The 144,179-nt window shown below is 48.6% G+C and overlaps 1 protein-coding gene and 2 long non-coding RNA genes across 6 annotated transcripts; 2 read left to right on the top strand and 1 right to left on the bottom strand.

Annotated features, from left to right (window-relative positions):
- Positions 1 to 20,764: 20,764 nt before the first annotated feature.
- On the top strand, positions 20,765 to 30,115 carry LOC144953618 (uncharacterized). 3 transcript variants are annotated; one of them, XR_013640858.1, is made up of 7 exons: positions 20,765 to 20,898; positions 23,326 to 23,443; positions 25,884 to 25,999; positions 26,904 to 27,959; positions 28,126 to 28,284; positions 29,270 to 29,365; positions 29,498 to 30,115. It is a non-coding gene; the product is annotated as an uncharacterized LOC144953618 (long non-coding RNA). The 3 variants fall into 3 exon arrangements; XR_013640857.1 differs by lacking the exon at positions 25,884 to 25,999; XR_013640859.1 differs by lacking the exons at positions 25,884 to 25,999; positions 28,126 to 28,284.
- Positions 30,116 to 39,744: 9,629 nt separating this feature from the next.
- On the top strand, positions 39,745 to 58,139 carry LOC144953619 (uncharacterized). 2 transcript variants are annotated; one of them, XR_013640861.1, is made up of 3 exons: positions 39,745 to 39,823; positions 48,901 to 48,994; positions 58,037 to 58,139. It is a non-coding gene; the product is annotated as an uncharacterized LOC144953619 (long non-coding RNA). The 2 variants fall into 2 exon arrangements; XR_013640860.1 differs by lacking the exon at positions 58,037 to 58,139 and adding an exon at positions 51,639 to 51,668.
- Positions 55,012 to 96,700, bottom strand: LOC144953615 (ribonuclease inhibitor-like). Its single transcript, XM_078884204.1, has 9 exons — positions 96,474 to 96,700; positions 85,278 to 85,361; positions 84,637 to 84,723; positions 61,837 to 61,920; positions 61,188 to 61,274; positions 58,641 to 58,724; positions 57,987 to 58,073; positions 56,303 to 56,386; positions 55,012 to 55,528 (listed from the first exon to the last, which is right to left on the bottom strand). Exons 1-9 carry the CDS (start codon positions 96,506 to 96,508, stop codon positions 55,441 to 55,443), a joined length of 720 nt encoding a protein of 239 aa, XP_078740330.1. The 5' UTR covers positions 96,509 to 96,700; the 3' UTR covers positions 55,012 to 55,440.
- Between the last annotated feature and the right edge of the window lie 47,479 nt (positions 96,701 to 144,179).

A 144,179-nucleotide genomic window follows, 5' to 3' on the forward strand; every position in this document is an offset into this window, starting at 1 on the left:
ATTGCTCAATGAGAATTTATTATTTTTCTGAACCCGGGCTACTTGCAAATGAGACTGACTTGACTTCACCTGACTGGACTTCCCCACAAAGAAGTGCCCATTTTATCGATCCATGAAGGATAATGGGATGAGTCAACCCCAACCAGGGTTTGAACTCAACATTCTGATTTTGAAGCCGCTTACTCCTCTACTGAGATAGCAGGCCAGTTAGTTAACATGTAATTATTATATTTAAAATCACGCTAAATATTAAATGTGGAATATCTGAGCACGTTGTGCCTCCACAAAACAGAACTTGTATCCCAGCTGATGTCGTCTGCATTAGACCAACGTGGCCTCATCATAGTCCACGTCTTCGCTCGCACTGCTCCACTTCGAAATTCCCTCCCATCGTCTTTGTCCCAAGTTCTTTGATACATCATGGGTCAATGTCTAGAAACGTGTTAACTCTCATCTATTACAACTTGAATCGTGCTGTTTGCTGCTGGCCGCTTTGCGTTATTGGCCATTGTGCCTGCACTCGGCAACCGCGATTTAAGACAAACTGCCGATTTGTTTTTGGCTATGAAGTAGTCTCACCCCCACACTGTGTGAGTGTGTGAACTGTTATACGTGTAGGTGTGTATGCATCCGACACGTGCGCGGTTATAAATTCCCCCCACGTGCAGAGCTCACGACTCCAGTGCAAAACCACTCCTGTTGTAATGGTCACATTTTTACCCCAAGTTACATCGCATGCATTGCTATTAAAATCTCCGTTTTTCACAACGCTCACTATAACCGTGGCGTTTAGTGAGCGTTACTGCGAGAGCTTCTGTTAGTGGGTCTCATGGAAATCTGTCCGGCAGTGGTTATTATTAACAACGCGAAAAGCATCACTCAGTGGTGTAAGTTCAAACTCGCTTTACTCATTTACACACACGCAAACATTCACAAAAGACAAAGATAGCTTTTTTTCTTCTTGGTTCTTTCGGTAAAGTCACGTAGAAGGGAAATAATAAAATAAATAACATAATAAAATAAAAATTATCACGATGTTTCGGCCACAACACAAGCAGCCGTCATCAGGTGAAGAAACAGAGCTGTCGGAAAGACAGCGCTCCAATGAACACCGCCTAAGCTGGGTCAGGGGAGGAAAGCGCCTTGACGAAGGAGTTTACATAGCAACAGCGGAATTAAGCATATTGATGGCAAATGCAGATATGGGTTTAGTCACTCCTTGTGGAATGTGTAGGTGGTGGGGGGGGGGTCTCAAAGTCATATTATGCTAGTGTATTATGTATGATTAGCAGTGATAAAGGGAGGAAGTAGGATTAGCAGTCATAAAGGGAGGGAATTTTTAATCGTAAGGAGCTGCAGCAGCCAAACCACCGCGTATCAAGCTCGTGCATTATGTGGGCAACAAAAAGACAGGAATTTCTAAAGAACTGCAAATGCCCTACTACCATATAATACACCTATGTGAAAAAACTAAATATAAACTACATCAATATAATCAATGTGCTCAATATACTCTCCAATAAGCTGATCTATTAGCATTAAGTAACTGGGTATAAGCTACACTATATAATGACTACCATATAGTGAACCGGTAAAAAACTAAAATATAAACTACATCAATATAATCAATATACTCAATATACCATCCAATAAGCTGAGTTTACATATCAACAGAGGAATTTAGCATATTGACGCTAAAGAACTGCAACTATCCAGCTACCATATAATAAACCGACGTGAAAAAACTAAATGTAAAATACATCAATATAATCAATGTGCATAATATACTCTCCAATAAGCTGAGCTAACATTAAGTAACTGGGTTTACGCTACACTATATAATGACTACCATATAGTGAACCGATAAAAAACTAAAATATAAAATACATCAATGTAATCAATATACCCAATATACTCTCCAATAAGCTGAGCTACTAACAGTAAGTCATACATTACAATTCTATGTCGCAAAAAAAAATCTGCCAACAGCTAAACTTTTTTAACTAAACTAAACACTCACATAGACACATAGACTCACACGTAGAGACAGACTAACACAGACACTAACTCACACACTCACACTGACACATAGACTCACACGTAGAGACACTAACACAGACACTGACTCACACACTCATACTCACATAGACACACACTCACACGTAGAGACAGACTAACACGATACTGACTCTCACACTCACATAGACACATAGACTCAAACTTAGAGAAAGACTAACACAGATACTGACTCACACACTCACATAGACTCACACGTAGAGACAGACTAACACAGATACTGACTCACACACTCTCACACTCACATAGACTCACACGTAGAGACAGACTAACACAGACACTGACTCACACACTGACATAGACTCACACGTAGAGACAGACTCACACAGACTCACACGTAGAGATAGACTAACACAGATACTGTCTCACACACTCACATTGACACACAGACTCACACGTAGAGACAGACTAACACAGATACTGACTCACACACTCACATAGACGCATAGACTCACACGTAGAGATAGACTAACACAGACACTGACTCACACACTCACACTGACACATAGACTCACACGTAGAGACAGACTAACACAGACACTGACTCACACACTCACACTGACACAGACTCACACGTAGAGACAAACTAACACAGATACTGACTCACACACTCACACTCACAGAGAAACATAGACTCACACGTAGAGACAGACTAACACAGACACTGACTCACACACTCACAGACACATAGACTCCCACGTAGAGACAGACTAACACGATACTGACTCTCACACTCACATAGACACATAGACTCACACGTAGAGACAGACTAAAACATATACTGACTCACACACTCACATAGACACATAGACTCACACGTAGAGACAGACTAAAACAGATACTGACTCACACACTCACATAGACACATAGACTCACACGTAGAGACAGACTAACACAGATACTGACTCACACACTCACATAGACTCACACGTAGAGACAGACTAACACAGATACTGACTCACACACTCACATAGACGCATAGACTCACACGTAGAGACAGACTAACACAGATACTGACTCACACACTCACACTCACATAAACTCACACGTAGAGACAAACTAACACAGATACTGACTCACACACTCATACTCACATAGACACACAGACTCACACGTAGAGACAAACTAACACAGATACTGACTCACACTCTCATAGACACAGACTCACACATAGAGACAGACTAACACAGATACTGACTCACACTCACACTCTCATAGACACATAGACTCACACGTAGAGACAGACTAACAGAGATACTGACTCACACTCATACTCACAGAGACACATAGACCCACACGTAGAGACAGACTAACACAGACACTGACTCACACACTCACACTGACACATAGACTCACACGTAGAGACAGACTAACACAGATACTGACTCACACACTCACCCTGACACATAGACTCACACGTAGAGATAGACTAACACAGACACTGACTCACACACTCACACTGACACATAGACTCACACGTAGAGACAGACTAACACAGATACTGACCCACACACTCACATAGACACAGACTCACACGTAGAGACAGACTAACATAGCAATAATCACCCGTCGCATGGCAGACTGATGCCCCAGGTTGCTCTCATAAATTAGATTATCCTAGTCACTTGAGTTCTCACCTGTTTAAAAATAAAAATTAAATTGAAACTAAACTTAGACTCTTCCTATTTACACGAGAGACCACCTTGCCTGTCATTCTCGTGCTGTTATCTCTGTTATTGATTTAAAATACATAACTCGTCTGTAGTAAGTTTCCCCTTCAGATAAAACGTGAAAAATATTTGACTAAAATCATCTCTGTTATAAGCAACAGTATATTCGAATAAAGAATACATAGAATTAACATAAAGCAAGCACCATAAACTTGGCACAAATGAGCTTCCAGCGCTTATCACGTCTCTCTGTAGAGATCTTTAACGTCCACTCACTCAGCCCCCAATCTCCCTCTCGTGCACTGCCCATCACCCTCTGACTCGCTCACTCTCCTCACCTATTAATTCTCATTAACTCACTCACTCACCTCACCTATTAATTCTTCTCATTAACTCACTCACTCTCCTCACCTATTAATTCTCCTCATTAACTCACTCACTCACCTCACCTATTAATTCTCCTCATTAACTCACTCACTCTCCTCACCTATTAATTCTCCTCATTAACTCACTCTCCTCACCTATTAATTCTCCTCATTAACTCACTCACTCTCCTCACCTATTAATTCTCGTCATTCACTCACTCACTCTCCTCACCTATTGATTCTCCTCATTAACTCACTCACTCTCCTTACCTATTAATTATCCTCATTAACTAACTCACTCACCTCACCTATTAATTCTCCTCATTAACTCACTCACTCACCTCACCTATTAATTCTCCTCATTACCTCACTCACTCTCCTCACCAATTAATTCTCCTCATTAACTCACTCACTCTCCTCACCTATTAATTCTCCTAATTAACTCACTCACTCTCCTCACCTATTAATTCTCCTCATTAACTCACTCACTCTCCTCACCTATTAATTCTCCTCATTAACTCACTCACTCTCCTCACCTATTAATTCTCGTCATTCACTCACTCACTCTCTTCACCTATTGATTCTCCTCATTAACTCACTCACTCTCCTCACCTATTAATTATCCTCATTAACTAACTCACTCACCTCACCTATTAATTCTCCTCATTCACTCACTCACTCTCCTCACCTATTAATTCTCCTCATTAACTCAATCACTCACTCTCCTCACCTATTAATTCTCCTCATTAACTCACTCACTCTCCTCACCTATTAATTCTCCTCATAAACTCACTCACTCACTCTCCACACCTATTAATTCTCCTCATTCACTCACTCACTCTCCTCACCTATTAATTCTCCTCATTAACTCAATCACTCAATCTCCACACCTCTTAATTCTCCTCATTAACTCACTCTCCTCACCTATTAATTCTCCTCATAAACTCACTCACTCACTCTCCACACCTATTAATTCTCCTCATTAACTCACTCACTCACCTATTAATTATCCTCATAAACTCACCCCCCGCCCCCCATTACCCGGAACTCACCACCTCTCCCGTGCCTCCAACCACAAACACCACCACCACCTCTCCCGTGCCTCCAACCACAAACACCACCACCACCTCTCCCGTGCCTCCAACCACAAACACCACCACCACCTCTCCCGTGCCTCCAACCACAAACACCACCACCACCTCTCCCATGCCTCCAACCACAAACACCACCACCACCTCTCCCGTGCCTCCAACCACAAACACCATCACCACCTCTCCCGTGCCTCCAACCACAAACACCACCACCACCTCTCCCGTGCCTCCAACCACAAACACCACCTCTCTCGTGCCTCCAACCACAAACACCACCACCACCTCTCCCGTGCCTCCAACCACAAACACCACCACCACCTCTCCCGTGCCTCCAACCACAAACACCACCACCACCTCTCCCGTGCCTCCAACCACAAACACCACCACCACCTCTCCCGTGCCTCCAACCACAAACACCACCACCACCTCTCCCGTGCCTCCAACCACAAACACCACCTCTCTCGTGCCTCCAACCACAAACACCACCACCACCTCTCCCGTGCCTCCAACCACAAACACCACCTCTCTCGTGCCTCCAACCACAAACACCACCACCACCACCTCTCCCGTGCCTCCAACCACAAACACCACCACCACCTCTCCCGTGCCTCCAACCACAAACACCACCACCACCTCTCCCGTGCCTCCAACCACAAACACCACCACCACCTCTCCCGTGCCTCCAACCACAAACACCACCACCACCTCTCCCGTGCCTCCAACCACAAACACCACCACCACCTCTCCCGTGCCTCCAACCACAAACACCACCACCACCTCTCCCGTGCCTCCAACCACAAACACCACCACCACCTCTCCCGTGCCTCCAACCACAAACACCACCACCACCTCTCCCGTGCATCCAACCACAAACACCACAACCACCTCTCCCGTGCCTCCAACCACAAACACCACCACCACCTCTCCCGTGCCTCCAACCACAAACACCACCACCACCTCTCCCGTGCCTCCAACCACAAACACCACCACCACCTCTCTCGTGCCTCCAACCACAAACACCACCACCACCACCTCTCCCGTGCCTCCAACCACAAACACCACCACCACCTCTCCCGTGCCTCCAACCACAAACACCACCACCACCTCTCCCGTGCCTCCAACCACAAACACAAACACCAACTCTCCCGTGCCTCCAACCACAAACACCACCACCACCTCTCCCGTGCATCCAACCACAAACACCACCTCTCTCGTGCCTCCAACCACAAACACCACCACCACCTCTCCCGTGCCTCCAACCACAAACACCACCACCACCTCTCCCGTGCCTCCAACCACAAACACCACCACCACCTCTCCCGTGCCTCCAACCACAAACACCACCACCACCTCTCCCGTGCCTCCAACCACAAACACCACCACCACCACCTCTCCCGTGCCTCCAACCACAAACACCACCTCTCCCGTGCCTCCAACTACAAACACAAACACCACCTCTCCCGTGCCTCCAACCACAAACACCACCACCACCTCTCCCGTGCCTCCAACCACAAACACCACCACCACCTCTCCCGTGCCTCCAACCACAAACACCACCACCACCTCTCCCGTGCCTCCAACCACAAACACCACCACCACCTCTCCCGTGCCTCCAACCACAAACACCACCACTACCACCTCTCCCGTGCCTCCAACCACAAACACCAACCCCACCTCTCCCGTGCCTCCAACCACAAACACCACCACCACCTCTCCCGTGCCTCCAACCACAAACACCACCACCACCTCTCCCGTGCCTCCAACCACAAACACCACCACCACATCTCCCGTGCCTCCAACCACAAACACCACCACCACATCTCCCGTGCCTCCAACCACAAACACCACCACCACCACCTCTCCCGTGCCTCCAACCACAAACACCACCACCACCTCTCTCGTGCCTCCAACCACAAACACCACCACCACCTCTCCCGTGCCTCCAACCACAAACACCACCACCACCTCTCCCGTGCCTCCAACCACAAACACCACCACCACCTCTCCCGTGCCTCCAACCACAAACACCACCACCACCTCTCCCGTGCCTCCAACCACAAACACCACCACCACCTCTCCCGTGCCTCCAACCACAAACACCACCTCTCTCGTGCCTCCAACCACAAACACCACCACCACCTCTCCCGTGCCTCCAACCACAAACACCACCTCTCTCGTGCCTCCAACCACAAACACCACCACCACCACCTCTCCCGTGCCTCCAACCACAAACACCACCACCACCTCTCCCGTGCCTCCAACCACAAACACCACCTCTCCCGTGCCTCCAACCACAAACACAACCACCACCTGTCCCGTGCCTCCAACCACAAACACCACCACCACCTCTCCCGTGCCTCCAACCACAAACACCACCACCACCTCTCCCGTGCCTCCAACCACAAACACCACCACCACCTCTCCCGTGCCTCCAACCACAAACACCACCACCACATCTCCCGTGCCTCCAACCACAAACACCACCACCACCTCTCCCGTGCCTCCAACCACAAACACCACCACCACCTCTCTCGTGCCTCCAACCACAAACACCACCACCACCACCACCTCTCCCGTGCCTCCAACCACAAACACCACCACCACCACCTCTCCCGTGCCTCCAACCACAAACACCACCACCACCTCTCCCGTGCCTCCAACCACAAACACAACCTCTCCCGTGCCTCCAACCACAAACACCACCACCACCTCTCCCGTGCCTCCAACCACAAACACCACCACCACCTCTCCCGTGCCTCCAACCACAAACACCACCACCACCTCTCCCGTGCCTCCAACCACAAACACCACCACCACCTCTCCCGTGCCTCCAACCACAAACACCACCACCACCTCTCTCGTGCCTCCAACCACAAACACCACCACCACCACCTCTCCCGTGCCTCCAACCACAAACACCACCACCACCTCTCCCGTGCCTCCAACCACAAACACCACCACCACCTCTCCCGTGCCTCCAACCACAAACACAAACACCAACTCTCCCGTGCCTCCAACCACAAACACCACCACCACCTCTCCCGTGCATCCAACCACAAACACCACCTCTCTCGTGCCTCCAACCACAAACACCACCACCACCTCTCCCGTGCCTCCAACCACAAACACCACCACCACCTCTCCCGTGCCTCCAACCACAAACACCACCACCACCTCTCCCGTGCCTCCAACCACAAACACCACCACCACCTCTCCCGTGCCTCCAACCACAAACACCACCACCACCACCTCTCCCGTGCCTCCAACCACAAACACCACCTCTCCCGTGCCTCCAACTACAAACACAAACACCACCTCTCCCGTGCCTCCAACCACAAACACCACCACCACCTCTCCCGTGCCTCCAACCACAAACACCACCACCACCTCTCCCGTGCCTCCAACCACAAACACCACCACCACCTCTCCCGTGCCTCCAACCACAAACACCACCACCACCACCACCTCTCCCGTGCCTCCAACCACAAACACCAACCCCACCTCTCCCGTGCCTCCAACCACAAACACCACCACCACCTCTCCCGTGCCTCCAACCACAAACACCACCACCACCTCTCCCGTGCCTCCAACCACAAACACCACCACCACATCTCCCGTGCCTCCAACCACAAACACCACCACCACATCTCCCGTGCCTCCAACCACAAACACCACCACCACCACCTCTCCCGTGCCTCCAACCACAAACACCACCACCACCTCTCTCGTGCCTCCAACCACAAACACCACCACCACCTCTCCCGTGCCTCCAACCACAAACACCACCACCACCTCTCCCGTGCCTCCAACCACAAACACCACCACCACCTCTCCCGTGCCTCCAACCACAAACACCACCACCACCTCTCCCGTGCCTCCAACCACAAACACCACCACCACCTCTCCCGTGCCTCCAACCACAAACACCACCTCTCTCGTGCCTCCAACCACAAACACCACCACCACCTCTCCCGTGCCTCCAACCACAAACACCACCTCTCTCGTGCCTCCAACCACAAACACCACCACCACCACCTCTCCCGTGCCTCCAACCACAAACACCACCACCACCTCTCCCGTGCCTCCAACCACAAACACCACCACCTCTCCCGTGCCTCCAACCACAATCACCACCTCTCCCGTGCCTCCAACCACAAACACCACCACCACCTCTCCCGTGCCTCCAACCACAAACACAACCACCACCTGTCCCGTGCCTCCAACCACAAACACCACCACCACCTCTCCCGTGCCTCCAACCACAAACACCACCACCACCTCTCCCGTGCCTCCAACCACAAACACCACCACCACCTCTCCCGTGCCTCCAACCACAAACACCACCACCACATCTCCCGTGCCTCCAACCACAAACACCACCACCACCTCTCCCGTGCCTCCAACCACAAACACCACCACCACCTCTCTCGTGCCTCCAACCACAAACACCACCACCACCACCACCTCTCCCGTGCCTCCAACCACAAACACCACCACCACCACCTCTCCCGTGCCTCCAACCACAAACACCACCACCACCTCTCCCGTGCCTCCAACCACAAACACCACCACCACATCTCCCGTGCCTCCAACCACAAACACCACCACCACATCTCCCGTGCCTCCAACCACAAACACCACCACCACCACCTCTCCCGTGCCTCCAACCACAAACACCACCACCACCTCTCTCGTGCCTCCAACCACAAACACCACCACCACCTCTCCCGTGCCTCCAACCACAAACACCACCACCACCTCTCCCGTGCCTCCAACCACAAACACCACCACCACCTCTCCCGTGCCTCCAACCACAAACACCACCACCACCTCTCCCGTGCCTCCAACCACAAACACCACCACCACCTCTCCCGTGCCTCCAACCACAAACACCACCTCTCTCGTGCCTCCAACCACAAACACCACCACCACCTCTCCCGTGCCTCCAACCACAAACACCACCTCTCTCGTGCCTCCAACCACAAACACCACCACCACCACCTCTCCCGTGCCTCCAACCACAAACACCACCACCACCTCTCCCGTGCCTCCAACCACAAACACCACCTCTCCCGTGCCTCCAACCACAAACACAACCACCACCTGTCCCGTGCCTCCAACCACAAACACCACCACCACCTCTCCCGTGCCTCCAACCACAAACACCACCACCACCTCTCCCGTGCCTCCAACCACAAACACCACCACCACCTCTCCCGTGCCTCCAACCACAAACACCACCACCACATCTCCCGTGCCTCCAACCACAAACACCACCACCACCTCTCCCGTGCCTCCAACCACAAACACCACCACCACCTCTCTCGTGCCTCCAACCACAAACACCACCACCACCACCACCTCTCCCGTGCCTCCAACCACAAACACCACCACCACCACCTCTCCCGTGCCTCCAACCACAAACACCACCACCACCTCTCCCGTGCCTCCAACCACAAACACAACCTCTCCCGTGCCTCCAACCACAAACACCACCACCACCTCTCCCGTGCCTCCAACCACAAACACCACCACCACCTCTCCCGTGCCTCCAACCACAAACACCACCACCACCTCTCCCGTGCCTCCAACCACAAACACCACCACCACCTCTCCCGTGCCTCCAACCACAAACACCACCACCACCTCTCTCGTGCCTCCAACCACAAACACCACCACCACCACCTCTCCCGTGCCTCCAACCACAAACACCACCACCACCTCTCCCGTGCCTCCAACCACAAACACCACCACCACCTCTCCCGTGCCTCCAACCACAAACACAAACACCAACTCTCCCGTGCCTCCAACCACAAACACCACCACCACCTCTCCCGTGCATCCAACCACAAACACCACCTCTCTCGTGCCTCCAACCACAAACACCACCACCACCTCTCCCGTGCCTCCAACCACAAACACCACCACCACCTCTCCCGTGCCTCCAACCACAAACACCACCACCACCTCTCCCGTGCCTCCAACCACAAACACCACCACCACCTCTCCCGTGCCTCCAACCACAAACACCACCACCACCACCTCTCCCGTGCCTCCAACCACAAACACCACCTCTCCCGTGCCTCCAACTACAAACACAAACACCACCTCTCCCGTGCCTCCAACCACAAACACCACCACCACCTCTCCCGTGCCTCCAACCACAAACACCACCACCACCTCTCCCGTGCCTCCAACCACAAACACCACCACCACCTCTCCCGTGCCTCCAACCACAAACACCACCACCACCACCACCTCTCCCGTGCCTCCAACCACAAACACCAACCCCACCTCTCCCGTGCCTCCAACCACAAACACCACCACCACCTCTCCCGTGCCTCCAACCACAAACACCACCACCACCTCTCCCGTGCCTCCAACCACAAACACCACCACCACATCTCCCGTGCCTCCAACCACAAACACCACCACCACATCTCCCGTGCCTCCAACCACAAACACCACCACCACCACCTCTCCCGTGCCTCCAACCACAAACACCACCACCACCTCTCTCGTGCCTCCAACCACAAACACCACCACCACCTCTCCCGTGCCTCCAACCACAAACACCACCACCACCTCTCCCGTGCCTCCAACCACAAACACCACCACCACCTCTCCCGTGCCTCCAACCACAAACACCACCACCACCTCTCCCGTGCCTCCAACCACAAACACCACCACCACCTCTCCCGTGCCTCCAACCACAAACACCACCTCTCTCGTGCCTCCAACCACAAACACCACCACCACCTCTCCCGTGCCTCCAACCACAAACACCACCTCTCTCGTGCCTCCAACCACAAACACCACCACCACCACCTCTCCCGTGCCTCCAACCACAAACACCACCACCACCTCTCCCGTGCCTCCAACCACAAACACCACCACCTCTCCCGTGCCTCCAACCACAATCACCACCTCTCCCGTGCCTCCAACCACAAACACCACCACCACCTCTCCCGTGCCTCCAACCACAAACACAACCACCACCTGTCCCGTGCCTCCAACCACAAACACCACCACCACCTCTCCCGTGCCTCCAACCACAAACACCACCACCACCTCTCCCGTGCCTCCAACCACAAACACCACCACCACCTCTCCCGTGCCTCCAACCACAAACACCACCACCACATCTCCCGTGCCTCCAACCACAAACACCACCACCACCTCTCCCGTGCCTCCAACCACAAACACCACCACCACCTCTCTCGTGCCTCCAACCACAAACACCACCACCACCACCACCTCTCCCGTGCCTCCAACCACAAACACCACCACCACCACCTCTCCCGTGCCTCCAACCACAAACACCACCACCACCTCTCCCGTGCCTCCAACCACAAACACAACCTCTCCCGTGCCTCCAACCACAAACACCACCACCACCTCTCCCGTGCCTCCAACCACAAACACCACCACCACCTCTCCCGTGCCTCCAACCACAAACACCACCACCACCTCTCCCGTGCCTCCAACCACAAACACCACCACCACCTCTCCCGTGCCTCCAACCACAAACACAAACACCACCTCTCCCGTGCCTCCAACCACAAACACCACCTCTCCCGTGCCTCCAACCACAAACACCACCTCTCTCGTGCCTCCAACCACAAACACCACCACCACCTCTCCCGTGCCTCCAACCACAAACACCACCACCTGCTGCTGCTGCTGTCGCGGTCTCCGCGTGGCGCCGCGGCGCTCCCGCTCCTGGCCCCTCCCCCTCGTCCCTCCTCCTCCCGCTCGCGACGTGGGGTGGACTCAGCCCCGCCCCCCGCATCCGCCCCCCGCGTCCCCCCCCCCTCCGCCCCCCGCGTCCCCCCCCTCCGCCCCCCGCTTCCTCCCCCTCCGCCCCCCGCGTCCCCCCCCTCCGCCCCCCGCTTCCTCCCCCTCCGCCCCCCGCTTCCTCCCCCTCCGCCCCCCGCGTCCCCCCCCTCCGCCCCCCGCGTCCCCCCCTGCAGCGCTGTAAAAACGAAGATCTCCGTAGGTCGCTGATCACCCACCTGAATTCGCAGAGAGGGCAGGAACAGTTTAGACTGCGTGGGAAGCTGGTGCGTAACGAGGATATGTGGCATGGGGAAGAGAGGCTGCACAAAGAGAACCTGCATCTCAGTAGCCAGCTGAAAGAATTTAAATGCGCCGTGTCTCAAATGTGCAATGATGCCACCACCACCGACGCCACTTCCACCGCCGCTGCCACAGCTTCAACCACCGCAACCGTTTCCACCACCACTTCTGCCACCACCGCCACCAAGTCCAAGAAGAAGAAGAGATTTATTCATTGGGTCCGAAAATGGCTGAAGCGCAAGTCGGCCATTTAAAAACATTGGGGAAATTGTGAAAATGACACCGCCCCAATTAAAACATTTCTCACAAAGACAAACGTACCCCATATAGCATCAATAGACTATTGGGGAAAGTGCTGTGCAATATATATGTATCTATGTTGAATTTACTTAGCATCGTATGTAGTCAACCGTACCAATGAGAGGTGCTGTTAGCGAATAGTACAAATTATGGGTTCCATTCTGGAGAACTGTCCGTAAGTCTTACGGTTCATAAGTCTGAATACAATAGTGTACTGTATTTAAATTCACATACTGTAAGTTTTTAAAGATATATTACGGTTCAACAAAAGGGAAGCATTGTCAAAGTCATAAATAAGACAAAATATTGTACATTTGCATGTAACACTAATAAATACTGTATCGTGAACAAAACATAAAGTTACGTAAATGAAAAAAAATATTTTTATTATCAGTTACCTTGAGTCTGGATGCTGCCTGCTTGTCGGAAGGAGGTGTAATGAGTCCCTACAACTGCACACACGGGGTGCGGTGGGAGGGGGGTGAATGCCCGCACACACACACACAACAGCGACAATCATCCCCCGTATAGCGTTACCAGAATGTTGGGGCAAGTGCTGTTAGCGAGCAGCGCCTATGAAGCCCGGAATGGCACACGGGGTGAATGGCCAGCACCACGCCCGGCTGCCTTTCTATCTCTCTCCATACACAAGACTCACAGGCGTACATGCGTCCGTGCACACACGCACAACAAAAACACAACCGTCTTAATCATTAGACCTCTTTTGCCAGTTCCAAAATATAATAGGGTTTATCTCCTTTTTTCTGACAACAAAACTGTAAACATTTTTACGAGGAATCATGTGTGCATTAACCACAATACTTGTGGTCAAAATGCAAAAAAAAATACACTGAAAATATATGCATTGTCCTTGAAACTGATTGGTCCACACCAGAAACGGCTTTTTTTTTGCCTCGTCTCAACCACAACCGTCGATCACCCCTAAGTGGTGGGGACATCACCACAGCACTTGTGCCATGCTCCGTGCATTTTGAGGCCACGTGAAGTGTCGTAGGCTGGCTGGCAGGAGGTCATGTACTGTAATAGACGCAGGTGCCATGGATTGGCTTAGGAATATGCTGGGCAGATGCAACAGCCGTGCTCCCCACTGTGCCAACTTTATTTGTTTCACTTGTCTGGCGCTCTGTTCGTTGTTTTGAGCCTCGCTCCTCTGCCCTATGCTGTTCATGGGAGACGACTGCCTCCACCTCCCCAGCAGCGCCTTTCATGAACCTCCTCCACAGAAGCCGATCGTGACACTGCTGATACAAGTAATCAATAAGTCCAATCAGCTCCACATCCTTCTGTACCACATCAGTCCATTTCTTCTCTAGCCATTCCGCGCCCATTTAGTGCTATCTATCCAGCCAAATTGAAGCTGCTTGGGGATAAGGTGGCTATGCATACGGACTACATGACACAACCAACGCAGCCTCGCTTGCCGGAGGAGTCCACAGATAGGCATTTGTCCAGATATTCCAGGAATCTGTGAGCTCCTAATAGTCCAGTCTGGTTAAACCCTGGATAGATCGTAGGCAAGCTAACCTAAATGTTTCAAACCAGCGCAGATGTTCATTTCGAGAGAGATAAGATAACTGTGGCCGAGAAGACATGAAGATTTGTATGGAGTAACATGCCAGTTAGCTTCCACACAATGTTCAGCCGATGATGAAAATATAATGCTGCTCGAATGATTTAAAGTGAGACCTCAGCTCCCAAAACGGAGTTGGTCATCAGCACACTGCCCACTCCACTCTCTCTGCAACTGCCCAAAATACATGAGAAATTGAGGAAGGGAGAATTTTGATGATGTAAAATACCCAGGGAGGTGATTTGTTTTTGTAGGGCTGATGGTAACGGCCCATATTTTAGTAACATGCTCCATGTTTAGCTGTAGTGTCTCCAACTCCTCCTTAGAGTGGGCAGTAATCACCAGATAATCCGCATTTATGATTTGGTTTCACAATAGAAAGCCATACAATGACCGGACTCGGGCATCGATCAGCCTACCATTATATCTATACCAGATAGAAATTCTACAGGTACATCCATAGAAATCGTCTCAAACTACGTAGTCAAAGAAAATGTTAAGTCGTGTAGGGGCCAGATGACATCCGTGTCGCACATTACTCACGTATTCCATCATCCCTTAACTCTATTACGTCGATTTCTCATGTGATGCAGCAGTTGTTTTGTATAATATATATTTGCCTTCATTACTGTAACTCTGTGTTTTTATTTATCTTTGGTCATTTGGGTTGGGTGATCCAGGTTTCTCTTGCAAATGAGACTCATGCTGGTCTCTTTAGTTCTCGCCAAGTTCAACTAAATAAACTGGTACTCACTCACACCATTATGAACCCACCCACTTTCCTTACTCTATGACTCACGTAAATACTCCCTTTCCCTCCTCATGAGTCATATATTTATCTGATCATTCACACAATCACCCGATCATTCAGTGTGTCAACCTCACTCACACACTATTTCTCGCTCTCACGAATGACCCATCCATCATATCACTCACTACCTTAATCACCATCCCCTTCCCTCATTGACCCACTGTTAAAATGAAAATACTCTACAGCAACAACAGATGAGATTGTACTCAGGCTTACACTATTTATTATCATACAATCCGCTATATACTATACCATTGACCGTCGCGTGAAAGATACTAAGAGGAAGCAGCGAAATATGTCAATGAGTGGTGGTTGGAGACTTGCAGCAGAGCAAAGAATCCATTCCCTGCGGAGAATACAAGATATATAGTCAATGCCAGTGAGTGGAACGCGGTCTGAAAGTCTATATATATCTTGTATTCTCCGCAGGGAATGGAATCTTTGCTCCGCTGCAAGTCTCTAACCAACCACTCTCCCATTGACATATTTCGCTGCTTCCTCTTAGTATCTTTCACGCGACGGTCAATGGTATAGTATATAGCAGATTGTATAATAATAAATAGTATAAAATTGCAATGTTTAATACAATGTACAAGGTAATACATGGTGTCGTAGTTGTATGGTGAATATGCAGCAGTGTGGTGTGAAGTAGGGTGGGTTGAATAATACATAGTGTAATATTACAATGTATAAGGTGGTGTATAGTAATACAGTATGTGGTTTAATGTTGGGTTTGTCTGTGGCAGTATGTAGTACGGGCTAGACCCGTGTGATGTGGGAGAATAAAGTTTGGCTGGAGGCGTGTTATATTTTTTGCAACATAGAATTGTTGTATTATTTACTGTTGGTAGCTCAGCTTATTGGAGAGTATTTTTAGTATACTGATGATACTATGTAGTTTATACTTTGGTTGTTTACGTGGTGGTTTGGTTGCTGCAGCTACATACTGTTAACATTCCTTCCCCCTATCCCCTCCCTTTGATGCTGCTGGTCCTGCATAATGCACGGGCAAAACATGACTTTAAACCCCCCGCCAAACCTCCTACGCATTTCACAAGTAGTACTAGTCGCATATCTGCATTTCCCATAAATATGCTAAAATTCCTCTTGATATGCAAATTATTTTGTCAAGGCGCTCTTCCTCCTCCCTCCCAGCTTAAATAGATGCTCCAAGCCTAGGACGTGTCATTCAGACTCTGTCTTATCGACAGACCTGTTCTTCACCTGAGGACGGCTGCTTGCATTGTGGCCGAAACGTCGTAAGAATTATTTTATTATGTTTTATTTTTATTCTTTTATTATTTCCATTCTACGTGACTTTACCGAAAGAACCAAGAAGATGAATCCCTGCAGTCACGAAAGCTTTAAATCGAAAATCAAACAAACTGGCCATGAGCCTTTTCGTCATCAACACACGTTGAGAAGCATGATGGCGTATGGTGAAACAATCTTCATGACTGATCCAGTATGGGAAGACTTCACCCATCAGTGGTATGCCAATGGGTATACATTTATTATTGTTTTTGTTGTATATTACCACCAAAGGAGTAACTTCATATCTGTCGGCCAGCCTATATATACTCATAGATGAATTTACACTATGAGATCTCTTTTACCAGTGGCAAAATATAATGGTAGGTTTTTACCCTTTTAACTGGTACAAAACTGACACCTTTATTCAAGACATCATGTTTGCAATGACCACAACACAAGTAGTCAATAAAGCAAACAAAAAGAAGCAACTCTGATAAGGATAATAATATGCACTGTCCTTGAAGTTGATTGGCCCACACCCGAGACGGCTTTCTTTAGAGCCTAGTCCCCATTGGTGTAGGGCCAGATGACACCAGAAGGCGTACAACTCAAAAACAGTGCAATATCAGAGTATTGAGAGTTCGGGGTAAACATTTACACTATGAGATCTCTTTTACCAGTGGCAAAATATAATGGTAGGTTTTTACCCTTTTAACTGGTACAAAACTGACACCTTTATTCAAGGCATCATGTTTGCAATGACCACAACACAAGTAGTCAATAAAGCAAACAAAAAGAAGCAACTCTGATAAGGATAATAATATGCACTGTCCTTGAAGTTGATTGGCCCACACCCGAGACGGCTTTCTTTAGAGCCTAGTCCCCATTGGTGTAGGGCCAGATGACACCAGAAGACGTACAACTCAAAAACAGTGCAATATCAGAGTATTGAGAGTTCGGGGTAAACATTTACACTATGAGATCTCTTTTACCAGTGGCAAAATATAATGGTAGGTTTTTACCCTTTTAACTGGTACAAAACTGACACCTTTATTCAAGGCATCATGTTTGCAATGACCACAACACAAGTAGTCAATAAAGCAAACAAAAAGAAGCAACTCTGATAAGGATAATAATATGCACTGTCCTTGAAGTTGATTGGCCCACACCCGAACTTCAAGGACAGTGCATATTATTATCCTTATCAGAGTTGCTTCTTTTTGTTTGCTTTATTGACTACTTGTGTTGTGGTCATTGCAAACATGATGCCTTGAATAAAGGTGTCAGTTTTGTACCAGTTAAAAGGGTAAAAACCTACCATTATATTTTGCCACTGGTAAAAGAGATCTCATAGTGTAAATGTTTACCCCGAACTCTCAATACTCTGATATTGCACTGTTTTTGAGTTGTACGCCTTCTGGTGTCATCTGGCCCTACACCAATGGGGACTAGGCTCTAAAGAAAGCCGTCTCGGGTGTGAGCCAATCAACTTCAAGGACAGTGCATATTATTATCCTTATCAGAGTTGCTTCTTTTTGTTTGCTTTATTGACTACTTGTGTTGTGGTCATTGCAAACATGATGCCTTGAATAAAGGTGTCAGTTTTGTACCAGTTAAAAGGGTAAAAACCTACCATTATATTTTGCCACTGGTAAAAGAGATCTCATAGTGTAAATGTTTACCCCGAACTCTCAATACTCTGATATTGCACTGTTTTTGAGTTGTACGCCTTCTGGTGTCATCTGGCCCTACACCAATGGGGACTAGGCTCTAAAGAAAGCCGTCTCGGGTGTGGGCCAATCAACTTCAAGGACAGTGCATATTATTATCCTTATCAGAGTTGCTTCTTTTTGTTTGCTTTATTGACTACTTGTGTTGTGGTCATTGCAAACATGATGCCTTGAATAAAGGTGTCAGTTTTGTACCAGTTAAAAGGGTAAAAACCTACCATTATATTTTGCCACTGGTAAAAGAGATCTCATAGTGTAAATGTTTACCCCGAACTCTCAATACTCTGATATTGCACTGTTTTTGAGTTGTACGCCTTCTGGTGTCATCTGGCCCTACACCAATGCGGACTAGGCTCTAAAGAAAGCCGTCTCGGGTGTGGGCCAATCAACTTCAAGGACAGTGCATATTATTATCCTTATCAGAGTTGCTTCTTTTTGTTTGCTTTATTGACTACTTGTGTTGTGGTCATTGCAAACATGATGCCTTGAATAAAGGTGTCAGTTTTGTACCAGTTAAAAGGGTAAAAACCTACCATAATACTCATAGATGAACTTTCTCCCAAACACCACAATTGGGATGAAGCTGATTTGGTATCTTCCATACTCTTTGGTTCTTTCGGTAAAGTCACGTAGATATAAAATAAATCACGACGTTTCGGGTGACACACAAGCGTCTGTCATCACATGGGAAAGCATAATCTGCTGCTGAGGCAGACTGTTTAAAAAGGTTTGAAATGGGTGTAGCCCAAGGGTCATAAAGAAGTGGGTGGGGCTAGTGATGTTGATGTGACATATTAGCATGTCAATGTAAGAACGGAGAGCGGCCTCCTCAACGAGGCCACGGAAGTGGCTATGTTAACGTGAGAGATTAGCATGTTAATGTAAGATCGAAGAGTGGTGCAATCCAAAGGCATGAGAGTGCAATCCAAAGGAGATGTGAGCATGAGAGTGCAATCCAAAGGCATGAGAGTACAATGCAAAGGACATGTGAGCATGAGAGATCTAAGAGAGAGGCATAGAGCGAGACACAAACAGAGAGTCGGACATAACAGCTAACACAGGCAGGTAGGATAGAAACATCACAGTCAGTTAAGACTTTGACGTTTCAGGCACAACACAAGCTTCCATCATCAGGTGTGAAAGCATGATCTGCTGCTGAGGCAGACTGTTTTAAAAGGTTTGATATGGGTGTAGCTCAAGGATCATAAAAAAGTGGGCGGGGCTAGTGATGTTAATGTGAGAAATTAGCATGTAAATGTAAGAACGGAGAGCGGCCTCTTCGACGAGGGCATGGAAGTGGCTATGTTAATGTGAGAGATTAGCATGCTAATGTAAGATCGAAGAGTGGTGCAATCCCAAAGCATGATAGTGCAATTCAAAGGACATGTGAGCATGAGAGTGCAATCCAAAGGACATGTGAGCATTAGAGTGCAATCCAAATGCATTAAGGTGCAATGCAAAGGACATGTAAGCATGAGAGATCTAAGAGAGAGGCATAAAAAGAGACACAAAGAGTCGGAAATAACAGCTGACATAGGCAGGTACACTGTAAAAATGACAACTCAAAATTGTTCACCTTACTAAGATTTTTGCATTCACTGACAATAAAATTGCTAGTTGGAACTTGAACTATCTGTTGTAAGCCACTTGAACTCACTTTCAGACGTTTCTGAGTAAAAGTTCATCTTACTTTATAAATTGAGTTGATTTTATTTTTAAGTTGTAGTTGACACCCAGTTAAAGTGAGGTCAACTAATCTGCGCATGCTCATTTGAAATTTGTCATGGCAACCGGCTGCCACGGGGTTTCCAAGGATTTTGCCAGGAGCTCTCTTCGACAGTTTGAAAGTTTGCGTCCGCCATTTTGTCACGATGCCAGCGGTAAATTTCTCTGACTTCTTGGCCGAAGATAAACAACATTCATTCTAACAGGTAAGCTAATCATATGAATATGTATATGCATTTGGTATTTGTATTACATTTCATTGCGCGAAACAAAATCGATAAATCATAACCAGGCGAGGCGTTAATGGCAATACAAAATCCCACACTTGCTAACGTTAATTGGTTAGAAGCTAACGTAGCTTATTTTGAACAGCTAAGCTCAATATAATTCTTGTCCACATATTAATTGAAAGATTTGTGTTGCCGTTATGTTTGTTATTCTCGATGAATGATATGGCATTGTTTTATGCACGTCTGCTTTGCTCATTGACCTGAAACCGAAGCACCGGCGGTAACAGTTCACATTGCTGCTCGTGATCAAGGTAGAACTAACGTGCTAAAACTTTGATACAAAACTTCGGTTTGATACGGTTAACTAGATTTATATAGCTTCTAGCATGCGACCTTTGTGTAGGGCTGGGTAAGTTGCCGAGTTCGATACTTTTTAGGTAACGTTACCGACCGAATTGCCTCGATACTATCGAGTAACTTTATCTAAAAATGACATGTGGTTCGGTTCCAGTTCCAGAATTCGATAACGTTACCTAAGGAGTTAACTCGTCAACGTCAGTGCTCAAACAAATACATATGAAATGCACAACGACACACATAAAGTCGCTCACGCACACTCATATTATGAGACGCGCGCGCGCACCCACAACTTTTCACACGCATACTTATATGAGACGACGCAAGCACACACACACAAACTCTCCGCGCACATATTCATATGAGACGCGAGCACACACACATAATACCTTAAAGATGTGGAAAAGTCGATCAAAAGTGTGGGTACATTTCTCCAGGCTCGATGCCAACAGCGCGCGATTCAGTATTCGCATTAAAATAATTGCTGCAAAGACCGGTACCACGACAAATATGATGAAGACCTTGACAGTGCACGGAGTAAACATAAGAGCAGAAAGTTGCTCCGTCTTCGACTGGTAAATGAAGAGATACCTTGTTGATCACTCCAGTGTTTATATTTCAATAAATAACCTACTGAATGTAACGTTACACACTGTCGTTCAAAAATGTGTTGGTTTGTCAGAATTTGTTTTCTGTAAGGATGCATTAAAGTTATCAAAGGGTGACATTACAACGTGTAATGTTACAAAATATTTCGTTTTTAAATAAATCTTTTTTGAATTTTTTATTCATCAAATAATCATGAAAAAAATTATCATAGTTTCCAAAATATTAAGCAGCAAACTGTTTTCATATTTCTGAAGGGTCATTTGACACTGAAGTAATGATTTTGAAAATTCAGCTTTGATATCACAGGAGTAAATTACATTTTGAAATATATTAAAATAATATTTTAAATTGTAATACTATTTCACAATATTAAGTTTTACTGTATTTTTTTATTTTTTAAAAATCAGTTTTGGTGAGCATGAGCTCTTTATAAAAAAAATGTGTTCCTTTGTGCACTGGCTAAGGAGCATGAGTCAAACTAAAAAAATAAAACCAAAGTTTTTCTGAGGTAATGTGTTATGTATAGGGATGGGAATTGATAAGGATTTAACGATTGCTTATCGATCCGATTCCTTATCGATTCTCATTGGGTGAGGGAATAAGTACAAATGTGTTTGTTTGTATTAACTCGCTTTAATATCTGATCAGAAGACAGAGCACATACTGTATACACAAATTATGTGTAGCAACCTCAGAACAAATCTAAAAGTATAGGTGAGCTACTTCTCAAAGTGAGTGTGTGTGTGAGTGAGCATGTGTGCGTTTGTGTGTGAGTGAGTGAGCGCGAGAGAGTGTGTGTGCGCTAGTGAGTGAGCGAGAGTGTGTGCGTGAGCACTAGTGAGTGAGTGTGTATGTGTGCGCGTGTGTGAGTGAGTGAGCGCGAGAGAGTGTGTGTGCGCGCGCAAGTGTGTGTGTGTGCGCATGAGAGTGAGTGAGTGTATGAATGTGTGTGAGATAGCACGCGATGGCTTGTCGGAAAGCAACATGGCGTCCCGTTAAAGGCCTCATTATACTTCTGCGTCGAACTTCTGCCTCTGCCATGTTTGCCACGTTCTTAATCAAAACAATGCAGCGCGTGTGTGACATCATGACACATTTGCAACGAGCGGAACCGATACGCGGAATTGTTAAGCAGGCATGCTAACGGTTCCAAGGAATTGATTCACTGGGCACCGGTTCTGAAGAAGAATTGGTTCTCGGTTCCCATCCCTAGTTATGTAATCTTTTTAAAATGGATTTCATAAAATTGGTATCGAAAAAAGTATCGCTAGGAACCGGTATCGAAACTGAGGTATCGAAATTGGCGCCGGATCGAAAGATTTTGAACAATACCCAGCCCTACCTTTGTGTGTTTTAGCCCTGAAGCTCAACAGCATTAATGTGAACGGTTGCGAAGTATGTCACTGTGTTAATTTTCTCCTCTTATTTTTGTGCTAGGTTTTCTATGAAGTGTCGCTTCTGCAGCTTTGCCAGTGCCAGTCAAGAACGTCTGCTTAGGCACCATCGGCTCAGGCACGGTAGAGGAGCTTACTGGCCGTGTGTTTACGGTGACTGTGTATGTACTTTTAAAACACCTGGCGCCTTAAAGTCACATTTGACCAGATCACATTTTAGGACAGCCAAAATACATGATAAATTCACCTTTTTTTGTAATCTATGTGAATTCCGGGAAATCTGCACGCAACAGTCTTTCTTCAAACACCTTGGACGCCATTTAAAAAAACATGAGACTGTGTGTTGCCCCTTCTTGAGATGTAGTTTTAAAACAAACAATCTAAAGACTTTTAGTTCACACAAAAGTAGGAAACACAAGCATGGTGATATCAGAACCTGTTTAAGAGCAGACTTAGAAAATGAACCTGTGTCCATTGAGACAGATTCCTCTGACCAACCATTAGGTATCTGTAGTGAGGAAGATACACTTCCAGGTAGTTCTGGAAATTCAGATGTCCAAGAAAAGGAGGAGTATGTAGATGCTGAGACTCTTGAACACAGGGCTGCTGGATTTTTTCTACGTATGCAAACTGAATTACATGTTAGTAGACACGCTGTACAGAAAATAGTTGAGGGGTTTAATGATATTTTACATCTTTCAAAATCCCACTCGCAACCAGGTATCAAAGCAGTGCTTGCAGAACACGGCATTGAATTAGATGATAGCGTTCTCCATAAGATTAATGATGCTGTCTTGGAAACAAATCCATTAATTGTAAGCACTCAAGGAAAGGGTGCATTGGCCACTGATCACAGGAGAAATCTTTTTTTTAAAGATAAGTTCCCTGTAATTCAGCCTACTGAGTATACATATAAAATAACCCATAAACAAACATTTGTTTATGTTTCAATCCTCCAGGTTCTTGGGACTTTGTTGAGACAGCCAGATTTTGTGGAGAAGTTGGTGTTTAGTCAAGGGGACAACCCAGGTAAATTTTGCTCTTTTCGAGACGGACAGTACTACAAAGACAATGGTCTTCTGGGTGTGCAAGATGCAAGTATCTCTATAGGACTTTACATAGATGACCTGGAACTATGTAATCCTTTGGGGTCCTCAAAAAAAATCCATAAAATTACTGCTGTCAATTGGATTTTGTTGAATTTACCAAGCAAGTTTCGCTCTACTCTCCCCCTAATTCAACTGGCTTGTCTTGGAAAAACTGTCGATGTCAGACAATTTGGGTATGATGCCTTTCTTTATCCTTTGATTAAGGATCTTGGATATCTTGAAAAGATAGGAGTGTATATTGAGACTCTAGATACATTTGTAAAGGGAACAGTGTTCTGTGTCTGTGCTGATAACCTTGGTGCACATAGCTTAGCAGGTTTTCAGGAAGCTTTAAATGTCGAAAAATTCTGCAGATTTTGTTGCATCAGTCGAGACCAAATTGGAAATTGTGAGCCAAGGAACTTTCCACTGAGAACTGCTACGCAACACGATTCTTTTGTGGAACAACTCAAGTTGAGTGATAAGCCTAAGCCATGTGTGAATGGTGTTAAATCATCCTGTGCTTTAAGTAAGTTGTCTTTCTTCCACCCAGTTACTGGATTTCCCCCTGATCTTTTGCATGATCTATTTGAAGGTGTTGTCGCAGCGGAATTAAGTTTGTGTTTAAAAGAATTGATTAGAAAAGGTTTCATTACATTCGATGGACTGAATAACCGCATAAAACAGTTTCCATACAAATTCTCTGATTTGGTCAACAAGCCACATGCAATTACAAAGACAAGCCTTGTATCTGGAAAGGTAAACGGTAACGGACATGAAAACTGGGCACTTTTACGTTTGCTACCTCTCTTGATCGGGAACTATATACCTGAACAAGAGCAGTCATGGGAAATTTTAATGGACCTTAAAGAGATTGTGGAGATTACGGTGTCTACTACGTTATCAGAGGGAACATTATGTTACTTGGGGAATAAATTGTCTGACCATCGCCAGTTACTCACTGACACCTTTCCTGAATTTAAGTTGAAACCAAAGCATCACTTCATTGATCACTATGTGCATCTCACACGGTGCTTTGGGCCATTAGTGGATCTGTGGACGTTTAGATTTGAGTCTAAGCATAGTTTTTTCAAACAGGCAATCAATGATGCTCACTGTTTTAAGAATGTACTACTCACCCTTTCCACTAAGCATCAACACCTCATGGCATATCTTCTTTACACACAGCAATTGTTCAAGCCAAAATTGCATGTTGGTAGTGTAGATAGAGTGAAAATATCATCTTTAGATGAAAAGCTCAGGACAGGACTAGAAAAGAAGTACCCAAATGAAGATGATGTGTCTCTTGCTAAAGAAGTACATTTGTATGGGACCCAGTATGTGAGGGACATGATAGTGTCTGCGGGTGAATGCAGTGGACTGCCAGAATTCTTTAGAATACTACACATATTGGTGGACAAGTGGTGTAAAGTGTATTTTGTCACCGCAAGATTATCATCTTGGTACATGGAACATTATCGGTCTTACCAACTTATTGATAACTGTCACTCAGATGTAGAGATCCTGGATCCAGAGACTTTGAACGATTACCACCCATTGGCTGCATACCAAGTTGGTAGAACTTTGATGGTGACCCCAAGGGCTTGGCTACTGCAGTAAATTGAAATGGTAAGCACCTTTCTGTTTGTATGTTTTCATAATTTTGTCATGTGTTAATGACTTGATTTTAAGTCTTCAAGGTACAGTCATGGCCAAAAGTATTGGTACCCCTCCGGATGTGTTGGTTTTCGAGCAAAACTCACAAACTTTTGAAGGTGTTTTTAATGTAATAACCAAACCAGGATATTTTCAATAGCTCAACAGAACTGAAACAACAAAAATTGGTTTCCTCAAATTCAACACAAAATATCACCAAAATACTGCGGGAAGTGAATACTGCATGGTCAAAAGTATTGGCACTCAAAATAACCGTCTTTTGCTGTGATACAAGCACACTTTTCATTGTTAAAATCCACAGCTAAGGTTATGGATAGTCAGACATCAGCTGTGGTAGCATTCCTGAGAAGTATAAGCCCATTTCTAAAGGATAATAAAGTCGATTCTACTTGAAGAAAACCTTATACTGTCCATATAAACCAACAGATGTATAGTAAGTAAACTGGAGATTTTTGTCCGTTAGAAATGGGCTGATATTTCTCAGGAGTGCTACCACAGCTGACGTCTGACTACCCATAACCTTAGCACTGGATTTTAACACTGAAAAGTGTGCTTTTATCACGGCAAAAGACACTTGTTGTGAAGGGTGCCAATACTTTCGACCATGCAGTATTCACTTTCCACAGTATTTTGGTGATATATTCTGTTACATTTGGGGAAACCAATTGTTGTTTCAGTTGTGTTGAGCTATTGAAAATATCCTGGTTTGGTTATTTTATCAAAAAACCTTCAAAAGTTTGCGAATTTTGCTTAAAAACCAACAATTCTTGAGGTGTGCCAATACTTTTGGCCATGACTGTATATGGCTTCAGTTTAAAGTGTCATGCAAATATCTGTTCTTCTTTTGTCCTCACAGGCTTTGTTGCTTCTGGTCCACATAAATCCCAAACTCGTCCGTAAGATTCGGCTGACCAAAGCTCCTGAAACTTTAGAGGAACTGTACAATGAACTGCGTCAAAAACTTGAACTTGTGGGTGAATTCTGTATACAGTATGAAGACTCAGACTTTGGCCAGGCAGTTTGCAACCTGATTGACATAGCAGAGTTACCTTCAGAAAAGGCTGTCTTGCATATTCTGTGGAGCAATGAGGACATGCCATCACCACCACCTCCAACACCAACTCGGTCATCCTCCATCTCTTCCCTTGACACAGCCATCATTGGATCTCCAGGCTCAATCCACAGCTTATCTTCAGTTGTGCGGACATATAGGAGGAATGTTTCACAGTGGCCCACTCCGTTCCCAGTACCAGAATTCTCATATGATGTGGAACTGATACTCCGCAAGGGGAATGACACGTTTGAATTATTAGGGAAGGGTTTACATGTAACCAGAGATGTGAAAAAAGAGATTCTGGACAAGTTGGCACAAGAAATATTTTCTGTGAAAGCCTACCCTGAAAAACATGAGTTTGATTCTGTTGCTGCTGAACTTGTCAACAAACATCCCTGCCTCAAAGAGCCTGGTGGTGGTACTGGATATGCGGGATGGACAACCAGCATAAAGTACAAGATGGGGAACTACAGATCAAAACTACGTCAAGCTGGATGTAATGAGGTTGGTGTCAACAGGAGATCAAGAAGGGAGGAGGCGGATGATCATGGTGTCAACAGGCAAAGAAGAGATGATGATGATGGGGATGGTGGTCCGGAGGGAAGGTTTTCCTTGAAAAAACCAAAACGAGGTGAGGTCAACCATGTACCAGATCATCCTGAAAGCTACACCCAGGATGACTTGGAAGACCTGAGGTCTTCCCTGGTTGAAGCCATGAAGAAGAAAAACAAGGACATGGAGTTCATCAAACAGAAGATGGACATCACATTCTCCCTTAGGAGAATGGAGATTGTAGAGATGGAGCCCATGGTCTCAGAGGTTCTGGAGAGGTGGCCCGGTCTATTTCTTGAAGAACAGGTAAGGAATCTTTTTTTTTCTTGAACTTGGTGCATTTGTGTTATGTTTTTTCCATGATAGTGTATGTAGGTTAATTTGTATTATGGCTTTGAGTTTGCAGTCTTAATTATAACAATGAAATCACACTATCAGCTTGTTGTATTTGTATTGCATTTGTTTAATTCAGATTTGTCAAGAGTTCACTCGTGTGACCACCAAGGACCTGATGGGAACATTTAAAGCTGCCCTTGAGATGTTGACCCCTCGTCTGCTGAAATTGTATCGTGCCAGGAAGTGCGCCTTTAGTCGAGAGATGGAAACCCTTTTGGAAATGCTTGACAAACAGGTTGTTATATTGACTACAAGGCCCTTTCTTGGTAACACTTTACAATTTGGTTCGTTAGTTAACATTAGTTAACTACATTAGTTAACATTAACTAATAATGAACTGCACTTATACAGCATTTATTCATCTTTGTTAATGTTAATTTCGACATTTACTAATACTTTATTAAAATCTTATTAACATGAGTTAATGCACTGTGAACTAACATGAACAAACAATGAACAGCTTTATTCATATTAACTAACATTAACAAAGATTATTAAATACTATAACAAATGTATAGTTCATGTTAGTTAATACATTAAATAATGTTTAATAAATGAACCTTATTGTAAAGTGTTACCCTTTTCTTCAGTTTGTCCACTAATATTTAAACCATTAATCAAGAAGGAACTACCAAGCTAGCACTCTGCACTTTTGATGGAATATAACTTAATAATTTTTTTGCATCAGCTACATTGGTGAGCGAGTTCCATCTTGATTGTCTATTTAATACAGTAATATTTAAAGGATACGTTCACGGTTTTGCACTTTGAGCCTCCTCTGTGGGTTGATGAAATAGTGTTTGACACCCGAATTTTGACTATTGGTCCAGTCTTGAGCTTTTGGCTGATTTAGAATCGGCCCTGCCATGCTTCAGAATGGCTAGCTACATGCATTCACAAACCTGTCTTTAAATCAACCCTAAACGTTCGTTTTCAAAGATGTGCAACTCACCGATTGGTTAGTGGTGTTCGTTGAGTGTTCGTCAAACACTCTATTTCAGCCAAGATAAAAGTGCAAGGGCTCAAAGTGCAAAATAGTGAACTTATCCTTAAAAGACAAAAATAAACACTAACAAACTAACAGAGCCTGCAATTATTTTATCTGCCTACATGCACAATTGTAGAGATGGGAATACAAATGGAACCAAGTGCACATACAGGAGTACATTTCACAGAGCTAAACAAAAGTATTTGTTTGTTTTTATATTCTTCCAAAACAGACATCTGACATCACAAGTCATCGCAGACAGGCAGCTGTGGAAGGTCTTCCCATATTTCTGCGGGAGAATACTGAGAAGCTTTTCTCTAGATGCCTGGTGAGTGCAGCTTGGAAGACCTTCAGCTTTTAGTAGTGTTGTATAGCAAAGAGGCCATACACAAATAGACATCACTCTTTACTGACTAGTTTTCTACAGGACATTATTTCAGTGGTGTTTTTGTTTTGTCAGGCAACTGATGCAGATGACAAACAGGTGAAAGGCATCAAGATGGGGGTCCTCACAGTGCTTGATGATGATGACGACACAGTCATTAATATTGCCCTTGTGTTGGAGGAAACCATTGTCCTGAAAGACATCCCAGACACCCCGACTGCGCTTGCGTATCTTTTTGGCTTGCTTTATGCCCTTAACATGGAGTTCCCAAAAGACATCAAGTATACCTGTGAAACTATCCAGCACATTTTCATGGAAATGTCCACCAATTGCTCACAGCGTGTCCGGAGCTTCAAGACCAAGCTGTTAAACCAGTGATTCATTTTCCATGGGGAAGATTTATTTTATCATGTTTGTTCATTTATGTTTGGATATTTTGTAAGTCTTCACATGGACCACCTTATAGTTTTTATGTTGTTCTTTTATTTTGACTAAAAAAAAATCTGTTATTTGTAGCTGTCATATAACTGTCACGAGAATATTGATTGTTTCTCAGTAGAAGCAAGCTGTGTTTCACAATTACTGTTATAGCCTGCGTGTTTGCATTTTTGGCTAATTTCAAAGTTCAGATAATTCAGAACGTTTAGACAATTTGGCTTTTTCAGCTGGGGATTTACACATTTCTGAATTAATACTTAGGCACTATACAACTGTTTATCGGTCATATTTGACAATATTGCATTATTTGTAAGGTCTCAACAAGAGTCGGAAAGTAAAAAAAAAGATGTATTTGCTTTGGGTATAACTCGTTTACATTGCCCAATGCCCATACTGATGTCATTATGGAATTGTAAAGCTGTGCCAAAGTCGTTCAAATAAACATGCATAAATTAACAGTTTTACTGTCAGTGGATGATTTAGTGTGTGTGTGTGTGTGGGGGGGGGTAATTTAAACTCAAAATAGTAAGCTTTTACAGACTTAAAAGTTCCAGTAACTTGAACTAAAAAAACTTAGTTGTACGAACTTGAAAAACTTAGCTGGCGCAACTTAATAATTGTTGTTCTTCAAAACTTAAAAAATTAAGTTGATATCTTCAACTCAAAAATTCTGTGCAGTCGGTTACCTTGAAAATTTGAGTTGAACTAACTTAGCTGACGCAACTTAATAATTGTTGTTCTTCAAAACTTAAAAAATTAAGTTGATATCTTCAACTAAAAAATTCTGTGCAGTCGGTTGCCTTGAAAATTTGAGTTGAACTAACTTTTTCTTTTTTACAGTGGGTTGGAAACATCAGTCATAAAGAAGGTAAACCACTCTGTCCTATCGTCTCCACCAAAGAGTATGAATCCCTATAGTCATGAAAGCTTTAATTCAAGATTATTCCAGCAGACTCTATCGTCTTCTACCTCGAACCTTCACTCGTACGGTACCATGCACCTGTTTCCACCCATCTCCACTGACACCACTATAACTTTTGCCATGTACAGTACCCTACATCACCCCCCCCCCCCATAAAAAAATATCTGTCCCGGCTACAACTCAAATTTATAATAGGGAACTCCATGTGGGAAACAATGGGATCGCACAAGGGATTCAATGCTGGGGGAATGGAGTACATAACATTTAACCTCTGGGTTAATGCATAACATAGGTGCTTGAATCAAGGGGGGGAAGGCATTACAACCCAACTTGACCATGTTGTATCATCACCAAACTCTTACGTGGGCTACCCTATCAAAGGTGTACATTCTTAGGCAAACAATACGCAACATCATTAGCCCTATATTTACAACAAGCCTGCAATATGTAGGTGTGTTCGAGCAGCACATTCGACCCGGTGACACTCCTTCTCGGCACCTCTCTAAATGAGTCCGTCGGCCTCCCTCATCGTGGGGATCTTCATTCCGGTCGATCCTGAGAGGAGAGTGCGGGAGCAGTATTTCCGTGAAGAGGATGCTCCCCTCCCTGGCACTCGTCACGACGCTCCTGGACATGGCCTTTTTGAGCCTGAACGATCCCTTGTGACGGTAGTTCTCTATATGGAATAGGGCGACTCGGATTAACCACCCATCTCTGGCGTCTCATTTGGATGAGAACACTTTGCGGGCGGAGGATTTTGACAATTCCACTGGGCCTTGCCAAGGACGGTGTAGTTTGGCGGATGTGCTAACCCCGACCTCAGGACAGAATAACCAGGCCCGATAACCCTGTTCAAAGGGTACAGGCGTCTCCGTTATTTTCCGCAACCATTTGTTTGATATTTGTGATCTGCCTGACTCTGCTATTACGGCTCCACGAACTTCGTAGAGCTTTTGTAGGGCAAACTGAGGGAGGCTGGCGACAACACAACTTTAGCAGGGAGAGCCAGCAGTTGGTCCTCAATAGGTGGCTCAGGGTCTCTCCCATACATCAAAAAGAAGGGGAAGAGCCCGGCCGATGCATGTGGCACTCTATGATATGCCCTAGGACCCCTGGGATTTGCAACTCCCAGTCCATCTGATCATCATTTACAACATGGCACAACATTGCGGACAGCATGCAGTTAAGCCAACTACTTGTCCATCGCACTGCCAGTGGTACGGTGGCATTCCAATTTTCTTAGTGCCCATGATATCACAGACCTCTCGCAACAAGTTCAAGTTCAAGTTAATTTATTAGGTATAGCCCTGTGAGCCATTTGGCTCTTGAATCGGGTGCAACCGCAACAAACCAAAAACATGAACAAAAAACATCTTAAAGTAAATGTGACTGAGTGCAAACAGAAAATCCAAGAAAAGACAGCAAAATATTGTAGAAAAAACACCGTACACGAACGCTGTGTGCACAAATTCCAGTGGGTGCAAGTCAAACAACCAACAACAACCACAAGACAACTTAGATTAAGGCCATCAGTCTAACTCTGTAGGAAACAGGTGCAGGGTACCGTACGACAGAAGGTTCGTGTGAGTCGTACTCTTGCGTTGTAAATACGTTATCGTGAAATAAATCATCTAGAAAATCTAACCTGCGAAGGAGCTTCTTTACACATGTGAGTGTTAGACTGCGTATTTCCATTTTACCAGTGGGTCAATGAGGGAAGCGGATGGTGAGTAAGGTAGGGAGTGATGGGAAGAGTAGGTCATTGGTGAGATTGTGAAATAGTGCGTGAGTGATGTTGGCACAGTGAATAATCTCGTGGGTTATCAGGTCAATATTGACTCGTGAGGAGGGAGAGGACGTATTTATGTGAGTCATAAAGTAAGAGAAATGGGTGAGTTCATAATCGAGTGAGTGAGTACTAATTTATTTAGTTAAAACAGGCGAGAACTAAAGAGACCAACATGAGTCTCATTTGCAAGAGACCTGGATCACCAAAATGGCAAAAGCTAAATAAAAACACAGAGTTACAGTAATTAAAGCATATATGAACAATAGAAAAACAACTGCTGTTTCTCATGGGAAATCGACATCGTGGATTATAGAATATGTGAGTAAGGTGCAACACGGATGTCCTGTGGCTGCTACATTACTTAACATATTCTTTGACCACGTAGTTTTAGACGATTTCTATGGATGCATCTCTTTGTTAGGGCCGCTGGCCCCCGGGTCCCCTCTAGGCGAAGGGTCGGCCAGAGGGGGCCCACCGTCTCTGGACCCCTCACTCGCGTGAGAGCTGCTGCTGCCAAGGTCCTCACTGGCGGAGGAAGGGCTGCCGCTCGCCGGCTCTCCTCCCTGAGCCGCACCTCCGCGAGTCCGCGGATCCTGCCTGTGAGGCATAGCTCGGGGCTGGCGCACGGCCGTCTGAAATCATCCTGTCGCTTCTCAACCAATCACACGCGACGCCTCCGCTCGCACAATCCCGCGCAACAATCACACGCGCTGAACGGGGGGGGGGGGATCAGAGGTCAGAGGCAGTGGCGTTGCTCGCACACGTGCGGCCGCCGTGGGAGGGTGATAGGGCTCGTTTAAAGGGCCGTGGGGGCAGGTGTTCGCGGTGGGTGTGAGCCCGCACACAGCCCGTGTATCCACAGCCACAGAACGGAGCGTGCACCCGCGGGAGCACCGGCCACACACATTACGAGCACACACACACAGCACCACGCACTTTCCACACACTCGCCGAATTCACACGAGGCTGTGATCAGTTACTAAGCGTGCACCCGCAGAAGCACCGGCCACACACGTTACGAGCGCACACACACACAGCACCACGCACTTTCCACACACTCGCCGAATTCACACGAGGCTGTGATCAGTTATTCAGAGTTCACCCGCGGAAGCACCGGCCACACACGTTACGAGCGCATACACACACAGCACCACGCACTTTCCACACACTCGCCAAAGTCACACGAGGCTGTGATCAGTTACTAAGCGTGCACCCGCGGGAGCACCGGCCACCCACGTTACGAGCGCGCACACACACACACAGCACCACGCACTTTCCACACACTCGCCGAATCCACACGAGGCTGTGATCAGTTACTAACGATTTATTATCGGCGCGTCTGTGAGCCACTCTCACCGAATCAGTCGGAATCAGCAAGGCAGGATTAAATTATCTCCCTATGGTCTGTTCCAGATTTAACTAGTTTGTTAGGACTCAAGCTGCTTTGGCTTTTAGGCTAAATCTCAACTCTCTCTCTTACTCACAGTTCGATACGTATGGCGCTCTGGCGGGCCTGTCCTCTCTGCACACCTCGACTCGTCGCACGGACGTCCGAGTGGCTGAACCAGAGAGTCGTCCGTCCCGATCGCTGACTTGAGGAGAAAGAGAGCCTCTTGCCCCTTTCTATCGTCCTTTTATCGTTACCTACATCAAGAGCCCGATCTGCCGGCAATCAGAACGCTCACCTGTACCCTAGCTCCACTCGAACCGTTGATCTCAGTAACGTCCGCATCTGAGTTTGCCACTAAGTGCCCGACCAATCAGAGGGACGACCCCATTTTCCCCGCCATTCGTGGCCCCCCCCCCCACTACCTGCCCGCCGATCCGTGTGTGTGGTGTGTTTTTCCATCCGCGGTGGCTGCGTAGCCTCGTCGTGATCGTGCATTTCCATGTTAATTCACGGCGCCGCAGAGTAATTTAGCCTGGGGAAAGTCTCAGTCAATTCCCTGGCCTCAGGGAAAACCGTGGCTGCGGCATCACATCTTCGTCGTTCTCTTGCTCGAACCTTGTGTGTGCGTGCGGGTGGTGTGCATCGCACAGACACTCAGTTGGAGACGAGGTGGCCGCAGGAGGCACCGTCCTCCCCTTTTATTGTTGATGATTTCAGGCTACCACTCGGGCCCCCTCTCTCTCACCACCACGCTGCCGCACGACATGTCCCAGACACGACCCTGTCCACGTTGCACTGACCGTGTCGACCGGGACAGCCCACTACTGTCTGGCTGCGCAATGATCCTGGAAAGGTGGCAGCGATGAGGGCGGCAATGATGACAGCGACGACGAGACGAGTCCAATCCCAGAACCGGAAGCCCAGAGCTCTCGCTCTCCGCTGCTTATATTCCCCTCGGCACGATTTGGCTCCGCCCTTGCCATGCCTCCCTCCTCGAACCCACCAGAGGGTTCCAGGGGCTTTCCCACGAGGTCTACTGTGACCCTTGCTCCATTTCCTCTACTCTGCCGGCACACCAGTGAATATGCTCAACGTCGTGTGCGCTAAATGCCCACCTGCAGTTGCAGCTGCTGTACAACAGTCAGCGCTATGTCACTACAGATGTATCAGTATAATTTCTATCTGGTATAGATATAATGGTAGGCTGATCGATGCCCGAGTCCGGTCAAGGGACGGCTCTCTATTGGTAAACCATATTATGTATGCGGATGATCTGGTATTTACTGCCCGCTCTAACGAGGAGTTCGGAGACACTACAGCTAAATCTGGAGCATGGTACTAAAATGTGGGCCGTTACCATCAGCCCCACAAAAACAAATCACCTCCCTGGGTATTTTACATCCTCAAAATGCTCCCCTCCCTCAATTCCTTATGTATTTTGGGGCAGTTGTGGAGAGAGTGGAGATATTTCTGTACTTGGGCAGTGTGCTTATGACCAACTCTGTTTTGGCAGCCGAGGTCTCACTTCGAATCATTCGAGCGGCATTATATTTCTAGATTTGAAGCTTTCGTGACTGCAAGGAATCATCTTCTTAGGTTTTTTCGGTAAAGTCACGTAGGTAAAACATCAAAATTAATGAAAATAAAATAAAATAAAAAACAAAAATCACGACGTTTCGGAGGCAACACAAGTCTCCGTCATCAGGTGGGACCGTCACAGCCAGATTACGGTCCCACCTGATGACGGAGACTTGTGTTGTCTCCGAAACGTCGTGATTTTTGTTTTTTTATTTTATTTTATTTTCATTAATTTTGATGTTTTACCTACGTGACTTTACCGAAAAAACCTAAGAAGACGGCATTATATTTTCATCAGCTGCGTAACATTGTATGGAAGCTACCTGAGCTGTCACTCCATACAAACCTTCATGTCTTCTGGACCACAGTTATGCCCTCCTTTATCTCTCTTTGAAGGAGTATCTGCAATGGTTTGAAACATTTAGGCTAGCCTGCCTACGATCAATCCAGGGGTTAACCAAACTGGACTGTGTGAGGAGCCCAAAATTTCCTGAAATATCTGGACAAAGGCTCATCAGTGGGCTCTTCCGGCAAGCGAGGCTGCATTGGCTGGGTCATGAAGTCCATATGCACAGCCACCGCATCCCCAAGCAGCTTCAATTTGGGTGGATAGATCGCGCTAAATGGGCGCGATATGGGCTACAGAAGAGATGGACTGATGTGGTACAGAAGAATGTGGAGCTGATTGAACTTGCTGATGACTGGTAGCAGCAGTGTCACGATCGGCCTATGTGGAGGAGGTTCATGGAAGACACTACTGAGGAGGTGGAGGCAGTTGCCCTCCAACAATAGCGTAGGGCAGCGGAGCGATGCTCGAAATAACGAGCAGAGTGCTATACGACAGAAGCACAGAAAGTTGGCACAGTGGGGAGCACAGCTGTTGCATCTGCCCGTCATCTCCCTAAGTCAACCCATGGTACCTGTGTCTATTCATGCCCTCCTGCCAGCCAGCCTTCAACACTTCAAGTGACCTCAAAATGCACCTAGCATGGCACATGCGTTGTGGTGATGTCACCGCCACTTAGGGGCAAACGACGGTTATTGTATTTTATTCTTTCACATCGGTTTATTGTATGATAGTGGGTGGTTGCAGTTCTTTAGCGTCAATATACTAAATGTCTCTGTTGACATGTAAACTCTGACTTTAATATAGCCATTTCCGTGACCAGTTACATGCTAATTCCTCACATTAACATCACGCTAATATCCCAGTTGCATGCTAATTTCTGACTTTAACATCCTGCTAATTCTCTCACATTAACACAGTTTATTCAATGCTAAATTATTTTGTTGACATGTAAACTCCTTGGTCAAAGCGCTCTTCTCCTCCCACCCAGCTTAAAATACGCTGCCAAGCTTAGCAGTGTTCATTGGAGCGTTGTCTTTCAGACAGCTCTGTCTTCACCTGAGGACGGCTGCTTGTGTTGTGGCCGAAATGTCGTGAGAATTTTATTTTATTATTTCCCTTCTACGTGACTTTACCGAAAGAACCAATAAGAAGTTATTGTCTTGTTGTTGTGTGTGTGTGCACGGATGCATATACCTCTGTGAGTGTGTGTGTGGGGAGAGACAGTGCGATGGTGAACACTATGCTCTACCATCCCACCGATCACAGTTCAATTCCCACTCACGACCAACACCGGTGACGATTATATCAATGGTTGCTGGGCTTTCGTCGGTCCACTCAGCCTCAAATAAGTACCTGGTGTGGTGTGTAAATATCACCACTGGGGAGACAAAGGCAGCCGGGCGTGGTGCTGTCCACTCACCCCCTCGTGTGACATTCCAGCCTTCATAGGCGCTGCTGGCTAACATTACTTGCCCCAACATTCTGGTTAGGCTATTCGGGGGATGATTGTCGCTGTTGTGTGTGTGTGTGCTTGCGGGCGTTCACCCTCAAGATCCCCGTGTGCAGTTATGGGGACTCATTATGCCCCCTCCCGACAAGCAGGCCCGCATCCAGACTCACGGTGACAATAAAACATATTTTTTTTTCTATTTACGTAACTTTGTTTTGTTTACGATACAGTATTTATTACAGTATAACTTGCAAATGTATAATATTTCGTTTTATTTATGACAATGCTTCCAATTTTTTGTTAAACCGTAATACATTTTACAACACTTCCAGTATGTGAACACCTCCCATTGGTATGGTTGACTACATATGATGCAAAATAAGTTCAACATAGGTACATATATATTGTACAGCACTTTCCCCAACAGTTTGTTGAGGCTACATGGGGGACCTTTGTGTTTGTATTGTGGAGGCCTTAAGTGCTGCACCTCGCTAATAGCACTTGCCCCAATAGTCTCTTGATGCTATATGGGAAACGTTTGTCTTTGTGTGTAATGTTTTAATTGGGGCGGTGTCATTTTCAAAATTGCCCCAATGTTTTTAAATGGTCGACTTGCGTTTCAGCCATTTTCGGACCCAATTAATAAATCTCTTCATCTTCTTGGGCTTGGTGGCGGTGGTGGCAGCTGTGGCAGCGGCGGTGGCAGTGGCATCGGTGGTGGTGGCATCTTTGTCCATTTGAGAAATAGCGCATTTCAGCTCTTTCAGCTGTCTACTAAGATGCAGGCACTCTTTGCGCTTCTTCTCTTCCCCGTGCCACTTGTCCTCATGACGCACCAGCGTTCCGCGCAGCCTAAACTGTTCCTGCCCTCTCTGCGGATTCAGGAAGTTCAACTCCCTCAGGTGAGCGCGCAGCGACCAACAGAGACCTTTGATTTTTACAGCGCAGCGACCTTTGCCGTTGCGCTGCATTGCAGTCTCGGATAAAATCCGCACAGAGAGACGCACGCTCCCAGCAAGGCACTCTCGTGGACTCCAGCTCCAACTGGCGCTTTTTAAGCTGTTGAACCAGACCCCTGTTCTCTCTCTGGAGAGTTTCTCGGTTTTTCATCAACTCCTCCTGCTGATACTGTAGCTTCAGATGGAGCGTCTTGTTCGTCTGACAGAGCTCCGCATTCTGCTGGCCCATCTCCGTTTGCAGCGTCGTGGTCTCATGGTCAACGTCTGAGATGGAAAGCGTAAAACTACGAACAATGAAGATCTCCATCCAAAGCAGGGCCAAGACCAGAACGCCAACGATCAGCAGCGCCATGCTCAGCTCGTGTTGACGGCACGCGGGACAGAAGCAAGTGTGAGACGCGTCACGAAGGGGCGTGTCATTTATCGTGACGTCAACGATAAATGGGGCGGTCTGACGTAACAGACATCGCCGCCCGCACTTCCTGTCAATCATTGCGCACCACGTGACTCTATAGCCCCGCCCCTAACCGCACACCTCCCCCTAGTCTTCCTCCATCTTCCCCACGTGACGCGAAGCGAGCCAATCACGCGAGAGGCGGCGCGCAGTAGGCCCCGCGTCCGCTTCCTGCCATTCTTGCAATGGGCGGCGGGGCCGCGCAGGGTGGGAGGCGGGGGGGCAGAGGGGGGGGGGGACGGGGGGGGCAGAGGGGGGGGGGGACGGGGGGGCAGAGGGGGGGGGGGACGGGGGGGGCAGAGGGGGGGGGGACGGGGGGGGCAGAGGGGGGGGGGACGGGGGGGGCAGAGGGGGGGGGGGGACGGGGGGGGCAGAGGGGGGGGGGGGACGGGGGGGGCAGAGGGGGGGGGGGGACGGGGGGGGCAGAGGGGGGGGGGGGACGGGGGGGGCAGAGGGGGGGGGGGACGGGGGGGGCAGAGGGGGGGGGGCAGAGGGGGGGGGGACGGGGGGGCAGAGGGGGGGGGGGGCAGAGGGGGGGACGGGGGGGGCAGAGGGGGTGGGGGGGGACGGGGGGGGCAGAGGGGGTGGGGGGGGACGGGGGGGGCAGAGGGGGGGGGGGACGGGGGGGGCAGAGGGGGGGGGGCAGAGGGGGGGGGGGGCAGAGGGGGGGGGGGCAGAGGGGGGGGGGGCAGAGGGGGGGGGGGCAGAGGGGGGGACGGGGGGGGCAGAGGGGGTGGGGGGGGACGGGGGGGGCAGAGGGGGGGGGGACGGGGGAGGGGGGGGGACGGGGGGGGCAGAGGGGTGGGGGGACGGGGGGGCAGAGGGGGGGGAGACGGGGGGGCAGAGGGGGGGGGCAGATGGGGGGGGGCAGAGGGGGGGAGCAGATGGGGGGGGACGGGGGGGCAGAGGGGGGGGACGGGGGGCAGAGGGGGAGGGGCAGAGGGGGGACGAGGGGGAGGGGCCAGGAGCGGGAGGGGGGGAGACGCGGCGCCACGCGGAGACCGCGACAGCAGCAGGAGGTGGTGGAGGTGTTTGTGGTTGGAGGCACGGGAGAGGTGGTCACTGACAGGCGGTGAGTGCCGGGTAATGGGGGTGAGGGAGTGGATGGCAGGGTGAGGGGGAAGTGAGTAAGTTAATGAGATGGAGAATGAGTGAGGAGGTGAGTGAGTGGAAGGGTGAGGTGAGTAAGTGGTGAGTTCACGAGAGGGAGATTGGGGCTGAGTGAGTAAAGATCCCCTGAGAGCATTCGCAAGAGTTGCCCATTGAGTGCCGCTGTCAGGGTCCACATTTGCCACTGGGAAAGCCACCCGCAAATTACTCACTTGGCATGATATACATATTAACCATTGTAAACGATTATAACTTTTTTTTTTAAAACGTACGCTATTTGTCAGAGCTAATGCGATGTGCGTTTAGCATATTTGTAGCACGTTAACCAATGTCAACATCATCATTTAGAGTAACCATTAGTTACTACGCGTCACTTGCTAATAGTCCCCGGTCAATCACAACTTTGCCGTGCGTGCAGGGTTTCTCTCTGGCTGCTCGCAAGGCTGCGATGCCTTTCCATGCCACAAGATGACGTTCATTGCTCCTTCCACACTGCGACAATATCTACTGCATTGTTCTATAACGCGGTAGTTGCGTTGCTGAAGAACACCGCGTTGTGTAAACTCACTGGTTATAACGAATAATACAGGGTAAAGCACAGTCCGTGATGACACGTGGGATGCGTGTGTCGGCTGAACAAAGACTGAGGCGCGTGGGTAGCATCAGGAAGCATCCAGCAGCATCCCAATGCCTCGTGTGATGCTGTGCCGAGGCAGCCGTACAGCCGCACATTCCTACTCGCGCGACGTAGTTCTGTTGACTCAATCGCGTTATATCCAATTAGCATTCGCGTTATGAAACGTGTTCCCTAATACATTAATCGTGCTATATCCAAATGGCGTTATGAAAACACGCGTTAAGGCAGAACGAACTCTATAAACTATTTTTTTCTTTTACCAGGTGAGACCCAGTGAGCTCTGTGGCTGTTTTTCAGAAGTGACCTGTCCACAAATGATAGATCAGCGAAATGGCTAATCATGTAGAAATATATAGCACCAGCCAAATACTCTAAACATGGGATCCCCTTTGACAGGGTCAGTGTCTACTTAGATTCACTCATTCCGCCTATTTTCATGCGGCATGCGCAGCTGCGTCGTTACACTTGGTAGAGTGCTGTCTTTGAGGCAGAGAACTTTAAAACCGTGTGCAGTGGTTAATTTGCTTTACACCGAAATCCTTGCTTGTGATAAAAAAATGTCTTTGCTGATCGAGAAGGTTGAACTATGCAGATTTAGATGTACAGTAAAATGTACTTAGTGTGAGATGAACTTCCAAACAATTTCCTTTGCTCAACATCTTGCAATTAATGTCTTCTTCTTGGTTCTTTCGGTAAAGTCACGTAGAAGGGAAGTAATAAAATAATAAAAATAAAACATAATAAAACAATTCTCACGACGTTTCGGCCACAACGCAAGCAGCCATCCTCAGGCGAAGAATGAAACACCCCAAGCTTGGAGCGTATATTTAAGCTGGGTTAGAGGGGGGGGAGGTGGGAAGAAGAGCGCCTAAACAAAATAATTTGCATATCAAGAGGAATTCAGCATATGGAAAATGCGTAGGAGTTTTCTAGTTAGATAATTGTTGCTCACACTTAAAATTCTAACTTAGCAAATTTTGAAACACGTAGTCAACCAGGCCATGCGTTAATTGTGTGTTAACCGACTCTCTGTGTTGTATTACATCACATTTCAATATTTTACTAGGTTATTTAATTTTCGTGTGCCTGTATACTCCTTTCTATGTGTGCCGTTGTGATGTCTGTCTGCGTGTATGTCGGTCTATAGTTTTCTAGTTAGATTTTTGTTGCTATTTTCTTTTATGCCTGATGATGATTGCTTGTGTTGCAATCGAAACGTCGTAATGTGTTGTTTTATTTTGATTTATTATTTTATTTTTAGACGTGACTTAACCGAAAAGAACCAAAGAATAATTCCTGCAGTCACGAAAGCTTCCAAATTAAGATTGAACCACTTCTACGGGGAAGTTTTAAACTTATCCTTTTTTCTTTCTGGCTATTTGTTCTCTCTGCCTGTGTCCTCTCCTTGAAATTTCACACTTAAAATTCTAACTTATCAAATTTTGAAACACGTAATAAACCAGGCTATGCGTTAATTGTGTGTTAACCGACTTTCTGTGTTGTATTACATCACATTTCGATAATTTACTAGGTTATTTAATTTTCGTGTGCTTGTCTCCTAATTTTCTGGCTTGCCTCCCGTGCCGCGTTTGTCCTAATTTTCAGGTTTGCCTCCCGTGCCGCGTCTATCATCTCACTTACAATGGTAGTACGTTGGCGTGAACTCATTGATCTCCCTGCCCTCTCCCTCCCCCCGTCCCCTCCCCCTCCTCTCTATATTTAAGGGACCGTCACAGAAACGACCATCTCTTTGTGCCGATTTGTGTCCTCTCTCTGTGTGCCGTTGTGATATCTGTCTGCTTGTATGTCTGTCTATAGTTTTCTAGTTAGATGTTTGTTGCTCACACAGCCGATTTGTGTCCTCTCTCTGTGTGCCGTTGTGATGTCTGTCTGCTTGTATGTCTGTCTATAGTTTTCTAGTTAGATAATTGTTGCTCACACTTAAAATTCTAACTTAGCAAATTTTGAAACACGTAGTCAACCAGGCCATGCGTTAATTGTGTGTTAACCGACTCTCTGTGTTGTATTACATCACATTTCAATATTTTACTAGGTTATTTAATTTTCGTGTGCCTGTATACTCCTTTCTATGTGTGCCGTTGTGATGTCTGTCTGCGTGTATGTCGGTCTATAGTTTTCTAGTTAGATTTTTGTTGCTATTTTCTTTTATGCCTGATGATGATTGCTTGTGTTGCAATCGAAACGTCGTAATGTGTTGTTTTATTTTGATTTATTATTTTATTTTTAGACGTGACTTAACCGAAAAGAACCAAAGAATAATTCCTGCAGTCACGAAAGCTTCCAAATTAAGATTGAACCACTTCTACGGGGAAGTTTTAAACTTATCCTTTTTTCTTTCTGGCTATTTGTTCTCTCTGCCTGTGTCCTCTCCTTGAAATTTCACACTTAAAATTCTAACTTAGCAAATTTTGAAACACGTAATAAACCAGGCTATGCGTTAATTGTGTGTTAACCGACTTTCTGTGTTGTATTACATCACATTTCGATAATTTACTAGGTTATTTAATTTTCGTGTGCTTGTCTCCTAATTTTCTGGCTTGCCTCCCGTGCCGCGTTTGTCCTAATTTTCAGGTTTGCCTCCCGTGCCGCGTCTATCATCTCACTTACAATGGTAGTACGTTGGCGTGAACTCATTGATCTCCCTGCCCTCTCCCTCCCCCCGTCCCCTCCCCCTCCTCTCTATATTTAAGGGACCGTCACAGAAACGACCATCTCTTTGTGCCGATTTGTGTCCTCTCTCTGTGTGCCGTTGTGATATCTGTCTGCTTGTATGTCTGTCTATAGTTTTCTAGTTAGATGTTTGTTGCTCACACAGCCGATTTGTGTCCTCTCTCTGTGTGCCGTTGTGATGTCTGTCTGCTTGTATGTCTGTCTATAGTTTTCTAGTTAGATAATTGTTGCTCACACTTAAAATTCTAACTTAGCAAATTTTGAAACACGTAGTCAACCAGGCCATGCGTTAATTGTGTGTTAACCGACTCTCTGTGTTGTATTACATCACATTTCAATATTTTACTAGGTTATTTAATTTTCGTGTGCCTGTATACTCCTTTCTATGTGTGCCGTTGTGATGTCTGTCTGCGTGTATGTCGGTCTATAGTTTTCTAGTTAGATTTTTGTTGCTATTTTCTTTTATGCCTGATGATGATTGCTTGTGTTGCAATCGAAACGTCGTAATGTGTTGTTTTATTTTGATTTATTATTTTATTTTTAGACGTGACTTAACCGAAAAGAACCAAAGAATAATTCCTGCAGTCACGAAAGCTTCCAAATTAAGATTGAACCACTTCTACGGGGAAGTTTTAAACTTATCCTTTTTTCTTTCTGGCTATTTGTTCTCTCTGCCTGTGTCCTTTCCTTGAAATTTCACACTTAAAATTCTAACTTAGCAAATTTTGAAACACGTAATAAACCAGGCTATTCGTTAATTGTGTGTTAACCGACTTTCTGTGTTGTATTACATCACATTTCGATAATTTACTAGGTTATTTAATTTTCGTGTGCTTGTCTCCTAATTTTCTGGCTTGCCTCCCGTGCCGCGTTTGTCCTAATTTTCAGGTTTGCCTCCCGTGCCGCGTCTATCATCTCACTTACAATGGTAGTACGTTGGCGTGAACTCATTGATCTCCCTGCCCTCTCCCTCCCCCCGTCCCCTCCCCCTCCTCTCTATATTTAAGGGACCGTCACAGAAACGACCATCTCTTTGTGCCGATTTGTGTCCTCTCTCTGTGTGCCGTTGTGATATCTGTCTGCTTGTATGTCTGTCTATAGTTTTCTAGTTAGATGTTTGTTGCTCACACAGCCGATTTGTGTCCTCTCTCTGTGTGCCGTTGTGATGTCTGTCTGCTTGTATGTCTGTCTATAGTTTTCTAGTTAGATAATTGTTGCTCACACTTAAAATTCTAACTTAGCAAATTTTGAAACACGTAGTCAACCAGGCCATGCGTTAATTGTGTGTTAACCGACTCTCTGTGTTGTATTACATCACATTTCAATATTTTACTAGGTTATTTAATTTTCGTGTGCCTGTATACTCCTTTCTATGTGTGCCGTTGTGATGTCTGTCTGCGTGTATGTCGGTCTATAGTTTTCTAGTTAGATTTTTGTTGCTATTTTCTTTTATGCCTGATGATGATTGCTTGTGTTGCAATCGAAACGTCGTAATGTGTTGTTTTATTTTGATTTATTATTTTATTTTTAGACGTGACTTAACCGAAAAGAACCAAAGAATAACTTGACCATTTAGATAATCTATGGAGCACAATTATTTCGGTACTATTTTTCATAAGTAAACTTTAAACTGAACCCATATGTGATATTATGTTGCCTGATTATTTTACTTTTTAACGTAGTCTACATGTATATACATACTTTTCTGAGGATATTACCCCACATTTACAATTCATGAATATTCCCTTTGACATTGGTAATTGGCATTGTCACGCCATACTAATTCATGGGCAATTATGTAATTCGAGCAGGTATTTTTAAGACACCCATGGGGGACCATTTTCAAATGCATTGCCTTAATTTCATAAGACAAGTAATTTATATATAATTTTTGCAGTTCTTATCATTGTATTGCAGAAACATATGTGTGTCTCTCTCTGTGGTTCTCTCTATTTGTCATTCTCTCTGTGTGTCTATCTCTCTCTGCGTCTCTCTGTGTGGGTGTCTCTGTCGGTGTGTGTGTCTCTCTATATGCGTCTCTCTCTCGTGTGTGTCTCTGTGTGTGCCTCTCTCTGCGTGTGGATGTGTCTGTGTTTAGGCGCTCTTCTTCCCACCTCCCCCCCTCTAACCCAGCTTAAATATACGCTCCAAGCTTGGAGGTGCTTCATTCTTCGCCTGAGGACGGCTGCTTGCGTTGTGGCCGAAACGTCGTGAGAATTGTTTTATTATGTTTTATTTTTATTATTTTATTACTTCCCTTCTACGTGACTTTACCGAAAGAACCAAGAAGATGAATCCCTGCAGTCACGAAAGCTTTAAATCGAAATTTAACCGCCTCTACGGGGAGGGTTTCCACATAACTTTGAGATCCTTCAACAAGCTCCGGGATAAGAAGGCTCAGCTAATCGAGTCTCTCACCTTTCTGAAGAGATGCCGCGACTCTAAGGTAATACCAAACGCATTTACACTAACATCTGCTGCTGTAACTTCTTCTAATGCGAAACGAATTCTGTCTAGAACTAGCTTAGCTCTTATCTCAGAGAAAATCAGACTCACGCGCACCGAACTAGATCAGTTAGACAAGACACTCTACAAATCACACTTATCTTTGAGTGCAACAATGTCCACATCGGATTGGGAACATGTGGAAAAAAATGACTGCCTCTTCAGCTGCCGCTATGTCGACTAAATGTAAGGACAACTTGATTTCCAAATTCAATCGCCTCTCAAACAAGAAACCGGACCCACACATTGAAAAGCTAGATGTTAACAAAGTCGTAATTAATCGCAGTAACAGTCCTATTTCTGAAGGTTTGAAATCCGTTTTAGCTAAAGGACTAAACTTTGCAGTCACACCTAGACACATACCAGTTAATGATATAATTGCTCGAGTAGATGTAGCTCTCAAGGGCTTGAGTCACATCGCTGCAGACGTAGCAAGATCTGAAATCTCTGTAACCCTCAAAAACGCTAAGATGCCAGCTAGCAACATCAGCAAAGATGAGCGTTTTGAATTAGCTCAATTAAAAAAGAGGGATGACATTGTCATCCTCTCAGCCGACAAAGGCAATGCCACTGTCATCATGGACAAAATAGAATACAACAACAAAATTCAAGAACTACTCAACGATGGCAGCTATACAAAAATAAAAAGAGACCCCACCAACAGCCTCGTCTCCAAAACCAACAACATCATTTCTGCTTCAACCGCATTAATTGATCAGACCAAACAGTTCTCGTTGAAACCTTCTGCAGCCAGCCCACCAAGATTGTACGGCTTGCCAAAGATACATAAAGAAGATACACCTCTTCGTCCCATTGTCTCTACTATCAACTCCCCCACTTACAAACTGGCTCGTTTTTTGTCCGAAATCCTACGGCCTTTCACTGGAAAAACCACCTCTGCAGTACTAAACTCTACTGACCTGGTATCGACAATCAAGGGGATTGCCCTGTCCCCAGACGACCTGCTTGTCAGTTTTGATGTGGTTTCCTTGTTCACCAAGGTGCCTGTGCCTGACACCATCGCAATCATTGAAGACTTGGTTCATCAAGGACTGAATGCTGGGGTACCCCCCCTGGTGAGACACTGCTTAACCAATACATACTTCACCTGGAATGGAACCTTCTACAAGCAAATTGAGGGCACCCCAATGGGCTCCCCCCTATCTCCGGTTGTAGCCAACATCTTCATGGAAAAATTTGAGACGGACGCCATCCAGGCTGCCACTCTACGCCCGACCTTATGGAAGAGGTACGTAGACGACACTTTTGTCATCTGGCCACATGGCCGGCCTGCTCTAGACCAATTTCTCGACCACATCAATTCCATACACCCAGCCATCAGATTCACCATGGAAGTCGAAAATGATGGCAAGCTACCCTTTTTGGATGTCCTAATCAAAAGGAGACCTGATGGTTCAATGAGCCACTCTGTCTACAGGAAAGCCACCCACACGGATGCTTATCTAAAACCGGATTCCCACCACCATCCATCCCAGAAGAATTCCCTCATCAAGACTCTATATCATAGAGCCCAATGCATCTCCGACCATGAACACATTTCCAGTGAACTCAAACACGTACGCCAAGCTCTTAAGGCTAATGGTTACTCCGACTACACAATCCGCAAAGCCATCACTCCAACCACCAAGAAGGATCCTGTTGAGGAGCCTTTCAAGACCATCACCTTACCCTACATTGCTGGGGTCACAAAAAAGATCTCCAAAATCCTGATTAAACACAAGATCCAGGTCCGATTCAACACAGTACATAAAATCCGTGATCTGGTACCGTCTGTAAAAGATGTGGTTCCAGACATACAGTACCCTGGTGTCTACAAACTAAGTTGCCTCTGTGGTAGCAGTTACATTGGGGAAACCAAACGACATGTCTCTGACCGCATCCGTGAACATAAAGCTGACCTGAAACACGGTAGGACAAACACCTCAGCCGTGGCAGATCACTGTTACAACTCAGTGGGCTCACATGACATTGACTTCTCCAAGACAGAGGTTCTCTGCAAGCCATCTGGCTATCATGAGAGATTCGTTCATGAGGCGATCCACATATACAAACACAGAGACAATTTTAACCGAGAAGATGGATTCTGGCTTAGCAATCACTGGAAGGACGTAATAAACCATTTTGATACACATTAGGGTGGGTAGAATAATACATAGTGTTATATTAAAATGTATAAGGTATAGGGTGGTTTATAGCAATACAGTATGTAATTTAATGTTGGGGTTGCCTATGGCAGTATATAGTACGGTATAGACGCGTGTGATGTAAGAGAATAAAGTTTAGATGGAAGCATATTATATAATTTTTTACAACGTAGAATTTTTTATGTATTACTTACTGTTAGTAACTCAGCTTATTGTATAGTATAGTAAGTATACTGATGATGCTATGTAGTTTATACTTTAGTTTGTTATGCAGTTTTTTACTTTAGTTTTTTACGTGGTTGTTTAGTAACTGCAGCTACATACTATTAACATTCCTTTCCTTTGTTAATGCTACCCCCCTCCCCCCCCCTTTGATGCTGCTAATCCTGCATAATGCACGGGCATAGTATTGATTTGGAACCCCCCCCGCCCACCACCTACGCATTTTCCATATGCTGAATTCCTCTTGATATGCAAATTATTTTGTTTAGGCGCTCTTCTTCCCACCTCCCCCCCTCTAACCCAGCTTAAATATACGCTCCAAGCTTGGAGGTGCTTCATTCTTCGCCTGAGGACGGCTGCTTGCGTTGTGGCCGAAACGTCATGAGAATTGTTTTATTATGTTTTATTTTTATTATTTTATTACTTCCCTTCTACGTGACTTTACCGAAAGAACCAAGAAGGTGTCTGTCTCTTTCCTTTTCCACGATGTGGTGTTGTATTTACATTCAAATCCCCCCTCTAGCCCTGCCCACTTACTCTTGAGCTGAGCTTATCTCAAGCCTATATAACTTCGTGTTTCAGCAGCTTTCTCGCTATATTTTTTCACCTGATGATGGTTACTTGTGTTGCGATCGAAACGTCGTGATCTATTATTTTTTCTACCTATGTGACTTTACCGAAATAACCAAAGAGTATGAGAATTGTAATGTTGATATTGATAGTGATCGTTGTGGCGGTTGTGGTGGTTGTAATGGTGGTATTGATGGTGGTAATGGTGGTTGACTATTACTCCTCTCGTGTCCTTACTTACACCACCAGGTTTAAGAATCTGCTGGTGTCTGTGCTGGAGGTGGACGTCTGGATATCTGTGCGGTCTGGAGCGGTGGACAATAGACTCCTGCAGCTCAACCAGGTGGACGCACTGGGCAGGGAGCAAGAAGGGGGGGGGTGGCCTTAGAGACCCACTTACTCCCACAGAGAGCCATAGACTCACTCACAGAGTACACTCGCACAGAGAGCCAAAGTATGACTGACACAGAGCCGTAGACTCACTCACATGGAGAGACAGACTCACTCACACAGAGAACCAGAGTCACTCGCACAGACTCACACAGAGAGACATAGACTCACTCACACAGAGAACCATATGCAGTACATCCTCGTCTTTTATGTAATGTGTTTCGCATAGCGCACACCACACTCACTATAACTCAAGTAGCACATGACGGACTGCTCTTATGAGTGGTGTGGGTGTTGGCAGCGTTGTTCTGTGATGCTGGGAGCTGATGCTGTACTGATGCGCGCTGTGTTACATGGTGTGCCATCCTCTTCCTCAGCCTTTGTTCCAGCATCTTTGTGCGTGTAGTGTCATCTCACTCACTCCCTTATAGTTTTCACTCGCCATATCTCCCTTTCACTGTCACGCAATTATTTAGGTTATTTTGCTGCTATAAATTTCCACGTCATAAGCCACTTCATTGAGCTATCATTTGTGGCCATGTCGCTTCTGAAAAAGAAGCTAATAGCTTAGATGGCTTTACCTATACTTTGCACTCCGATTGTGTTTTTGCATCGTTTGTTCTTGTAACTTTCTGTACCATCCTGACTGAAAATCTGTGAAAAAGCGCTTTTTAGATTCCTCCAGTATAATTAAAGATTATAAAAGAGATCTTCTACATATACACATTACATTTAAAATGAACATAGAAAACAGTGTACTGTACTCTCAAGTTAAGACAATAATACAAGTTTGTACTGAAACGGAGCCTCCCCCTTTACCGTTATTCCTTGTAGAAAAATGTTCTGCTTCACATAAAATTGCTTTAAGCAGCAATCTTAACTTTGGAGCTTTCGTGACTGTAGGAATCATTACTTGGTTCTTTCGGTAAAGTCACGTATAAAGAAAAAATAATAAATTAAATAACAGCATACGACGTTTCGATTGCAACACAAGCAATCATCATCAGGTACAATGAAATAGCGACACAAAATCTAACCAGAAAAAACTATAGACAGACATATAAGCACAGACATCACCAAGACACACACAGTGGGCAACACAGGTACTTCTACGGGGAAGTTCCAAGTTTACCTTTTTTCTCTCTCTCTGGGTTTTTATTCTCTCTCTCTGCCTGTTTATTTAGTGTAATTTTTTCTGTCTACACTCGTTTTTTGTCGTTCTTAGGTTCTGCTCTGTCTGTGTCTCCGTTCCTCTTGTTTTTATGTTTTGTCTTTCTTTGAAATTTTCACACTTAAGTTCTAACTTAGCAATCTTTGAAATACGTAATCGACCAGGCTATGCGTTAATTGTGTGTTGACCGACTCTCTGTGTCGTTTTACATAACATTTCGATACTTTGCTAGGTTATTTAATTTTAGTGTGTTTCTTTCTCCCCCTAAGCCTGCTCACTTATTGACATGTAGGTTTTGTCTCTAACCCCTCCCTCTCGCTGCCTCCGCCCCCCTGTCTATTTAAGGCCACCCCACAGAGACGATCACCCCTCTCTGTACCTGTGTTGCCCACTGTGTGTGTCTTGGTGATGTCTGTGCTTATATGTCTGTCTATAGTTTTTTCTGGTTAGATTTTGTGTCGCTATTTCATTGTACCTGATGACGATTGCTTGTGTTGCAATCGAAACGTCGTATGCTGTTATTTAATTTATATTCTTTCTACGTGACTTTACCGAAATAACCAAGTAATTAAGCAGCAATTTTCGACAACGCAACCCCCACGTTAAACAAGGATATGTTGTACTCAATTACACAGAGAGCCATAAACTCACTCGAACACAGATGATGATAACAGACCCATGAACTCACATTGAGACCCATGGACTCACACAGAGACCAGTAAACTTACCAGACCCGTAGACTCACAGAGACCCGTAGACTGGTGAGTGAGAATTGATTGACTGGGTGAGTGTTGTGGGTTTGTGAGCGAGTGGGTGAGCTCACTCGCATGTCGCAGGTCTCACGCCGCGTTTTTCAACCAAAGATGAAACAGATGAATGAGCGGTGGGATTTTGTTATTGTTTTCAAGTGAGCAGCACAACCTTAACAAAAATATCTCTATTATACACCTTCATCCATGTAACAGCTGTATTCCTCTTACACCTCCATTGTCTTAGAAGCCTCTGTATTTTACACAGGGCATCTTTTTCTGTGTGTGTGTCCATGTGACCCAGTCCTGGGCCTTCCCTCGGTCGACTCGCCCTCTAATGAGTACCTGGTGCAGTGTCTATAATAAATATCAGCACTTGGGAGAGACAAAGGTGGCCGCGTGCATGGTGTTGGCCACATCCCCACAGCGAATTCTGGCAAACCATCGAACAAAGACGGTCGCTGCATCGCGCTTTCAGAAGCGCTTCTGCAGACGTCTTGAATGCTCTTCCTTATGATATTAGGAAGCCACTGGAGCTGTGCACTTTTACTTTTAGATTGAAAACTAATTTCTTTAGAACTACTTTTTGTGCTTAGTTTGTTGTCCTTCCCCTGCACCTCCGATTATCACGGTTGGCTACGTATTATTATTTTATGAAATGGCATTCATCAACAAAGGACACGAGTCCATTGAGGGACGGGGACAGCGTGGGTCTCTTCGTGGAGCTGATTCTCGCAATGGCGGAGGAAGAGTTGGAGGGATGCAGCAGAGGAGGGGGTGGCACTGCACGATCTTCGTGCTGAGAGTGAACATGGCACTGGGGGAGGCTCCGAAGTTGGGCCTCCTCAGGGCGACTGGCGATAGCGTGGAGAAGCCAAGGTGAGAGTGACTCGGGGAATGGGGGTGAGGTGAGTGGAGGGGTGACTCGGGGAGTGAGATTAGTGGAGGGGTGACTAGGGGAGTGGACGTGCACCTGGTTATGCATGAATGTGAGTGGACTGCCCATGCATGCATTGTCATTATCGGCATCATCATGAATAACAAACGTGCATTGCGGAAGGTGCCGACTGACCGCCATGCTGCATACTGTTGTATTAATAACCCACCAACACATGCACAAGCCTGTGTGCGTATGGGTATGCGTATCATCCGGTAATTGTATAGTGTTTCGCGTATTGCGCAATGAACTTGGCAACACCAGTACCGATTAACTAAACTGGTTTTAGGCTAACCCTAGGTCTCCAATGAGTACCTAGTGCGGTGTATCAGCAATAGACGGTAAAGGGATCAGAGAAGAGTAGGGACGAGAAGGAGTGGTGGCTTAATGGGAGAGAAGAGGTAGAGAATGGGCAATGAAGAAGATGTGGGGCTTTGAGAGAGGAATGGAAGAAGGTTAAGTAGAGAGACCATAAATGAGATTTGGCGCGGAGGAGGAGGGACAGAGAGAGACAGAGAAGATTGGGAACAAAGAGGATGAGAGAGGACATGGAAGCATATGAGAGAACCAAAATTAGGTAGGGAAAGTCCATGGAGAGGTTTAAAGACCAGGTTTTTGAAAGACAGCGGTAGTGAACGAGAAGCCATTGGAGTTGAAGGAGGAGAGGCAAAGTGTGAGAATAAATGGGAGATTCAAAATAACTTGTGCGGAAGCATTTTTTATTTGTGGAGGAGAGTGAGGGTTGATTCAGGGAGACCAAGACAATGAGAATTACGGTGGTCCAGATCGGTAAAGATCAGAACATTTACTAGGAGTGGAATAATAGTGGGAGGGATTAGTGATATAGTGGGCGTGGCAACCTGTGAATTTGGCAGATCTTCATGGTAGAGTGGGCTGGGTGAGTGGTGAAGTGGGATGGGTTAGAAGAGTAGGCTGGGCTCGTGAAGTTGGTTGGGCTAATTGAGGGAGTGGGCGGGCCTCGTTGGGGTGTGTGCGGGTCTAGTGAGGGAATGGGCATCCCTAGTCGTAGAGTGGGCGGGGCTAGTGGGAGAGTTGCTCTCTGTACGAGTCTCTGGACGTTTTCGTGAGTCTATAGCTATGAGTTGATATGAGTCTCTGTGAGTGTGTTTGTCAAAGCGAGACTGTGTGTCTGTGTACCTCTGTGAGTCTATGCATCCCTGTAAGTCTCTAGCTCAGTGTGAATACATTTCTTGGTTTGTCTTTTTGTGTCTATATGAGTTTCTATATCTCAATGTGCGCCTGCGGATATCTGTGAGTTTATGGGTCTGTCTGAAACCGAGTGCCAGTGGAAGGCATTTGACTGGTTGCTCTGTGAAATCCACTGTTGTGGGCCGCTCTCGAACACAAATGCTTGCACTGCACAGTGAGATATCCAAACAGATTATATTATTAGTCTCGTGACACCATTAGTAAGGTCGATGATAGCATTGGGTACAATATCAAAACTAATCAATAATATTGAAACCTTTACATTGCAACACCGCATGAGTAACCAGGAGACTCCTGTTCTGAGTTACACCGAGTTTGTATTCTCCAGCACGTAGTCCATGAGAGAAGTTAGAATGCTTGACAAGCAAGAGAAGCAAGTGGAGTGAGCCAAATGGACATTTCCTAAACCTCCTGCATCAAAAGCTCAACGCGTTGACACAGAACGCAGGAATGGAGTCACTTGGAGTCTCTTCTCTGTTCCCGTGTTTCATCATCATCACTACCTACACCACGGTTATCCCCACACACAAGTACAACACAAATCCCCCATATACAGTACACACACACACAAGGAAACACACAGATCCCCCATGTAGCCTACCCAGGCAGTTGGGGAAAGTGCAGTTAGTGAACACCTATTCAGGCTGACATGGCACACGAGGGTGTGGTGTGGCCAGTGCCACGATCGGCCACCTTTTGTCTCCCCAGTGCTGATGTTTACACACTGCGATGGGTATCAGTTAAGACTGAATATGCAATAACAAAGCTACACCTAATCGCAGAATCTGAATATTTATACTGGAGTAAAATCCATTGAGTGCAGTAGAGACAGGACAGGAAGTTACAACCAACACAAATACACGATAAGAGTGCAAAGTATAGTGAAGGTGAACAAATAACTTAAAAATATACAAATTAAACTAAACTCTTTTTTATCTTACCAGGTAAGGCCCAGAGCTGTTATCAAATTTTTCAGAAGCGAGCTGGCCACAAATAATAGCTCGAGGAAGTGGATTATCACGTGAAAATGTATAGCAGCAAAATCATCTAAATGGATGTTTCTAAATCTGGAGAGAAAATCTGGAGAACCCAGAGATAAAATACAAGCGTCCACAGAGAGAACATGCACACTCCAACTATACAGCAGGTGTCAGGGTCGGGATCAAACCCCCGAACTCTTGCATACCAGGCGAGGAAGATAGCATCACACCACCATGGTGTCACTTAAATAAATACATAAAAGAATGCAAGTTCTACTTGCATCAATTCCCAAGCTTGGGAAAGGCAGTAAAACAACAGCAATAAACATTCCCAGATCACACCCAGACAATGACAGTCTCCCAATAAAATTGTACATTAAAATTGAATTATTGATACGTTAAGCATTCCGAGGCTGTTGAAGTGCTGTTATTTGGTATACAGATATATGTATACGGAAAGATTAGAAATATCAAGTGTATTTATTTAGCCAGGTTTTTAACCTGGATAGTTCATTTGCAAGTGTAATCTGAGACACCAAAATAGAAAACTAATAAATTAGAACAATGAAAGAGAATTCAGAGCAAAAACAACTTTTATGCAAGAAATCGACAACATTGCACAAACAATCACTCATAAATTCCTTCTAGCTAAAGTCGACTTGGAAGATTATTTTTAGACTGATCATAACGCAATTGAAAGTTAAAATACATGCATTTTAAACAGATATAGGGTGACTATTGAGGTCATAAATAGACTAGGATATGTGCATGAGTGTGATACACACCACTATGTACACACATTTATGAAAAACTTTCCTACTCAGTGAAACCATGGTGAGCTGCCAGACCATTTAAACCCCCCCGCCCGCATGCCCCCCGCCACCCCTCCCCCACAACCCCCAACATCGTTTCTATATACCACATTCATACAGGTAGGAACAAGTTCCCCACTACCCACCAGGGATTATTTGTCTGTCTGTCGTGCATAGCCACGCCCTCGATTTGTATTTCATAGAGCGCTTCGGGCGGGTTCAGTACCATGTGATGCGCCGCCCCACGCAGCTTGCGCCGCGTGACACGGATCGTACAAATGCGCTGTCCAACCAAGTTCCTACCTGCCCACTCCGAAGGAACGTGTTAAATACACTTACACATCAGAATCACCACGCTCATCAGCATTTTGGAGCCGCGTTTACCTATCGGCTCCGTGTGGAGCTCACAGAGAGCTCCCCCGCTCATTGTCGTCTCAGAGTCGGTGCCGGCAATCGGAGCCGTGGAGGTGAAATGCGTTGGGCAGCTCTGTCTGCTGCAGCGTCAGTGTCGCCTCTCAGCTTAAACATAAATACGCATGCCTCTTCGGTGATGACATTTGCTCCCCAGCTCCTGCTTCCCCTCCGCACTTAAGTCATTGTCCATCAACCTGCAGCACAGAGAGAGGTTCACGCTGATGCGGGTTCACACGGAGACTCGGGCAGCTCCCCACAGTTCGAGACCCACGTAGCCCCCACAACAACCACGCTGGATGAACGTCTCCCCATGCCATGAGAGCTGCTTTACTATACTTCATCACACAGGTCAGTGCAGGTCTGTGATGGGAAGGACTGCAGATCTAGGATCGTAGAATAGTTCAAGGGTAGATTGTGCTGCACACCGCAGTCTGTTGCCCGCAACTTAGCTCTGCTGCCTGTGGTTATGTGCGGTGGTCAACCATCTAAGCACTATCCAGGGTCAATACTGCTTACTTTGCAGATTTGAGATCGGGGGCATTCCCAGTGGTTTGGCCATGTGCCTGCATCTGATATAATGAATATTACATACACTGGAATACATCCACTACTAATCCCACTTCTGACAATGGCTCTGATAGCAAATAAACGTCATATGCAGGAGGCCCATTGCCCAAAACGTTGCCTTTTCCATATTTGTTCTGTTAAGGCCACAGTGTTACTAACGAATATAAGTTGTATTCTTGGTTCTTTCGGTAAAGTCACATAGAAGGGAAATAATAAAATAATAAAAATAACAATTTGTTGTTATGTTTTATTTACTTATTTTTATTATTTCCCTTGTACGTGACTTTACCGAATGAACCAAGAATATGAATCCCTGCAGTCACGAAAGCTTTAAATTGGATATCGAAGTTATTTTGTCTGTAGCAACAGAGCACATGTGAGACACGAGTAGCAGAGCGTACCCGAGCACCCTCAATGCTTTGTTGGTGATCACGATGTCATGAAGAGCTGGGATCGATTTGTCCATCAGTGAGCAGCCCTGCAGGCTACAGGGAGAGAAGGAGGCACTGAGTGGGGTGAAATTGGAAAATAAAAAGTGTACACTCACAAGAAATGGAGAGACACTCAACATCCTTCAATAAAATTACAAGGGAGTAAATCTCGTAGAATCAGTTAAACAAAGAGGTAGGGAGTGATCATTGCGGACCCAGCAACGCAACCCTACTTGTCTATTATTTGTTTAATGCGGCTTTGTCCAACACGGCATTTTCCAGGAACATAACACCTCGCATTCGGCGAGGTCTGCCTGTGCGATATATTGTATTAAACATTGCGTTGGTCCATGAAAGGCCACTGTAGATACAGGCAGTCAGAATGAAAATCTGAATATTTAAATTGGAGAATCCGAAAGCTATAAAGCAGCTCATTATCACAGAAGCCCACGCTACCCATTACGAGGCCAATGCTGGTTTAAACTGTATATTGGGTAAGGATAAAAATAATGTTAAAATGTATAGGGTCGGCGTATAAGAGTCATTGGTGACTTTATGGCTTTAATAAGGATCATGTTGTTGTGTTATTAATATAAACGTATGGGTGGCCAATTAATGTCAAGCTTGCAGCCGTTCGTTATATTAAATTCTTAATTTAAATTTATAACGTTAAACACAGATGATCATCGATTATATCCAGAGCGTGCCTATCTGGCTTCCAACATCTGGTGAAACCGGTAAAACCTCTCCAAAGGCTGTACCATTCCGACGACCTCCACCATGTACGTGACAAAACAAGTAGCTATGCTTTATTTCAGGATCAAATACATTATACAGTACATTACACACTACATACAACTTAAACAATGAAAATACTGCACATATATAAATGTCTCATGACTAATAACAACAGTCATAGAAACAGAAAACATAGTGTGATCTGGCGAAAATTGTGTGCAATTCGGCGTTCGCCAGAGCACCGATCTGAAGGCTGCATCAGTCCGGCGATTGTCAAACGCAAGTTGTTGTTGTCAAACACAAGTTGTTGTCAAACACAAGTTGACGTCACATACAAGTTGTTGAACAAGAGCGTAGTACGCACATCAGCCCTTGCGGAGTCTTCAATATAAGAGTGGTGAGTGCGGTACAGTAAATACAGTAACTTTTTACAGCAGGATATACATTTTTCTTTGTAGATTTATTTCAAGAGATTTTCACATCGCAAACTATTTTAAAACACTAAATATATACAGAACACTTTAAAATATAATTTTCAAGAAAATGCAAAAATAAGCTATTTTAAACAATGATGCGATTATCGAGTGTTTTTGAAAATCCGGCACCCCCTTCCCCCCGAAGCCGCCAGATAATCGATGATCTACTGTATTAGCATAATATAGTTTGAAACAATATCATTGGTTAGAGTAGGTAACGTGACAATTGTAATGCTCTTGTGATTTAATAGTGGTTTAAAGTGCTGTAATAAGTGTGGCTAATAACTTAATTGATGCACACAAAAGAAAGTTATAATAGACGTTAAAATACTGTACATTATTATGCTATACCGAGTATCTTTGTGTTTTGTGTCCGCATATGTGTATATATTTGTTTAGGTGTACTTATATAAGCGTGTGTGCATCAGGACATTACTCACTATAACTTCTCCAAACTCCCTTCGCTCCCCAACATCCCGTCCGCTAAAAGTCGGAGTCCGCTGTCTCCGATGTAGTTGCCACACAGCCTAAACCCGCGTGGACGGGAGAAGGGACAGCGCTGACTCACTGAGCCCACGGGAACCGCGGAGTCAAACACGTGGTGAGTGAAGGACACTCACAATGGTGGTGAACATGACCACAGCACACACGTTCACGAGCAAAGCTGCTCATTGTTTAATGCTTCTGTGTTATACATTTTATATATAACACGTGGCATTCACAAATATCAGTTTAATCACAATCATCCATTCAATTATACTGCACTGTACCTTTCTAATCTGAAAAGTGTTTGTGTTCTCTCAACACAAAGTTAAAACAGAGGCTCACACAAGTACATTTTCATCGAGGAACACAGGGAGATGTTTACAATTAATTAATGTATCTACTAACAATATGAATATTGCTTTAGCCTACGTGTTAAATTAAACAAATGTGTTAAGATTACAGTAAAACATTTTGAAAGTGGACTCGATTAAGCAGGACAGCAAGATTAAATGTGTTCACATTTAAATGTTTACTTCACGACTCGTTGCACCAACAATTAGCACAGTTCGTGCACAGAACACATGCGAGAAACGAACAGCAAAGCTTACTCAAGACTCTTCAATCCTGTGTTGGCCTTGAGGATGACACTGAGAGAGGAACCCGACTTGTCCATCAGTGAACACTCACGCAGGCTGCAGGGAGAGAAGAGACGGTTAGTGGGGGCAGAGAGGATGGGTGGAGGGTCTGGGCACAGAGCGGGGGGATGGTGAGGGGTGGTGAGAGGTGGTGGTGGTTGACGGGACAGTGGTTGAGGGTCCTATTTGTGAAGACTTTGCACATATTCTTGTGTATTTCGGTAAAGTCAAGTAGATAGGTTTAAATAAAATAACAAAGATCACAAAAACTACGTTTCGATCGCAACACAAGCGATCGTCATCAGGAGAAAAAATGGCGGGAAAGCTGCTGTGGCAGGCTGTTTTAAAGGTTTGAAATGGGTGCAGTCCAAGGGTCATATGGGTGACTTGTGTTGCGATCGAAACGTCGTAGTTTTTTGTTATTTTATTTGAACCTATCTACTTGACTTTACCGAAAGACCCAAGAACATGAATTCCTGAAATCACGAAAGTTTTGAGTAAAAATGTAATCTATGACGTTAAATACAGATGATCATCGATGAAATCCTGTTCGTGTTTATCTGGCTTCCAACATGCGGTGAAACCGCCGCAAAGGCTGGACCAGTCCGGCGATCGGCACCATGTGCGTGACAAAACAAGTAGCTTTGCTTTATTTCAGTGTCAAATAATATATACAGTACATTATACACGACATACAACAACTTAAACAATGCAAACATTGCAAGTGTATAAATGTTTCATGACTAATGACTACAGTAACAGTAAACATACAGTGCGATCCGGCAAAAATTGCGTGCAATTCGGCGTTCGCCAGAGCACCGATCTGAAGGCTGCATCAGTCTGACGATTCTCAAACACAAGTTGTTGTCAAACACAAGTTGTTGTCGTCAAACACAAGTTGTTGTCGTCAAACACAAGTTGTTATCAAACACAAGTTGTTATCAAACACAAGTTGTTGTTGTTAAACACAAGTTGTCGTCAAACACAAGTTGTTGAACAAGAGCGTAGTACGCACATCACCCCATGCAGAGTCTTCGATATTGGAGTGGTGAGTGCGTTAAAGTAAATACAGTCACTTTTTACAGCAGGATATTTATTTCGTTTATTTGTATAATTATGTAAACGATTTTTATATCGTAAACTATTTAAAACACTAAATATATACAGAGCACCTATAAACATCTTATTCAATAATGTGCAAAAATAAGCTATTTAAAATAATGACGCGATTATCTGGTGTTATTGAAAATCCAGTACCCCCTTTCCTCCGAAGCCGCTGGATATAATCGATGATCTACTGTATTAACACAATATAGTTTGAAACAATATGATTGTTTAGAGTAGGTAATGTGACAATTGTAATTGTATTGTTATTTTATAGTGGTTAAATGTGCTGGAATAAGCGTGGCTAATAACTTAATTGATGAGTGCATACAAAATAAAGTTATAAAAGACGTTAAAATACAACATTATGCAACTTGCTTATTAGCCCGTCCTAGGACGGAAGCTGTAATATTTACTAACAAAAATGAGCAGAGTATAATTGTATATTGTGTTAATTGAATGACAGTGAATCTTGCACGAAAGTTTGTCATAAAACACTTCACTGCATTTCACAATAGCACTGTATATGACTGACCTTAAATTTGTTCTAATTCACTGCTCTGATACTTTATTCTCTTCTGCTTTCGGTTGCTGGGGTTCGAATAAATTGTATTGCAGTACTGTACATTATCTGGAAAATCACCGAGAAATGTCTATTTAACTAAAATGTAGAAGCATGAATTAGACTTACCTTTTGTTTCAAGTGCTGAAGAAAAAATAAAGACCCCAAATCCACTTTGTTGCTGCGTATAATTATTTATTAGATTCAATTTCAATAAAAAAAAAAACGTCAAATTTAAAGCGAATTTGTGAAAAAAATATATTTCCGCTCGACCTTCTTAATGACGGGGGGTGCGGCACGTGGAGTGACGTCACGTGCGGGACGCAACTCCGTCATTAATAATCATGAGCGAATGACGTCACTCCACATGGAGCTTCCAACCCTCATCAATAATCATGAGCTGATGACATCACTCATGTGGACCACGCCCCCCACTCATTAATAATCATGAGCTGATAACATCACTCACGTGGACCCCGCCCCCCACCCCCTCATTAATAATCAAGAACGATGACGTCACTCCACATGAAGCCCCCCCCCCCTCACCTTCTGTAAAGAAATGTCTGCGTATAGTTATTTATTTGTTTAACTTTCAATAAAGAAAAGTCGAATTTAAAGCGAATTTGCGTTAAAAAAAATCCGCTCGACCTGTGTGAGTGTTAAAATCCACCCGCTCATGATTATTTTATTATTAATGAGAGGGGGGGGGGGGAGTGTGGCATGTGGAGTGACGTCACGCGCGTTACACACATTTCTGGGCTATTATAGTAGTAATACTGTGTTGTGTCCACATGTGTGTATATATTTGTTTAGGTGTACTTATATTAATGTGTGTGCATCAGGACATTACTCACTATAACGTCTCCAAACTCCCTTCTCTCCCCAACATCCCGTCCGCGAAAAGCTGGAGTCCGCTGTCTCCGATCTTGTTCTCACGCAGCCTAAACCCGGGTGGACGGGAGAAGGGACAGCGCTGACTCACTGAGCCCACGGGAACCGCGGAGTCAAACACGCGGTGAGTGAGGGACACTCACAATGGTGGTGAACATGACCACAGCACACACGTTAATGAGCAAAGCTGCTCATTGTTTAATGCTTCTGTGTTATAAATTTTATATATAATAGGTGGCATTCACAAATATCAGTTAATCACAATCATCCATTCAATTATACTGCACTGTACCTTTCTAATATGAAAAGTGTTTGTGTTTTCTCAACACAAAGTTATAACAGAGGATCATACAAGTACATTTTCATCGAGGAACACAGGGAGATATTTACAATTAATGTATATACTAACAATATGAATATTGCTTTAGCCTACGTGTTAAATTAAACAAATGTGTTAAGATTACAGTAAAACATTTAAAAAGTGGACTCAATTAAGCAGGACAGCAAGATTAAATGTGTTCACATTTAAATGTTTACTTCACGACGCGTTGCACCAACAATTAGCACAGTTCGTGCACAGAACACATGTGAGAAACGAACAGCAGAGCTTACACGAGACTCTTCAATCTTGTGTTGGCCTTGAGGATGACACTGAGAGAGGAACCCGACTTGTCCGTCAGTGAACACCCAAGCAGGCTGCAGGGAGAGAAGAGACGGTGAGTGGGGGCAGAGAGGATGGGTGGAGGGTCTGGGCACAGAGTGGGGGATGGTGAGGGATGGTGAGAGGTGGTGGTGGTTGGTGGGACAGTGGTTAAGGGTCGTGTTTGTGGAGACTGTGCACATATTCTTGGGTATTTCGGTAAAGTCAAGTAGCTGGATTCAAATAAAATGACAAAGATAACAAAAAACTACGACGTTTCGATCGCAACACAAGCGATCATCATCAGGAGAAAAAAGGGTGGGAAAACTGCTGAGGCAGGCTGTTTTAAAGGTTTGAAATGGGTGTAGTCCAAGGATCATATGGGTGACTACACCCATTTCAAACCTTTAAAGCAGCCTGCCTCAGAAGCTTCCCCGCTCTTTCTCCTGATGACGATTGCTTGTGTTGCGATCGAAATGTCGTAGTTTTTTGTTAAGTTTATTTGAAACCTATCTACTTGACTTTACAGATAAACCAAAGAATATGAATTTCTGCAATCACTAAAGTTTTAAGTCAAAATGTAATCTATGACGTTAAATACAGATGATCATCGATTATATCGAGTTCATGTTTATCTGGCTTCCAACATCCGGTGAAACCGGTAAAACCGCTCCAAAGGCTGTACCAGTCCGGCGATCGGCACCATGTGCGTGACAAAACAAGTAGCTATGCTTTATTTCAGTGCCAAATAATATATACAGGACATTATACACTACATACAACTTAAACAATGAAAATACTGCACGTATATAAATATTTCATGACTGATAACTACAGTAACAGAAACAGTAAACATAAAGTGCGATCTGGCGAAAATTGCGTGCAATTCGGCGTTCGCCAGAGCACCGATCTGAAGGCTGCATCAGTCCGACGATTCTCAAACACAAGTTGTTGTTGTCAAACACAAGTCGTTGTTGTTAAACAGAAGTTGTTGTTAAACACAAGGTGTTGTCAAACACAAGTGGTTGTTAAATACAAGTAGTTGTTGCCAAACACAAGTTGTTAAAAAACACAAGTTGTCATCAAACACAAGTTGTCATCAAACACAAGTTGTTGTCGTCAAACACAAGTTGTTGTCAAAAAACACAAGTTGTTAAAAAACACAAGTTGTTGTCATCAAACACAAGTTGTTAAAAAACACAAGTTATTGACAAGAGCGTAGTATGCACACCACCCCATGCAGAGTCTTCGAAATTGGAGTGGTGAGTGCGGTACAGTGAATAGTCACTTTTTACAGCAGGATATTTATTGTCTTTGTATATTTATTTAAGCGATTTTCATATCACAAACACTTTTAAAAGAGTCGTAACCCTCCACCACCCGACACGGCCAATCAGTAAAAAAAGTGTCACGTTGACAAAAGACAAATAGTTCACTGCTTTAGCCCACCGGTGTGTTGAAGCGTGAAACCACAACATTTACAATTTAAGTACGACGTTTCGCTGGTAATTGCATCCAGCATCATCGGGCAATTCGCCAGAATGGTGAGGCTCTGCTGTGTCTCCCGTTCTTATATAGGGCAGCAGCAGAGTGACGTCATCATTAACTCATTAACTCATCAGGTGGAAAGATTTGAGGGGGGGTTATTGTAATTATATACTTGATTAGTAATAAGGCTATTGTTACGATGCGAGTTGTAGATTAGTAATCATTTGTAATGTGTTCTATTGTGATTATGCTGCATTAATAATCAGTTAGTGCTTGTTTCCCTTATAAGGAATTGTAATGCATCTTATTTAATAATACGCTTCCAGGCCGCACTAAGCCTGTAGCTGTCTGAGCGATTAAAGTTATTTCTGTTTCTCTCAATCTCAATGGATTCTCTAATTAGTCTTTGCCAGTAGTAACTAGTTTTACACAACACTTCAACGTTGTCAAAATCAATTGAGAGTCCCTGTTGGCAGGCATGTTCTGCCACTGCCGACAGTTGTGTTTGCGATAGTTTAATATTTCTCTGGTGTTCTTTTAGTCTTACACTGACGTTACACCCTGTCTGTCCAATATAGCATCTGCCACATACACAATTAATCCGATATACACCTTCTGTTGATAATTTAGTTAATTCGTCTTTAGTGCACGTTACTAGTTGTTGAATTTTGTGTACTGTACCAAATCTTACTGTAATGTTTTGCTTTTGCAAAACACGGGCTAATTTGTCAGTTACTCCTGAGATAAATGGTATTTTTATTGTTTTAATAATCTGATCGCTTTCAGCAGTGTTGCTTTGCGATCGTGATTTGGCATTTAGTGCTCTGTTAATTTGAGCATTATTGTAGCCATTCTGTCTTAGTGCTTCTTTAACATGTTTAATCTCTCTCACTAGACTTTCATCATCTGACACTGTTTTAGCCCGATGTATGAGCGTCTTGATAAGAGAGGATTTCTGAGCTGGGTGATGATGTGATTCTGCATTCAGATAGGCATCAGTGTGCGTTTGCTTTCTGTAAACGCTGTGTGTTATTTTACCATTTAGGCCATGCCCAAGTAAAATATCCAGGAACGGGAGTGTGTTATTCACCTCCATTTCCATGGTGAACTGAATGGCTGGGTTTTGTGCATTGAGATGATTTAGAAAATCGTTAAGTGTATCTTTACCATGTGGCCAGACAACCAAAGTGTCATCCACATATCTAAACCAAAAGGATGGTTTTAATGTGCTCGAGGCAAGTGCTCTGGTTTCAAAGTTTTCCATGTACAAATTTGCTATAGCAGGAGATAAAGGAGAGCCCATTGCTGCTCCCTCCCTTTGTTTAAAGAATTCGCCTCTCCATAAGAAGTAAGTGTTATTTAAACAATGGTCAGCGAGTTTCGGAATATCTTTTGGTAAATCTGTATTCTTTACCAGTGTATCAAGTAATTTAAGCGACTCGCTCACTGGAACCTTAGTGAATAGCGAAATCACATAAAAACTCACCAAAATATCATTAGGGTTAAGTTTAATATCTTTGATCATATTCACAAGATGTTCTGAATTTCTTATGAATGATGATGTCCTACCGATGTAGGGCTGTATTTGTTTAGTTACATATTTTGCTAATTTGTATGTGGCAGAGCCAATTGTACTGACTATGGGTCGTAAAGGGATGCCGATTTTATGGATCTTTGCTAGCCCATACAGTCTAGGTGGTTTTGAAGCCCTTGGCTTAATTAGGAATTGCTCATTTTTTGGGATTAATGAATTTGCAATGATTGCAGTAGTCTTACGTTCCAGAGTATTAGTTGGATCTCGCTTAATTTTAATGTAGGTACTTTCCTCTAATAAATCTTTAATTTTATTATCATAATCGGCTCGTGACATCACTACAGTAGTGCGGCCCTTATCAGCTGCTAGGATTTGAATATCTTTATTTAGACGAAGCTCTCTTAAGGCTTTTGCCTCGTTCGAGCTAATATTTACTTTCGGTACTTTACTATTCTCAATTATTTTGGCAACCTCGTGTCTAGTCATCTCTGCCTCATTATGTGGAAGGAGTCTTACTGCTGATTCTACCTCAGCAATTATCTCATCCACTGGAATTGTGCGTGGGGTAATGGCAAAGTTAATCATCTCAATGCACAAAACCCGGCCATTCAGTTAGTTCACCATGGAAATGGAGGTGAATAACACACTCCCGTTCCTGGATATTTTACTTGGGCATGGCCTAAATGGTAAAATAACACACAGCGTTTACAGAAAGCAAACGCACACTGATGCCTATCTGAATGCAGAATCACATCATCACCCAGCTCAGAAATCCTCTCTTATCAAGACGCTCATACATCGGGCTAAAACAGTGTCAGATGATGAAAGTCTAGTGAGAGAGATTAAACATGTTAAAGAAGCACTAAGACAGAATGGCTACAATAATGCTCAAATTAACAGAGCACTAAATGCCAAATCACGATCGCAAAGCAACACTGCTGAAAGCGATCAGATTATTAAAACAATAAAAATACCATTTATCTCAGGAGTAACTGACATATTAGCCCGTGTTTTGCAAAAGCAAAACATTACAGTAAGATTTGGTACAGTACACAAAATTCAACAACTAGTAACGTGCACTAAAGACGAATTACCTAAATTATCAACAGAAGGTGTATATCGGATTAATTGTGTATGTGGCAGATGCTATATTGGACAGACAGGGCGTAACGTTAGTGTAAGACTAAAAGAACACCAGAGAAATATTAAACTATCGCAAACACAACTGTCGGCAGTGGCAGAACATGCCTGCCAACAGGGACACTCAATTGATTTTGACAACGTTGAAGTGTTGTGTAAAACTAGTTACTACTGGCAAAGACTAATTAGAGAATCCATTGAGATTGAGAGAAACAGAAATAACTTTAATCGCTCAGACAGCTACAGGCTTAGTGCGGCCTGGAAGCGTATTATTAAATAAGATGCATTACAATTCCTTATAAGGGAAACAAGCACTAACTGATTATTAATGCAGCATAATCACAATAGAACACATTCCAAATGATTACTAATCTACCACTCGCATCGTAACAATAGCCTTATTACTAATCAAGTATATAAATACAATAACCCCCCCCTCAAATCTTTGCACCTGATGAGTTAATGAGTTAATGATGACGTCACTCTGCTGCTGCCCTATATAAGAACGGGAGACACAGCAGAGCCTCACCATTCTGGCGAATTGCCCGATGAGGAGGGCCCCGACCGCGGCTGGTTTGTATCTACCGTGTCTCTGCTGGTGTCGTGTCTAGTCTCGGCTCCCTGGCTGCCTGGCCAGTGGCAGCCTCGCAGGCCCTCGGGGCCATGGCGACCAAGCGATCTGGGGTGGTGAGCCAAGAGGCGGAGGATGGTGCGATGAGACGGCCTGGAGGAGGGAGACCCGCAGAGGAGAGGGACGAGGCGCGAGCGTCGACCTCGAGGCGAGCGGAGGAGGACGCCTGGTGGCAGCGGGCGAGGAAGGGAGAGGAGCCGACGAGGAGTAGGATGGTGTCGGCCAGCCCAGGAGAGGAGGCGGAGGAAGCACCGAGCTCGGCGGGCCTGCAGGCGCAAGGTGCCCAAAGCGACGCTGTCCAGGCAAGTCCTGGACCTGTGGGGGCAGGGCGGCCCGAGGAGCGCGCAGGGCGGTGGCGCGGAGGTTCGGCAGGGAACTTCACCCCGCTACACGCTAAGAGGCATAACTGCGTGCGGGTGTCCTTTAAGGAGGACGTGCCAGAGGAGGTCACGATCGACAGACCGAGGTTCGTGCGGTCAGTGATGGTCGAAACTCTGAAGGTGGATCCGGCAGATCTGTTTTGCTTGATAGCCTTGCCAGGTGGCAGGGCTTTTGACGTGAGCTTTAAGACAAGTAGCTTACTGCAGCGTTTTATGACTTTGTTCGAGGAGAAGGCGGGGGAACGGCCACTGTCACTGCTGAAGCTCCAACTGCTCTCTGAGCTCGATACAAAAGTGGTCACCATATTTTTGTACAACGAGGCTCTGCCAGACCACGACGTCGAGGTGTGGCTGAGGCAGCACTGCCTGGTGCTTTCGGACAGTAAGCGGGTCCAAGACTCTTTAGGGATCTGGACGGGCGCCAGGCAATGGCGAGTGAGGTTGAGAACGGCAGAAGGGGCTCTGCAACACATCCCGAGCGCCCTGAACATTGGTGGCAATAGGGGCTACGTGGTGTATGCGGGGCAGCCGAAGCTCTGCAGGCGATGTGGGGGGAGTGGCCATCTGGCTGCAGCGTGCGAGGCACGGATATGTTACCGATGCAAGGCACGGGACCACGTTGTGGCAGAATGCTGCGCCCCGGCATTGTGCAACCTATGCGGGAATAAAGACCACCTGTACAGGGACTGCCCGCTGTCGTACGCAAATAAGGTCCGCGCACATAGGAGCAGGGTGGCGGATGGAGAAGGGGAGGTGGCCGAGGACGGGCTGAAGCCAACGCAGCCCGGCGGGAAGATGGAGGACGGGGGTGGGGAGGTGGGCAGGCAGGGTACGCCACTGCAGGACGAGAGGGAGGAGGGGGAGATGACGTCGGAGGAAGACGCGGATCCCACGGGCCGGCAGGTGGAGCACCCTGGGGACAAGGACGAGGAGGCCGTGGGAAAACCCCCCGACCCAACGGTGGTTGACTGGGCGGAGGCGGTGGAGGCGGGGGAAGACGGAGAGGAGCAGCAGAGGGAGAGCACCAGGAGGGAGAAATTCAAGAGGGTGGTGAAAAGGAAGCAGAAAGCGCCGCGTGGCCCAGCGAGGTCGACCCGCAAACGGGACCTGGAGGCAACAGACTCCTCGATAGACGCGAGGTCGTCGGAAGATGGTGCCGTGGCGGCTAAGACCAACCAGGGAAGAGGGCTGCCCAAGGAGCCTAGGAGAGGGGAACAATTGCAGGGATTGGCTGACACAAACCTGTATGAACTATTGGACGACGGGTCTGGGTAGGGAGAGACGATGCTGGGTATGGACCTTACCGTAGCATCAGTAAACGTGAGGGGAATGTGGGGCAGGGCTAGGAGGGGGGCCATTCTACATTATCTACGGTCCCTGAAAAAGGACGTTTACTTTTTACAGGAGTGCCACTTGCCATACTCCCTTGGTCGAGAGGATCTGGCTAGGGACTGGGAGGGACACTGCTTCTGGTCCGGAAGCAATGTTAATAGGTGCTCAGGAGTGGTTATCCTCCTAGGTAGAAAGAACATAGAGGTGCAGGAGGCCCGAGAAGTGGTCCCGGGACGACTCCACTATGTCGATGTTGCATATGGTGGGGCGGCGGTCCGGCTGATCAATGTGTACGCCCCCACAGGCTCTCCGGAACGTGTGGAGTTGCTAGAGAACGTGGCAGCCTTGCTGCTAACACGAAGACACATCGTCATGGGGGGTGATTTTAATTGCCCTCTAACCCTGGCGGACACGCGGCCAGTCGCCGGATGTCGAAAGTTGGACCCCTCCTCTAGGAGGCTGGGGGCTTTGGTTGGAGATTTTGATTTGATTGACGCTTACCGGTCGTTACACCCAAAGCGACCAGGGTTCACGTGGTCGAGTTGTTTGGGAACCGCACACTCGAGGATTGATTTCCTCTTTGTCTCTGCCAAGGTTAAAGTGGAGAGAGTGGAAAACGAACCTTTCTCTTTTTCTGACCATAAGATGATAGCGGGGGGGCTCAGAATCCCAGATGGGCTGAGGTTGGGAAGGGGAATCTGGCGCATGAACTCGGGACTGCTGGAGGACAAAAAGGTGGTGGAGGAATTTGTCAGGCAGTACGAGGAATGGAGGAGCCTGCGGTGCTGCTTTGGCACGATAGCTGAATGGTGGGGAATGGTGAAGGGGCGAATTAAGTCCTTTTTCCAGTCCCAGAGTAGAAGGAGGAGCGTAGGGGTTGTGTTGCGGGCAGAGGTGGGACAAAGTCATTGTTATGCAAGTCCAAGTCGAGTCGCAAGTCATCAAATTCATGACTCGAGTCTGACTCGAGTCCAAGTCACATGACTCGAGTCCACATCTCATAGGTGGGACAAAGTCATTGTTATGCAAGTCCAAGTCGAGTCGCAAGTCATCAAATTCATGACTCGAGTCCAAGTCACATGACTCGAGTCCACACCTCTGGTTGCGGGGATTGAATGAGAGATTGGAGGGAGCATATAAACTGATGGAACTGGGATTCCCCGTCATGGGAGAAATAAAGCAACTAAAAGATAGGATCTCTGCGGTGTGGGAGAAGCAGGCCGCGCAACTTGCATTCAGGGCTCGGGTGAAGGCGGTCGAGGAGGGTGAGCGTTGCACGCGTTTTTTCTTTAATAAGTGCAGGAAAGCGGACAACACAATCCGAGAATTGGTTTGTCCCAGGTTAGGTAGACTCAAGAACACAGAGGGGATAACGGAGGCCGCCAGGGGTTACTACAAGGAATTGTACAGGAGCAGGCCGTCAGATGAGGGGGCGCGGAGCACACTGCTAGGGGGGGTAGATAGGGTTATTGAGGCTCCAGAGGAGATAAACAAGCATATCCAGAGGGCAGAATTGGATAAGGTGGTGGGGGGATTACGTCGGCACAGTGCACCAGGTTTAGATGGGATACCGGCTGAATTCTATGTTACGTTTTGGAGTACCCTCAGGGACGACATGTGGCAGATGTATAAGGAAATTACGGAGGAAGGCCCTGTGCCAGATTCAATGACAAGAGGGGTCATAACCCTTATATACAAGGGGAAGGGGGAGCGCAGCGACCTCGGGAGCTGGCGCCCGATCACCCTGCTGAACACCGATTATAAAATCCTGGCCAAAGTTATCGCGGCGCGTCTGGGGAAGGTGGTGGGGGAGGTGGTGGAGTCGGACCAGAAGTGTGCGGTTCCGGGCAGGCAGATATCCGATACCCTCGTTCTGTTGAGGGAGGTGGTGGAAACCACTGTGGAGAGGGGTAATTCATTGGGTCTACTCAGTTTGGATCAGGAGAAGGCATTTGATAGCATCTCGCACGATTATTTGTTCGCGGTTTTGAGGCAAATGGGGGTGGGGAAACAGCTTATAGACTGGATAGGGAAGCTATATCATAAGCTCACAGGGAGCCTGCTAATAAATGGAGTCCTCTCGGAAGGGTTTCCAATTGGGTCCGGTGTGCGGCAGGGGTGCCCGATGTCGCCGGTGTTATTCATAATGTGTATGGAGCCTTTTTCCCAGGCTGTCAGGGGAAGTCGGCTGATTAGAGGGGTGAGCATGCCAGGGTGTGCGGAACCAGCAAAAATTGCAACGTATATGGACGATGTTGTCATTTTCTGTGGGAATGTTGCTTCAGTATGGGAGGCCCTAAGACTTGCGGATAGATTATTTTTGGCCTCAGGATTAAAGGTGAATGTAAGCAAAAGTGAGCTGCTGATATTCGGTGACCCCAGGTTATTTGAGGGCCGCCCGCCAGGTATAACGGTCCAGGGTGAGGGTATCAAAATCTTAGGAGTCACGTTCTATAGGGAGGACTCGGCGACTAAGAATTGGCGGGGAAAAGAGTGCATGGTGAGAGGCAGGCTGGCTGGTTGGGCAGACAGGCGCCTTTCAATGGAAGGTAGAATGTTAGTTTTGAGGGTGGAAATCCTCCCGGTACTCATCTACCTGGCCTACGTGTTCCCGCCAGGGGCGCAAATGGCAAAAAGGTTGGAGCGCCTGTTTTTCAAGTTCATCTGGGGGGGAGGGATGGACCGAGTGAAGAGAGAAACAATGTACAAACGTGCTGAGAACGGTGGGAGGGGGGCCCCGAATGTCGTGTGCATCCTTAACACGATTTTTGTCTGTAATACGCTGCGACTATATTTCTCCAATGGGCTCCAGGTGAAAGCCTCATATTATGTTCGGTATAGACTGGCGTGGCTCCTGAGACGGCTAAGCATGGCGTCGTTGCCGCGCAGCACCCCCCTGGCTTGGCCTCAGGGGTGGTTGTGCACCGCGGTAAATGAATACATCACGAAGTACGAGCCGGACCGGACGCGGGGGTCGTGGGTTCCCAGGGAAGTCCTGGCGGAAATGTCGAAAAAGGAGGTCTGCACAGAGGTGCCAGGTGCTCGGGGTACCCGGGCACGACAAATTTGGGAAAACGTAGCATCGGCAGCCCTGACCAAAAGGCAGCGGGACTTATCCTGGCTGGCCGCATGGGACAGGCTGGAGTGCAGACTATTTATGTGCTCCCGCAGATTGGCCCGCTCACCTGATTGCCCGAGAGGCTGCGGCCTGGGAGAGAGCGCTGCTCATGCCCTCGTACAGTGCCCATTTGCCCAGGAGGTGTGGGAGTTAAGCCGACCCCTGCTGTCCCATTTTTGCCCCGTAAAGGCCACCGCCTAATATGATTTGGGGGATGTTCAGGCAGAGAGCGGGTGGGGTCTGGGCTCAGGCATGGGCCGTCATAGGTGCCGTAAAAGAGGCCCTGTGGATGGCGCGCCAGAAACTGATTAAGGGCGCCTATATGTCGCCTCCCGAGGTGTGCCGACTGGCCAGGGGGCTGTTGGAGAGGGTGGTGGAGGTGGAGCGGGCGACAGCGGGCGGAGCAGCCACGGGCGCGAAGTGGCGGTGGCCGCTGCCCAAGTGCGGGATGGGCTAATTCGAAACGACCCCCCCCCCCCCCTTTCGAGAATGAGTGGATGAACGCACCCCCCCCCCCCCCTTTTTTTGCGACGGTGAATTTTTGGGTTTTTTTCTGAGTGAAGGGTGTGAAAGAGGGGAACTTGATCGCGGCGTAGCTCGGTGCGTCGGCAGTGAAGGGGATCCCCTGTTCCCGTTACGTTTGTGTGGTTTTTCCGGTCCTTTTGGCTGTACAAAGCAGAGGCCTGCTCCTGCTTGAAAGGAAATAAAAACCTTAAATCGCCGACCGCGGCTGGGTCGTCCCTACCGTGTCACTGCTGGTGTCGTGCCTAGGCTCGGCCCCCTGGCTGCCTGGCCAGTGGCAGCCTCGCAGGCCCTCGGGGGCATGGCGACCAAGCGTTCTGGGGTGGTGAGCCGAGGTAAGCGGGCCAGTTTGGCTGCTGCAGAGGCGGAGGATGGTGTGGTGAGACTGTCTGGAGGAGGGGGACCCGCAGAGGAGAGGGATGAGGTGCGAGCGTCGACCTCGAGGCGAGCGGAGGAGGACGCCTGGTGGCAGCAGGCGAGGAAGGGAGAGGAGCCGACGAGGAGTGAAATGGTGTCGGCCAGCCCAGGAGAGGAGGCGGAGGAAGCACCGAGCTCGGCGGGCCTGCAGGCGCAAGGTGCCCAAAGCGACGCTGTCCAGGCAAGTCCTGAACCTGTGGGGGCAGGGCGGCCCCAGGAGCGCGCAGGGCAGTGGCGTGGAGGATCGGCGGGAAACTTCACCCCGATACACGCTAAGCGGCATAACTGCGTGCGGGTGTCCTTTAAGGAGGACGTGCCAGAGGAGGTCACCATCGACAGACAGAGGTTCGTGCGGACGGTGATGGTCGAAGTTCTGAAGGTGGATCCGGCAGATCTGTTTTGCTTGATAGCTTTGCCAGGTGGCAGGGCTTTTGACGTGAGCTTTAAGACAAGTAACTTACTGCAGCGTTTTATGACTTTGTTCGAGGAGAAGGCGGGGGAACGGCCACTGTCACTGCTGAAGCTCCAACTGCTCTCTGAGCTCGATACAAAAGTGGTCACCGTATTTCTGTACAACGAGGCTCTGCCAGACCACGACGTCGAGGTGTGGCTGAGGCAGCACTGCCTGGTGCTTTCGGACAGTAAGCGGGTCAAGGACTCTTTAGGGATCTGGACGGGCGCCAGACAATGGCGAGTGAGGTTGAGAACGGCAGAAGCGGCTCTGCAACACATCCCGAGCGCTCTGAACATTGGTGGCAATAGGGGCTACGTGGTATACGCGGGGCAGCCGAAGCTCTGCAGGCGATGTGGGGGAAGCGGCCATCTGGCTGCAGCGTGCGAGGCACGGATATGTTTCCGATGCAAGGCACGGGACCACGTTGTGACAGAATGCTGCGCCCCGGCATTGTGCAACCTATGCGGGAATAAAGACCACCTGTACAGGGACTGCCCGCTGTCGTACGCAAACAAGGTCCGGGCACATAGGAGCAGGGTGGCGGATGGAGAAGGGGAGGTGGCCGAGGACGGGCTGAAGCCAACGCAGCCCGGTGGGAAGATGGAGGACGGGGGTGGAGAGGAGGGCAGACAGGGTACGCCACTGCAGGACGAGAGGGAGGAGGGGGAGATGACGTCGGAGGAAGACGCGGATCCCACGGGCCAGCAGGTGGAGCACCCCGGGGACAAGGACGAGGAGCCCGTGGGAAAACCCCCCCGACCCAACGGTGGTTGACTGGGCAGAGGCGGTGGAGGCGGGGGAGGATGGGGAGGAGCAGCAGAGGGGGAGCACCAGGAGGGAGAAATTCATGAAGGTGATGAAAAGGAAGCGGAAAGCGCCACGCGGCCCAGCGAGGACGACCCCCAAACGGGCCCTGGAGGCAACGGGCTCCTCGACGGACGCGAGGTCGTCGGACGATGGAGGGGTGGGGACAAAGACCAACCAAGGGAGAAGGTCGGGCCCGGAGCTCAAGACTGCGGGGCAGCTGCTGGTCTTGGCAGATAAAAACTGCTACGAAATATTAGACGAAGTGTCTGAGTAGGTGGGGGGGGCAAATCTGAATGGACCTCTCCTTAGCCTCGGTAAATGTGAGGGGGATGAGGGGCAGGGCCAAGAGGAGGGCTGTGTTGAGCTACCTACAGGGCTTGAAAAAGGACGTCTACTTCCTGCAGGAGTGTGGATTGCCATACTCCCTCGGTCGGGAGGAGCTCGCCAGAGAATGGGATGGACGATGCTACTGGTCCGGTAGTAACGTTAATAAGAACTCGGGTGTTGTCATTCTCTTCGGAAGAAGGAACGTGGAAATACAGGAGACCCGAGAGGTGGTCCCGGGACGACTCCAATATATTGACGCTTCATACGATGGCGTGGCGGTCCGTCTGATCAACGTGTATGCCTCCACGCGCTCCCCGGAACGAGTGGAGCTCCTGGAGAATGTGGCTGCCTTGCTACTAACAAGAAGACACGTAATTGTGGGGGGAGATTTTAATTGCCCTTTGTCTCTGTCAGATACGTTGCCAGCCACCGGAGGCCGGCGATTGGACCCCTCTTCCAGGAGGTTAGCTGCCCTGATTAGTGACTTCGAACTGAAAGACACTTACCGGTTGGAGCACCCAAAACGGCCGGGCTACACGTGGTCCAGCTGTTTGGGCACTTTACACTCGAGGATCGACTATCTTTTCGTCTCTGCTAAAGTGAGGGCAGAGAGGGTGGAGATTGAACCCTTTTTCTTCTCTGACCATAAGTTGATTGCCGCGAGGCTCCGTATTCCAGGAGGCCTGAGATTGGGAAGAGGGATGTGGAGACTGAATACGGGGCTGCTGGCAGACAAAAAGGTTGTGGCGGAATTCGTCAGTCAATATGAGCAGTGGAGGAGCCTACAATGCTGCTTCTCCACTATGGCCGAGTGGTGGGGGATGGTAAAGGTGCGAATTAGGGACTTTTTCCAGATCCTGGGCAGGAAGAGGAGTGTGATGGGGGCTCTGCGAAAATTGAATGGGAGATTGGAAGGAGCCTATAAACTGCTGGAAGTGGGATTTCCAGTCATGGGGGAAATAAGCCAGCTGAAAGATGAGGTTTCCGGGTTATTGCAGAGGCGCGCAGCGCAGCTCGCTTTTAGGGCGAGAGTGAAGGAGGTGGAAGAAGGTGAGCAATGCACGAGATTCCTTTTCAAGAAATGCAGGAAAGAGGACATAACAATTCGCAAACTAATAAGACCCAGCCTAGGTAAGCTTACGCAAACGGAGGAAATAGTAGAGGCTGCGAGGGGTTACTTTAAGGAAATATACACGAGTAGACAGTCACAGGTGGGGCCACGAGACACCATGCTAGGGGAGGTAGACAGGGTAATCGAGGCTCCGGGTAAGATGAACAAGCCTATCCAGATGGCAGAACTGGAAGAGGCGGTAGCGGGGCTACATCGGCAAAGGGCACCAGGGGAGGATGGGATACCAGCGGAATTTTATATCACGTTCTGGAGTACCATCCAAGAGGATATGTGGCACATGTATAAAGAAATATTGGAGGAAGGCCCAGTGCCAGAATCGATGACAAGAGGAGTGATAACCCTTGTATACAAGGGCAAGGGGGAGCGCAGCGACCTTGGGAGCTGGCGCCCCATTACCTTGCTCAACTCCGATTACAAAATCCTAGCCAAAGTTATTGCGGCGCGGCTGGGGAAGGTGGTGGGGGAGGTGGTTGGGTCAGACCAAAAGTGCGCGGTCCCGGGGAGGAGAATATCTGACAACCTTGTTCTCTTGAGGGAGATAGTGGAAGTCACACAGGAGAGGGGTAACTCATTGGGATTGCTAAGTTTAGATCAAGAAAAAGCCTTCGATAGCATCTCACATGATTATTTGTTCGCGGTCCTGGAGCGTATGGGAGTGGGCAAACGGCTGATCGATTGGATCAGGAAGCTATACCACAACCTCGCAGCCAGCCTGCTAATTAATGGGGTCCTATCGGAGGGCTTCCCTATTGGGTCCGGCGTACGACAAGGGTGTCCGATGTCACCAGTGCTCTTCATACTGTGCATGGAGCCTTTCGCCCAGGCTGTCAGAAGAAGTCGGCAGATTAGAGGGGTGTGCATGCCAGGGTGCACTGAACCAGCAAAAATCGCCATGTATATGGACGATGTCGTTATATTCTGTGGGGACGTCTCTTCGGTATGGGCGACCCTAGGGCTCGCGCATGAATTCTTCCTGGCCTCGGGATCTAAGGTCAATGTAAGAAAAAGCGAGATGATGATATTCGGAGACCCCAGGTTATTCGAGGGTCACCCCCCAGGTATAAGAGTCCAGGAGGAGGGGATCAAAATCCTGGGGGTCACATTTTACAGGGAAGAATCGGCGGCAAAGAATTGGAAGGGAAAGGAGAGCATGGTGAGGGGCAGGCTGGCTGGTTGGGCAGACAGGTGCCTCTCAATGGAAGGCAGAATATTAGTCCTGAGGGTGGAAATCCTCCCGACCCTCATCTACCTGGCCTACGTTTTCCCGCTGGGCGCGCAGATGGCGAAAAGAGTGGAGCGCCTGTTCTTCAGGTTCATCTGGGGGAATGGGATGGACCGGGTTGGACGGGGGATAATGTATAAACGGGCCGAGAACGGTGGGAGGGGGGCCCCGAACGTCGCGTGCATTCTGGACACGATTTTTGTCTGTGATACCCTGCGCCTGTATTTCTCCAGTGGCCTCCAAGTGAAAGCCTCGTATCTTGTACAGTACAGGCTGGCATGGCTCTTGCGGCGGCTAGGCATGGCTTCGTTGCCGCGTGGCACCCCTCTGGCTTGGCCCCAGGGGTGGTTATGCACCGCGGTGAATGAATACGTTACGAAGTACGAGCCGGTCAGGACACGGGGGTCCTGGGTCCCCAGGGAAGTCCTGGCGGAAATCTCCAAAAAGGAGGTCTGTTCAGAGGTGCCAGGTGCACGGGGCACTGGGCACCGGCAAATTTGGGAGAACGTAACGTCGGCAGCCCTGACGAAAAGACTGCGGGATTTATCCTGGCTGGCGGCATGGGACAGGCTGGAATGCCGACAGTTTATGTGCTCCCGTAGAATGGGCCGCTCTCCTGATTGCCCGAGAGGCTGTAACCTGAGTGAGAACACTTCTCACGCCCTCATACAGTGCCCATTTGCCCAGGAGGTGTGGGAGTTATGCCGGCCTCTGCTGTCCCATTTTTGCCCCGTAAAGACAACGGTGTCTGATATAATTTGGGGGAGGTTCAGACAGAGGGCGGGCGAGTTTTGGACTCAGGCGTGGGCTGTAATAGGCGCCATAAAAGAGGCCCTGTGGACGGGCCGCCAGAAGCTGGTTAAAGGCATGTATATGTCGCCCCACGGGGTATGCCGCCTAGCCAGGGGGCTGTTGGAAAGGGTGGTGGAGGTGGAGCGGGAGACGAAGGGCAGGCGTGCCACAAACGCGAAGTGGCGATGGCCGCCACCCAAGTGCGGGATAGGTTGAATTCGGAACGACCCCCCCCCCCCCCCCCCCATTTTCGGCGAGAATGGGTGGATGAACGTACCCCCCCCCCCCCCTCGTTGGGACGGTGACTTCTTGCCTTTTCGGAGTAAAGAAGAGGGGAACTCGACCGCGGCGTACTCGGTGCATCTGCTGTAAAAAAGACCCCCTGTTCCGGTTACGTTCATGTGTTTTTGTTTCTGTCTTTTTCTGTTATTTTGGCTGTACAAAGCAGAGGCCTGCTCTTGTTGGAAATGAAATAAAAACCTTAAATACGGCTGGTTTGTCTCTACCGTGTCTCTGCTGGTGTCGAGCCTAGTCTCGGCTCCCTGGCTGACTGGCCAGTGGCAGCCTCGCAGGCCCTCGGGGCCATGGCGACCAAGGGCTCTGGGGTGGTGAGCCAAGAGGAGGAGGATGGTGCGATGAGACGGCCTGGAGGAGGGAGACCCGCAGAGGAGAGGGACGAGGCGCGAGCGTCGACCTCGAGGCGAGTGGAGGAGGACGCCTGGTGGCAGCGGGCGAGGAAGGGAGAGGAGCCGACGAGGAGAGAGGCGGGTGCCCCCGAGCGGAGGGTGTGGAACGAAGCCAGGGAGACGCCAGCAACCCTGGGGCAGGGGGAGGCCCGGAGGGAGAACGCGACAGTGGACGCTGGACCGGTGGGAGCTGGGAGGCCCCGGGAACGAGACGGGAAATGGCGAGGCGGGGCAGGGGTGAGTCTGACACCACCTCATGTCAAACGACATAATTGCGTCAGAGTAATGATGAAGGACGAGGTAGCGGAAGAAGTGACCATCGACCGAGCAACCTTTGTACAGTCAATAATGATGGGCTTGCTACAAATAGAGCCGACAGACTTGTACTGTTTGATAACTCTGCCGGGAGGGAGGGCGTTTGATGTAAGCTTCAACTCAAGCCCCCTGCTACAAAGATTTATGACCCGCTTCGAGGAAAAGGCGGAGGAGAAGCCATTGATATCAATGAAGCTACAACTGTTATCAGAGCTGGACACGAAGGTGGTGACTATTTTCCTATACAATGAAGCCCTACATGACCACGACGTGGAGGTCTGGCTAAGACAGCACTGCTCGGTACTGTCGGGCTGTAAAAAGGTGAGGGACTCGGTGGGGATATGGACAGGGGCAAGACAATGGAGGGTGCGGCTGAAAACAGAGGGAGGGACCTTGAGACACATCTCGAGTGCCCTGAACATAGGTGGCAACCGGGGATATGTTGTGTATGCCGGACAACCTAAACTGTGTAGGAGGTGTGGGGGCAGCGGTCACCTGGCCGCAGTGTGCAAGACAAAGGTCTGCTATAGATGCAAGGCACTGGACCACGAGGTAGAAGAATGCAGTGTTCCGGCACAATGTAACCTCTGCGGTAGCCGAGAACGTCTGTACAAAAATTGTCCGGAGTCGTACGCCAACAAGGTTAGGGCGTATAGGGTAGGAGGAGCGAGGGATGAGGAAGGGGGTGGGACCAAACTGGACCCGGATAAGGAACTGGTGAGGGAAGGACGTGGGGAGGTGGCTGAGCAGCAGCCACCAGCGACGGATGGAGGGGGAGAAGGGGAGAGGCATGCAAAAAGAGCAGAATCGACATCGAGTGAGCAGGAAGAGGGGCTGGCGGGGGAGGAGAGCGACGGCATGGGCAGCATCTCCGAGACGACCGTGGAAGACTGGGCGGAGGCGGTGGAGGAGGATGAAGGAAAAGGGGAACGACAGCAGGAGGAAGGCGGTAGCGAGACATGGAAGGGACCAATCGGAAGGAAAAGGAGGATACGGAGAGCCCCAAAAAGAGGCGCCCCTTTAGGCAGCACGGAATCCTCAGACTCCTCGCTGGACACAGAGGCCTCGAGGGAGGGGATGGAGGAAAGGGTGGAGAGCCGGCGCAGGGGGAAACCCTTGAGAACAAGGGGCAAAATGAAATTGCGGGAACTGGCGAATGAAGACAGTTACGGAGGGCGAGCGGAGAAGGCCGCTTCGGACTGAGACACATCCCAACATGGAACTTTCCGTGGCGTCCGTAAATGTGAGGAGCTTGAAGGGAAAGGGGAGAGGAGCAATAGTACAACTGCTACAGGCTACCAAGTGGGAGGTGGTCTTCCTCCAGGAATGCCACCTACCATACACCCTGGGCCGGGAGGAGCTGTTGGAGAGCTGGGATGGCTACTACTTTTGGTCCGGGAGTAATGAAAATCGATGCACGGGGGTGGTTACCCTCCTAGGCAGGAGGGGTATACAGATAGTCGGGTCCCAAGAGGTGATCCCGGGCCGCCTCCATTATGTGGACGTGTCTTATGGAGAGGCAAACCTGAGACTAATAAATGTGTACGCCCCCACGACGTGCACAGAAAGAGTGGACCTATGGAATAATGTAGCGACCCTGCTCGTGACGAGAAGGCAAGTCATAATGGGGGGTGATTTTAACTGCCCGTTGTGCCTGGCAGACCTATTATCGGTGGCTGGGAGGAGGAGGCTCGACCCTTCCTCTAGGAAGTTGAAGGAGCTGATAGAGGATTTTAAAATGACTGACACCTTCAGAAAGGTACACCCGGTGAGACCGGGATACACGTGGTCGGACAAGGGCGGTAGAACGCAATCACGAATAGATTTCATCTTTGTGTCTGCCAATGTGAAGGTGGATGGAGCAGACCTGGAACCCTTCCCCTTGTCAGATCACAACTTGGTGAAGGCAAAGCTCGGTATTCCAGGTGGCCTGAAGATGGGGAAGGGAACCTGGAAAATGAATGTAAGCCTGTTGGAAGACAGAAGGGTCGTGGAAGACTTTGTAAGGAAGTACGAAGACTGGACGACCCTGCAGGAATGCTTTGCCACGAGGGTGGAGTGGTGGAGCATGGTGAAGGGCCGGATAAAGGCCCTCTTCCAGACACATAGTAGAAGGAGGAGTGTAAACAGGGAACTGCAGCTGTGGAACGCTAGAATCGAGAAGAAGCACAGGTTACTTGAGCTGGGATTCCCGGTGGGTGAGGATATACGGAGATTGAAGGGAAGGTTATCCTCGGTATTGGAGAAAAGAGTCAAACAAATGGCATACAGGGCAAGGGTCAGGGCAACGGAACAGGGAGATAAATGTACGAGTTTCTTCTCTAAGAAATGCAAGGCAGGAGACAACACACTTAGTGAATTGGTGAGTCCGGTCAGAGGCAGGCAGGCAACGACAGAGGGTATGATAGAGATAGCGGAGGAGTACTATGGGGAGTTGTATGGGAGGAAGGGAACGGATAAGGGAATAAGGGAGGCACTACTAGGGGAGCTAAGACATGAGGTTAAGAACCCAGAGGTACTGGGAGGGAGGATCCAGATGGAGGAAGTGGAGGAGGCAGTGAGGAGGCAGAATAAGAATAGGACGCCAGGACTGGATGGAATTCCAGCAGAATTCTAAATTACATTCTGGGATTTAATGAAAGGGGATATGCTGCAGATGTATAGGGAAATGCTGGAGGGCGGACTGGTGCCAGAAGAAATGTGTGAGGGGCTCATCACACTGATGTATAAGAAGGGGGACCGGAGAGAGTTGGGAAACTGGCGTCCAGTTACCCTCCTGAACTCGGACTACAAGATTATGGCAAAAATAGCTGCGACGCGCCTGGGGAAGGTGGTGGAGGGAGTAGTCGAACCCAACCAGACGTGTGCGGTGCCAGGAAGAAGGATTTCGGACTCCCTGATTTTATTAAGGGAGGCAATAGAGGTAGAAGGAGAGAGGGGATGCCCCCTAGGGCTTCTTAACCTGGATCTTGAGAAGGCTTTCGACCACCTCTCGCACGAGTATATGTTCGCAGTGTTGGAAAAAATAGGAGTGAGGGGACCCTTGGTCGATTGGGTGAGGCGTCTTTACCAAGGGCTCAAGACCAGACTACTGATAAATGGGGAGCTCTCGGGGACAATTCCAGTAGAGTCAGGGGTGAGACAGGGGTGCCCGATGTCCGCGGTTCTATTTGTAATGTGTATGGAACCCCTTGCACAGGCAATGAGAAACAATGAGGAGATTAAGGGAGTGACCATCCCCGGGAATAAGGAACAGGGGAAGGTGGCGCTATATATGGATGACGTAGTCGTGCTCTGTAGGGACGTGGCATCAGTGTGGGGGGCCATGAAGGAGACAAACCGCTTCGGCCTGGCCTCCGGCTTGAAGGTGAACGCGAGGAAGAGCGAATTGATGGCCTTCGGGGACCCGAGACTATTTGAGGGCCGGCCGCCTGAGTTGGGGATAAAGACGGAGGAAGTCAAGGTCTTGGGAGTGTCCTTTTGCCGAGAGAGGTCGGCGGAACGAAACTGGGACGGGAGGATAAAGCAGGTAAAGGGACAGTTAGGCAAGTGGGCCGGGAGACGGCTCACGATGGAAGGGAGGATTCTGGTAGTGAGGGTGGTGGTTTTACCAACACTCAACTACCTCGCATATGTGTACCCGCCAGGTAGGAGGGAGGCAAGAATCCTGGAATCGCTGTTTCAATTCATTTGGGGAGGCGGGATGGATAGAGTGAAGAGGGTGGTGATGTGTAAACGCGTCGAGAACGGGGGGAAGGGCGCCCCAAATATTGCACGTGTGTGCAACACTTTGAGGTTATTCTTTTCCGAAGAGCCCCGGGGGAAGGCCGCTTGTTATTTAAGGTATCGCCTGATGTGGCTCCTGAGGGGGCTTGGGATGACCCAATTACCGGCGGGCATGCCCTTGGCCTGGCCACAAGGATGGCTGAATGCGGCGGTGGGTGACTACATAAAAGAGTACAATTTGAGTCAGAGAGGGGGACCGTGGAACTCCAAGGAGGTATTGGCCAAAGTAAACGAAGGGGAGGCCTGCGAGGGGGTGATGGGCGCGAAGAGGACTATGTACCGTCAAGTGTGGAGGAACACTTCATAAACGGCGCTCACAAAAGAACAGAGAGATCTGTCCTGGTTGGCGGTGTGGGATAGATTGGAGACGAGGGGCTTCATGTTTTCTCGCCGAATGGCACGTTCGCCCAAATGCCCGAGGGGCTGCAACACAGATGAGGACGCGGTGCACGTCATGGTGAAGTGTCCCTTCGCACAGGAGGTGTGGAGACTGAGCAGTCCGCTGTTGTCCTGGTTTTACCCGTCGCAGGTGATAAGTCGGGACATTATGTGGGGAGTCTTAAGGGAGGTGCGGGGAGATGACAGAGATCGAACGTGGGCCATAATAGGCGCGACAAAGGAGGCCTTGTGGGGAGCTCGCAGAAAAGAGTTGGATGGGTCCCCTATATCACCGTTGGAGGTGTGCTATTGGGCGAGGAGGTTGCTAGAAAGGGTGATGGAAGTAGACCGGGTTAGGCTGGGATACAAGGCCGCAGGTGTGAAGTGGAAGTGGCCCCTTCCCGGGGTGGGGTAGCGAGGGGACCGGCGGGTATAGGGAAGGGATAGTGAAGGATGGCCATGCACATCTTAGCCGGCCTGCTAAGTCGTGTGGGCGAGGAATGTACGTGTTCGATCGAGGGAAGGCGATGTGATGGAGCAGCGCATGGGTGAATGGTGGTGATGAATGTGAATAAGGGGAACGGGGCGGTGTGCGTTATGGCGGTGAGCTTTTTTTTGTTGCATTGTATGTGGATGGAGCCCGCGGATGTGACGGAGACTCGAAGGGGCCAACCGGGGCGCCCGGGAAGGAGTGGTTTTCAGTACTCTCTTTGGTTTTCCTTGTACCCGCTGAAAAGTTAATAAAAACCTTTAAATCACAATTACCAGCGAAACGTCGTACTCAAATTGTAAATGTTGTGGTTTCACGCTTCAACACACCGGTGGGCTAAAGCAGTGAACTATTTGTCTTTTGTCAACGTGACACTTTTTTTACTGATTGGCCGTGTCGGGTGGTGGAGGGTTACGACACATTTATAAATAACGCGATCCAAACCCAAAAAATCGTTGATTATGAACAATATTGGTCGCGAAAGCCTACGTGTTAAATTTTAAAAGACTAAATATATATATATACATAACACCTAAAAACATAATCTTATTCAAGAATCTGCAAAGATAAGCCATTTTAAATAATGACGCGATTATCTGGATATAATCGATGATCTACTGTATTAACATAATATAGTTTGAAACAATATCATTGTTTAGAGTAGGTAATGTGACAATTGTAATTGTATTGTTACTTAATAGTGGTTAAAAGTGCTGGAATAAGCGTGGCTAATAACTTAATTGATGAGTGCAAAAAAAGAAATTATAAAAGACGTTAAAATACAACATTATGCTACTTGCTTATTGCCCGTCCTAGGACGGAAGCTGTAATTTTTACGAACAAAAATGAGCAGAGTATAATTGTATATTGTGTTAATTGAATGGCAGTGAATCTTGCACGAAAGTTTGTCAGTAAACACTTAACTGCATTTCACAATAGCACTGTATATAACTGACCTTAAATTTGTTCAAATTCACTGCTCTTATACTTTATTCTCTTCTGCTTTCGGTTGCTGGGGTTCAAATAAATTGGATTGCAGTACAATATCTGGAAAATCACGGAGAAATGTCTTTAACTAAAATGTAGAAGCATAAATTAGACTTACCTTTTGTTTCAAGTGCTGAAGAAAAAATAAATACCCCAAATCCACTTTGTTGCTGCGTAGAATTATTTATTGGATTCACTTTCAATAAAAAAAACGTCAAATTTAAAGCGAATTTGCGAAAAATATATTTCCGCTCGACCTTCTTACTGACGGGGGGTGCGGCACGTGGAGTGACTTCACGTGCGGGACGCAACTCCGTCATTAATAATCATGAGCTGATGACATCACTCATGTGGACCACGTCCCCCACTCTCATTAATAATCATGAGCTGATAACGTCACTCATGTGGACCACGCCCCCCACCCTCATTAATAATCATGAGCTGATAACGTCACTCATGTGGACCACGCCCCCCACCCCCTCAATAATCAAGAGCGGATGACGTCACTCCACATGGAGCCCCCCCCTCACCTTCTGTAAAGAAACGTCTGCGTAGAGTTATTTATTTGGTTAACTTTCAATGAAGAAAAGTCTAATTAACAGAGAATGTGTAAAAAAAAAAATTCCGCTCGACTTGCGTGAGTGTAAAAATCCACCCGCTCATGATTATTTTATTATTAATGACGGGGGAGGGAGTGTGGCATGTGGAGTGTCGTCACGCGCGTTACACATTTCTGGGCTATTATAGTAGTAATACTTTGTTTTGTGTCCACGTGTGTGTATATATTGTTTAGGTGTACTTATATTAATGTGTGTGCATCAGGACATTACTCACTCTAACGTCTCCAAACTCCCTTCTCTCCCCAACATCCCGTCCGCTAAAAGTCGGAGTCCGCTGTCTCCGATCTCGTTGAGACTCAGCCTAAACCCGCGTGGACGGGAGAAGGGACAGCGCTGACTCACTGAGCCCACGGGAACCGCGGAGTCAAACACGCGGTGAGTGAGGGACACTCACAATGGTGGTGAACATGACCACAGCACACACGTTCATGAGCAAAGCTGCTCATTGTTTAATGCTTCTGTTAGACATTTTATATATAATACAAATATCAGTTTAATCACAATCATCCATTCAATTATACTGCACTGTACCTTTTATAATATGAAAAGTGTTTGCGTTTATATAAACCCAAAGTTACAACAGAGGATCACACACAAGTACATTTTCATCGACGAACACAGGGAGACGTTTACAATTAATGTATCTACTAACAATATGAATATTGCTTTAGCCTACTTGTTAAACTAAACAAATGTGTTAAGATGACAGTAAAACATTTTGAAAGTGGACTCGATTAAGCAGGACAGCAAGATTAAATGTGTTCACATTTAAATGTTTACTTCACGACGCGTTGCACCAACAATTAGCACAGTTCGTGCACAGAGCACATGTGAGAAACGAACAGCAAAGCTTACCTGAGTCTCTTCAATCCTGTGTTGGCCTTGAGGATGACACTGAGAGAGGAACCCGACCTGTCCATCAGTGAACACTCATCCAGGCTGCAGGGAGAGAAGAGACGGTGAGTGGGGGCAGAGAGGATGGGTGGAGGGTCTGGGCACAGAGTGGGGGATGGTGAGAGGTGGTGGTGGTTGACGGAACAGTGGTTTAGGGTCGTGTTTGTGAAGACTGCACATATTCTTGGGTATTTCGGTAAAGTCAAGTAGATAGGTTCAAATAAAATAACAAAGATCACACTTGCAATTGAAACTATCCAGGTTAAAAACCTGGCTAAACAAATACACTTTATACTCTTTGGTTCTTTCGGTAAAGTCACGTAGATGAAAATAAGAATAAATAAAAGTAAATTAAATCACGACGTTTCGATCGCAACACAAGCGATCGTCATCAGGAGAAGAAAGAGCGAGAAAGTTGCTGAGGCAGGCTGTTTTAAAGGTTTGAATGGGTGTAGTCCAAGGGTCATATGGGTGACTACATCCATTTAAACCCTTTAAAACAGCCTGCCTCAGCAGCTTCCCTGCTCTTCTGATAACGATCGCTTGTGTTGCGATCGAAACGTAGTTTTTTGTTATTTTTGTTATTTTATTTTAACCTATCTACGCGACTTTACCGAAAGACCCAAGAATATGAATTCCTGAAATCACGAAAGTTTTAAGTCAAAATGTAATCTATGACGTTAAATACAGATGATCATCGATTAAATCCAGTTTGTGCCTATCTGGCTTCCAACATCCGGTGAAACCGCTGCAAAGGCTGGACCAGTCCGGCGATCGGCACCATGTGCGTGACAAAACAAGTAGCTGTGCTTTATTTCAGTGTCAAATACTATATACAGTACATTACACACTACATACAAATTAAACGATGAAATGCTGAACGTATATACATTTTTCATGACTAATAATTACAGTAATAGATGTGTAGTGGTGGTATTGACGTGCGCCGACTGTGACAGTGATGGATCACGGGGCGGCGCGGGGTGCGGGGTTGGGCACGCGTTGTGGGCGTGGTGTGGACGCGCGCGCCGGGAGTGACAGATGACGGGGCGGCGCGGCGTGGGTGGTGAGGCACGATGAGATGTGGGAAAACAGGATCGTAGCCAGCGCCCAGCGATTGGTCGAATAAGTGGGTGCTCGCAGCGACGTCCGCAGGTGGGGTATAAAGGGGGACGCGCGAGAGCACTCGGGGAGAGTTACCCAGTTGAAGACCCGAAGACGGAGCTGAAGACCTAGTGCCCCGAGACCGTCCTTGTGGGGACCGGGGCCCTGTGTGGCTCGGAGGCGAGGCTGTGGGACCCGGGGTCCGACGCCCCCGTGGGTCGGGCTGGGGACCCACAGTCGAGACGGATACCCCGGGCAGGGAGTGTCCCGAGTAGCTCAGCGGCGTTAGTCGCCGAGTAGCTAAGTGGATGTTGGTCATCCGAGTAGCTCAGTGGCGTTAGTCGCCGAGTAGCTAAGTGGGTGTTTGTCACCCGAGATACTAAGTGGATGTTGGTCATCCGAGTAGCTCAGTGGGCGTTAGTCGCCAAGTAGCTAAGTGGGTGTGTGTCACCCGAGATACTAAGTGGGTGTTTGTCACCCGAGATACTAAGTGGGTGTTTGTCACCCGAGATACAAAGTAGGTGTTAGTCACCTGTGAACGAGTTTGATAAAATAAAGAGTGTGTTACCCGTGAAGTCGTCTCCCGCCGAGTTACTACATTACAACTGGCGTCAGAAGTAAACCTGTCTTCAAGAAGTATGGACACGAGGAAGACTACCCGTACCCACGAGCGAGGTCGGGACGACGACGGCGTACCGGGGACACCAACCTCGGGAGGAGAGGACGAGGAGTTGCCGCCGATGCAGCACTTCGCGGTGATGGCCGACGCTCCGCTTGCCTCCGACACCAGCCTCCAGGACGCGCACTCCCGGTTGGCGGAGTTGCTACTCGCCGCCGCCGCTGTCTTGGCCGACATCTCCGTTCCGGCGAGCGGAAAAACGGCTGCGGGGTTGGTGGAGGAAGCGACGTTGGAGGAATCCCGCCAAAAGGCGCTTCGCGCCAAAAGTCTGGAAGTTGCCGCCGTTTTTGGGGGGCCGCCACCGATTGGCGGGAAAGACGGACGCCACGTGGCCGGACACCTCCGCTCAGCGCAGCCCACGTCATCAGCGCGCGCCGGAGCTCTCCATTTTGCGCCTGACAACCGAGCCGACATTTTACACAACTACAGCGGAGCGCGGGAAAATCTCTCCGACGTCGACGACGATCGGGTCCTCCAGCAAAGATTGCCCGCGCTGTCGGCGTTCAAGGCGGATGGGGGCGACTGGGGAGCCTTCCAACGAAGGTTCCTCGCTCATCAGGAGATGTCGGGGTGGTCCGACACCACTGCCCTGCGTGCGTTGCCAGCGATGCTTGACGACGACGCGCTTGCAGCCTTCACATCTGCTGCAAGGTCGTCCCGCTCTACGCTCCAGGCCGCACTACACCTGATGGCGAAGGTGTTCGGGCCGCCCTCCACGTGTCGCCACCAGTTCTACGATCGGCGGAAGGTGGCTGGAGAAACGACGCTCGCCTATCGCACGGCACTACTCGCCTTGGCGGACGCAGCTTTTCCCCGCATGGATAAGGAGGGGAAGGACGCCATGGTGACGGAGCAGCTGCTGGCGTTGGCCCACGAGTTGGGGGTCCCCATCAATGTGGCGGACGAGATGGATATCTGCTCCCTGGCGATCGCCACGAGCATTCACGCGTACGAGGTCCTCAAACGCAAGCCGGGGGTCGTCTGCAAATGGGCGGGGAACGCGGCACTGGCCGCCACGATCGCCGAACCTCAGCCAGCTGCGGATCAGGAGCAGGCCTTCGCTGCATCGCGTCCGGGGGAGTGGAGAACGGGAGGTCGTTCGCCCACACGTTCACCCCGCAAGCTGGAGCAACCGAAACCTACGACGTCCGTCGTCTGCTACAACTGCGGCCTTCGGGGTCACGTCGCAGCCGGGTGCCGGGCCCCGCGTCAGCGCGCCACAGGACCACGTCGGGACGACGACCAGGGCCACAAGTCATCCCAACAAAACCCGGCAAGTCGCGGCACCTCACACGTTCGGTCCACAAACACGGCACATTCGGGTCGCCGCTTGGCGGTGGGGGGTTCGCGGCTGGGTGCCGGGGGTTCATTTCGGCGAGGGGGGTCCGTACGCGGCCCGCAAGCAGTCGAGTGGTCCGAATTGGCCCACAGGATCGTGGCTGCGTCGGCCGGGTCGTCCGTGGTAACGGGGTTCATTGACGGGGTTGAGGTCCGGGTGCTTGTTGACACGGGTGCGTCGGCCACCATCATCTCGGACCTTATTTATAACATTCTTCCCGTCCAAAGTAGACCCCTTCTGCCAGTAGACGTGCCATTTTATGCGGCGAATGGGGGATCCCTGGGGATCATCGGCCAGATTCGGGCGACTATTTGCATTGGTGACATCAAATTGGCGGGCCCTATTTTTGTATCATCATCGCTGGCCGTTCCCTGTTTGCTAGGTACGGACTTTTTGTCCAAAATGCCCATCAAAATTCTTATAGATCAGGCCTGCATACAGCTTCCGTCAGGTCGGCGGGTTGCGTTCTTGACGAGCCCTACCAAAATGCGCACGGTTTGTGCGACGGTGCAGGCGCTGGCAACTCACACTGTACGGGTGCCCCCGGGATCGCAAATGTTAGTACCCCTTCGGTTCAGGAAGCCACTCGAGGTGGGTGCGGAGGCACAGGGGGTGCTGTTGGGGCCGTCTAACAGAGCCAGAAGGGGCCTCGACTTAGCGGTTGCTCAAACCATGGTGAGAGGGGACAGTGAGCCGTTCGTAATGGTCCTGAATACGGGGTCGCGGCCGGCCGTAATTGCGCAGGGAACGGTGCTGGCTCACGCCGCGCAGCTTCCCGTTGAGGAACGGCTCGTGGCTCAAGCAGATTTCACTGTCAAGTCGCATCCTCCAAGTGATGAGGGGACTGAGTGGTTGGACTCGTTGTGTGCCGGTTCTGCTAACTTGTCCGAGGTGCAATTGGGAGCATTGAGGGGTTTGCTACTCGAGTTTGCTGACGTGTTCAGCAAACATAAGTACGATATCGGCTGCACTGACCTGTTGCGCCACCACATAGCTACAGGGGACGCGGCCCCTATTCGTCAGAATCCCTTCCGGCTCAGCCCAGCCGAGAAGGAACATGTGCAATCGGCGGTTAATGATATGTTGGCGGCCGATATCATTTCGCCCTCTTCTAGTCCGTGGGGTGCTCCTATTGTCCTAGTAAAGAAACAGGACGGGTCCTTGCGGTTTTGTGTCGATTTCCGCCGCTTAAACAAAATCTCGATGGCGGATGCGTATCCGCTCCCCAGGATGGATGAGTCGCTGGATGCCTTGGCGGGAGCACAGTTTTTTTCCACACTCGATCTGCTTTCTGGATTTTGGCAATTGCCACTCGATAACGAGTCTAAACCTAAAACTGCTTTCCGGACACCTGGTGGCCTATTTGAATTCAACCGTTTGCCCATGGGCTTACATTCCGCTCCCGCCACGTTCCAGAGACTCATGTAATTGGTTTTGTCGGGCCTCCAATGGGATACCTGTTTGATTTATCTCGACGATATCATCGTCTTTAGTCGGACTTTCGAGGAGCACCTCCAGCGACTGAGAGCGGTGTTCCTCAGGATGCGTTCCGCTAAGCTTAAATTTAAACCGGCTAAATGTTTTCTGCTTCGGGAATCGGTCAGGTATTTGGGCCATATCGTGAGTCGTTCAGGGATCTCGACGGACCCTGCTAAGACGCATTGCGTCAGCTCATGGCCAACGCCAACCTCGGTCACGGAGGTTCGCAGTTTCATTGGTTTCGCCTCCTATTACCGTCGTTTTGTCAAGCAATTTGCCACCATAGCCAGCCCCTGCACGCTTTGACGGCTAAGGGTGTGAGGTTTCACTGGGGGGCGGAAGAGGAGGCTGCGTTCTGCTCCCTTCGTGACGCCTTGGTGCAGGCTCCCCCCTTGTGTTACCCCGATTTCACACAACCGTTTTTGCTTGACACAGACGCCAGCAACACGGGTATCGGGGGGGTGCTCTCACAGGTGGTCGGGGGGGTTGAACGGGTGGTCGCCTATGGTAGTAGAGTTCTTTCCCCCGCCGAACAACGCTATTGCGTAACTCGTCGTGAATTGTTAGCGATTGTGTTTTTTACACAGCAATTCAGGCCGTATCTTTACGGCCGTCATTTTACGGTCCGTACGGACCATGCGGCTCTACAATACGCTATGCGCGTGGCACAGCCATCGGGCCAATTGTCCCGATGGTTGGAGGTCCTTAAAGACTACCAATTCACGACGATTTACCGCAAGGGATTGCGACACTCAAATGCGGACGCCTTGTCGCGGTTGCCTCCGTGCACGGACTGCACATGTTTGTTGGGATCGGCGCGGTGCAAACCCCCGGTCGCCGGCACCCCGGGAGTTGCGCTCGCCGCCACTGACACCCCGGGAGAGGACGCCCCCACGGGGAGGGATTCGCTGTTGTCGTTGCCCCTCATTGAGTGGGGCCGTCTCCAGATGTCCGACAGCTCCCTACTTACGCTACGTCGGAAAGTTGGCGCTCCCGAGGTAGGGGAGGCGCGGGTCGGTTCCTGGGTGTGCAGACAGGGCCTTTTGATGAAGTGGGACAACATGTCCCGGCGTCACGTGCTCGTTGTGCCTGTTGCTATGCGGGGTAGGGTTGTTCTGGCAGCTCATGAACGGCTCATGCATCTGGGTTTTCACAAAACGCTCGCCCTAATCCAGCGAGACTATTATTGGCCGGGGATGGGTAACGACGTGGCGAATATTCTTAAGGGATGCGTAGGGTGCGCCAAAAGGAAACCGCCACCATTGGCAGCTAATCCACCGCTGCAATCCATTCAGGTTTCGCGTATAAACGAATTGGTAGCGTTGGACATCTTGGGGCCCTTTCCGGCTACACCAAGGGGAAATAGGTTCCTGCTGGTTGGCGTGGAATACTTCACCCGATGGCCTATGGCATGGCCGCTTGCCAACCAGTCGGCTGCGGCGGTGGCGGACGCCTTTGTCCAGGGTTATGTTTTGGACAAGGGCGCCCCCGAACGCTTGCTGACGGATCAAGGAAAGAATTTTTCGAGCGTTTTGTTGCGCGAGGTGTGCGACCTGTTGGGTACAAAGAAAGTGCGTACTTCCCCCTACCACCCGCAGACTGACGGGATGGTTGAGCGTCTGAACAGGACGATTACGTCTATGTTGTGCCAACAGGTCTGCGACGATCAGGTTGATTGGGACTTACAGGTGCCGGGGGTACTCGCGGCCTATCGAATGGCCCCTCATGCGGCGACGGGGTTTTCCCCATTTTTTCTTATGTATGGGCGGGAGGCCGATCCGGCCATGGACGTCCAACTGGGGATTTCCCAGCCACGTGCAAAATCTAAATGGGCAGACCACATCAAATTTAATATCGCCAAATTGACTGAAGCGCGGGAGGCGGCGAGGTTGAATTCGCGGTCGCGGCAAATTGCGAACGAGAAATTGCATGAGCGGAGGGTGCATACGCATGATTGGAAACCAGGCGATAAGGCCTGGCTGCATTGTCCACATGCACCGTTGGCTACGTCCCCCAAGTTGTTGAGACCTTGGAGGGGACCGGTGGAAATTGTGCGGGTTGCACGACCCCAGAGTATACAGATTAAATGGGGGAAACGCCGTTGGTACGTGCACCCCTCCCGACTGAAGCCCTATGCGGCACCGTGTGACCCCGTTCTGTGCCGTGACGACCGGGCGTGTGATGTGACCGTCGACTCGGGGAGGGAGGTGTCGCAGGCTGATCCTCACGTGTCTCCACCTGACCCACCCCCAGGTGCCTCGGGCTTGACGGCTGCTGACCGTCGGGAGCCTGAACCCCGGGGCACGCACGGGTCCTCCATGCCTGGCCGATGTCTTCCTGAACCGCCGGCACCACCGGACGTTCAACCGCGTCTGGTGCCGTACGACGGACCGGCAAGGCGGACTCGGGCTAGGGCTCAACAATTTTCATGAAGACGTTTTTTCTCTACACCGAGCTCGCCCGGTGTTCCCCTCTGCCGGGGTAATGTCCCGTTGTAGGGACGCTCGGAAAAAAGGGGACACTGCACGAGTCGAAAGAAAAAAAAAATGTTTTTCCATTAATTTTCCTTTCTGCATACACATTGCTATTGTCACTCGCCGGTTTGTATATATTGTTCTATTGTCGCGGTGGCATTGGTTGATGGTTGCGGATGGTAGTGTTCGCGTCGTGTTGTGTTGTTACGTTAGTTGTTGTTCTTGTTGTTGTGTTGTGTTACGGGGCACACAGGGCGGTTTGTATATTTTTATAGCAGCCGGGTCGGCTGCGAGCTATGTGGTAGGGGGTGATGTAGTGGTGGTATTGACGTGCGCCGACTGTGACAGTGATGGATCACGGGGCGGCGCGGGGTGCGGGGTTGGGCACGCGTTGTGGGCGTGGTGTGGACGCGCGCGCCGGGAGTGACAGATGACGGGGCGGCGCGGCGTGGGTGGTGAGGCACGATGAGATGTGGGAAAACAGGATCGTAGCCAGCGCCCAGCGATTGGTCGAATAAGTGGGTGCTCGCAGCGACGTCCGCAGGTGGGGTATAAAGGGGGACGCGCGAGAGTACTCGGGGAGAGTTACCCAGTTGAAGACCGGAAGACGGAGCTGAAGACCTAGTGCCCCGAGACCCCTAGTCCCGCCGTCCTTGTGGGGACCGGGGCCCTGTGTGGCTCGGAGGCGAGGCTGTGGGACCCGGGGTCCGACGCCCCCGTGGGTCGGGCTGGGGACCCACAGTCGAGACGGATACCCCGGGCAGGGAGTGTCCCGAGTAGCTCAGCGGCGTTAGTCGCCGAGTAGCTAAGTGGATGTTGGTCATCCGAGTAGCTCAGTGGCGTTAGTCGCCGAGTAGCTAAGTGGGTGTTTGTCACCCGAGATACTAAGTGGATGTTGGTCATCCGAGTAGCTCAGTGGGCGTTAGTCGCCAAGTAGCTAAGTGGGTGTGTGTCACCCGAGATACTAAGTGGGTGTTTGTCACCCGAGATACTAAGTGGGTGTTTGTCACCCGAGATACAAAGTAGGTGTTAGTCACCTGTGAACGAGTTTGATAAAATAAAGAGTGTGTTACCCGTGAAGTCGTCTCCCGCCGAGTTACTACATTACAGATGCAGTAAACATACAGTGCGATCTGGAGAAAATTGCATGCAATTCGGCGTTCGCCAGAGCACCGATCTGAAGGCTGCACGAGTCAGACGCTTGTCAAACACAAGTTGTTGTCGTCAAACACAAGTTGTTGTCGTCAAACACAAGTCGTCGTCAAACACAAGCTGTTGTCAAACACAAGTTGTCGTCAAACACAAGTTGTTGTCATCAAACAAGTTGTTGTCAAACACAAGTTGTTTTCATCAAACACAAGTTGTCATCAAACACAAGTTGTCGTCAAACACAAGTTGTTGTCAAACACAAGTTGTCGTCAAACACAAGTTGTTGTCAAACACAAGTTGTTGTCAAACACAAGTTGTTGTCATCAAACACAAGTTGTCGTCAAACACAGGTTGCCGTCAAACACAAGTTGTTGTCAAACACAAGTTGTTGTCAAACACAGGTTGTCGTCAAACACAAGTTGTCATCAAACACAAGTTGTTGTCATCAAACACGTTGTTGTCAAACACAAGTTGTCGTCATCAAACAAGTTGTCAAACACAAGTTGTTGTCAAACACAAGTTGTTGTCATCAAACACAAGTTGTCGTCAAACACAGGTTGTCGTCAAACACAAGCTGTTGTCAAACACAAGTTGTCGTCAAACACAAGTTGTCGTCAAACACAAGTTGTCGTCATCAAACACAAGTTGTCGTCAAACACAAGTTGTCGTCAAACACAAGTCGTTGTTAAACACAAGTTGTTGTCAAACACAAGTTGTCGTCAAACACAAGTTGTCAAACACAGGTTGTCGTCAAACACAAGTTGTTGTCAAACACAAGTCGTCGTTAAACACAAGTTGTTGTCGTCAAACACAAGTTGTCGTCAAACACAAGTTGTCGTCAAACACAAGCTGTTGTCAAACACAAGTTGTCATCAAACACAAGTTGTCAAACACAAGTTGTTGTCATCAAACAAGTTGTTGTCATCAAACACAGGTTGTCGTCAAACACAAGCTGTTGTCAAACACAAGTTGTCGTCAAACACAAGTTGTCGTCAAACACAAGTTGTCGTCATCAAACACAAGTCGTTGTTAAACACAAGTTGTCGTCAAACACAAGTTGTTGTCAAACACAAGTTGTCGTCAAACACAAGTTGTTGTCAAACACAGGTTGTCGTCAAACACAAGTTGTTGTCAAACACAGGTTGTCGTCAAACACAAGTTGTTGTCGTCAAACACAAGTTGTCGTCAAACACAAGCTGTTGTCAAACACAAGTTGTCGTCAAACGCAAGTTGTCGTCAAACACAAGTTGTTGTCATCAAACAAGTTGTTGTTGTCAAACACAGGTTGTCGTCAAACACAAGTTGTTGTCAAACACAGGTTGTTGTCATCAAACACAAGTTGTCGTCAAACACAAGTAGTTGTCGTCAAACACAAGTAGTTGTTAAACACAAGTTGTCGTCAAACACAAGTTGTCGTCAAACACAAGTTGTCGTCAAACACAGGTTGTTGTCGTCAAACACAGGTTGTTGTCGTCAAACACAGGTTGTTGTCATCAAACACAAGTAGTTGTCGTCAAACACAAGTAGTTGTCGTCAAACACAAGTAGTTGTCGTCAAACACAAGTAGTTGTCGTCAAACACAAGTAGTTGTCGTCAAACACAAGTTGTCGTCAAACACAAGTCGTCGTCAAACACAAGTTGTCGTCAAACACAAGTCGTCGTCAAACACAAGCTGTTGTCAAACACAAGTTGTTGTCAAACACAAGTTGTCGTCAAACGCAAGTTGTCATCAAACACAAGTTGTTGTCATCAAACAAGTTGTTGTCAAACACAAGTTGTTGTCGTCAAACACAAGTTGTTGTCAAACACAGGTTGTCGTCAAAAACAAGTTGTCGTCAAACACAAGTAGTTGTCGTCAAACACAAGTCGTTGTTAAACACAAGTAGTTGTCGTCAAACACAAGTCGTTGTTAAACACAAGTAGTTGTCGTCAAACACAAGTCGTTGTTAAACACAAGTTGTTGTCGTCAAACACAGGTTGTTGTCAAACACAAGTTGTCGTCAAACACAAGTTGTTGTCGTCAAACACAAGTTGTTGTCGTCAAACACAGGTTGTTGTCGTCAAACACAAGTTGTCGTCATCAAACACAAGTTGTCGTCATCAAACACAAGTTGTCGTCAAACACAAGTCGTTGTTAAACACAAGTAGTTGTTGTCAAACACAAGTTGTTGAACAAGAGCGTAGTACGCACATCACCCCATGCAGAGTCTTCGATATTGGGGTGGTGAATGCGGTACAGTAATTAGTCACTGTTTACAGCAGGATATTTATTGTCTTTGTATGTTTATTTAAGCGATTTTCACATCGCAAACTATTTTAAACACTACATATATACAGAACACCTATAAACATCTGGGCAAAAATCAGCTATTTTAAATAATGACGCGATTATCTGGTGTTTTTATTCAGTACCCTCGTCCCTCCGAAGCCGTTGGATAATATAATCGATGATCTACTGTATTAACACAATATCGTTTAAAACAATATTGATTTAAAGCTTTCGTGACTGCAGGGATTCGTCTTATTGGTTCTTTCGGTAAAGTCACGTAGAAGGGAAGTAATAAAATAAAACAATAAAATTATTCTCACGACGTTTCGGCCACAACGCAAGCAGCCGTCCTCAGGTGAACAGGTCTGTCGAGAAGACGCTCCTAGCCTGGGTCTTCTCGACAGACCTGTTCTTCACCTGAGGACGGCTGCTTGCGTTGTGGCCGAAACGTGAGAATAATTTTATTATTTTTATTATTTTATTACTTCCCTTCTACGTGATTTTACCGAAAGAACCAATAAGACAATATCATTGGTTAGAGTAGGTAATGTGACAATTGTAATTGTATTGTTATTTAACAGTTGTTAAAAGTGCTGTAATAAGTGTGGCTGATAAGTTAATTGGTTTACTTATATAAGTGTGAGTGCATCAGGACATTACTCACGTTAACGTCTCCAAACTCCCTTCTCTCCCCAACATCACGTCCGCTAAAAGTCGTAGGCCGCTATCTCCGATCTTGTTGAGACTCAGACTAAACCGGGTGGACGGGAGAAGGGACAGCGCTGACTCACTGAGCCCACGGGAACCGCGGAGTCAAACACGCGGTGAGTGAGGGACACTCACAATGGCGGTGCACGTGACCAGAGCACACATGTTCATGAGCAAAGCTGCTCATTGTTTAATGCTTCTGTGTTATACATTTTATATATAATAGGTGGCATTCACAAATATCAGTTTACTCACAATCATCCATTCATTTATACTGCACTGCACCTTTATAATCTGAAACGTGTTTGTGTTTATAATGGTGTTGTTTTGCCAGACCTCGTCAACACGCACAGAGTAACTCAAGTAAATAACTCATGCAATAAACTTAAAATGAAAACCAGCAATAGAAACATGGGAACATATATAGTTCTAAGCATAGAGAACAAGAAATTACGTAATGCTACAAAAGGAAAATAATTACGTAATGCAATACAAAAATTTACCTTAATCCTCGTAAAGCTCGGTTGAGGCGGGGCTTAAGCCTCGCTCCGCAGTAGACATCCGCAAGCTCAACTCGCTGCACTAGTTGCACTTATGTAACTAATGCAAACATTTCCACACGTTGATTTTTTTACATGATTTATGGAAGCATTTCCGTAAATTCGGACTACCATAAACCTGGGACTGCCTGCACATACATGCGTGTATTAGCTAATTTTGTCCATGGCGCACTCAGATCACTGGACGAATTGCGCCTTATGATGTGAATCCTTATTATATGAAGATTGCTTGCATTTATTTTAATGTAAAAAATACTGTAACATTAAAACAACTGCAGACTCAATCAGGGGTGTGTATAAGTGTGTGTGTAGTAATGTGCAAGTATTCGTGTATATGGATATTAGTGAACATGTACATGTGAGTGTGTGTATATTCATATATGAGAGTGTGCATATTAGTGTACATGTAAGATCTAATAAATCTGAAAATCTAAATAGGATCGAGTCTGGATGGTGCTTCTACCCGTGACTAACATGCATAACAACAGGTGTTGTAAGCCTGGGGAGCTGCGTGATGGCAATGGAACAACATTCATCTATGCTCTACACAAACCCACACTGACAAGAGTGGTGATAATCTTGATTTGAAGCTTTCGTGACTGCAGGAATCCATACTCTTTGGTTCTTTCGGTAAAGTCACGTAGGTAGAAATAAAATAAAATAAATCACGTTTCGATCGCAACACAAGCGATCTTCAACAGGTGGGACAACCACAGCAAGAAAATGCTGAAGTCGGCAGGAGAGCTGCCGTGGCAAGAGGTTATATAGGTAAGAGAGGGGGGAGCAGGCAAGGGGGGAGAGTGAGGGGGGATGTGGTAGGGGGAGCCGCGTGAGCGCTCGGGGAAGAGGACGTGAGACTGGGGGTGGGGGGGACGTGGGCGGAGCGAGCAGTAAACCGGCAGGTAATGATGGAAACAACAACAACCAGTTAAGGCATTACCTGGTTGATAACATCCTTCCAATGATTGTTCAATTTGTATCCATCTTCTCGGTTGAAAAGTGGTGATGTATGGTCAAATAACCCCCAAGACCTGCATGGTGTGGGAGTACCTTTTCCAGCAGTAGAGTGGCTAAAGGCTGTACTTGTACATGTGCAGGAGTGTGTAAGTTTATATGTACACTATGTGTACGTTTGTGTGTGTACATGTATGTGTGTGTATATACGAGTGTCTGTCATTGTGTATTTTTATGCGTTTTTGGGAATGGTGGGAAAGTTGTTGGTACATTCCAATAATAACTAAGTGACCTGCGTTTAATATCTGGTAACAGCATCAGTGGTGAGTGATAAAAAATCTGGTCCTGGAACTCCCCTAGGGTGACTGAGCCTTAAATGAATACCTGGTATGGTGTGTAAACCTCAGCAATGGGTAGAGAAAGACAGCCAATGACGGTACTAGTTAGGGAAGTGCGATCAGCACTTGCCTCAAAAGTGTATGCAGGCTCCACTGGTAGATTGTCTTTGTGATCTAAAGTGCAGTGTAGTAGTGTGTGCTTGTTCTCTGATACTGGCCTCACTTTCCCCAACAGTTTGTATGGGCTACTTGGGCGATCTTTGTCTCTTTAATGCTTTACAACTAAGATTGACACCCATTACATATCAGCTGTCTCTGTAGTGGGGGACACCATCACTAACCATGATCCACTGTGAACCAGGGGGCTTAAATTGGCCACGTGGATCACACCGTTACCCTCACTCTTCACTGAAGAGCCGCTATCAGGGCTCCATTTTTTCAGTGTGGCCGACGGTCACCTCACTTCCTGGACCTAGTGTGAGGGCTATCATTATCGCTAATTAAATGTTGCTGAAGATGATAGAAAGCGTTAATGCAGTCATGCATATGCATACTTTTTCTTCCTTTTGTACTTTAATGTGCAGCGAGTGCAGCATTCACTGTGGACCCACCTACTTACTATACATTTACTCACCCATTCACACTAATTCACTCATTCACCAACCCACTCACACACTAATTCACTCATTCACCAACTCACTCACATCCTCACCTAACTCAACATACTCATCGATCCATCCACCAAGTCACCCACCAACTCAAGCAGGCACGCACTTGTAATGCCGCCACCACGAAGCCGTTCAGCATGCGCCCCATCTGCGGCCTCGCAACCACCAAGCGACGGAGCCGACCCCACGCCCCCCTCACCTCACCTCACATGAACACACCCGCACGCATCCCCCCCAATAGAGCGGGAAGGGGAGGACACCTGATCGACCGGTTTTTATCCGAGAAACCCTTATCGGGATTAACTCTCACGGTTTCCAGCGATCAGGGAATTGGATGACCTCCCCCGACGCTACGTTGCACCGCGGCGCTGCGACCGGCCTTAATATGGTGTGGCCGCGGCGAAGGGCATTCGGCCACCACGGTTGAAACGCATCCCCCACACACACCCCCCCCCCCCACGCGTCGACGAGGCCAGCAGGGGAAGGACGGGACAGCATGAGTCGCAGGACCACAGGGGCTCTTGCGCATAGTCACGGAAGGTTGGGATAGTTGCGCTTGAGTGCGCAGGCACAATTGTTGGGGAGGGTAAATGATTGAGCTGAAGGTATGAATTTGCGCCGCGCAGGTTGAGCATTTGCGCCGCGCAGGTTGAGCATTAATTAGCATATCAAAAGCGCCCGGAACCGCGGTGCGCGTGCCAGAGGTTCGCGAGCCTATTGTCCAGAGCCGCATTCCCTTTGAGGTAGGGAGGATAAATGGGGAGCGCAAAGGGGAAATCGCTCTCTTACTCCAGCGCCAGGCGACCAGACGCAGCTCCAGCCAGCGACCCGGACGTCCGTGGGACGCACCGAGGTACGCTGTTAGCACAAGGATCAGCGGACCGCCGTGGACACTTAACGGTGAGTAAGGAGGTGAAGTAGGGTCATAACCGATAAATAGGGAATAGGTACAGGTTTAGTGGAATAGGCCAGCCTCGTCGACTCACTGATTTAACACCAGTCCCAGGTAGCAGACAATAAATCATTAATAGCTGATCGTGGCCTCGTGTGATCTCGTGTCATAAGTGTGAACGCGTGTGGTACTGTGTATGCGTAAGCTCGCGGCGTGCGTAATCGGCGTACCCCAGGTGCGCGATCATAACGTGAGCGGCCAGCGGGCGGCGAGCGCGGCGCAGAGCGGCGCGGCGCAAGAGTGGGTATCGCGTGTGGAGCTGTGTGCGTGAGTGCGCGTACGTTCGCTACGTGTCGGATACGGGTGCGCATTGGTAACGTGGTTATTCGACGTGGAGGCGAGTGCCGCACAGGGCTATAGACGGGCGCACGCTCGCAGCGTGCGAGAGCTGTACGTAGCGGCGTAAAGAGGGGGAGTATGGCGTTTGATTGATGATGCCGTGCGCACGTATGCTTGCAGCGTGGGAGCGCTGCGTGAAGCCGTATGGGTAGGGGCGTCGCGTTCTTAGGCCGGCGAAACCCTAGCGGGTATTAGGGAGGTGGAGTAACATAAACGGAATAGGGGATGATGGCGCGAGAGACCCCGGGGGCCAACGGCCCCCACATATTGGTGTCAGAAACGGGACGATCCCCCGCACCCCCAAGGGAAAGAGGCCCCCCAACCCAGATTAAAATCAAATGCACATTTACGGGCAAAGGAATTCCATCATGGAAATCGTTTGCCCGCAGCATCAGGGGGGCTAAAAAAGTTAATGGGTGGTCAGATGAGGAGGCGTTGCAGCAGTTAGAACTACATTTAGATGGGCGGGCAGCTGACTTTGTGGAAGCTTTGCCCGCAAGCGCACAAACTCAGTGGGAAAAATTAATGTGCGAACTCGAACGGCGCTTCGGCGCCTATGACGAGGAGGATGCGCAGGCAGCCTTAGAGGCACGCCGCCGCCAATCCGGCGAAGATTTACGAGATTACGCCGAGGATGTAAGCATGTTGACCCAGCTCGCGTACCCAGAGTACGAGGCCAAAATAATTGAGGGCCTCGCCGCCGGTAAAATCCAGCGATATTTGGCACATACCCCGTGGTGGCAGCCAAATGTCGATGGTACACGCCTCTCCTTTAACACCCTCGTCGAGCGCGCGCGCAAATGCGAGAAACTCTCGGGTGAGCGTGCGCATCCTCGAGGGAGGGGACGAGAGTGCGCCGTAGCGAGCCTACTCTCCGACGAGGAGGAAGAGCTCGCCATCGCAGTAAGGGGACGAGCAAGGGAGTCCCAGAGACCCAGCGAAACAACCCCGGGTTGGGTAGCCGGGTCACAGACCGGCATAGGAGATATGGACGGTAAGATAACCAACGTAGGTGAGAATATGACCAAGCTGCAATCCTCCGTTGAGACCATCCGATCCGAGATGGGGGAACTAGACTCCACGGTAGGAGGGCTAACTGGAAGGATAGCCCGACTAGAAGCAGAGTATGAGCAGCAGCGCACTGGGGGAGGAGGGAGTGGGCAGAGAGCCCACTACGGAGCCGCCACCCCTCCCCGGGCGTGTTATGTGTGCGATCGGCTAGGGCATCTCAGGAGGGACTGTCCTCAGGTCGCCCGAGCTAGACAAGAGCTAAGGTCAAACACTAAGGCCCCCCTAGAGAGGGGACCACCGGGGGGTGAAATCGACGTAGCCCCGACACAAACAAGCTGTGAGAATAATGGCGAGCGAGTGATCTCCACACAGGTTCCAGAAACAACACCCACGGAAACGGTGACTCATGGCGACTGGCTACGGGAGCTGGTGGCGGGGATCACGGGGGCCACGTCGCTGGTGGAAGGGGAAGTAAACAGTGCGTACCCGAATCCTGCTGGACACGGGGGCGGTGGCCTCGCTCGTGAGCGCAGCGCACTGCAGCGCGATCGGGGTCAACATGCGTCACCTGCAGGCACCGGACCGCGCGCTGCACACGGCGAGCGGAGCCGGAATGGGGTTGCTGGGGAGAGCCACCCTAGAGGTCCGCATAGGCAGCCAGGTGTGCACCCAGGAGTTCTACGTGTCGATTGCGTTGTGTCACGAGTGTATTGCAGGTACCGACCTCTTAGAAAAGCTGGGACTCAACGTGCAACCCCGCCAGCGATGCGCCACCATGGAGAGCAACGGCGAGCGGATTCCATTCCTGGGACGAGAACCAACGCGCCCCCGCTTCGCACCTGTGGCCGCTATCCTGGCGACGGCAGTCACCATCGGGCCGCTCACCGAGATGCTGGTGCCGGTGGCAACATCCCCCACCGACCCCGCGCTCCGACCATCAGGGGAGGTAATGCTAACTCCTCACCCGGAGTTGGCAAAACGGTATGGGATAGTGGGATCCGCCACGTTGGTAAACGTAGATGGGGACCGATTGTTTATGCGGATGTTTAACCCTCACAGTACCCCAGCGATACTGCGACGGCGCACCCCGATAGCCACCGTACACCCCCTGCACGCACTCCACTCTGACGACTCGGTGTTCGCACTCTGGGCTGAGGACCCCGGTCGTCCTGAGGGTGACCAGGACCTGGCCTGGCGAGTCGGCCCGACTCCCCGAGCCGAGGTCGTTCCCCTACTCGACGCGTTACATGTACCATGGGCAGATTTACCTAAGGGAGAGGCCGATCGGCTGCGCGAGTTACTGCAGGAGTATGCCGACGTGTTCAGTGAACACGACTCAGACGTGGTTCGGACTGACCTTGTTAAGCACCAAATTGACACCGGTGCAGCGCGACCCATCAAACTTCCTGCGTACCGAGTGGGCGCACCCGAACGCGCCCAGATCAAAGAGGCGGTTGGGGACATGCTTCGCGATAACATAATTCAGCCCTCGGCGAGCCCCTGGTCAGCCCCGGTGGTACTAGTAACGAAAAAGGATGGGTCAACCCGGTTCTGCGTCGATTACCGTAAATTGAATGCAGTCACGCTCGGCGACGCCTTCCCCATACCCCGCATCGACGACACTTTTGACAGCCTCGCCGGAGCGCGATATTTTTCCACCCTCGATCTCGCGTCCGGGTACTGGCAGGTGGAGATGGCGGAGGAGGATCGGCCGAAAACCGCATTCACCACCCCGATGGGGCTATTCGAGTTTCGAGTACTCCCGTTCGGACTCACCAATGCGCCCGCGACGTTCCAGCGGCTGATGGAGTTGGTGATGCGGGGCTTGCAATGGTAACAGTGCCTGATTTACTTGGACGATGTGATAGTGTTCAGTAGATCTTTGTCTGAGCACTGGGCCAGGTTACGAGAGGTGTTCCAGCGACTGCGAGCGGCTCATCTCAAGCTCAAGCCACGTAAGTGTTACATCGCACAACGCGAGGTGGGGTACCTCGGGCATCGCGTCAGCGAGGCAGGCGTGCACACCGATCCGGAGAAGGTACGCGCCGTAGTGGAGTGGCCACGGCCAAGGAATCTGACGGAGATCAGATCATTTTTGGGGCTTGCCACCTATTATCGTCGATTTGTAAAGGGATTCAGCGAGATTGCACGCCCCCTCACCCAACTCACTTCCCCTAAGCACCCCTATCAGTGGACGGGGGCCTGCCAGACGGCCTTCACCACTCTCAAAAACCACCTCACCCACGCCCCCACCCTCGCTTTCCCCGATTTTACCACCGATTTTATTTTGGACACCGACGCCTGCAGCAGCGGGCTGGGCGCGGTGTTGTCACAGGTACAGGATGGGACGGAACGAGTCATCGCGTACGCCAGCCGGACCTTGAGTGGGGCCGAGCTTAACTATTGCGTGACCCGCCAAGAGTTGTACGCCGTGATTTTCGCATGTAAGCAGTTCCGGCCGTATTTGTACGGCAGGAAATGTCGCGTACGCACTGACCATTATGCTCTGCAGTTCCTTCTTACATTCAAGGAGCCGCGGGGGCAGATGGCCCGGTGGTTGGCGCAGTTGCAGGAGTACAACCTACAAATCGAGTATCGGGCTGGCCGGACGCATGCAAACGCGGACGCCTTGTCGAGGCGACCCACGGTGTACGCCGAGACAAGGGCGGAGGAGGCCTGCCCGTGCTTCGTGGGGGGACGCTGCAGGCAGGCAACGGACCCCCGAGCGGCCGCGGCCACTGACCCCCCCCCAGCGAGAGAGAGTGCAGTGTGCACCAGAGAGACCCTCACAGGTGGCACCGAGGATCCCGTCGACCGCACGGCAAGCGCGGGACCCGCGGCTCGGGACCCGATCGGACGGATCCAGGAGGACGTCGGCTGCGCCTTCCCGGGCCTGAACGACGAGCAGCTGAGACAGACCCAGCAGCGAGATCCCGATCTGGCGGCAGTGGAGGCGGCACTGCGGGAGGAAAAGAGCGCCCTACCAGGACCCTGGAGTGGTTTGTATGCCCGGTTGTGTGTGCAGAACGGAGTGGTACGGGAGTTAACCGAGGCCGGCCAGCCGGGGTGCATCTGTGTTCCTGCCCAGGTGCGACCCCAGCTGCTTCGGCTGGTGCATGACCACCCACTCGGGGGCCACGATGGGGAACGACGCACTCGAGAGACCCTGCGTCGCCAGTATCTCTGGCCCAAATTGGCACAAGACGTGGCGGCCTGGGTACAGGGCTGCCGCGCCTGTCAGCAGTGCGGGACGAAACCGGCACGATACCAGGTACCCCTAAGGCCTCTCCGCGTCAGCCGCACGAATCAGCTGGTCGGGATCGACCTACAGGGGCCATTCCCGCGATCCCATCGAGGCAACCGATATATCCTAGTCGCAGTAGAGTATTTCACCCGCTACCCCGTGGCAGTGGCCATCCCTGATAAAACGGCCTTGGTGGTGGCCCGGGCATTCGTGGAACACTACGTACTTAAGCACGGGATCCCAGAACGAGTCCTCACCGACCAGGGTAGCGAGTTCGAGGCCGAGTTGTTTCAGGCACTGTGCCGAGAGTTCGGAATCCAGAAGGACCGAACCACAGCGTACCACCCCCAAGCGAACGGTATGGTGGAGCGCATGAATCAGACCCTAGCGGGGAAACTCAAACGTATGGCGGCCGCAAATCAACGGGATTGGGACGAACACCTCCCCTACGCCCTTTTCGCCTACGCCACCACCGTACACACGTCGACGGGACAAACCCCGTTTTTAATGATGTTCGGCCGTGAGTCTCGTTTACCCGCAGATCTGCTATTCGGCGTCCCTTCCCCCCAGCCGGAGGAGGGAAGCCGCCCCGTGGAACACCTGTTGGAGACCCTGCGAGAAGCCCGAGGCCGAGCATACCCGCATGGGGAAGCCGCGCATCGGCGGCAGGAACAGGGCACCCGACCCCGCATGGAACCCCCCTTATTCCTGACAGGCGCTAAGGTGTGGCTACACACCCCTCGCGTCGGGGCCGGGCAGGTGGGGAAACTGACGACCTACTGGCGGGGACCCTGGACCGTGGTGCGACAGATCTCCCCCTGGACGGTACTAATTTATGGCGGGGAGAGGGATCGAGAGACGGTGGTCAACGTCCGCCGCTTAAAACCGTGGAAAGCGGCCCCGGCGAGAGAGAACCCCGTCACCCGAAGGCCCCGAAATCCCGGAGTACCCGCACCCCTCGTGTTGGGGGGCCTCGCACCCTACATGGGCCTCGCCGGGACCCCGAGACGCCCCGATCCAGTCAGGAGACGACGCGGACGACGGCCCCTAAACCCTTCCGCTGCTGAGTTTGTGCCCCAGCCCACAGGTGCCGGAGGACGGGGAGAGCCGCTGGAGTGGAGGAGGAGGCCGCCGCAGGAGCTACAGAGGACGGAGCCACCCGCCCCGAGACCAGCCACCAGGTCCGGACGGATCCCCCGGACCCCACAACGTTTCCTCGTGGGCGCGGCCCAAGCAAGGTGCTCCAGTCAACCCGGGACGGGGACTGGCACCTCGGGGGGCTATGTAATGCCGCCACCACGAAGCCGTTCAGCAGGCGCCCCATCTGCGGCCTCGCAACCACCAAGCGACGGAGCCGACCCCACGTCCCCCTCACCTCACCTCACATGAACACACCCGCACGCATCCCCCCCCATAGAGCGGGAAGGGGAGGACACCTGATCGACCGGTTTTTATCCGAGAAACCCTTATCGGGATTAACTCTCACGGTTTCCGGCGATCAGGGAATTGGATGACCTCCCCCGACGCTACGTTGCACCGCGGCGCTGCGACCGGCCTTAATATGGTGTGGCCGCGGCGAAGGGCATTCGGCCACCACGGTTGAAGCGCATCCCCCACACACACCCCCCCCCACGCGTCGACGAGGCCAGCAGGGGAAGGACGGGACAGCATGAGTCGCAGGACCGCAGGGGCTCTTGCGCATAGTACCCGGAAGGTTGGGATAGTTGCGCTTGAGTGCGCAGGCACAATTGTTGGGGAGGGTAAATGATTGAGCTGAAGGTATGAATTTGCGCCGCGCAGGTTGAGCATTTGCGCCGCACAGGTTGAGCATTAATTAGCATATCAAAATCGCCCGGAACCGCGGTGCGCGTGCCAGAGGTTCGCGAGCCTATTGTCCAGAGCCGCATTCCCTTTGAGGTAGGGAGGATAAATGGGGAGCGCAAAGGGGAAATCGCTCTCTTACTCCAGCGCCAGGCGACCAGACGCAGCTCCAGCCAGCGACCCGGACGTCCATGGGACGCACCGAGGTACGCTGTTAGCACAAGGATCAGCGGACCGCCGTGGACACTTAACGGTGAGTAAGGAGGTGAAGTAGGGTCATAACCGATAAATAGGGAATAGGTACAGGTTTAGTGGAATAGGCCAGCCTCGTCGACTCACTGATTTAACACCAGTCCCAGGTAGCAGACAATAAATCATTAATAGCTGATCGTGGCCTCGTGTGATCTCGTGTCATAAGTGTGAACGCGTGTGGTACTGTGTATGCGTAAGCTCGCGGCGTGCGTAATCGGCGTACCCTAGGTGCGCGATCATAACGTGAGCGGCCAGCGGGCGGCGAGCGCGGCGCAGAGCGGCGCAAGAGTGGGTATCGCGTGTGGAGCTGTGTGCGTGAGTGCGCGTACGTTCGCTACGTGTCGGATACGGGTGCGCATTGGTAACGTGGTTATTCGACGTGGAGGCGAGTGCCGCACAGGGCTGTAGACGGGCGCACGCTCGCAGCGTGCGAGAGCTGTACGTAGCGGCGTAAAGAGGGGGAGTATGGCGTTTGATTGATGATGCCGTGCGCACGTATGCTTGCAGCGTGGGAGCGCTGCGTGAAGCCGTATGGGTAGGGGCGTCGCGTTCGAAGGCCGGCGAAACCCTAGCGGGTATTAGGGAGGTGGGGTAACATAAACGGAATAGGGGATGATGGCGCGAGAGACCCCGGGGGCCAACGGCCCCCACACACTCACTCACAAAACATTATCCCTCAATGGATGAGTGGGCGTGAGTATGGGGGAAGAAGAGTGAAGGGATGGGCAAGGGTGGGGGATGGGTTATGGGAAAAGTGAAGGCAGGAGCAGGTTGGGGGGTTAATGTTGGGTATAAGGGGAGGGGTGAGCGTGGAGTGCCGGGGGAGGAGTGAAGTGAGGAGTGAGGACAATGATGGCAGTGGCAAGGGGAAGAATTTGTCAAAAGTTGTATTCATGCTTGGGCTATGCAAGAGCGAGTGTTTACTTCAGTATGGGGTTACATTGTACTGTGTGTGCACAGTTACTAAGCGAGGAGTGTTATATACTCTTTACATTGTACTGTGTTATAAACAAAGATCTGCCATATAGCTTTAACAGACTCCTGGGGAAAGTGCTGTTAGGGAGCACCTATGAAGGCCGGCATGGCATATGATGGGGTGGGGTGGCCAGCATCATGACCGACCGCTTTTGTCTCCTAAGTAGCGATGTTTTACACACTGCACCTGGTACTCATTTGATCGAGTTGATATCACACACGGACACACACAATTTGTGAAGTAGTGAATGCGAGGTGTGCCAGTCTTACAATAGCTCTTTACATCTATGCAGTCCAGGCTGAAGCCTCTTCATTTCCTCAGTGCCGATGCCACAGCCTGACAGGTTGAGTATCTCCACAGGTTTATCTTGATGCAGCAGGATCCAGGAGATGGCAGCGCAGTCTGGCAGGGACAGCCTTGTGAATGCCAGTTCTATCTTATTCATGGACCAAGTGGCATCACTCAGGGACTTGATGTCGTGCAGCTCGTGCACACAGTGCAGGAGACTGATGAGCTTGTGTTTGTCTGTCTTCTGAGTCTTTATGCTGCGATTGAGCCACATGATTATTTTTTTTTGAGAATCTGCAGATGGAGGATCCAACATACCCTCAAAGAACTTCCATGGAGTGCTTGATGCTAGTCCACAAAAAAACCTCTGAAACACATCAAACCTTCCATCTTTGCTATTCTCAATAGCTCTGATGATGTGACTCACTGGCCATGTTGAATGTGACAGATGCACGGCTATAGCTGCAAAGAATTCCTGCATTGTCAAGTGTGAAAACGAATAACAACTCCCTTGTTTAATGCCCTCACATGTGAACACTTTGTTGATGAATGTACTTCCTAGTTCAGAAGAACTAACAACACACTCTTCTAGATTTTCTTGGCTGAATATCTGGATGTTCTGTTTAACCCCCTTCAGAGCCATATTGGCAAGAGACGATACAATTTCCTTGACTCCGTGGCTGCCACGCCCATGGTGTTTTATGAGCCCAAAGACGTATTGTGTGAAGAGGTCGGTCATTGATTTGAGGATAATCTCAGAATGATCAGACTTTTGTAAATTTTCCTTCAGTATAATGGCTGCTATATGGCAGAATGAAGGGTTCTGGGACAATGTATTCACCGTTTCATTTTCCTGCAGGAGCTTGAGTGCCCTTTCTGCTAGACTCCTATCTTGGTAAAAATTGCATAAAAATTCAATTTTATCTTCATTGGAAAACCCAGAAATTTCAACAGCTCGATCAACATTCACTCCACTCAGCTGTTCCATGGCAATGGGTCTGGTCGTTATCAAGACCGAGGCCTTGGGCAAGAGGTTTCCATTCACTAGGGCAGCGATGATGGCTTCTACTGTTGCTGTCTTCTGTGGATCAGTGCAAGCATTGGCATAGTGAAGGCACTTTCCAAACTCGTCCAATCCATCCATAACAAAAAGGGTTCTCTCTTGATTTGCGAAAACCTCATTCGCTTTGTTTCCCAAACATGAGTGCAGCACAGAAAACAGCTCTGCAAGTGACACCTCTCCAATATCATTTATCTCCCTGAATCTTATGAGCACAATGTGCTCAAAGCGTTGTGCAAACACTCTCTCACCTGACAGCAGGCTGTGCACAATACATTTGCTCAACATGGTTTTACCACTGCCTGGAATCCCCACTACAATAACAAGTCGAGGGTGTGTTTTTTTTCCAATGGGATCAAAGAGCTTCTTGTAAGTCATCCCTTCTCTCTGTACTCTCTTCATCAGCTCCTCGTGCTGCTTGCCTCTCGCTAGTAACTCGTGCTCCTTGGTTTCTTGATGGCGGTAGTAGAGAACCAAAATTGGCTTCACCATCCTCTCCAGTAAAAACACTGCAGGTTCTCCAGGTCGTGCGTTGTAGTCTTGTGTTAATGATGTCCGCTTCAGCAAGAATTCTCTGTAATCATCACCAGGGTTATCTAAATTAAACAGAAATATATTATCGAACAAATTAGTTTCATTTACACTATAAAAACATTCATATATCAGACAAATATGTTTGAAATCAACTACATAATTTAAAAAAGCATAGCAAATTCGTTCACCATGGATAATGTAGCAACATCATGTGCATCATGAATTATTGCGTGGAAGTTTTCCCGATATGTATTCTACATATATCCAATTTTTATAAACACTGTACCTTTGTAAAATATATTTATATCTTGACAAAAAATGTTCCCACCACTTGTCCTGTTTGTTTTGTATGTGAAAAAGATAGTATCACCTAATTTAGCATTCATCAAATCATCACAACCTAATTCTATAAATCTGTGTGTAAAAGTCACTGCTGCCTTGTCCTACAATGATTGTTTTTTGTTGTTTAGGATGTTGAATTTTACTTTGTATTTTTCACTGGTATTGGGCCGTTTTTCCTCTCCCATCTCAAGCTGGCCTACACCACGTAGCACGGGCGCTACACTGTGGTGGAGTGCAGTACACCAGGCACGGTCCTCTGCAGGCAGAGAAGATGCAGCGCGTGCACCACAACAACAGCCACATGAATCACACAACTCGTAGCATCCCACGTGATGCATCGTAGGTTCACTTGAACTTCAACTAATCTGGCTACTGCATCATCAGCAAGCACTGTGGCATTCACTACATTTGGGAGACTGGCGATTTCCTATGACAAATTTGCTCAACAACTTCCATCGGCTTCCCAAGGAAACATTGAACCCAGTGGCTCATAACTTTGACAGTGTTAAATATCTCCGTAATCAAATACTTCGAGTCATGAAATAGTGTACTTTTTACAAACGTCGAGGGCTTAAAAATTACATTTTATCTGGAGGAAGTTATAACCAATCCAAGTCAGGGTGTAAGAGGAAAGTAGGTTCCTAGAAGTTTGTCAGACAAGACCTGCATAGCCATGACGATTCAAGAGGATGGAGCGGTGTGTGGTATCCAACGCAGCCCAAAAGTCAAGAACTAGAAGCAGCTTCCATAATTATTTGAGAGGTGGTCATTCACCCTGCATAGGGGAACAGTTTCAACGACATGGCCTTGGTGGAATCCAGAATGTACGAAGTCATGGAGACCATGGCAGCTGATGGGTTTGCAGCCATGGCCAACCATCTTGGGCTTGACACTTGAAAGAGAGCTTCATAGCTCATTATATTCTTCCAGCTTAAATACAATGTCTGTGTCTGAAGAGGCGGGAGAAAATCACCATGTTTAAGTCTTTTCCAAGGAAAGGGAGGTGTGGGATATGGTGAATTAATGAATGTTGGGGTCCAGTGTGGATGTAAGGTTTTTATATTTACACACATTTTCATTATCCATTCCTCCTTTCCTCCCCTTCACCTAAACTTGCCCAGAGACATGCGAATGGCTATGTGAAGTTTAGCATCACTCACGAGAAGCTGCTCCAGGGATGGCTTCACCCGCAGTTCTGCTCAGATCGACACCCATCAAGTTGAGCTGCTGCTTATGCTGTGATATCCACTGATGCAAGAGAGGGATCTCGGATTGCAGCGGCACCAGCACGTCTTTAAGGAATATCATGCACACATCTTCTCCCTTGTTGAGCACCAGGTCAACCAGGTCCCGTGTTCGCACATTGGGGTCATTCTCGCTTTTAAGGGATGCGTATTCACTGTGCAGGACTATCCCTGCTTGTTGCGAATGGTCACGCACTTCTGAAGACTTCGCCTGGAGGTATTTCTGCAGTTTCACTTTGTTGGTTCTAATGATCTCATATGCAGTATCTTTTGATGCCATCACGACAAATGCAGAGTCACCTGAAGAAAATGAAAACAAACCACGTGTCACATGTAAGCATAGTCGTGTAATTTTAGCCAGGTACGGGAAACAATTATTATTATAATAAAATGCTGCTACTAAAATATGAGGTCTCGGTTAGGTACAATTGTGACTTTAGGTATTTAATTGTGAATACATTGAGTTATTGAAATTGTAATGTAAGCTCCGATTGTTAATAACATCGAAACACCTTAGGCATCTCAAAACACTCTTCAGTGCAAGCATATGACCATTACTCACGAGAAGCTGCTCCAGGGATAGCTTTACCCGCAGTTCTTCTCAGATCGACACCCATTACGTTGAGCTGCTGCTCATGCTGTGAAATCCACTGATCCAAGAGAGGGATCTCGGATCTCAGTGGCACCAGCACGTCTTTAAGGAATCTCATGCAGACATCTTCTCCCTTGTCGAGCACCAGGTCAACCAGGTGCCGTGTTCGTGCAATGGGGTCATTCTCACTTTTGAGGGTCGTGTATTCATTCTTCAGGACTATCTCTGTTTGATAGAAATGGTCAAGCACTTCTGAAGACTTCGCCTGGAGGTATTTCTGCAGTTTCACTTTGTTGGTTCTAATGATCTCATATGCAGTATCTTTTGATGCCATCACGACAAATGCAGAGTCACCTGAAGAAAATGAAAACAAACCACGTGTCACATGTAAGCATAGTCGTGTAATTTTAGCCAGGTACGGGAAACAATTATTATTATAATAAAATGCTGCTACTAAAATATGAGGTCTCGGTTAGGTACAATTGTGACTTTAGGTATTTAATTGTGAATACATTGAGTTATTGAAATTGTAATGTAAGCTCCGATTGTTAATAACATCGAAACACCTTAGGCATCTCAAAACACTCTTCAGTGCAAGCATATGACCATTACTCACGAGAAGCTGCTCCAGGGATAGCTTTACCCGCAGTTCTTCTCAGATCGACACCCATTACGTTGAGCTGCTGCTCATGCTGTGAAATCCACTGATCCAAGAGAGGGATCTCAAATCTCAGTGGCACCAGCACGTCTTTAAGGAATCTCATGCAGACATCTTCTCCCTTGTCGAGCACCAGGTCAACCAGGTGCCGTGTTCGTGCAATGGGGTCATTCTCACTTTTGAGGGTCGTGTATTCATTCTTCAGGACTATCTCTGTTTGATAGAAATGGTCAAGCACTTCTGAAGACTTCGCCTGGAGGTATTCCTGCAGTTTCACTTTCTTGCTTCTAATGATCTCATATGCAGAAACTTTTGATGCCATCATGACAAATGCATCGAGTCACCTGAAGAAAATGAAAACAAACCACGTGTCACCTGTAGGCATAGTGTAATTTTAGCCAGGTACGGGAAGGAAATATAATTATTAAAATAAAATGGTGCTACTAAAATCTGAGAGGTCTCGGTTAGGTACAATTGTAACTTTAGGTATTTGATTGTGAATACATTGAGATATTTAAATTGTAATTTAAACTTCAAATTGTTATTGGAATTTATGGAAATACATTAAATAGCATCGAAACACCTTAGGCATCTCAAAACACTCTTCAGTACAAGCATATGAACATTCATATGAACACAACACTACGACAAAAAAAGTAAAATGTAAACCTAATTCAAAACACCACACAGGTTTAGCAGATTAAGCAGCTGCCTGACACCACGCGCTCACTGCCACGACCACCGTGATGCCACGCAGACGGCGAATTGCGCTGTGATGTGCAATGATCGAGGTCGATTAGGATGGAGGTGGAATGGCAGAGGGTGTAACCCCGGTTTGATCTTGGGTGGTCCCCATGTAGTGGGCACTCACATGCTCTCAATGTATGGGTAGAGGGGGTGCTCTGAGGTTGTCTAGCAGTGGTATGACGTCACAAACGCTTCACGGAAATTAGTGAGCATGATCTTTGCAGAGGTACAGTGTGTTTGTGTGGGGAAGCCAAAACTTAAAGTACACACATGAGGCAGCGTCAATTTTACGGTGATGTTCATTATGTTAAATAAATCACTTATCCAGGACAGCAGTGGTCCAGGTGTCTATGCAGCCACCTTCCTATGCCTTTGAATCTCCACCTACACCGTCTCTTAAGAGTCCTTCAAAATAAGCAGCACGTTACAGCATTAGAAGCCATTGTCTCTCTCCGCTGGATGAACGCCTCCCTATATACAGGTAGGAACAATGTTCCACACTGCCCACCAGGGATTTATTGTCTGACTGTCTGTCTGTCGTGCATAAATAAATATATAATACACACAGCTCTTTGATTGGTGGAGACCTTACAAACAGCTCTTTGATTGGTGGAGACCTACTGCCGGGTACGGAGAGGGGAGGTGCCTAAGGGAGGAGGGTCAGGGGAGGGGCCTAAGGGAGGGGGGGTCAGGGGAGGGGCCTAAGGGAGGGGGGGTCAGGGGAGGGGCCTAAGGATATGGGGGGTTGGTCAGGGGAGGGGCCTAAGGGAGGGGGGTAATGGGAGGGGCCTAAGCAAGGAGGAGGGGCCGATAGTTAAGGGGGCTGGCTACCTGGCTGGCTGCCTGGCTACCTGGCTGGCTGCCTGGCTGCCTGGCTACCTGGCTGGCTGCCTGGCTACCTGGCTGGCTGCCTGGCTACCTGGCTGGCTGCGTGGCTACCTCAAGTCAAGTTATCTTTTATACAGGTAGGAACAACAGGTTCCACACTGCCCACCAGGTATGAGTTGTCTGGCTGTCGTGCACGAATGCGCTGTCCAACCAAGTTCCTACCTGCCCACTCCGAAGGAACGTGTTTTGTTTTACATAATAAATGAATGAAAAGAAATCCTTATTAGTATCAATAATAATGAAGCAGCTCCGTCAGTGAGCATGCACCACATGCATTTACAACAGCAAGGAGAGCATAAGACTATAACAAGTTTTGTACACCATGTTCGTAAACTTAGGTTTTTTCGGTAAAGTCACGTAGGTAAAACATTAATTTTAATGTTTTACCTACGTGACTTTACCGAAAAAACCTAAGAATATGAATCCTTGCAGTCACGAAAGCTTCAAATCTAGAATTCATGTTCGTAAACGCAAGTGAGCCATTCTTTAGTGGATTTTACTTGGTAAATAAAATCTTTTCTTTGTTTTTGACCTCACGTGACAAACACCAGCATTGAAAAAAACAGTAAATGCACCAGAATGAAGCAGGGAACATCTCGCCAAGTCGTATATGTGTAGTGCCATAAGAGGGGCCACTGTGCCAGCCCAAGAGGGGAGGGGCTGCTGGGGGCTCTGGGATCCTAAACAGATAAGCCTCAAGGCCAGGCACTAGGATCCCAGGCAACCCAGACGCATAAGCCCCTTGGCGCCACCAACGGGGGGGCTGTGTGTGCTCTGTGGGATATCTGGGGGCGCACACAACCCCACCCCTCGTTGGGGACGAGGCATAAAAGAGCAGCTCCCTGGCCGATCGGGGCCAGTCGCAGCTCAAGACCCAAGACCCGCCAGCCAGCCTAGGACCCTGGACCCCCCTCGTCCCACTTGTCCTTGTAAGGGCCGGGACGCTGTGAGGGCCGGTGGTGGGACTCTGGGACTCCCGGCTCTACGTCCTTGTAAGGGCGAGTTCTGAGGAAGCCAGAGTCCAGACCTGCACCTTGGCTGGGTCGGGTCAATTAGCCTCCCCTCGGGTAATTGTAGCCGGAGGACCCCAGAGCGTAGCCAGAGTAGTGTATCTAGGCTGTGTACCTAGGCTGTAACAGAGTATCAGGACTGTTGGAGTGTTGTATTGTAATAAAGTTACCTCTACAAGTGTCTCCGGAACCCATTACATATGCAACAAAGAGACAACTATAGACAAATAATCACATCCACAACCAGACCTGGATATGATAATAAAGTAAAGCCCTGCTAGATAATGGGCACCCTATTCCCTGTCGGTCGTAGTTGCTTGTTTTGTTTTGTGATACTTCACCACACTGGCCAGTGCAGGTTGGTGAAGCGAGGGCGCCAGGACCGATTCATTTGTCACTCGCCTCTGATATTCGGCCATGGGTTCGTAGTGCAGTGCGCTAAGCGCTGTGCAACTGCTCCACCCCATATGCCCTGGGCATCCCCGCGCATGAGAATTCAATCTCAATGGAATTTCCAGGTGAAATATATAATTTAAAAAATGACAGTGCAATGAAGAAAAATAGATCAATTGGAAAGTGCAACGACACGGTGGACAGGTGGAAGATATAATGGATTAAAATGATGAATCAGAACTGAACGTACAGGCCAAGCACACCATGGTGGTGTTCGCTTTATCCATGAATCTTCACACTTCAGTGCCATTGTTTTCCAGCACATACGTCGTGACTCTATGGAAATCGCTGCGTCGGTGTTCGCTCGTGCAGCTCCACGCTACCCACAGCATACGCGCGCTCCCTACAGAGGATCCACAGTCGCGCATCTTCTACGCCTATAACACGAGCTCTAACACAAACACGTCCTCGAGTCAGCGGAGGTCATCAGCATCGAGGCCATGGTCCTCAAGACACAGCTTCGTTGGGCAGGGCGCATCGCCAGGATGGAGAACCACCGCTTACCTAAGATTGTGCTGTATGGGGAACTGTCCTCTGGCCATCGCGACATAGGGGCACCACGAAAGCGATACAAAGACTCCCTGAAGAAGTCCCTCGCTGCTTGCTGCATCGATCACCATCAGTGGGCAACACAAGCAGCTGATCGCAACTCCTGGCGGCACACAGTCCACCAGGCCACCTCCTTCTTCGAAGATACCCGCAGGGCCCGTATGGAGGACAAAAGGAGGAGGAACCATGATCCCTCAGCACCCATCCCAGATCAGACCTATACTTGCAGCTGTTGTGGCAGGACCTGCTTGTCCCGCATAGGCCTCTTCAGCCACCAGCGTGCCTGCAGAAGACGTGGAAGTCCTTCCTAGATCTTCGTTCGCGAAACCAAGCCATGATGATGGAACACATACACCCCCCCATGTAGCTTCACAGACTGGTGGGGCAAGTGCTGTTATTGAGCCCCTATAAAGGTCAGCAAGGTACATGCCGGGTTAGGTGATCAGAACTACACCGGACCGCCTGTGTCTCCCCAATGTATGATGTGTACACACCGCCCCAGGTACTCATTTGAGTCACACACACACACACTGACCACCCGTGCTACAACAACAACAACAACCGCCATTCGCCACTAAGTGGCGGTGACGTCACCACGACGCTTGTGCCAGGCCATGTGCACCTTGAGGCCACGTGAAGTGTCGAACGCCCGCTGGCAGGAGGTCACGGGGCAGACCCAGGTGCCACGGGTCGACTGACCGAGATGACCGAGTTGACTGGCTGATGCACCACCTGTGCCCCCTACTGTACCAACTTGCTGTGCTTTAGCCACCCGGCGCTCCGCTCGTTGTTGTGAGCGTCGCTCCTCCGCCCTCCATTGTTGTTGGAGGGCGACTGCCTCCAACTGCCCAGTAGCGTCTTTCACGAGCCTCCTCCACAGAGGCCGATCTTGACACCGCTGGTACCAGTCATCGGCAAGTCCACTCAGCTCCACGTCCTCCTGTACCACATCACTCCATCTCTTCTCTAGCCCGTGCCGCGCCCGTTTAGCCCCCTCGATCCAGCCGAACAAAAGCTGTTTAGGCATGCGGTGGCTGGGCATGCGGGCTACATGACCCAGCCAACGCAGCCTTGCCTGCCGGAGGAGCTCACTGATGGGACTTTGCCCAGATCTTTCAAGGACTTGTGAGCTCCTCACACAATCCAGCCTGGTTAAACCCAGGATGGATCGTAGGCAGGCCAGCCTAAATGTTTCCAACCGGTGAAGATGCTCCACTAGGGGGGTCCACGTTTCGCAAGCATAGAGAAGGGAGGGAATGACCGTGGCCGAGAAGACCTGAAGCTTCGTGCGGAGCGACAGACCAGGTAGCTTCCACACAGCGTTACGCAACCGATGAAAAGATATTGCCGCTCGACTGATTCGGAGTGAGACCTCTGCTGATAAACTGGAGCCGGTCATAAGCACACTGCCCAGGTATGGGAAACTCTCCACTCTCTCCACAACTGCCCCATCACCAATTGGGAGTTGTGGGGGTGGAGTGTCCGATGGTACAAAATACCCAGGCAGGTGCTTAGTTTTGGTGGGGCTGATGGTAAGGCCCCACCTCTTAGTGGCACGCTCCAGTCTCAGCAGCAGCGTCTCCAACTCCTCTTCTGAATGAGCAGTTATTACCAAATCATCGGCATACATAACGTGGTTGACCAATAGGGAGCCATCCCTTGATCGCACCCGGGCGTCGATCAGCCTCCCATTATATCTGTACCAAATGGAAATTCCCCCGGTACAGCTATTGAAGGCTTCACGAACTACGCAGTCGAAATAGATGTTAAATAATGTGGGAGCCAGAGGACATCCCTGTCGCACCCCAAGGTGTACAGGGAAAGGCTCCGACTCCCGGCCACGTAGTTTTACCCGGGCCCGCTCACCATCATGAAGGTCCTTAATGATCGTGAGCAGAGGGTCAGGGACTCCGAAAGCACGAAGAACAACCCAGAGCCCAGTCCTACTGATGGTATCATAGGCCTTGACCAGGTCAATAAAGCAGAGATGTAGGTCTTTTTGGAATTCCCTACACCTCTGCTGTAGCAGACGGACAGAAAATATGGCATCTGTGCAGGACCGCCCTTTCCTGAAACCGCATTGGGGCTCCGCAAGCCTCTCCTCAGCGTGCCTAGCAAGGCGATGTTGAATAATCCTTGCCAGGACCTTACCCGGCACACTGAGGAGTGAGATGCCCCTGTAGTTGTTACAGTCGGTACGGTCCCCCTTCTTAAAGAGGGGGACCACCAGGGCATCCTTCCAGTCCTGCGGAACTCGTCCAGTGGTCCAGACTGTTGTTATGATGTCATATAGGGCAGTCTGTGCACAAACGCCACCCTCCCTCAGCATTTCGCTTGGGAGATCATCTCTGCCCGGTGCCTTCCCTGGTCTCAGACTCCGGATCGCCCTCAGTACTTCCTTAACAGCTGGTACCTCAGCCAGCCACTCACAGGGGGTGACCTCTTCCAATATTTGAGGCACCGCAGCCTCAGCAGGGTTATCCCCACTTTGTGCCATGATGTTTTCCTGGCTGAGAGATTTTCCCTCCCCCAGGACCTCACAGAAATGCTCAGCAAATCTGCAAACCTGTTCCTGGGGGTCGGAGATTGGATCACCGTTTTTTCCTCTAATGATGGTAATAGGTGTGGCGCTGCAGGTTACTTTTTTGATGGAGTTAAATAGTGATTTGTGATCGCGGGCCACTGAGGCAGACTCCATCTCCTCAGCAACCCGCGACCACCACCCATCCTTACAGCGCCTTACGGCTCTCCGAACCTCCGAGCGAAGGCTGCGGTAAACCTCCTCATTCTCTGACGTGGGATGCTGTAGGCGATGAGAGTGGGCCTGTCTTTTCTCCTCTGTCAGCCAGGGTTTCTGGGGAGGTCTGGACCGCGTACCTAGGGGTCGGCACGGTTTGGCTCAAACCACCAAACCGCGGTTTGAACCGAACCAAATCGGTTTGGTTTGGCTCTGTTTGAACTGGTTCGGTTTGGTTTGGGGCTACGAAAACCGACTCGGTTTGGCTCGGACAGGGTGGAACCGGCTCAAACTAGTTTGGTTCAAGCCAACTTAAGAGGTTTGGTTTAGCTTAGTTTGGTTTGGTTTTGGTTTGGTTTGGTTCAGTCGTCGCTGGTTTGGTTTGGATTGCTCAATTTGAAACCAGTTTGAGTCGGTTCAAACCGTGCCGACCCCTACGCGTACCCAAAGCAGCCATTGCAGCTGCATGAGTCACAGTCTTAAACCTCGCCCATTTACCCTCGACATCAGGTGGAGTGGGGGACGATGCCAACCCCAGCTGCAGGCGATGATGAAATTCTCGCTTGCAACTTTCATCAGCTAACTGAGACCAGGCCACTTTTGGTTGGAATGGGATCCTGGGTGTACACCCACCACCGGAGTGGAAGAATGGCAGGCGCATCTTACAGATGACTAGTCGATGGTCAGAGGGCAGATCAGCTCCACGGTAGGTCCTGGTGTCAAGGACATGGGCTCGCATCCGCTGCTACACCATCTTCCACACACACAGACATTGATACACAAACAAAAAATCCCTCGTGTTGCCTACACAGGCGGTTTACAGTCTGGACCACACCACCCATCGTCCCCCATGCTGGCTATTATAGGCGCTCGCTAACACCACTTGCCCCAGGCTGTGATTATAGCCCCCTAACCTCACCCCCCTACCCCACATCACAAACTCCCTACACTCACCCACGCTGTGAAGTGTTGAGTCACTTGCCTCTTTTGTCCCTGACACACGCAATCGCGGACCCTCTCCCTAACTTATCTGATGTATTATTATTAAACAGAGGTTTCGGTTCAATTGACGTGAACTCAGGCTTTTATATAACGACGAGTCGCATAGGCAACACCACGGGATGAAGGGGACAGTGGGGGGGGGGGGTCTATCGCTCCGTCGATGGACTGGGCGTGAGTAACAGACTTCAGCCTCTTTTTACAATCTCTGTGAACAGGGAGGTAGAAGCCAAGAGTTAATTTGAACAACAAAAACGGTGACTTTTAAATTAGCAATGTTCCTGCTAAAATACGTTAGACTTTACCATTTTGCTAATGTCAATCGTTTTATTTGTAAAATTGTTAAATATGGAATCAAATCCCACCTGTTGTTGATTATGGCTTCCCTCTCCGTGGGTTTTCACAACAGGAATTGCGGAGAAATTATTTTACTCTATGGTAATGAAACTTTAAAATATGTTTTAAATGGAAAACAATAATTTGTGTTAACATCCCCGATTGTGAATTTTGTTTTGGCAAACCAACAGGCCGAAAAGAAACGGCATTACATTTTGGATGTGAGTACCATGAGACAAATACACACACCCACAAAACTACTAACTTTTATACATAGATAAAATATTGTGACGTGTTTTTTTTTTACCATGTGATGAGTACCGATCTCCCAGCAGAGAGTGTGGGGCAGTGTGGTCCCTCGTGGGTACGAATAGTAAGACCACCCTGAGCGGTTTCCAGAAGATGCTCGGTGGAAACTCTTGTTCTGCCATTCTCTACCACAAGATTAGTTGATTGGCAAGGTTGGCTACGTACGTTGCAGAAGAAGTTTAACATACATACATGCGTAAAGGCTCTCCGAGATTTCTAATGGGATTCCCAATCAAATAACCACTTGCCGATATGCATTAAGGATAACACTGAACATTAAACAATGGATTAACTCGGAAAAGAGGGGGATATGGAACAAGTGGGAAGCATGTTCCAGTCTTTAGTCGCTCACCGGGATTGTTCTCTCGCACTCTCCAAAGATAAACCACGGGGCTTCAAGCCACACTGGACCTTTCCACCATCCTCGGAGTCTGCAAAGATCGACAGATCCCATTATATCCCTCTGTGCATCGATAGTATGGGGCAACGCATCCCTTAAAATAGAGAGTAAATTAATTAATTGGCTAGCATGGAACATCTGCTAATATTGACAAGATAGGGGACCTGTTGACTGAAGAAGAGAACATTTATTATTTCCATCAGATACAGGCATGGCACGATGTCCCACAGTCACACTTCTACAAGTATCTACACATTAAGGAACGCCATCAACAAGGCCTAAACCAAAATTTTTCCCCTGAGCACCCACCCCATAATAGACTGGCTCGTGGAGACAAATAAAGACGTACAAACGAGCAGAGGCGTGCCATCTCCTCGACTCGGGCGAAGAGCGGAACAGACTAAAAGCCAAGAAACTGTGGGAAGCACTGCTGGGGTATGACATCTCATCCCCGCCCCCCCAAAAAGGGGGGGCAGAGATATGGTAAGTATGGGCAGCTGGTTCTAGATCGCTCCCATTGAAATTTAAATTCTCTAACTCCTTCCCAGACTGCCCCAAATGCCCACAAGAAACACCTGGACGTAATGAGGAAAAAACAGAACCAGTGGGCGTGGGGTGGAGAGGAGGAATGGGTGACAGGAATCACACCACTCTACCACACTCTGAACGACAGTGGTCCCCAGGAGGGATAAAGGCAGAGGCAGGTTTCACACTTATGTTTTTCTTAATATTCTTTTATTTTCCTATTCATTCATAATCAACGTTTTTGGGTTTAGATCGCGTTATTTATAAATGTGTCGTAACCCTCCACCACCCGACACGGCCAATCAGTAAAAAATGTGTCACGTTGACAAAAGACAAATAGTTCACTGCTTTAGCCCACCGGTGTGTTGAAGCCACAATATTTACAATTTGAGTACGACGTTTCGCTGGTAATTGCATCCAGCATCATCGGGCAATTCGCCAGAATGGTGAGGCGCTGCTGTTTCTCCCGTTCTTATATAGAGCAGCAGCAGGGTGACGTCATCATTAACTCATTAACTCATCAGGTGCAAAGATTCAAGGGGGGAGTGATTGTAATTATATACTAGATTAGTAATCAGGCTATTGTTACGATGCGAGTTGTAGATTAGTAATCATTTGAATCAAATCAATGAATTCCTATTCATTGATTTGATTCTAACCCCCCTGTCACGAATACCCCCCCTTCCCCCCCCCCCCTCTAATACTCCTCTCCCGATCTTTAGCGCTACCCTTAGGAGGGAAAGGGACCCGACAAACCCTAAACAGCCCCCGTTAGGGGGAGCGTAAACACCCAGATGGTGTGGCTCCTAATCACGTTACCCGTGCGCAAATCTGGTTAACCGGTTTTATTCACGGTTCAAGAAAAAAAAACGTTAAAATGTAAACTGAAAACAAACCAACATATTTGTTGCGCAGATGTTTAATTAACTAGTCCAGTTTGTCGAGTGAGGTGCATGATATTGCACTCCTCTCACTTTAGAAATAACTAGCATAAGTACCCGGCGTTGCCCGAGTGATAAATATATTTCTTAATAACCTCACATATATACACACCCTCACCACTCACCCTTACCATTCACCCTCACCACTCTCCCTCACCACTCTCCCTCACCACTCATCCTCACCAATCACACCCTCACCAATCACCACTCACCACCACAACTCACCCTCACCCTCACCACTCATCCTCACCAATCACACCCTCACCACTCTCCCTCACCACCCATCCTCACCAATCACACCCTCACCAATCACCACTCACCACTCACCCTCACCACTCACCACTCACCCCTCTCCCTCACCACTCATCCTCACCAATCACACCCTCACCAATCACCACTCACCACTCACCCTCAACACTCACCCTCACCACTTTCCCTCACCACTCTCCCTCACCACTCATCCTCACCAATGACACGCTCACCAATCACCACTCACCACTCACCCTCAACACTCACCCTCACCACTCACCACTCACCCTCACCAATCACACCCTCACCAATCACCACTCACCACTCACCCTCACCACTCACCACTCACCCTCACCATTGACCATCACCACTCTCCCTCACCACTCATCCTCACCAATCACCACTCACCACTCACCCTCACCACTCTCCCTCACCACTCATCCTCACCAATCACACCCTCACCAATCAGCACTCACCACTCACCCTCAACACTCACCCTCACCACTCACCCTCACCACTCTCCCTCACCACTCAACCTCCCCTCACCACTCACTAATCACCACTCACAATCGCCACTCACAACCGCCCTCACCATTATATTTTTGCCCCAGTCAACGCCGGATATTTCCCATTCGTAGCAGTTTATATCAACTCTATAAGCAACTTATAATAAACAGGAAGCGCGATCGTAAAGTAATTTACAACCTTCGATTAGTCCTTTGTGCGATTCATAGAATCGATTCCTGGTATGTTGGGGGTTTACATTTTGAATGATAGAGTTTCATTTTCATTGTTATTTCATTGTTTTTTTATTTTTACATGAGTTTTTAATTACATTTTTGCCCCGGTAAAGGCCGGATATTTCCCGTTCGTAGCAGTTTATATCGACTTTAACCAACTTATAGTAAACGGGAATCGTCCGAATCTAAAGGAATCTAGAACCTTCGATTCCTTTGCGCGATTCAGAGAATCCATTCTTGGCGCGTCGGGTTTATAAGTAATTACACAGTTGTTTTTTCATTGGTATGTAATGTTTGAAAGTTTTCATAAGATTTAAAATTTATTTTCCCCCCGGGCAACGCTGGGTATATCGAGTTTATAGCACAAATGCGTGCGCATATTTTTAACGGGAATTAAAAATGGCGTCCACCCCACGCCGAAGGCGTCGCTACCCGTTGCCAGGGGCAACCGCCGTCCAATGAAAGCGGCGAAGGCATGGCTACCCGTTGCCAGGGGCAATGGGCGTCCAATGAAACTGCAGCCCGCGGCGAAGGCGTCGCTACCCGTTGGCGGGGGCAACCGCCGTCCAATGAAAGCGCCAAAGGCGTCGCTACCCGTTGCCAGGGGCAACCGCCGTCCAATGAAAGTGCGTATGGTCCGGCGACACACACACACACAGACAGACAGACAGATATGCGATTTTATATATATAGATTATACTACCAGTTGCAAAATCGCTCTGCGTCATATCGCTCTAAAGAGCACATGCAATCCGTAGCTTTAGTCATGTTAACCTTTTAAATTTAGATATCTTTCCTATGCAGGATCCAACCTTTCAATTACAGTAAATTTTACTTCCATAGCCCCACACAAACATGAATAAGGATTTTTTAAAATGAAAATTGTTACTTGTTAGACAGCATGAATGGTTGCTATAGTGTCTATGATGGGGAATATACTTCGGATGGTAAAAAAAAGTAAAGCACACAAATGGAAATTAAAAACGATATTCAGAATCATTCATTGCGGTTATAATTTTTTATGGTGCTGTTTATACTGTTGGTGGTGTTGGTTGTAATTTTTAAACGAGATATTATACATCAGTGACTTCCTTCTTCCAACAACAATAATTAAATATTTTCAAATGCACTGCTGCAGGCAGTCCTCCCCATGCCGTCGCGGTCGTAAAGGTTGTTGGACCATACTTCTCCGCACTCTTCTGGATTTGACCAGTAAAAATTCGCCTCGAGAAAGTCTTGACATGCAGAGTTGACTGAAATTTTCTGCTGATCTGCTGAGCAGTCAAATAGTACGAGGGGAGAATGTCATGGGAGGGATAGGGAGCGTGGTCTCAGTCACGAGCTCTCTCATACAGCACACACATCTACAATATTTGAGAAAATAAGACAACTGACAAATGGACACCCATAGCTGTTTACGCCCAAGGCGCAACAACTCAATTAGCGTCAAGCTCGGAATGTGGCCAATCCAGCCTTGTCACACACAGGCAGTGGAGGGAGCAGGGTGGAAAATAATACAATGGAGAGTGCATTTACAGAACATCTCAAATATATCTGCATCTCAACATGCAGTGCACAACAATCAGACAAGCATCATGGGGAACAAGGAGGCGTGTATAGACTGCATACATTCATACAGCGAGAACAGACAGTGATGGGCACAGGAGAAGTGGCTAGGTGGCGAGAGAGACAGGCTCAGAGAATTGTGCCAGAAGGGATGAATAAGTGCCCTGCTAATGAGTCAAGTTTGACTAAAAGCTCCCTTGTTGCTGGGCAGAGAGGACGGAGGTGAGAAGACAGCGATAGAGGAGAGCAAGGCTAAAGGAGTAGAGTGATGATTGTTTTTTTAATATTTATCAGGTAAAGCCCACTGAGCTATTCAGCTCTTGTTGAGAAGCTATCTGGCAACAAATGATAGCTCAACGAAGTGGCTTAATGTAGAAATTCATAGCAACTAAATAAAACACATTCCTGCGGAGGGAGCTGGTAGGAACGTTGGGTTGCTTGGTCAAAGGCCAGGGTCAACGACGGCGTGGTGTGTTCCGCAAATATGCCCGACTGTGAGGGCGGGCACAAGCCGGCGTGAGTAGGTTAAAAGTTGAGTTTTATAAGGGCACCACGGGGTGACCAGCCCCTCCCCACCCAGCCCCTCCCCACCCAGCCCCACCCCTCCCACCCCCCACCCAGCTCCACCCTCCCCACCCAGCCCCTCCCCACCCTCCTCTCCCCACCCAGCCCCACCCTCCCCACCCAGCCCCTCCCCACCCTCCCCTCTCCACCCAGCCCCTCCCTCCCCCACCCCCTCCCTGTGGGCTGGTGTAACCAGGAGGTTCCTACCAGTATATATGTATTATTCTAAATGTGGAGGGGAAAATCGTAAGAGCCAAATAAAAATCCACGTGGCTACGGGGAGAAATGCAAACTCCAAATATACAACAAGCATCAGGGTCGGGACCAAACCCACGACCTCATGCACGCCAGGCTAGGGAGGTAACATCTCGCCCCCATGGCGCCCCATGAGAGGGAGAGGCAGGCAGGAGCGAGTCCATGGAGAATCTTGAAGACGGCGAGGGCGATCATGTATTTGATCACCAAGACCTTAGCTTTACCAATGAACAAAACAGGCGAGATGGAATAAATTGAGTACTGTGCTATGAATGACAAGACTCCCAGTTACATGGTTTCCTTTGATAAAGATCCAATTTTTACTGTCATTTAAACACTTACAGCGAGGTAGGTTTCACTCCATTATATCGCATTGTGAACTCTGGCTTCTACATGAGAATGGGTCCCATAGGCAGCACCATGAGGTGAAGGGGACAGTGGGGTTATCGCTTTCTCACTTGACTGACTGGGCACAAGTAACAGACTTCAGCCTCTATTCACGATCTCTGTGAACATGGAGGCAGAAGCCAAGAGTTAATTTGAACAACAAAATCCGTGACTTTAACAATGTTCCTGCCAAAATACGATTGACATTACCACATTGCTAATGTCAATCGTTGTGTTTGTAAAATTGTGAAATAATGGGATCAATCCAGCCTGTTGTTGATTATGGCTTCTCTCTCCGTGGGTTTCACAACAGGAATCTCGGAGAAATTATTTTATTCCATTGTAATTAAACTTTAAAATGTGTTTTAAATATAAAACAATCATTTGTGTTAACATCCCCGAATGTGAATTTTGTTATGGCCAACCAACAGGCCGAAAAGAAACAGCGTTACATTTTGGATGTAAATACCGTGAGACATATACACACGCACGAAACTACTAACTTTTATACATGGATCAAATATTATAACGTGTTGTTTTACGATCATGTGGTGAGTACCCATCTCCCAGCAGAGAGTGTGGGCAGTATCGTCCCTCGTGGGTACGAATAGTAAGACCACCCTGAGCGGTTTCCAGAAGATGCTTGGTGAAATCTCTTGTGTTGCCATTCTCTGCCACAATATTCGTCGAATAGTATGGTTGGCTACGTACGTTGCGAAATAAGTTCAACATACATACATGCATACATGCTCTAAGAGATTTATAATGGGATTCTTAATCGAATAACCACGTGCCGATACGCATTTATGATAACACTGGATTAACTCGGAAAAGAGGGGGATATGGAAGAAGTGGAAAACATGTTCCATCAGTCTCTGGTCGCTCGCCGGGATTGTTCTCTCGCACCCTCCAAAGATAAACCACGGGGCCTCAAGCTGCACTGGACAGTTTCCACCATCCTCGGAGTCTGCAGAGATCAACAGATCCCATTGCCTCCCTCTCTGCATAGACAGTATGGGGCAATGCATCCCTTAAAATACAGAGTACATTAATTAATTGGCCAGCATGGAAAATCATATAATATTGACAAGATCGGGGACATGTTGACCGAAGAAGAGAAAATGTATAATTTCCATCAGATACAGGCACTGCACGATATCCCACAGTCACATTTCTACAAATTTCTACACGCCAGGGATGCCATTACCAAGGCCCCAACCAACAACTTTGCCCAGAGCATCCACCCCATCATGGACTGGCTCATGCAGAAAAAGGAGAAGTACAAACGAGCAGAGGCGTGCCATCTCCTCGACTCAGGTGAAGAGCAGACCAGATTAAAAACCAAGAAACTGTGGGAAGCACAGCTGGGGTATGACATCTTATCCCCCCCAAAAAAAAAAATGGGGGCAAAGGTATGGTGAGCATGGGCAGCTGGTTCGAGGTCGCTCCCATTGAAAGTGATCCAATATAAAATCTCTAACTCTTTCCCAAACTGTCCCAGATGCCCACAAGGCGCTATGCAGGTGTAGTGACACAGCGCTGACTGTTGTCCTGCAGCGGCAACTGTGGTGGACAGTTAGCGCACACTCCGTTGAGCATACATACGGGTGAGCCTGCAGGGCGGAAAAACTGGGGCAAGGGTCACGGAAGACCTCATAGGGAGGCCCCTGGAACTCTCTGGTGGGTTCGAGAAGGGAGGCGTGGCTAGGGCGGAGCCAGGCCTCGCCGAGTAGAATATAAGTAGCAGAGATTGAGAGCTCCATGCTGCCGGTTCTGGGAGTGGACTCGTTTCGTCGTCGCTGTCGTCGTTGCCTCCGCCTTCACATGATCATTGCGCGGCCGGACAGTAGTTGGCTGTCAAGGTTGACGCTGTCGATGTAACGTGGATATGGTCGTGTCTAGGCCAAGCCACATGGCAGCGTTGGTCTGGCAAATAGCGAGAGACGGTGCCTCCAGCAACTACCTCGTCTCCAACTGAGTGTGTGCGCCGAACACCACACGCACACACACGTCGACATCAAGGAGGACACTACACAGGCATGTTTGCATGCCTTTTGGATATGTCCTGAGATTGCCAATTTCTACCGGAACATCGCCACCTACTTCAACTCGATCTGTGGCACCGAGGTCGGCCCTTAAGTGGATTCATCTCTGTGGGGCCTAAAACTGGTGGCGATATCCACACACCAACACACATTACTCCAAGACTTCTATACCAAGGGAATAAAAACTGTCCTGGGAAACTGTAGGCCTTGTTATAGATCTCTATATGCATTACGAGCGATGGAGCACTTTAGCAACAAGATTAAGGGAATAACAAAGCGACTATATGAGGCGATATGTTCCCTATTCCTTCAGAATCCCGTGTAATATGAAACATCTGGACGTGATGAGGAAAGAATATAACCAGTGGGCGGTGGTGGGGAGGAGGAATGGGTGACAGGAATCACACCACTCTTCCACACTCTGACCGACAGTAGTCCCTAGGAAGGATAAAGGCAGAGGCAGGCTCCACATATAAGTTGTTCTTCATATTATTCTTATTTTCCCATTCATTTATTTGTTTCTAACCCCGCGGCCCTGACTATCCCTCCCCCACCCTTCTCCACTGCTCTAATACTCCTCTCCCGATCTTTAGCGCTCCCTTTAGGAGGGAACCGAAGGCGGCACACCCCAATCAGCCCCCCGTTAGGGGGAGTATAAATACCCAGAGGGCGTGGCTCCTAATCATGTTACCCGTGCGCAAATCTGTTTACCCTATGTTTTGTTCACGATTTCAGGTTCAAGAAAATATAACTGAAAACAAACCAACATATTTGATCCACGGATGTTTTATTAACATGTCCAGTTTGTCGAGTGAGGTGCGTGATATTGCACTGCTCTCACTTTAAAAATAATTATACTCCCACTTGCAAAATCGCACTGCGTCACACCGCTCTAAAGAGCTAATGCAATCCACAGCTTTAGTCATGTTAATCTTTTAATTTTAAATATATTTCTTATGAAGGAGCCAAATTTTCCATTACAGTAAATGTAACTTCCATATGCCCACACGAAGGAGAATGAGGATTTTTTAAAAATAAAATTGTTCCTTGTTAGACAGCATGAATGGTTGCTATAGTATCTATGATGGGAGATATACTTCGGATGGTAAAAAAGTAAAGCACACAAATGACAATTAAAAACGATATTCAGAATGATTCATTGCGGTTATAAGTTTGATGGTGCTGATTATACTTTTGATGGTGTTGGTTGTAATTTTTAAATGAGATATCAAATCACTGCCGCAGGCAGTCCTCCCCATGCCGTCGCGGTCGTAAAGGTTATTGAACCATACTTCTACACACTCTGCTGGATTCGACCAGCAAAAATTTGCCTCGAGAAAGTCTTGACATGTTGAGTTGACTGACATTTTCTGCTGATCTGCTGAGCAGTCAAATAGTACGAGCGGAGAATGTCATGGGAGGGATACGGGGCGTGGGCTCAGTCACGAGCTTTCTCATACAACACACACATCTTCAATATTTGAGAAAAAAGACAACTGACAAATGGACACCCATTGATGTTTACGCCCAAGGCACAACAACTAAATCTGCGTCAAGCTCGGAATGTGGCCCGTCCAGCCTTGTCACACACAGGCATTGGAGGGAACAGAGTGGAAAATAATACAATGGAAAGTGCATTTACAGAGCATCTCGAATATATCTGAATAAAAAGAATTCAGTGCATAACAATCAGACAAGCATCATGGGGAACAAGGAGGCGTGCATAGACTGCATACATTCATGCAGAGAGAACAGACAGTCATGGGCACAGGAGAAGTGGGTGGATGGTGAGAGACAGGCTCAGAGAATTGTGCCAGAAGGGGTGAATAAGCGCCCTGATAATGAGTCAAGTTTGACGAAAAACTCCCTTAGTTGCTGGGCAGAGAGGACGGAGGGGAGTAGACAACGATGAGAGGGGCGATTGGAGAGCAAGGCTAAAGGAGAGGAGTGAATATTTTTTGTGTATTCATCAGTTAAAGCTCACTGGAGCTATGAAGTTATTTTTGAGAAGCTGCCTAGGCTTCAAATGATGGTACTCTTTGGTTATTTCGGTAAAGTCACGTAGAAAGAAAATAAATTAAATAATATAATACGACGTTTCGATTGCAACACAAGCAACCGTCATCAGGTAGAACTAAATTTGAGAGAGATACAAAACACAGACACGGAGACACACAGGCAGACACACAAGCAGAGAGAGACAACACAGAGACACACAGAGAGAGAGACACAACATAGACACACAGAGACCCAATGCCTCTGTGTCGAGGCCTTAAATAGAGAGAGGGGGGGTAGGCAGAGAGAAAGAGAGGTGGATCTGCTGGGGCAGCTGCTGGAGCAGAGAAATTAGCATTGTGCCCTGAGCATGCTTGCGCATGAGGCATTCAATCTCAATAGAATTTACAGGTGAAATATTTTACGTAATTAACGAAAAATGTGCAATTATGGATAACAGAGAAATTGAAAACGTCCATGACATGGTGGATTAAAATGATGAATCACGACTGAACATACAAGCAAAGCACACCAAGGTGGTGCTCGCTTCATCAACCCAGCCACACACTTCAGCGCGATTGCTTTCCAGCGTGTATCTCGTGACTCGCTAAGGGAATCGCTGCGTCGGTGTCTTGCCCGTGCAGCTCCACGCTGCCCACAGCAGACGCGCGCTCCCTACAGAGGATCCACGGTCGCGCGTTTTCTACGCCTAGAGCACGAGCTCCAGCACAAACATCCCCCGTGTAGCTCCACAGGCTGGTGAGGCAGTACTCTTATTGAGCCCCTAATTAGGCCGGAATGGCACATGATGGAGTGGGTGTTCAGAACTACGTGGGACCGCCTTTTGTATCCACAATGTGTGATAATTAAAAACCGCCCCAGATACTCATTTTAGTTACACACACAGTGCCCTTGCTCATGAGACACTGCACACACACTCACACGTGCTACACCATCTTCCACGCACACCCAGACATTTATGCACCAATTAAAAAAATCTGCTGTGTAGCCTAAACAGGCGGTTTATAGTCTGGACCACACCACCCACCGTCCCCCACGCACTACAAACTCCCCACACTCACCCACGCCGTGAAGTGTCACACGACCCACCGTCCCCCACGCACGACGACAAACTCCCCACACTCACCCACGGCGTGAAGTGTCACACCACCCACCGTCCCCCACGCACCACAAACTCCCCACACTCACCCACGCTGTGAAGTGTCGAGTCGCCCGCGTCTCTTGCCCCTGACACGCGCAGACGCTGCCCCGCTCCCTGTGTCGCCTCCTCCGCTGCTTTCTCAGTCTCAGGCCCTGACGCCAGCAGCGGCATCAAGAAGTCTCCTCCAGTAGCAGCAGGAAGGAGAGAGGAGGGGTGAGTGGGGGAGGGGTTAGGGGAGGGGTGGGTGAAAGGGTGGGTGGGTGGGTGTGGAAGGGTGATTCCTGCAAGCACTGTTTTTCTTTATGTGCGGTGTTACATTTGAGGATTTAATAATTCATTTTTCAATTATCATTTGCCAGGGCTTCACAATCATTAAGCAACTTTAAGTTAAATATAAAAACTCACCTTTCTAAACTTGCTTTTAAGATTATTTAATGGTGTAATTTATAATAATGCAATTTTGTTTTGTATGGAATTTGTTTTTATTCTTCTTGTGATTTAGTCTATTAACAATGTTTTTTTTCATCTGTACAGGACGTTGAATGCCATCCTTTGCACGAAATAGTGCAATAGAAATAAATACTTGATTGATTGATGTGCAGAGAGTTGCGTGACTGAAATTTTCTGCTGATCTGCTGAGCAGTCAAATAGTACGAGGGGAGAATGTAATGGGAGGGATACGGGGCGTGGGCTCAGTCACGAGCTTTCTCATACAGCACACACATCTACAATATTTGAGAAAATAAGACAACTGACAAATGGACACCCATTGATGTTTTCGCCCAAGGCACAACAACTAAATCTGCGTCAAGCTCGGAATGTGGCCAATCCAGCCTTGTCGCACACAGGCAGTGGAGGGAGCAGGGTGGAAAATAATACAATGGAGAGTGCATTTACAGAGCATCTCAAATATATCTGCATCTCAAAATGCAGTGCACAACAATCAGACAAGCATCATGGGGAATAAGGAGGCGTGTACAGACTGCATACATTCATACAGAGAGAACAGACAGTGATGGGCACAGAAGTGGGTGGATGGTGAGAGAATTGTGGTGAGAGAATTGTGCCAGAAGGGGTGAATAAGTGACCTGTTAATTAGTCAAGTTTGACTAAAAGCTCCCTTAGTTTCTGGGCAGAGAGGACGGAGGGGAGTAGACAGCGATGAGAGGGGCGATAGAGGCGAGCAAGGCTAAAGGAGTGGAGTGAATATTGTTTTTTTTTTATCAGGTAAAGTCCATGAGCTATTCAGCTCTTTTTGAGAAGCTACCTGGCAACAAATGATAGCTCAACGAAGTGGCTTAACACGTGGAAATGTATAGCAACTACATAATCAAAATGCATAATTCTGAATGTGGAGAGAAAAAACGGAAGATCTGAAGAAAAATCCACGTGAGCACGGGGAGAAATGCCAACTACAAATATACAACAGGCGTCAGGGTCAGGACCAAACCCACGACCTCATGCATACCAGACTAGGGAGATAACATCTCGCCCCCCATGGCTACCCATGAGAGGGGGAGGCAGGCAGGAGCGAGTCCATATAAGATCTTGAAGACGGCGAGACGGAATATATTGAGGACTGTGCTGTGAATGACAAGACTCCAAGTTACATGGCACCCTTGATAAAGATCCAATTTTTACTGTCATTTAAATATTTACAGCGAGGTAGGTTTGACTCCATTATATCGCATTGTGAACTCGGGCATCTACATGATAATGAGTTCCATAGGCAGCACCATGAGGTGAAGGGGACAGTGGGGGATATCGCTTTCTCACTTGACTGACTTGGCATGAGTAATAGACCTCAGCCCTGATTGGCAATGTCTATGAACAGGGAGGTATGAGCCAATCGAATCAACAACAAAAACCGCGACTTTAAAGTCGACACTTCTCCTGTTAAACTACGCTTGACCATATAATACATTGATGCAAAGTGCAGTAAAGTGACGAAAGCCACTAAGTGCTGTACTGGTAAACCGCATCAGATTCACCTCGCAAGACAACCAACAAATCCAACCAACACACCCAGTGCAGAGATACACTGGAAAAAAAGCAGTAAATCCACCAAAATGAAGCAAGAAACATCTCACCAAGTTGTATATGCAACACAGAGACAACTAAAGAAAAATAATCAAATCCACAACCACACCTGGATATGATAATGAAGTAAAGCCCTGCTGGATAATGGGAACCCTAAGCCCTTTTGGTCGTGTGGTTTCTTGCTTTGCTATACTTCACCACGCTGGCGAGTGCAGGTTGGTGAAGCGAGGGGGGCGGGACTGATTCATTTGTAATTTGCCTCTGATTTTAGTCCAAGGGTTCATAGTGCAGTGCGCCAAGCACTGGGCAAATGTTCCAGCCCAGATCCCCCTGGCATGCTTGCGCACGAGACATTCAATCTCAAGAGAATTTGCTGGTGAAATATTTTATGGAATTAAATTTTTTAGCAATTAAGGATAACAGAGAAATTGAAAACTGCCAAGACACAGTGGGCAGGTGTGAGAAACAATGGATTAAAATGATGAATCACGACTGAACATACAAGCCAAGTACACCAAGGTGGTGCTCGCTTCATCAACCCAGCCACACACTTCAGCGCGATTGCTTTCCAACGTGTGTCTCGTAACTCGCTATGGAAATCGCTGTCGGTGTCCACTCGTGCAGCTCCACGCTACACACAGCAGACGCATGTGTGGGGGCCGTTGGCCTCCGTGGTCTCTCGCGCCATCATCCCCTATTCCGTTTATGTTACCCCACCTCCCTAATACCCGCTAGGGTTTCGCCGGCCTTCGAACGCGACGCCCCTACCCATACGGCTTCACGCAGCGCTCCCACGCTGCAAGCATACGTGCGCACGGCATCATCAATCAAACGCCATACTCCCCCTCTTTATGCCGCTACGTACAGCTCTCGCACGCTGCGAGCGTGCGCCCGTCTACAGCCCTGTGCGGCACTCGCCTCCACGTCGAATAACCACGTTACCAATGCGCACCCGTATCCGACATGTAACGAATGTATGCGCACTCACGCACACAGCTCCCCGCGGCACTCACTCACCACTGAATACTCGCGTTATGATCGCGCACCTGTATCGCACACGGAGCGAACGCATGCGCACACACGCAGCTCTACACGCGACACCCACTCTCGCGCCGCTCTGCGCAGTGCTCCCCCGAGGCGAGCCGCAGCGCTTCACGCGTTCACACCGCTCACGAGATCACACGAGGCCACGATTCGCTATTAATGATTTATTGTCCGCTACCTGGAACTAGATGTTAAATCAGTGAGTCGACGAGGCTGGCCTACGCTGATACCTTTATACCTATTCCCGATTTATCTGCTATGATTCTAATTCACCTTCTTACTCACTGTTGGAAGTATTCGGCGTCCTGTGGCTTTTCCTCTATGCCGTCGGGACACGTCACGCGGACGTCCGGAGGGCAGAGCTGGGAGCCGACTTGCACGCGTGCCTCTTGAAGAGAAGTGAGGAGAGAGCCTCCCTACCTTGCTACGCTCCTTTTCATCCTGATTCCCGGACTCGGGCCCCTACCCCCTTCCCACGCACCGTGCGCCTTCGCTATGCTAATTAATCCTCTGTCCGCGCGGCGTAAACTCCAAACAATGGCACGCGCCCCCCTCGCCCGGGCCAGGCGGCTCTGCGGTGCCTTTGTTCCGCTAATCAATGAGCGACCTGCACGGCGCAAATTCCAATCAATCCCTTTCTCACGCACCGTGCGCCTTCGCTATTATTGCAGTTCATGCGGCGGCGTCCGTCACAAAGGTGCGCCGTGGGAACCCGTGCACGGCTCCCCGCGTGACCCCGCTCTCCCGATTACTCATACTAACAGCCCCATCCGTTAACTCCCCTAACAATGGTGCCTGCGTGCCCGAGCGTAACCATGCCGTCCCTCCGCTGCCTGTGCGGGGGGGTGCCTGATTATGCAATTCAGATGTGCTGCATGTTTTCTAATGATGCTCCTCCATCACAATGCTCATTCCCACTGCCTGCCCCGTCGATACTTGCGTGTGTGGGGGGAAATGCGCCTCAACCGCGGTGGCCGAGTGGCCCCTCGCTGCGACCTTGCAATCTTAAGGCCGGTCACAGCGCCGCGGTGCAAAGTAGCGTCGGGGGAGGTCGTCCAATTCCCTGGTCGCCGGAAACCATGAAAGTTTAATCCCGATAAGAGCTTCTCGGATAAAAACCGGTCGGCCAGGTGACCTCCCCTCGGAGCTCTATGGGGGGGGGGGGAAATGCGTGCGGGTGTGTTCATGTGAGGTGAGGGGGACGCGGGGTCGGCACCGTCGCTTGGTGGTGGCGAGGTCGCAGATGGGGCGCCTGCTGAACGGCTTCGTGGCGGCGGCATGACATAGCCCGCCGAGGTGCTGGTCCCCGTCCCGGGTTGACTGGAGCACCTTGCTTGAGCCGCGCCCACGAGGAAACGCTGCGGGGTCCGGGGGGTCCGTCCGGACCTCATGGCTGGTCTCGGGGCGGGTGGCTCCGTCCTCTGCAGCTCCTGCGGCGGCCTCCTCCTCCACTCCAGCGGCTCTCCCTGTCCCTCGGTACCTGCGGGCTGGGGTACAAACTCAGAAGCGGAGGGGTTTAGGGGCCATCGTCCGCGCCGTCCCCTGGCGGGGTCAGGGCGTCTCGGGGGCCCGGCGGGGCCCATGTAGGGTGCGAGGCCCCCCAACACGAGGGGTGCGGGTACTCCGGGATTTCGGGGCCTTCGGGTGACGGGGTTCTCTCTCGCCGGGGCCGCTTTCCACGGTTTTAAGCGGCGGACGTTGACCACCGTCTCTCGATCCCTCTCCCCGCCATAAATTAGTACCGTCCAGGGGGAGATCTGTCGCACCACGGTCCAGGGTCCCCGCCAGTAGGTCGTCAGTTTCTCCACCTGCCCGGCCCCGACGCGAGGGGTGTGTAGCCACACCTTAGCGCCTGTCAGGAATAAGGGGGGTTCCATGCGGGGTCGGGTGCCCTGTTCCTGCCGCCGATGCGCGGCTTCCCCTTGCGGGTATGCTCGGCCTCGGGCTTCTCGCAGGGTCTCCAACAGGTGTTCCACGGGGCGGCTTCTCTCCTCCGGCTGGGGGGAAGGGACGCCGAATAGCAGATCTGCGGGTAAACGAGACTCACGGCCGAACATCATTAAAAACGGGGTTTGTCCCGTCGACGTGTGTACGGTGGTGGCGTAGGCGAAAAGGGCGTAGGGGAGGTGTTCATCCCAATCCCGTTGATTTGCGGCCGCCATACGTTTGAGTTTCCCCGCAAAGGTCTGATTCATGCGCTCCACCATACCGTTCGCCTGGGGGTGGTACGCTGTGGTTCGGTCCTTCTGGATTCCGAACTCTCGGCACAGTGCCTGGAACAACTCGGCCTCGAACTCGCTACCCTGGTCAGTGAGGACTCGTTCTGGGATCCCGTGCTTAAGTACGTAGTGTTCCACGAATGCCCGGGCCACCACCAAGGCCGTTTTATCAGGGATGGCCACTGCCAAGGGGTAGCGGGTGAAATACTCTACTGCGACTAGGATATATCGGTTGCCTCGATGGGATTGCGGGAATGGCCCCTGTAGGTCGATCCCGACCAGCTGATTCGTGCAGCTGACGCGGAACGGCCTCAGGGGTACCTGGTATCGTGCCGGTTTCGGCCCGCACTGCTGACAGGCGCGGCAGCCCTGTACCCAGGCCGCCACGTCTTGTGCCAATTTGGGCCAGAGATACTGGCGACGCAGGGTCTCTCGCGTGCGTCGTTCCCCATCGTGGCCCCCGAGTGGGTGGTCATGCACCAGCCGTAGCAGCTGGGGTCGCACCTGGGCAGGAACACAGATGCACCCCGGCTGGCCGGCCTCGGTTAACTCCCGTACCACTCCGTTCTGCACACACAACCGGGCATACAAACCGCTCCAGGGTCCTGGTAGGGCGCTCTTTTCCTCCCGCAGTGCCGCCTCCACTGCCGCCAGATCGGGATCTCGCTGCTGGGTCGTCTCAGCTGCTCGTCATTCAGGCCCGGGAAGGCGCAGCCGACGTCCTCCTGGATCCGTCCGATCGGGTCCCGAGCCGCGGGTCCCGCGCTTGCCGGGCGGTCGATGGGATCCTCGGTGCCACCTGTGAGGGTCTCTGTGGCGCACACTGCACTCTCTCTCGCTGGGGGGGGGTCAGTGGCCGCGGCCGCTCGGGGGTCCATTGCCTGCCGGCAGCGTCCCCCCGTGAAGCACGGGCAGGCCTCCTCCGCCCTTGTCTCGGCGTACACCGTGGGTCGCCTCGACAAGGCGTCCGCGTTTGCATGCGTCCGGCCAGCCCGATACTCGATTTGCAGGTTGTACTCCTGCAACTGCGCCAACCACCGGGCCATCTACCCCCGCGGCTCCTTGAATCTAAGAAGGAACTGCAGAGCATAATGGTCAGTGCGTACGCGACATTTCCTGCCGTACAAATACGGCCGGAACTGCTTACATGCGAAAATCACGGCGTACAACTCTTGGCGGGTCACGCAATAGTTAAGCTCGGCCCCACTCAAGGTCCGGCTGGCGTACGCGATGACTCGTTCCGTCCCATTGTTGTATTCTAGCCTTCTTCCATCATTGATATATAATGAATGAAAACACACCAAAGCGCAGCAAACTGCAAAACACCAGGTGTTGTAGTAATGAACGGGAGGAGGGTTAGGATCAGAATTGCAACCTTGCTTCAAGGATAGATAAGGCCTGATGAACGGGCATGTCACCCGTGCAAGGGCAGAGACAGTGGGAGAGTCAGCCAGACAGTTAAGGCAAAAAGCCCAACCATCTATGACCTCAGCACATGGGCGAATAATGGAACAGTGTCGACTCGAATGCAATGAAAGGAAGCAGAGGCGCCTTTGTCTGGATCACGGCCACAGAAGGCCGGGGGGGTCATCACTGATTGTGTGTCAGGGATTTCGAGCTAATTGGAACACGTGCACACAGAGAGGAGAAACACGCCTTGTTCTCTCTGCAGCTGAAAGAGCCAAGATAAACTCAGCTCAAGGTTGTGTACACAGGAGAGGGGGCTGATTAACAACCACTGCACGTCTGAACGTGAGGGGGCCTTGTCCTGGAATTAATCACCCTCCCAGAGAAGAAGGTTGGATGACCACAGTGAGACGAGAATAGGGTGTTGTGTTACTCTCAAGGTTGCAGGCTCAGCTGAACAGCGAGGCTGCGGGGGTTAGCAGAAGTTCGTGTTCGCCTAGTTAAGTCAAAAAGCTCAATTATTCTGTATTACTATTAAAGTCACGTTAAAGTCGGAATTTAACAACAGGGTAGGCTCGACCCGAAGCATAACGGGATAAATCACCACCAGGTCGAAATAAAATACATAATAAAAGAGCGATGTTAAATCCAGGGTCGGAGAGAAAGGGAGATCCCGGCCGTCTTTGTATCCCCGCAGCGCGGGATATGAGTGTGTATACGCTCGGGGAAACACCTCCACTTGAGTCAAGCACCACGATGGGAAATGACAGACCTTAGGTTAAATACAGAATCATAACTGGGAAATGGTAAGGGACAAATGTTAAAACTTTTAATCATTTCTTCATGCGTCAGCGAGGGTCGGGGGGAGTGTGCCCCTCCCTCCAGGTGGTGCAACACGGACAAAGATGCCTGTGAGACGGTTTGTAACGTCTGTGTTTTGGTTCATGAAGAAGGCCAACCAAGAGATAAATCGCACCCAGACAGAGAGACGACCTCGAGGCAATTTGTAACACCTGATTGTTTGCTCGTGGATTTTATGGAGAGAATATGACCACGGAATATACCGTGGGTGATGCACACAAGGACACACGGACGTACGGACACACACATGAACACACCTACACACGGACAGATCCTGACACAGTAAATCAAAAGAAACCCCGCCTTGTGGGCAGGGTCCAAAGGGATTTTTCGGCATAAAAGAAAGGACTCTGAGCATTGGAAACCAGTTCGACCAGGAGAGTCAACTCATCACGAGTGCGACCAACGGGTCGACTCAGGAGCGAGCTCGACCGGGAGGGTCGGCTCGACTCATCTTGAGTTCGACCAGAAGGGTCAACTCACCAGCCGAGCTCGACCAGTGGGTCGGCTCAGGAGTTGACCGAGCGGGTCGACTCAAGGGCGAGCTGCGACTAACGGGTCGGCTCGACCCTTCAGCTTCTGGGACTCAGCCGAGTTCAGCCGGCTCTCGGGGCTCGACTCAAGCGGCTCCCCATCTCCTCTGCAGGCGGGCAAGACCCGCTTGACAGCTCAACCTCTGCCGAGTCGGTTTCCCTGCTGCCGCGAGAATCGCGGTTTGGCGACGACGCTGCGAGCGAGCTGTGGGCGCCACCTACCGACCGGGTTCCGAACTACGACAGCGTATCAACAGGCATCCAACCAATTCACCACGGTGATAGAGGAGCGACTAATACGTATGACGCGCACCGCCCCCTCACCACACGACCACCAGGCGTCTGTTTGACATAAAGAACCGACTCCGAACACTGACTATTGAAGACAACTCTTACCACTCAAACCCACTCGAACCCATAAGCCGTCCGTGGCTGTGAAGAGAACACTAGAGACCGAGTGATGGCCATCCGTCATTTATAAGAGTATTCGTAATTTTTATCTTTAATATTTAGTGGGCTGTACTCTTAATCGCATAAATTCCCAACAGATCCATCAATACGAATTGATTCTTGGCACCTCCTTCCGCCGAGCAACGCTCACGTGGGGAGTGGTGGCCCACCAGATCCTTAACAGGTGATCTGGTCCCCAATTAGTAAACTCTGTATAAGATAACGATCTTCGGAAAAGGAGCGCTGTCGCAGGCCTTTACTCCGAGCCATTCTGTTGTCAGATAACCTGCCGATGTATCTGTTGAGATTGGTGCCTTTAAGAATAATAACTGTCTTGATTGTGTTTTTATCGCCGTATAATCTTTCAAGTATAATCATTCATTAACGTTAAGGTTTTCTTAGTATAGTATTTGCATGTTTTAACGACTCTCTCTCTCACTAACAACCATCGCGTTATGCGGGATCCATGTGCCGTTGTCAAAGTGAAATCAGACAATCGTTGATGATACTATTGATGCCGTGTTGACGTTCCGGGATTGAGAGTTCGCATACTATATCATAGTTGAGGTTGAATTAGTAATAAATTGATTAATACAGAAGTGGTTGTGTGATTCTTTCCTGAAGTCTATGCATAAGATCTGCTTCTGCGTTGAGATCTGAACTTGGTGACCTTAATAAACACACTAACACATACTCAGTAAATGTTAAAGCGATAACGGGGCGAACCGGGGACCTAAAATAAGCGAGAATAAGACGAACCTAGACAACGATGCCGAGTTAATCTAAGTTAATCTTGCATACTTACACCACACCTGCATAACTACATAAGATTAATTGCCTTATTCCGATCGATAACCCACCCTCGTCACCGAGGCGGGGTCTGGTTATCATAACGACTTGCATTATCATAATTCCACCCACTCGCATAATTACTACGATTACCTCTCGAATTGGCATAATTAAATGTGCATAATTACCTCAATTAACATATTTCCGGATAATTACACATTTGGCCAAATTTCAATTGATTATTATTATTTTCACTGAATATTCATAACCCACATATACAACATAATAATTTCACCCACGCACGCATACAACATATCAAAATTTTCATACCCAACATATACAACATAATGGGGGGTCTTGTCCGGGATTTCTCGCAGACAGTTTATGCATGAATTCAGGAACGAATCACTGTTGTGTTAATCAAAGAGTTGTGAACTAACGTTGCCTTGTGATTATAAACGGGGGTATACACGCGCTCTGAAGGGAAATACCAGAGTAGCAGAGTGTAACAAAGACAGCTGGGCTGAGATTATTTGCTCGAGTTAAACTGACTACCCTTTGTGACTTAATTGTTTATAAGTACTCTGAAAAGAAATGTCAAAGTAACTTCCGCCATACCTGAGATGATAGGATTAAGAATAATTTTTGAATTGGTGACGGGGTACGGGGAGCTCGTATTAAAACGTACCGACCAATCTGTTACAAAGCAGTACAGTCAGAGAGACATATGGGGAGGGAGCTGTATCGATAACACGAACACACCTCGGGGGAAACTAATTGACTGGATAAAATGTAACAGAGGCGAACACGATGCAAAAACTACAGGAAAGGCAGGACAGGACTCATTCCTTCTCACACAGGCATACAGTCAGGGATGGTGGAATAAAGGAAAATTTGGAAAGGAAACAGGAGAGAAATCGTCTCTAATAAACGAGGAAAAATGTCCTCACACCATCGTAAGGGAGGAGAAATCAGGGCTCGCGACACCAGCGAAACTCACAGACGTGGATCCACAGAATAAATATGGAAGTAACATTAAATCACACTCATTCGAGAGAAGGGATGGAGAGATACATATGCAAACAAAAACATGTGAGACTGACAACTTCACAGATAGAGGGAAGCAAAATGTTAAAGTAAAGTCGACGGGACGTGCTCCGCTAAGGGCAGAGGCAAAAATTGAAGGGAAATGGCAACACGAGCGACACAGCACTGGGCGCGCACACACAAATTGCACGCCACTTAAACACAAGCGACACAGCACAGACCAAAGTGACAGATTGCCTGATGATAACTTGTTTTATGATGACGCTGACGGCGACCAACTTTCGGAATACCTATTCACCAGTAAAACCCTTAAATTGATGGACAAGGCTCTAGTCAGAATTCCAGATTTTGACCCCCACAATAAGACTATGGATATCCACACACATATCGCGACAGTGGAAGAGGAGGCAATGATTAGAGGGTTGATGAGACGGGATGAAAAAGCGAGTTTGTTGAAACGAAGCTTAAATAAAGATTCTATCCCATGGGTAAAGTCACTACCACACAAGGTCAGAAATGATTTTAAACAACTGAGCCTGGCAGTGATTCGGAAGTTTGGAGAATATTCGACACTCACTGAGGGGTTTTATGCTGTAAAATCGATGACCCAGGGCATGGACCAAGATCCACGTGACTACCTCGTACAATTTAAAAGAGCGTATTACGCAGGCGATGTGAATCAATACCACGAAGGAGATAAAATGTTCAAAATTATGTTTTTTGAATCCTTGAGCCCAGAGATTACCGAAAGGGTGAGAATGGTTGTGAATCCAGAAACCGCATCCTTACGCCGCATAGAGAGCAAGGCGTACATGGCATGGTTATACAGAGCTAAGAATCATAATTCGGATCCAGAACACAGGGAGAGGGATAAGGAACCCAGCCTCTCAGAGAGGAATAAAAATCACCGAGCAGTCCCACAATGCAGGACGGAGCAAACACGCACGCACACATGGCAAAATAACCCAGAGAGAGGTTGGCACGAGAATGAGAGCGGCACAAAGCCGAACATTCAGAGGAATCGCAGGAGGGGGAGGTTCGGAACAGAACCATACCAACACCCCATGCCACGACACACACGAGGCCAAAGTTGCACACTAAGATGGCGAGATAACCATCCAGCGGGAAGGTACACAGACTGCGGAGGTATGGATGCGAACATGCAGGAGAATCGTAGGAGGGAGAGGTTCAGAGCAGAACCATATCAACACCCCATCCCACTTCACACACAAGGTTCAAATTACGCACAGAGATGGTAAGATAACCACCTAGCGGGAAGGTGTTACACAGACCGCGGAGGTATGGATGCGAACATTCAGAGTAATCGCAGGATGGGAGGTCAAACACAATCGATCCAATTCCGACCAATTCCTCCACCGGCTATACCAGGAGGGAATAGAGGAATAACACAGAATGCGGTCCAAAGACATGATGAACTACCCATAATGAGCGCGAGCGAGCGGCCAACACGCGCCCCACCCGCCGAGGTATTAAACCCGAAACTCAATGAGAAATACGGGCAGCCTGCAAGTGACAGGGCGGGCAGAAACGTGGACAGTACTCCCGTAAATGACGCGCGGATCGAATACAAGGACAGGGTTGCATTGAAGCGTGATCGGACAGTACAAAAACCGACAGCAGGGACACGCCCTGAGGAGCGCAGGCATGAGCCTTTGAATGGAAAATATCCAAGGGAAACCAAAATTTATGTGGATCGGAGTGCTAAAATGGAGACGAATGTCCATGACGTATCGGGAATGGTGTTGGAATCCAACACACTCGTAAAAACAAAGAGGGCAACATTACGAGGGACAGAATTAAATCGACACACTGACTCGGCAAATGTGCATGTAATCGCAGAGAAAGCGAATGCCAGTGATGACGGAGTACATAAGTTGGTTGTGTGCGCGAATTCTGATTATGTGCAGCACAATTTTACACCACACACTCCCACGACGCGAGAGAGTGAGAGGGGAAATTACAAAAACGAACCGGAAAACCGTGATCGAATGATCAAAGTGATAAGTGGTAAACCAGACACTCGGAACTTGGTAAAAAGATTGCAAGGATGTAACAGGAGGGAATTAACGCAAAAATGCGTTCGAAACCGCTACCTAGCGTTTCCCAGGATTTAACAAAAACAAAAAAATTAATATCCGTCGGAGTTATGAGGGATGAGAACCATGTAACTGGTGATATCGATGTTAAAGTTTATTTCTTTTGCTTATTTCAAATGTAACCTTGTTAAGATTGTGATACATGCGCGCTTTGGAAGGAATGCGTTATGGATTAGTACCGATGTTTAACGTGGTGTTTTATTTTTTTTGCTTATTTCAAAAGTAACCATGTTACGATTGTGATACATATGCGCGCGTCGTAAGAAATAACCGCCGAGAGTGAGGGCGGCTTATAGATTCATAACACAAAAAAAGGGGCATTTACTTGGTTTGGAAATTCGCCAGTGGCCAAATCGACCCCTGATAATTTTCAAACGGGCGAATTGTTGTGTCTATCCTTTTTAATTAAGAACAATTCAAAAAAATATAATAATATTTTTAAATTTATATATATACCTTTTTTTT

The sequence above is a fragment of the Lampetra fluviatilis genome, chromosome 79 (assembly GCF_964198595.1).
Source record: "Lampetra fluviatilis chromosome 79, kcLamFluv1.1, whole genome shotgun sequence".
Classification (NCBI taxonomy): domain Eukaryota; kingdom Metazoa; phylum Chordata; class Hyperoartia; order Petromyzontiformes; family Petromyzontidae; genus Lampetra; species Lampetra fluviatilis.

Bases quoted from the DNA above. Each gene is read 5' to 3' on its own strand.
- LOC144953615 (XM_078884204.1), bottom strand. From the start codon at position 96,508: ATGTTGGGGAGAGAAGGGAGTTTGGAGACGTTAAC. The intron at 58,074-58,640 runs GTAAGCTTTGCT...ACGCGGGTTTAG, and splicing joins ACAGGATTGAAGAGTCTTGA to GCTGTGTGGCAACTACATCG. The intron at 56,387-57,986 runs GTGAGTAATGTC...CTCTCCCTGTAG, and splicing joins GGGAGTTTGGAGAAGTTATA to CCTGCAGGGCTGCTCACTGA.